The sequence below is a fragment of the Tauraco erythrolophus genome, chromosome 6 (assembly GCF_009769465.1).
Source record: "Tauraco erythrolophus isolate bTauEry1 chromosome 6, bTauEry1.pri, whole genome shotgun sequence".
NCBI classification, from domain to species: domain Eukaryota; kingdom Metazoa; phylum Chordata; class Aves; order Musophagiformes; family Musophagidae; genus Tauraco; species Tauraco erythrolophus.
The window spans coordinates 56,487,749-56,631,927 of NC_141470.1; the positions used below are offsets into that span (position 1 = coordinate 56,487,749).

Consider the following 144,179-nt stretch of genomic DNA (forward strand, 5'->3'; position numbering starts at 1 on the left):
TGATTGTACAAGAGGCATTCATTTTCTGAGTTGCTTTGAAAACAGATAACCGAGGGAGCTAAACATCTGCTTATTTTTAGAGTAACATTCATCTTCCTGAGCCTTTGTAAACTGAAATTGACACAGCTTTGGTATGTTGTGACAAGGCTTTGTCAACAAGAAGTGCATTATTTGTGTCCTACCAGGGAGCTGGCTGTACACTCTCGGTAAGTACAATTCCATTATTGACAATGCAAAGTGAGCTCTTGGTTAAAATGCCAACGAGAAATGAAACAGAAGTCTGCTTCCTCCTCCAAGACTTCTTTAGATCAACAGGTATTGAAATACCAGGAAATCATGAACTGAAGATAATAATGTTTGTTAATAGTAGAGTCATGCCATTTGTATGCTTGCATAGCTCACGTCAGTACATAAATGTTGGATTATTTTATCCATAATTTCCAAATGATATAAGCCAATATGTCTGAGGGCCCAAGAGAAATTAAGGGGTTTGATGTCTTTATTACAGAACTTTCACTGACAACAGATCCTTCTGTCCTTCCCAGCTATAAACTTATGGTCCTGCAGATCAGTAGTCCAGAGATTATAATTTGGTTCCTACTGTGCAGTATTACCTTATATGTTTTGTCAATGAATATTCTGATATTTTGTAAAATACAAAAGACTTCTCCTAAGGTAGGTAGCTCAAGCCAGAGATCTTTTTGACCAGTACATTTAATTTGGGGATTCAGGTAGCTGAATTTAATGCCAGGAATGGTTGAATCTGCATGTGAGCGATTAATGTAGGCTTTCACTTAGTAATCAAAGTCTTTGGTTTCTGTCTTGCAGGAAGATCAGTGTCTGCTTAACTACTGATTTTGATGGCCATTACTGCTAATAAAAAAATGTTATCATACCACGATTTATACTGATACTTATAGTGCATTTTGCACAGGAAAAGCATGCTGCCACTGGCCTGTGGGGTACTTGAAGCCTCCTATGCTTTGCAGTCTGTAGAAATTGCTCTCCTGTCTTTTCTGGCATGCCAGGTGTGGCCTGTCATCTCAGTCCTGAAGTGGGAAGGTAAAACCTTGATTCTCTCAGGCTCAAGGCCTTTGTTCTTCTATTCAGATGTTCTGGAATATTGTTGTAGGACTGACAAGCTCCTAAGACATAGCACCATAAAAATAACTCTGCAAAACGGATTAACTGGATGAGAGTTTTAGGTTGGATTCTTCTTTCCATCTTCTGCAGCATTCTGGAACATTTTTCCTATGTTTCTCCAGTTTATTAGTTCTCTATTGTGAAACCTCATTTGAAAACATATACCCCTTTGCCTGCACTGCTTTTTTTATTTTCTTTTTCTCTCTTTATTCTTTCTTCTAACTTTGCAGACGAGTTGCTCACTTGTCTCTGTGAAGCATTTTTGGTCTATAGTATACTTTGTTAAAGACATAGTGCTGCTGCTTCTTCAGCTAATGTGTTCACAAAGCCAGGAGAACAAGATAATCTCCAGGCATGAGATTTAAGAGTACTGGCACATTTCTTTGACTCTAGTTATAACAGCAAGGACTTTTTCAAGTACAGATATATCAAGGTGAAGATTTTTCTGTGTGACTGAAGAATAGCAAAGACACCTTCATTTACAATGAGGGAAACATTTGCAATGGTTGGAAATGCAGTCAGATGCAGTAGATACTTCAGAATTAATTTTGAAGGGAAGAATGATAACGGAAGTTACAAAGACAACAGGAAATTAAATAAAAGGCTGTATTAACCAAGGGGAAATGGGAAATCAGGCCATGTCACTTGATAAGGTAACCGTTTTTCTGGGCAGATAAATAAAGTTCATCTAATCTGTCTGGAAATCCTAAAAATATTTTTAGATGAGAAATGATTAATGACAAGGAGCAGGAGAGAAATTTGAGACGAAAGGAGTTGGCTAAACAGGAAGGGAAACACATTTCATTTGTGGGAGCACATTGGCATGTATATAGATAGATTAACCTATCAGGTATATGGAGTTTACTGAAGGAGTTTCTTATAGGCTTGTGGAGTAATCTTATTTCAGTAATCACTGTGATACAATAATAAATTTGCTGATGACACAGTTATTAATACAGAGAACTGTGATATCAGGCAGATTGGAAGGACCTCGAGGACCAGAATAATTGGATGAATTTACTCATACAAAATGCAGCACCATTCAGCTAGGACTATTAGTAAGAATTTATACTGTTAAGATGGAAATTAGTTTTAGATTACTGTGGATGAGAATGACCTCGTGCATTAATTGATCACAAGATAACTGAGCTGCCAATGTAGTGTATTTGGTAAACTAATTCCTGTACAGACATTCATTCTTCTGTATGGCTTTACTTCCCTGAAATTTTTATTTGCAGTACTGTATTCTGATCACCTTGATTCAAGAGAGGTGAATTCAAACTGCAGCAGATGCCAAGGGGACTGCTAAGGTGATCAGGGGAGTGAAGAGCTTGTTTTAGGAGGGAAGACTAAATGCTGAGTTTAGTTTGGTTAACCCGGGATTAGAGCGGTGATGACTGCAGTCTTTAAATACCAGGAAAGGAGGAATAAATTAAAGTAAAGGACAAGACTGGTACAAGAAGAAACTCGGTAAACTGGCCAACAATAATTTTAGGTAGGAAATCTGAAGTTTCTATGGCAACCAAAGAATACTGGAAGGCAAAAAGTTGTTAGTTTTAATATAAAGTTTGACATGTGTATGACAGGTAGCATTCATGGTTGTCATAGCAAGGAACTGGACTCATCGGCTATCTCTGTGTTATGAATATAGCAGTGCCAATCTTTGGCTCTGCGGCCAACTGGTGTGGCTTGACCATCCCCATTCTGGTAAACTCTCTTAACCTCCCGAGTTAGGGCGCTTGCATCCTTACAGCCTACAGGAAAGCATCTGAGCTGGTGCTGACCCAGGGAACCGTGTGAGAGCGTGCAGGCCAGCCTCGGAGACCGCACCGGCAATTTCATTCTCTGAAAGACTGAGCTCCGGTCCCTGTACCATGCCCAGTATCGTTTAACTTGTTACTGGTTCCAGAGATGTTTTCCCTTCTCTGCTCGTTGTGAAGGGTTGAGAACATCCTTGGTAGAATATGGTATAGATCTCCCTGCTGAAATACTGATGGCACTGAGATTTTTGCCGTTATTTTTCCTATTTCTAAAACATAAATAAATTTTGCTTTATGTGGATATTTGAAAAAAAAAGTGCAAACCTGGACAAAAAAATATGTACTTCCTTAACAATAGAATATAATTCACTTACACTTCATAAAGTAATTTGCTATTAGATCCTACTCTCAAGTCAAAAATCCTACAAATAGCTGAAAGATATGAGTAAAAATGGCACTTCCTATTTGCTCTGTTGTTATTCTGTTTTTGTGCATGTGCTATTGACTACTTGTGGATGGAGGGTAGCAGATTAGACACTGTAGGAGGAGAACATTACTAGTTCTTACAGAACGACATGAATGCAGTGATTGCAATCTTACATATTTTATACATTACATAAAAGCAAACATTTGAGGATCTTTTCTGTGTTCTTGTAAAATAATCTTTTTGGTTTTTTAGATCTTACTGGAGAGTACTAAGTTACCGGAGAGAATATCGGAGCTTACAGATGATGAAAGCACTGTGAGTACATTCCAGTGTTTTTTACTTTATGCCCCTTTTTATTATATAGCTATTACAACGAGATGACTGAAGTGGCAAAAGAACAATCAGAAATTTTCTGCAAATGACAATAGTAAAATGAAGCAACAGTTTCTTAGCAACAAACTGGAAAATATGCTAAATAATATTTTTTTTCTGCGGAGGTTTGTGTGTGCTACATTCCAAGCATTCTTCTGAGGTAGACCCAGATTTTTGTGCGTGATTCTTTCAGATTAATGTTCTTACACGTTTACCTCGACGTGGAGTTTTTCTGAAGAACCAGCATTCATGGAGACGTTCTTAGTTGGAGACTTACTTACATGGAGTACAAATGGAATAAAAAATATTGTTTTGTAAAGCATTAGATGGAACATTAAAGCTGCATTTTTAAGTGTTTGGTGAACTGTAAACAAAAAAAAAAAGGCAAACCATTCCAGTTAAGAGATTGCTTATTTGGAAATGGTGAGCTACAGTTGATGCAGCTCTGGCCATCTCTCAGTGGTGGTGAACAGACTGAACTGAACAGTTTAGCACATTTGAAATGCTGACTCCTGAGCAGAACTGTGATTACATAGTGCATAATCTACATAGTATACATTATGAAAACGTGTTTATTTTTTGTGGAATGTTAAATTAACAGAAAAAAGGGGAAAAAAAGAATGACATGACATGTTTAATTTGATTGTGACCTTCATGGAAACTCTTCAGTAGTCTGAATTGAAAACAAACAAAGCCCCCCAAAAAACTGAAAGAAAGCATTACTTTCAAGTTGACTGAAAATGTATTGCCTTTTTTTTTTTCCCCTCAACATAATCCAAAAATATTCTGCTGAATTTTTCCTCCTTTTTTTTGGTTCAGTCATTGCATAAGAAATTCTAGCTTTTAATCTGGAGTGCACACATTTTGCCTGAAAGCATTTCTTGGCACATTCTTCTATATCCCCCAAACCAGTTCCTGCATATTCTAGCTGATTCAGGCATTGCAATACATGCTGAGACTTCCTAAATTTTCAGCTTCTCTGTGAATAATTTCATTTACAAGTTAATTCTTTGGGAACGTGTAACAGGTAAAGTAAGAATCACAACCTTTTCAAAGCAATTTCCAGAAGGCAGACACCGAACTGCTGGGTAGCAAAGGAGAACTGTGCATCTGTGCAACATGACAAACCCCTTCACCCGGGAGTCCTTAAGTCGAGTCAGCGTACCTGAAGAATCCTGAACAAAGTCATCCCATCTATTTTGTCTTTTTTTGATCTTGGTCTGCATTGCATTTAGAGTTTATTGCTTTAGAAGGCATGAATAGCACTATTTATCTTCTTCCGTTAGGTATGAGTGCCATTTTCCCAGTTGGCCTGCAGTTGTCTCCATCAATGGAGGATTATTTAAAATCAACCCTGTTTTGGCTTTACAAGCTTACAAAGCTCCTATATTAAAATGGAGGTTCCAGTTCACTCTGGATTTCACAAAAGCAGTATGAAATAGCTCTTCATTCTGTTACAGTAGCTGTGACAAGGTTAGAATGAAGCTGAAAGCAGAGCTTTATTTGGGAGAAGAGAGTACTGGAGAACGGAGAAGCTGAAAGCTGCAGCAGTGGAAGGGAAGTCATGCGTAACTTTCATCACAGATGAGAATGACAGACCACTTGGGGAGAATATGCCTGCAGATTTACTATCAGAGGGGATTAATTTTTAGATGTGTGGTTTTGGAAAAAACCATGCTAGCTTTTTGTTTTTTTCTATCTGGCAAATGCGTGAGTCAAAAGGAGATATGTTTATACTGACTTTGGGCAAGCTATTTCCTTCTGTGATCTTCATTCTGGTGCAGTATTCAATTTACTGAAAAAAAAAAAATCTTATTTTTATTCTGCTTTTCACATTTCCAGGATATTTGTAGATATCTTTGACATATCTACCGATTTTAAAATTAATGGGAGTCATTCCTGCACAATGTTTCCTGGACTGAGTTATAAGGACAGATTATTAAAGGCATTAAGGGAGCTGTTTACATGTTTATAAAAAACCCTCTTCTTTAGTGGCTCACAAAATTTATGTAAAACATAATATAATAAGTCAGCCTAATTGTGTATCTAAACTCCATATTCTTCACTCTTTAAAGCTGAGTTATGAAATACCTGATTTGAAAACTGCAATGAGTTCATAATTCAAGGCACACAAAATAAAATGTCTTTGGTCTCATAAGATCTTTAAGATTCATGAGAACTATTTGCAAGGTGAAATAACCACGAATTGGCTGTGAAAGAACTTGGAAAAGGATTTTCCTAACTAATTGAGATTGGGATTTCAGTATGTTTCCCTAATACTTACCATTGGCAGAAGCCTGCATGTCAGAATTTTGAATTTGAGAACATTTTATAAAACTTCTTTTTCTTCTTCTTTTTTTCCTTGTGGAGCTAATTAGTTAACTACTCTGAGAGGACTTAGCTTCGGTTATAACTATTATATTTGCTGTCTGATTATGTTCCCTAGTTAAAAGGATACTGCAAAGGAGATGTTCAAAATAGTGTTTCTCATTTTAATCCGTCATCATGCCTTGAAAACTCCTAATGGTTTTGGTTTTCTATTACATAACAGTTTAATTATTTATACGTACTTTGGATTAGATTTTTCTGCTAGTAATTCTGTTGTACATTTGAAATTAATGGAGATGCTTTAATTTTTTACTGGTCTAAGTGAGCAGCAGATTTGGCTTAACTTACAAAGAAGTAACACACAAAGGACCATGTTTATTTTTTGCTAAATAAAAGCTGAGGTACTTACCGATCATAAAATAAGTGTCAATCAAGTTCTGGGCAATATACTACAGAGTATTACCTAATCCTTACAATTGCTGGAATTATTTTTATACTTTATTAACAAAACCTACTGGGTCATGCGGGCATTTCACAGTAATAGCGAAACATTGCACCCACTCAAATAAACCCTTGTACAATACTTACAGGGTTTTTAACTCCTGTTTGAGTGTGATTATTGAGTTGCGTTCCATATAATCATTGCAAAGGCCACTGTCTGGAGGCCTGGAAAACTACTTAGCTCAGTAAATGCTAAGTGCAATTGTGCGTGTTGATTCTTGCCCTGAGTGCATTTTGCTTCACTAACCTACCCCAAAAGATGCTATCTTTCTAGATTTTTAGAAAAGATAGCATTTCCCATGCTTATTTGTGCATCAATCGGGTAAAAACCGCACACCTTTATTTTGAAATAAATACTCTCCCTTATGCCTCCAATGTACTCTGCGAGCCAGAATGGGAAATCCTACAGCATCCCGGGTGTATCAGGAAGAATATCTGTATCAAAGCCTCCTGTATTGTAAGTATGAGTGATGTCTGCAATCCAAGTCAAGGAAAAGGACAGTAAAGGTGAAGAACAAGAAGTTAAGAAGAGTGGTGGCGATGCCTTTGGTGTTTTTTTAAAGATTAATATAAAAGCATTCATTGGGAGAGGAACCTTCTTTGGATTTTTCATTAAAATCAGTATGCTTGTAGGTTTCTTTTGCGTAATTTTGCTCTGAAATAGTCGTGACAATGGGGCAGGACGCTGCTGAGGTGTCCTAGGACAGCTGAACAGGGACGCTGCCGGAGCTGCAGGGACAGCAGCAGTGGACGAGGAGCCCCAGGAGGGAGGCTGCGACAGCAGAAGGAAGAGGAGCTTCAGGGAGGCTGTAGCCGTCGGAGGGAAGGGAAAGCCCATGGACGCCGCAGCTGTGGAAGAGGCGCCCCGCGGGCAGCCGCAGCAGGCCAGGGGGAGCCCGGTGGCGCTGTGTGAGGGTCAGCCCCCCGGCGGGAGGCGGCCGGCGGCGCCCCCCGCGCGTTCGGGCATGGCCGCGCTCGGGAGCTGTTTTGCCCCGCGGAGGCCGCTGTAGCGCCGCGTTGCCCCGGCGACCGGCTCGGCGGTGCCGGGGCGGCCCCACCGGGAGGGCCGGCGCCGTGCGCGCCGCCGGGCTGCTCCGGCCCGGCCCGGCCCGGGGGCCGTGGTGCTCGCCCCCCCGCTGCCGGGAAGGGCGCCCGGGGGGGCTGTGCCGCGGGAGCGGGACGGGGGCGGGGAGCGTCACTGCACCGCAGCGACCATCCCCCTTCCCGGGGCGGGCTGGCAGAGGCGGCACCCGGCCGCCGCGGGGGTGGCCGCTGCGCTCTGCGCTCACCCCGTCGGTGAGGAGCGAGTCCCGCAGCCCAGGAGCTGCCCGGAGAGGCTGCGCCGTCCCCTCGCCGCACCCGCCCGGAGGCAGCCTGATCCCCTCGCCCCGCGCTGCTGCCAGGGGCGGCCCGCGAGGAGGGGAAACTTGGCTCGAAACTCCCTCCCGCGCCGAGGTACCGGCGGCTGCTCCCGGCTCCCGGCGCCGGGGGCCGCAGGCGCCGGCCCCGCTCCCTGCCCGCCCGGGCCGAGTGGAGAAAGTTTCCCGGCAGGAGGCTCGGCGGCGGCGGCGGCGGGCGGGCGCTGCCGCAGTGTGTGCGCCGGGGCGAGGCTGCCGGCGGCGGCGGCGGCCTCCCGGCGGCGGGAGGCGGGCGGCCGGCGCGCGCGGGGCGGGTGTTGCGCGGCGCCGGTCCTGCCGCCGCCGCTGCGATGTGAGGCTCGGGGAGCGCCTCGGACGCCAAAGGCTGTAGTTGTTGCATGCATCCGATCATCTTCTTCTCCAAAATGGATTTTAGTCAGAGCAATTTGTTTGGATACATAGAAGACCTGCAGGAACTAACTATTATAGAGAGGCCAGTACGCAGGAGCCTGAAGGTACATGCTTCAAAATAGAACGATGCTTTAAAATCCATTCGAAATTGTGTCTGTTTTGTTTATGCACAGTTTATTCTTTTTTGCAGCAGCAGGGTACTAAAAATTGTTTTCAGTCGCCTTGGAATAAACGATCTCGAATTCTGTATAGCAGGGACTTAATATTTTCAGTGGAAGAATATTAAGCTGGAGCAAAATAGAATAATTCAGGTCTTTAGATTAATTTATATGTGACTTGTTTATACTTTTAAGTGATTAATAGTGATAGTGCCTTACATGGAACTGTGCTTCTATTACATCCCATCTTTTCCTGGTGAAAGATTTATTTGACTGAATTGGAAATACTGGCTAGAGATTTCAAGGATTAAATTCAAATTACTCCTGGAACTATCTCTGGATATGGGGAGGAAGGGGTTGCTTTAAGAAGATTAAAATGAGGAAATAGTAAGGCATTGTAAACTCATAATCTCTATTTCATGCTTGACAGACACCAGAAGAAATAGAAAGATTGACAGTTGATGAAGAACTCAGTGATATTGAAAGGGCTGTTTATCTACTCAGGTATTTCCTAAAATCGTACTGTGAAACATTGCTGATCATCATGCTTTTTCAGTGCAGCTTTTTCAGTGCTTTACTCTTGGCTCCTTTTATTTTCTGTCTTTCAGTAGTAGTTTTTTACTTTCTGCTACATTAAACATGTAGACAAGATAAAAATAGGTACTGTATTTTTTTTTTTTAAATGCCTAGAACAGGATGCCGGTGTACATGTATAAACATTTCTTTTCTGAGTTTCTAATATGGCCCTCACCAACACTGAGTTGTACTTCATCGTCTTTTTCCCTGCAGTTGATTTTGCAAGATTCCCTGAGTGTTAACATTAATAACACCGATCATTCAGTGACTTCACATTCACTCTAAGGCATGAGCAGTTACCACAGACTGATAACAGAGCTGTTCAAGCATACTGTGTACGCCTGGGCTTTCAGAAGAGAAAACTTGAGAGATTAGTTTTATAGTCCTTAGGAAATACTGTAGGAGATGCTATATTAATACTTCCCTGTGTTCTGGTTTTTCATTTTACCTCATTCTTCTTGTTCTTTAAAGTATTTGCAGCTACTTGAGTAACTTAAATTTTGATAGTTTAAAATACAGATCTTTCAACTACTATGTAAGTCATCTTTGAGAGTACAAATGTTCTGAGGGATTTTGATTTGAATATGCATTTTTAAACATCTAGTTTTAATCTCTAGTAATTAGAGAACCAGCTGCAGCTCCCTCTCAGTTTGCTTATTCTGCTATTTTAAGTGCTCTTCTAGTCTATGCCTGTTCTCAATGTTTAGAGTAAATATTCTCAGTACCTTTATTTTCTCTTTTTTGGGACGTGTGGCATTATTTTTAGGTAAGCATTTTTGTCCACTGATGCTATTTTTGATACTGAATTTAGTTTATGTTTTTTAATGCTGAACTTTATTAAATAGGGGATTTTGAAACTTGCTTTGCTAATAATTCCTGCAATCAAAGCAGTCTGATAACCCTAGGGAAATGCAGAGGAACCGGTTTGCATGTGGTGCATATCATTGCAAAGGACGCATATATATTTTGGTTTCTACCTCCCAGCAATCAGCATAGTTGACTTTTTTTTTTTCCCCCCCCTTTCCCTGTGTGGCAGCAAATTTATTTGCTCTTTTCCCAATTAAAGATTATGCTTCCAGCAATATGTCTTTACTGGATCATTGCCTTGTTAAAGGGTAAAAGGTTCCACTTCATATCTTTCATCTTACTAATTGCTTTTCAGCCTGGCCTTGAACTTGTCCTAACATCTTCATCTGCTTTCTCTCTACTTGGGTAGCTGCTCTGGGGACATAATATTCTTTTCCTTGTGATGAAGTTTTCAGTTTTGCCCCTGCATTGTCCTCGTTGCTGACAGGTAGTTTAATCTCTACTTGATAAGCTTTTTGTAAGGCAATCATTTGCTGTGATTGTCCAGGTATGTTAATACAATAATCCAGTGGAAGCTTTTGCTTTTCAATAGTATATTGCCTTCCCTGTACTGAGTAGAGTATAAGCAAACAGAGTTGAAAAGCTGCCTGTAACACAGGTAGTATCCTTTATATAATGTACAAAAATATGTATTTTTTTTGCTTATCTGGTGTTTTTAATCTATTATAATACAATACCTCTGCCTATCGCTGTTTGATAATAATGTCAGTCTGGTCTTTTCATGCCTCCTTTTCTCACACAAATGCCTTATTTGCTGTCCTTCAGGTTGTCCCTTACGTGGGACTCTCCTTGATGTTTTCCAAAAAGACGCTGCCTTTTCTGAAAATCCCACTATAAAAATTGCTTTGGTGAGGTTGAAATGAATTTTTAATGATGTCTGTATTGTGCTCCATTTGGAAAGGATGATGCATTAAACAAAATATGCAAGAACAATAACAGAAAGCAAATATCTTACCTGAAATATCTACAAATAGTATCAAAATACTTAATGTTGTGTCGTACTGTCTTTTATATTGTCACTTATTTATGTAATCCTAACCTGCAAGTTAGAGATTTTTAATTTACTGAGGAGGATATCTTTAGTGTTGCTTGTACTACAGTACGATGGAGCTGACTGAGTGAAACCTTTGTATGATACAGCAAAGCTAATGTTTAGTAATTACTTTCTGTGAGGATCCAAAAAGAGTCCTCGCATTTTAGTGGCTTTCATTCTGAACAAGCAAGCCCAACCGCTTTCTTCTCTTTTTGCGTTTTCCTTTCCCTCCAAAACCTGCCCTCAACTTCTCCTCCCCACCCTTGAACTTGGATACTCTTGTCTACTTATATGCAGAGTTATATGTTTAGTAGATACTTGCTTTTTCTAGATTTCTGCTTCTGAAGTCTTTTACTATTGTAGTCTGAAAACAGGTACGTTGACATCCTAGTTGGAGAGAATAGTAAAGCCTTTTACTGTCAGAGGTTTTGGTGCCTTAATATTCTTGCTGTACTGTGTATATGAGGAGATACTAATTTCCCAATACTCATCAGTTTTATCAGTTCATTCTTCTTTTTTCACCTCTTGTATTACTTCTCATTTGCCAGTAATACTATGGAGTTTCTGTCATGCTCTTTTACTTCTTGATAACATAAAGTTATTTGTTTTGCTTATCTAGTATGTATTCATATCCATCTAATGTTTATTTTGTATTTCTGCAGTGACTCATCTGTCCATATCTAGCCACAATGCATTGTCACAGATTTTGTAAATTTCTGTTCATTATATTCTCCTAAGTATGACATAAATATATGTCTACAAATGTTCTTAGCACATGGTGAGAACATTGACACGTTTGAATCCTTACTTTCACAGGCATGCGGCTTCATTTTAATTGATTTCTATTGTTACCTATCATAGGTTGGTTTTACATTCTAAAATGCTAATTGTAATATTGATAATCCTAACTTTTTTCTATATACATGTATATTTAATTATTAGTTTTAGGGGATGAGTTTGCATTCAGCCTCTCCTTTTCTGCTAGTACTGTTCTTCAGACAACTATGTAATGAGTCAGATTGACAAGGTGATCTAGCTAAAGTTGATCATTTTCAGTCAGATTAGTTGTCAGCTAAATCAGCTCCTTGATTTGGTTCATCATGTGGATACAGAAACAGTTGTGCAAGCAAAAGAAGAGGACTCAGTAGCTCTCCTGGTGGCCAGAGTAATTTGAATATGACATAAACATGGGTGAACTTCAGCTTTAGATCATTGTTGCCCAGACTACTCAGTTTTAATTAGGTAACATTCTGCAACTAGGCTGAGTAAGTTCTGATAAGAATGCACTAGCAGATTGGGCTGTCGTTTGTTGTGATCTCAACTAACCTGGATTCTGGTAGAGGAACTGGGCTTCCTTAGACAAGGTTGTCAGAGACATTTATGAACTTGCCATGGAAATCAAATGGATGTAGGTACCTAAAGAGGGAGAGGCATCTCAATGTCTAGGATCTGTGTTTTAGAGCTTCAGCCTGAGTGCTTATTGGTTTCTGGAGGGTCTAACTAGAATCACTGAAGAGTTATGTTCTGACTGTATTTTGGATGTTGCTGGCCCAACAGAAGAACAAGGAGAGCAAAATAGCTATGTGCATCTCAACCATGTGGGTGTCAAGCCTGATGGCTTAACCATCGGCAGATTAAGACAAGCTGCCAGACTTTACACCAAAGCAACTGAATAGTTTGCATTCCACTTCAGGGCATCGTGACCTCTACCAGGACAGTGGCAATAAGCAGCTCAGGGACTGTATTTTTTATTCCTGCTGTGAGCTTTTGCCTGTAGTCTTAGTTTTCATGTTTACTGATGTTTAATTGATGTTATTGCTTACTTTTATTTCTCTTACTGTAGCTCACCCTTTTATGGCATACAGCCAATAGCAAAATATGTATTCTTTGCCAGATGTGAATCTGGTTTGGATATAAGGATGCTTACTGGCATGCATGCCGTAGCGTGCTTTTTTTCTGAGGACTTTCCTGATAGATTTCCCTAGGGGTTTTACATTTTTGTGTGTACTATATTGTTTTGTATTCAGCTACTTTTTGTTTGCTTGTGCCTATGTAGTGTTAAAGCTTCCAGGCCTTGACATTTCTGTCATACTCAAAATAACAGGGTAATAATGAGTTATCAAGGTGGAAGATTGAATTATTCACCCTTTTGGGAACATACTGTACTTTGGTTTTGGAGTGATCCTATCTCTCAGTTTAGCAAACAACACAACCTCTCTCCAAAACATTTAGCACAGTTTTTGAAGACACAATAGATACTTTATCTAGATTGGAAAGAATTCAATGCCTATCAACTTAGCATGTCTTAAAAAACAACAACAAAAAAGTACTTTATTGTAGCCATCTTTTGTTAGCTAGAATATTCTCAAATTCTGAACATCTTCTTGTATAGTATATATTGTTAATTGTGAGTATCAAAATCACTACTATTTAAATGAGTTTTTAAAAAAAATTTTATTTTCCTTTTAGTTTTTAGTCTTAATCATGTTAGTTTTGGAGGTTTTCTCTGTAGGTGCAGGCAACTCACCTTTGAGTTTATGTGAAAGCTTTCCTTTAAATGTAACTTTACAAGCCGATTTTCTAATATAAACATTGTGTCAATGTGTTTTTGTTACACAGAACTGGCTACTCTATTCAAATTACACAGCTTCTGAATTTGTGATCTGGATGCATAGATAGTATACTGAAAGATCCAGCTGTCATGCTAAACACATTGGAAAATAGTTCTTTCAACTATATGGGCAAGCTGTCATTATTAACGTTTCTTCAGTATTTTTTTTTTTCCTAGGCGTAATTTAATAGTGTTGTTTATTTTCTAAATTACAACTTGAATTTTATAAAAGTTTCATTCCTGATTCACTTAGTTGGATAGATAAATGAGTTGCTTGACTTTGACTCTGTTACGCAAATAAATTAGTGTATATGAAATTGATTCTTTCACCTTAAAGTGAAAAGCCTACCTGTAGTCTTCTAAATATGATTCTGTTACACACTTTTATTAAAACGTAGATTTGAGCAAATACTTCTGTTGATCGTATTTGCTGAGTTGAAACTACAGTTGAGGAACCAGCTGTAAATATACAGAGCAGACTTAATATAGTGCTTTCAGAAACTTCAAAAAAAGAAAAGAAGAATAGAGAGAAAAATCTTCATTTCAATTTTCTTCCTCAGGCCGCGGTCAGTGCAGCCCTCTCCATGTTCTAGCCTTTGTGCTATGTTTCCCCTTGTGCCTGCACAGCACATTGGAGAATTTATCTGAGGTGAACTATGAAAATAACAGTTTTAAAACATCAACTGTGCGATCCAGGACTTCATGCACCCCAAAAAAAAGCCCTGTGCCAGCACAAGAGTAAGGTGCAGCAGCATGGGAACAGGGTTTGGGAGTGGATCACATGGCTTTGAGACTTCGCACTACATTTGGCTGGCTTATGGTAGGTTTCCTGGTGTATAGTTTCACAGTCAAATTAAGCTGAATGAAGCTCTTCCTATATCAGAAATAGTAGCTCTTCTCTCCTTTCCTTACATGACTGCATGTTTTCAAGACATTTTGTGTGCCAGCACTAATGCTATTGCAGCCGTGCTGTCTCGGTCAGATTAGGGAAATGATACTAATTCTAACAAATTTTTCAGGTACTTGCTTCCAACAAAACGTGCAACTGCGTGACTGCTTGTGCTTCTATAAGCGAGAGCACGAACAGAGAAGATGTCAGAGCTGGTACATCACTCTCCCATCGATAACGGAACAGATTCAGTTCAGGTTGCGCTAATCTTGAATCTGTGCAGTCAGGTACTGGTTGCAATGATGAGAGAGAGTATGAAGTGTCAGCTGTCGTGTATTCAGTGAGCCCTTTGACATTAAATGGACTTCTGGAAGTCTACATGAAAGCTGTGATGAGTGCGATCAGTGGTAGCTCTTCCTTATGCTTTGTCAAATTCTCCTGTGGAGATGTCGATTATATTTATGTTTCAGAGCATCTTTGTGTATGACATAATAGAAATTATGTAGCTATGTGGATGCCTTTTTTAATAGTAAACATGACTGAAAGAACTGTGGATTTTCTTAACTACTAAAAATTGTTCCATTGCCCTGGGAAAACCTTACCATGCTCTCCTAGAAAAGACCTAGATAGGAATATCCAGCTAAATATTTACAATGTTTCTTTCATTCCACATGACAAATCTCATACAGGAATAGCATGTTGCCCAGCAGGAGGCTAGTTTGTTTTGTTTTTGTTTAAATGAGCACTGGCATTTAGTAAATAACTTGTAACAGCTGCAGACTTCATTTTGAGATGGCACATAATTAATGTGTAAGTATAATAATTCTCCTTTATATCACCTTCCTTTGAAAGCTCCAAGTGTTTATAACAACATTTTGTACTTGTAAGGAGCTTTTATCCTCATGCTTGCTTGATATTACTAATTTATATTTGTATCCTTTGCCTGATTTGGCAAGAGATAATAGTATTGCACTAGTTTATGTCAGGAACTGGAGATGCATCTGATGGAAACTGCTTGAGGATGTAGATGGGAAAATGTAATGTTTTGTGTTAAAATGTATCAAAGGTACAAAGTCCTTAAGGAGTAGGTCAAACTGTCCATTTATGGCAAATCTGAGAACACTTTCACACGATGGTGCCCTATAATATAACAACTGTCATATGTTAGTGTCTGAAATAAGCATTTAGCAGATTTTCTTGCAAGGTCCTGGTGTTTTGAGGGCTGCTTTGTTGTAGGCGTAGGGAGCCCTTCACATATCACAATGTGATGCTTCCATGGCCCTGCACTTTGACTTTACTTCATTTGTTGCTGAGAGAGAAATAGCAACAGTTAGTACTGGTCCACCTACTCTTCCCCTAAAATAAATAGTAGACATTTCAGTTGTGTGAGTATCAGGATAGTAGCATGCACTATTATGTGTCCCTAAAATCTGAGTACCCTGAGAATCTTTAGAATAATGATTCTTAGTACTGATATGCCATATATTTTTATATTCAGAGCTCTTTCAGATACTCCTCTGAATCTCCACAAAGCGAGGCAGATAACACTCCATTATGCCTTGGTTCACATTACTGCACTTTGTAAACTTCGAGTGAAGAGAAATTGTTTTACTGAGGTGAAATTCTCATTATAATTTAAGGAATTCAGGAACTAGGACTGCAGGCTTGGGCCTCTGTCCGTGCTGTGCCTCAGCTGATATGCTATGCCAGGAATAACTTCGAATGAGACAAGAAATAGCTTCACTGAGATTTAATATTAATCCTGTTCTCTGGGGTATACTTGTATAACTGTTTTATTTAGCTATTTTTAGAGTTAACTTTAGTGATATTAATGTTTTTGTCTTTGTTACACCAGCTGGAAGTCTAAAAGCCAACACTGTGGCAAAGTAACACTGGATCTTTGTCAGATCTCAGATCCCAAAGCTTTATGTCACAAGAAAGAAATTAGGATTATTTCATCACTAAACAGAAATTTTTACACCGGGAAAACAAAACGGGAATGTGGACAGTTCTTGACACTAAGCAGTTCAAGGAGGTCTCCATTGTTCATATGACATCATTCATAATTCCCCTACTTTGGTATGTGTACCTTATTTAATCTTTCAGGGGCAACGTTTTGTATAAGAAAAGTTTTCTTTAGGTCTTGAAGACAAATTGAGAATGAAATTGAAAGTGATTTCTGTAGCGAGAATTTCTATTGATATAGTCCGGCAAAACCATATTACAGCTAAAGAACTAACTGTTTAAATTATGCACAATTATACGACTTTGTGCTTGGAAAAAAGATCACTTCAAATTCCAGAAGTGATGCCACAGGTTATTAAAAGATCACTTCAAATTCCAAAAGTGATGCCAAAGACAGAGTTATGCCCTCAGGGAAAGATTTTTAAAGGTAGGCTAGAGATGCAAAAGTAGCAGGAATATTTTTATTTGAACATGATAGTGATGGGAATGCTATGTAACTGAGTTGTTCTCGAAACTCACATTTTGAGAATTAACATCACTGGCACTCTTACATCTTGATTCCCCTCCTCCTCCCCACCTCACCCCCCGATGTATAATTACCTTCTTAGATCATGTTGCGTATGGGTCTTTCCAGTCTGAACAATTAACACTGTCCTTTCCAGGCTTTGACAATAAGGGCTCTCTAACTCTTATGCCTCAGTCTGTTAAAAGTAGTTTTATGTGACTATCACATTCACTGCAGTTCCTGAACTCACTCCTCTCTCCATGAATAACCTCACTGGTCTCATGGAGACACTGTTTGACAAGATGGAGTCTTTCCCATTGAATGTTAATTCCCTATATCCTATCAGATGAACACCCCTGTCTACAGAAGAAAAATGCCTTTCTTTATGAGACAGTGCTCTTTATGAGTCATAATAAAACAGAATGAGAAAAGAGACAAAGAACTACTTGGAAACTTCTGCTAGATCTCTTAGATACATCTGTCTGAGGTATGCTTTATTGCCTGTCTGATACTTTTATACAAGCAGGAAAATGTACCGGATATTTCATATCCATGTTAGTATTTGAATGGATTCTTGATGATGCAGATACTCTTATGTAAATTCTACATTTTAGCTTCTTTTGCATTCAAATAAATGTTTCTGCATGTTTCTTTTTGCAAAGCATTACCCTACAAGGGGTTAATGTTAAGGAATAAAAATATCAGGCTCTGGATATATTCCTCCGTATCTTGGTAGCAGTTGTTTCAGGAGCAGTTTTCTTTATTCCATCTTGTTGCATGGCTGCGGGTTCTGAGAATGTGCACAACTCTCACGTGCAGATCGGCTGAGTCATTCCTTGTCAGTCCTGTCAATTCACAGCAAGACCAAGGGGAATTGCTATGCTTCCTTGAACTTCTTAACTATTGTTGGAAACGTCTTGCCCATCTACCCCTTACATACCAATGAACTGTAGATACCTACCCCTTTCCTAACAGACTCTATGGATAGACAATACTTCTTAGTCGGTGTATCATTCCAAAATTACATGCAGTTTGTTTACATAAACATGCTACAGTGTGATTTTAGTCCCAGTGTTTCTCTGTAATTCCTACTTTCCTGTTCTTCCACTGTTCTTAAATTTACTATAGCATAAGAAAGTCAGATTCAGGCGTAAAGCAGGAGATAGATGTGTAAGCAGGAATAGATGAACTGATATGAGTGGGAATGCATCGTTTTAAGTGTGTATGAATCCAAGCTGAGTAGAGTGACTCGAGGTCTCGTTTTCTTGACTTTGTCTACATAGATAGCCAGGAAGATATTTGTAGGTCTTCAGATGTTTTTTTAAACTTACCTTTTCTGTAAAATTATATAAATAAAAGTGACTAGCATCACCAAATAATGTATAATGATGAAGAAAGACTGACGCATCAAAGAGCATAGTCTTACCTTCTTTCTAATGGGGTGAAAAAAAAAATCTTTTATCCATTCATCTTGTCCTTATCCATTTTTCAATAACCATCCAGTTTTAAGAGAATTTTGGCTTTGCAAAGAGATCAATAGAGATTTTTTCTGAAGGCAGTTTTCTCTTAGGTTTTTACAGTTAAATATTCCACTTGATTGTGAAAAAAAAAAGGATTTTTTTTTTTTATTTCCTCAGTGTACCTTCCATCAGAATGATATAATTTATTTTTATTTTTTTAAATGGCAATACACTGTAACTTTGAATAAAATTGCAAAAGTTGCCACAGGATTTTGTGTGGCAGTCCAAGAGCATGGGGAAAAGTATAAGCAGAAAGTCTTGGAGCCCCTGTTTTTTTTGCTTATGAGAATAGCTTTGCATAAAAATTGTCCATCATGTCCCTGGTTTTTTTTTTTTTTGCTTTTGAGAATAGCTTTGTGTATGAATTGTCAGTTAGGCCTCTGGTAAAAAGCTTTGAGTCCATGTTTCTTGAAGTAAACCCAGTGGATTAATTTGGGTAGGTATGAGTTAGCTTTTCCGCCCCGATGACTATTGTTGAACAACGAGGAACAATAAGTACTGGAGCCATTTGTTTATGCTGAGATTAAATAGGAGCTGTTCAAAACTACCTGTAGTAACTCCAACACACTTCTCTTAACCAGTTGGAGAAGAGCAAGAAAGTTGTGTTCAAGCTGGCTCAAAGCATTGATAACTCAATTGACTTAAACAGAGCTGCACCGTGGGAGAAGTGCTATTGCACTCAGTAATAATGAGATACATTTTGCTTGCAAGGGGTTATGTCTGCAAAATGATTTACTGAATGATTTACTGTTTGCCTGTGCTGCCTGAGTACAGATGACCTGCTTATGGTCTGACTTTCCAAACTAGTATATACTCTTCTTTTTTTCTTTTTATTTTCTTTCTTTTTTTTTTTTTTTTATTTTTCCCCATAGTGAAATTGCTTGGTAACTTCTGTTACTGAGTGTATATTGAGAAGGTTAGACTAGGGACAGTGAAGAAATGCTTTAAAAATGCTAACTATGTTTTTGTTGTGAATATGAATTGATTGTATTGTTTCTGACATAATAAACATATGTCAAAGAGAAATGTGAAGGGCATCTGCTTCAATATACATATTTACATGGTAATATTGCTTACATTGCTGTGCAGGCCTAGAGATAAAAATACTGTCCTTAAAGGGAGAAACAGAAAAGATGCCATTTTCACTGCTGAAATTGTAACTGAGCTTTTTGAGGAGGAGGAGGATTTACGTCCATATTAAATAGCAAAATATGAGTCATAGCCTCATTGCTGCTTGCACCAAAATTCTCTGCTACAAACAGTTAATCTCCTTTATGTAATTTCATTTAAAATCTCAGGATTAGAATACCTATTTTTCTGCCGTTTTGGGAGCTAGAAGTTATTTAGGGTATAGGCTTCGGGGAAAGATTTATTTTTATTTTTGTTTTTTACAACTGCATCAAGTGCTAACCACTAAATTAATGGAGAAAAGAATGACTTAAAATTAACCTGCTTCTTTAGTACAGATTTTAACCCAAGAATGTGTCTATTTCCTCTTACTCTTGTCAACATGTAAAGCCAATTCTAAGTGCATTTTAAGGGTTACTTATATTACACACAAAGAAAATACTTGCACCATGAGTTCGTAATAAACGATTAGGTGTGTACTAGTATGGAAAAATCAACTCTTAAGGGCAGATAAATACACTTGCGCTTTGATCATTTAAACCGTCCCACCTATTTGAAAGCTATGTGTTAGAGAGTAGACAAATGAAAATAATTAATATCCAGATCTTTGTATCTTACTTATTTATTGTCAATTCTGAAGGCTTTAAGTATTTACTTTTCCAGCACCTCATCTTATTTCCTGATTAAATGGAGAAGGTGATTTTTTTATTTTTAAATGACTTGTTGGGAAGTGACAGCTTTTGGATGTATTGTGTGTAATGCCTCTCACCTATTAGACCCATGAGTTGAAGAAGATTCTAAGTAGATTTTAGTACGTTAGGTCATTTGAGGTGTTCATGACTCGCTTTACGTGCTTTTTTTATATGAAGGATGCAAGTACTAGTTGTTTGGATTTTTTTGTATTGCTCCCCCTTTTTGAGTCCAACATACAGAAGAGTGGTTTTATTTTTCCCCAATTGCCATTTCTTCCCTTGCAAGTGCATACATCTTATTTTCCTTCTCTTTGCCATCATTCCTATAACTTAGGGTTTGCCTTAAGCTCATTATCTTCAGAAGACTACACGCTGAATACCAGCTGATATGGTTCTGTGGCACTTATAAAGACTATGTTGGCCCTGTGATACTCTTGCAGAACTTCAGAGTTCTGGATGCACTGAAACAGCATTGATATTCTGAGCACTGTGTGCTGTTTTTTAAGATAAATTCTACCTGTAGGTATCCATTTGCATGGATACCATATCAGATACCTAATAAAAGAATTATTAATGAAAATAATACATTGTGTTAATATTCCACAATGATTTTAGACTAAAAATATACTGTCCCACACCTTTTAGTGATCAGTTAATTCTGTTTGTCTTCAGAAACAAACAAAGCAAAGGAGTGGGGGGGAAAGTGGTGTGCGAATAGTATTGTATCAATGGCTTTTACTGTAATTTTTCCATGTTACTTTTCCTTTCATAGAAGGTACATTGGTACTAACATAGTAAACAGATAAGCCAGATATTCTGGTGGTTGCATTGGTATGCTGTGAAGGATCTATGCAGTTGAGCATATTTGACACTCATTCAAAAGAAAGAGATATTCTTTTCTTCCAGAGATGATTCTGAACTAATTTTAGTAAATGTGGGTGGAATTACTGGTAAATGCTTTATTTATTCTTTCCATTGCAGAATGTCAGACTCTTTTTGGGATACTCGTACCATTAGAAATAAGTTAAAATATGAGTATGTGAGGAAAAAATAGTCTAACAAAAGACTGTTTAAGATCATTGTAGTGATTTTGAAGGTAGGGAACATTATGTGGATTATAATTACCTAAACCTAGTTGGGTAGGCAGGAGGATTCGGATGATGTGCTTATAATGATTTTAACAGGAATATAAATACAGATGAATTATCTGTGTATATATAATACTAATTTTTATCTACTGTTGAAATTATTCTGCCAGAGAGCTGGAAATTAGCAAGACTCGTGTCGTCACTTCAATTTGTTTATTATGTTAATTGTATTATCTGGTTTGATTATCTGTCCACTCCAGGCTTTATGCCGTCAATGGAACAAATCTCATATATTTCTGAGAGACATGACTCTGACTCTTTCTTCATTTTAATTAAGTAGCTGAATTTCCTCCTACTTTCCAAAGTGAACATGAATCAAGTAAAGCACTTTTTTGTTTGACAGAACATGAATCAGCAACAGCTTGGAATTGAAGTAATTTTTAGATATTTGCATGTTTACCTCAGAAAGCTGTCTTTCTACGGTTGCTTCTGATGGATGAGAAAACAATGCTAGAGTTAGCTGTTTGACATTGTATTGCTGATGCAAACACTGCATCAATCTGAAGTAGATGTCCAATACTACTTGAAAATATTTGAATAATGAATAGAAGGTGAACAAGCAAGGCTTTCTACTTCCGAGCTGTCTAAAAGCTAGCTTATATGAGGAGTAAGTTCACAGTTTTATGTTCGTTTTCTAATTATTTTTTTTTCTTTTGAATCACCAGGCCCTTTGAGTATGACTGCAATAATTTGGTAGAAATTTAGTGTTAACTGTTTGAAGTCATTCTGAGGTCACAGTCAGATTTCCTTGGTTGGGAAAAAAGAACAGCTTCTACAGCTAAAGCTTCGAAAGAGTTTCTAAAATTTCAGATATATTTTTGAGTGCCCACAATTTTACTCCCATATTTTTCAAATTGAAACATGAGTTCAGCTTATATTACTATATATGATATCTATCTACTTACAATATCTCTATAGATATATAGACATATTTCTCTTGCATATGGGGGAAGATGCTGTGAGCAATAGCTTCAAACGCTTGAGTTCACTCTCCTTATTCTTTTTTATTTTACTTTTCCTTGTAGCTTTTCATTCGTTGATTGTACTTATACACCATACTTTCATTCATTCTGCACTCAGCGTTCTTTACAATGTCTCTACTGGTCATCTCCAAGTGATAGAAGAACTAATGAGGAGAGGTGCTATGCTGGATCTTGTTCTCAACAACAAGGAGGGGCTGATGGGCAACATGAAGCTCAAGAACAGCCTTGGCTGTAGTGACCATGAAATAGTGGAGTTCAAGATCCTTAGGGCAGCAAGGAGGATGCACAGCAAGCTCACAACCTGAGCTGCAGGAGAACGCACTTTTGCCTCTTCAGGGATCTGCTTGGTAGAGTAACATGGGATAAAGCCCTGGAGGGAAGAGAGACCCAGGAAAGCTGGTTAATATTTAAGGATCACCTCCTCCAAGCTCAGGAGCTGTGCCTTCCAACAAAGGAAGTCAGGCAGGAATGCCAGGAGGCCTGCATGGCTGAACAAGCTGGTCCTCAACCAACTCCAACACAGAAAGGAAGCCTACAAAGAGTGGAAGCAGGGACAGGTAGCCTGGGAGGAACGCAGAGAAATTGTCTGAGCAGCAGGGATCAGGTTAGGAAAGCTAAAGCCCTGATAGAATTAAATCTGGCCAGAGACAACGAGGGTGACAAGAAAAACTCCTATAGGTACATCAGTGATAAAAGGAGTACTAGGGAAAATGTGAGCTGTATCCAGAAGGGAACAGGAGACTTGGTTACCCAGGATATGGAGAAGGCTGAGGTACTCAGTGGCTTTTTTGCCTCACTCTTCACTGGCAAGTCCTCTAGCCACACCACCCAAGTCACAGAAGGCTAAGGCAGGGACTGGGAAAATGAAGAACTGCCCACTGTAGGAGAAGATCAGGTCCGAGACCATCTGAGGAACCTGAAGGTGGACAAGTCCATGGGACCTGATGAGGTGCATCCACGGGTCCTGAGTGAACTGGCAGATGAAGTTGCTAAACCGTTATTCAAAATATTTGAGAAGTTGTAACAGTCAGTGAAGTTCCCACTGACTGGAAAAGGGGACACGTAGCCCCCATTTTTAAAATGGGAAAAAAGGAAGACCCAGGGAACTACAGGCCAGACAGTCTCACCTCTGTGCCCGGCAATATCATGGAGTAGATCCTCCTGGCAGCTATTTGAAGGCACATGGACAGAAAAGAGGTGATTGGTGACAGCCAGCATGACTTCACTAAGGGCAAATCATGCTTGACAAATTTGGTGGCCTTCTATGATGAGGTTACAGTGTTGGTGGATAATGGAAGAGCAACTGATATCATCTACCTGGACATCTGCAAAACATTTGGCATTGTCCTGCATGACACCCTTGTCTCTAAATTGGAGGGATATGGATTTGATGGATGGACCACAGAGTGGATAAGGAATTGGCTGGCTGGTCTCACTCAAAGAGTTGAGGTCAACAGCTCGATGTCCAAGTGGAAACCAGTGACGAGTGGTGTTCCTCAGGAATCAGTATTGGAGCTAGTGCTATTTAACATCATTGTTGGCTACATGGACAGTGGGATCGAGTGCACCCTCAGCAAGGTTGCAGATGACACCAAGTTGTGTGGGGTGGTTGACACGCTGGAGGGAAGGGATGCCATCCAGAGGGACCTTGACAGGCTGGAGAGGTGGGCTTGTGCGAACCTCATGATGTTCATCGAGGCCAAGTGCAAGATCCTGCACTTGGGTCTGGGCAATACTAAGCACAAGTACAGGCTGGGTGGAGAATAGATTGAGAGTAGCCCTGAGGAGAAGGACTTGGTGGTGTTGGTTGATGAGAAGCTCAACATGAGCCGGCAATGTGCACTGGCAGCACAGAAAGCCAACTGTATCCTGGGTCGCATCCAGAGAAGTGTGGCCAGCAGGTCCAGGGAGGGGATTCTGCCCCTCTGCTCTGCTCTCGTGAGACCTCACCTGGAGTACTACGTTCAACTCTGGGGACTCCAATACACGAAGGACATGGACCTGTTGGAGTGGGTCCAGAGGAGGGCCACGAAGATGATCCAAGGGCTGGAGCACCTCTGCTATGAAGACAGGCTGAGAGAGTTGGAGTTGTTCAGCCTGGAGAAGAGAAGGCTCTGAGGAGAGCTTATAGCAGTCTTCAGTGCTTAAAGGGGGCCTCCAAGAAAGCTGGAGAGGGACTTTAGACAAGGGCGTGTAGTGATAGGACAAGGGGCAATGGCTTTAAACTGAAAGAGGGGAGATTTAGATTAGATATAAGGAAGAAATTTTTCACTCAGAGGGTGGTGAGGCATTGGAACAGGTTGCCCAGAGAAGTTGTGGATGCCCCATCCCTGGAAGTGTTCAAGGCCAGGCTGGATGAGGCTTTGAGCAACCTGGTGTAGTGGAGGGTTTCCCTGCCCATGGCAGAGGGTCGGAACTAGATGATCTTTGAGGTCCCTTCCAACCCTAACCATTCTATGATTCTATGATTTGCATTTTCTTTTGATCCATTCTGTGATTTTAAGAAATGGATGATCAACTCATGTACAAAGTATCTTTTATGTACCATTTGTCTATGTTACAGTGTTGATGCAGCAATTTAGATTTTGTTGTTCTGGATCTTATAAGCCTATTCTAAAAAGTTTGAATTTTTTGGAAGGTGGCTCAAATGTCCTACTTATATTTTAAGTCTTAGAAGGTTATGGGTATTTCAGACTTTTACCATGGTCTTCAATATAAAACAACCTCTTGCTTATACAGAAAAGGCTTTTTTATGAAGCAATGCAGATATGCACAAATAGACCAGCAACAGTTGCTTTCCTAACCTTTTATGTGCTTTTCCTAACCTTTTATGTGCTTTTCCTAATGGTATGCTGAGGAATTCCTAATGGAATTACGTTAGAACCAATCTAATAGTTGGTTTTAAATGATTGGAGAGACTTATAGGAGGGACTGAGGTGAAGGGAAGTGATATCTTCTGGTAGAGTAGTCAATAAATCTTGGAAAAAATAGACAATTTTTTTAGACTTGCATTTTCTAAATTTTTAAGTCCATTTTCTAAAGGAGAGGTTGAAATGTAAGGATACTGCTTTCTGTATCAATAACCTTTAAATATTTCTGAGAAGATTCTCATCAACTCCCCCAACTATGAGATTAGAGTTGCTATGAAAAAAAATAAATGGAATTGATACAAGGTGGAATATATTATGGTCAGAAAGGATGAGAATGCATAGAAAGACACACAGGTAAGTAATAAAGTGGGAGCTTTTGGATCTATTGTGTATAATGCCCCACACTTATAAGACCCATGAGTTGAAGAAGACTCTAAGTAGATTTTAGTACTTGTTAGGTCATTTGAAGTGTTTGTCTTTCATGTCACAAATAGCTAACTCTGTGGATGAAATATACTGATTCAAAATAAAAGACTGGAGAATGAAAAGAGATCCTGTGTCTAAATTAGACTGTAAGATAAATTTAGGTCAGCAGAAGTAATTTACCCTTCCAGAATTTGGTTAGCAGCTGTGATTTTTTTTTTTTCTCCTCACTTTCTGTGTAAGAAAATTACAGGCCTTGTACTTTTTCAGAAGACGTCTTGTATCATATAATGCATGCTGTGAAATGACAAATCTTGTTGAAAGTGAAAATTATAAATTCTGAGTCAGTGAATGAGAACTGGGCACAGGCAAAAATAATATCAGCTGCTAGCTCATTTTTGTTATATTATCTAGGAATTGAAAATTGCATTATCTTGATCTTAGAGACTCCAAGACTTTTCAAATTTAGACTCAAAATGAAAAACACTGAGATTAGTTCTACCCAGAGACCATACAAAATGGAATATGTGTTATAAGTCATCTAAGGAAGAGGAAACACTTATCGTCTCGGAGATAGTAACGTTGATACTAGAGTGATATTTGAGAGGAAAAATGTTTTCCTTTGAGGCACTTTTTATATTCTTGAAACTTCTCTTAAAATTCACAGGAGAAAATCTTAACGTTTCCTCATGGAGGTGTCTAAACTCATAGAAACTGATGATATTAGGAAGAATGAAGTTACTGGGTTGTTATAGTACATTTGTTTTGGCTCAGGAACAGAAGGGAGTATTTGTATGAATTAGAAATCCTTTCTTTATTTGACAGTGTTCAGCAAGCAAACAGAAATAAGAAACTTCAGTTGACCAAACTGATCCTGGTAAACAAGGTTACTATGAATACAAAACTACTGTGCAGCTAAATCTGGGGTTTCCATTCTCACTTTAATTGCACTAGAAGTTTAATATGTAGTGGTGCATTTTCAGATATGTACTAAGATTGGATTAATTTCTTCTTTATTTATATATATATCTCATATAGATTTTATTCAGATGTGCTGTAAAATGACCACGGGCACATATATCTGAAGTAGAAGATCAGGATGAGAAAGTGATTCTGAAAATAAGATTTTAGTAGAAAAGGATTACAATGTCAATTGCAAAGAGATGTTCATACTGTGATATTATCAGGACTTCTGAATTCTTGAAAATGGATATTAATCAAGTGTTACGCTTTCAGATTCATTTTATTCTCTCTTATTTTCAGCAAGATTATAGGAGCCTGAAAATAAAGTTTCTTCTCTTTATTTGCTCTGGCTAGACAGATAACAGAGGAAGAGAAGGAAGGGTTAAAGGACAAAACTGCTTAATTCTTCTTTGGCCCCATCACAGTCTTGGATTTACTTACAATCTGGTTTTTATCTCTATTCTAGAATCTTACATATTACCATAAATTTCATATACATGAAGGCTTGCATACATAAATGTTATAGTGTGTTAGTACATACAGAAAAAAGCTATTGGCTTCTGGGATAATTTAAATTGGTTTTGAGGTTGTTACATATGATGCTAAGCTAACTGTAATCTTCGAAAGATGTTCTGACAGTGAAGAAAGTGTAGCATTCAGCTTAGGAGCACCAATATTGTATTTTAATACATAAGATTGGATTATAATACATAAAATAGTTAATACGATACATAGAGCTGTAATTATATATATGTGTGTGTTTAAATGAGTAATGTTTTTTAAAATTCTTATACTCGCGTTTCTTGAGAAGGAAGCCTCTTTTTTTAGTAGTTACTGTACGATGCCAGAAATGTAAGCAGTTTGATACAACAGATATCTGATTTTAAAAGTACATCCCAAATATTTCATGTATCTTTACAATTTCAAATCCTAGGGCAAATTATCAGATAAAACAGCATTTTGATTCCAGATACTTTGATTTGTCATTTGCAACATGATAGAGGATAATGTATAAACAATTTTGTACAGTACTTATTGTCTATAAAATCTCCCTTGTAATATGTAGTTTCAAGACTGCGTTAATATTGGTACAGCTCATGCTTCTCAGTCTTTGTTCAACTGAGGCTATAAAGGAATTTATTTTAGTGAAATGACAGATCCATCCATGGGACTGGGTCTGTTTATAATATACTTATTGCAATATACGTCAAATAGATGTTTAGACACTCCTGTTATATAATTTATATTTACAAAAATAAACTTAAATTTTAAGAGTACGTAACATGAAATAAAAGCAACGTTACTGCTTTACACTGGTGCTGAGAAAGGACTGTACTGTTACAGAAAATATGATTGTATTTTATCAAAGGAGTATTCATCTGGAAATAAAATGAAAATTAGAAATAAGTCTTAAAATCCCTTATCAATATTTGTCGTTTCACTTTCTAGAATTTTTTGCCCTTTTTGTTACCAAAAACCTAAATTATAAAATCAAAGACAAAATTAAAAAATAAAACTTGTAAAAGTGTTAGTTTTTACTTAGCAAGAGTAGTACATAGAAAGCAGTTTAATAAATTATAAGCTGTGTCTCCCTATCTGCCTAGGAAAGATTGCTATGTAAAATCTTCACAATAAAATTTAAGAAGTCTTATGGGCCGAGCACTTTTATGTTAGTGACAGAAACATTTATCTGGATTTCTAGTTTGCCTTGGCAACCAATATATTGTACAGGAGAACAGAAATCCTGGAAGGAGAATTGATATTGAATCATTGTGAATAAGCTAAATCCTGTCAGATACTGAGCTTTTATATGCATAAGAAATTAAGTTTAGAATTTGCGAATCACAGTGACAGAATAGCTTAGGTGATTAGGTGACCTCAGGAGGTCATTTGGTCCAATGCCCTGCTCAAAGCAGGGCCAACTGCCAAGTCTAATATAATTTGGTGTTAAATCAGGTTGCTCAAGACATTGTCCAGATGAGTTTTCAATGTCTCCAAGGATCCCCCAACCTCTGGGCACCCTTTTTCAATGTTTGACAATGTTCTTTGTGAATTTCTTTTTCATTATACCTAATTAGTTATTGAAAACTTTATTCATTTTTTATCATGTTGTTCTAATCTCTCTCTCACTAAGTTTGTAAATTTTTACTTCTGTTTTCAAGAAATGCAGATTTAGGCCAGCACAAAGCATTTTGGAATCTTGCACTGAAAATAGTGTCGCTCACGGGGCGTTATAACACTGTAATCTCCTGCAGCCATCCATCAGAACTTCTGGCTTTGTAAAACTAAGTTAGTCTGTTAGCACAGACTTTGGTGGTTGATTCGACAAAGACAACTGAGCAAATCATTTTTGCCAAACTGATACAGTTAGCCGCAGTGTTAAAGAGAAGTCAGTTCATAAACTCGGTGCTTTGATTAGAGCTTGGGTAAATACCGTACCTCAATCTTCTGTACAATGCTGTATTCTCCTCCTGTCATTGTGGTTTGCAGGCTACTGCGAATGAAGCAGAGAGAGTTTCAAGCTCCTTTGTGGTAATATCTTGGGGAACATTCAGAAACTAATCTTCTTTCTTCATGCTGTAGAAGGAGCTGTAGTCCTTCGTTCCCTTTCCAGATACAAATATTTCTAATTGAGTACCCAGGGACTTTTAAAACTTTTTTTTGCTTTTATTTTGCGATATCTGTTTTCAAAAACGCTTTAAAAATTAAACTCAAATTGAGTTTTTAAAGATCCATTTTAAATAGTTACTTATTTTAAATGTAAGAAATCTTATTGTCTGCCCTGAGCTTGCTGAGTTTGTGAACCTGGAAGCACCTATCCTGAAAATAATCACAGAATCATAATATAGTTGCGGTGGGAAGGGACCTCTGGAGATCATCTAGTCCACCTCCCTGCTCAAAGCAGTGCCAATTAGAGCAATGTACTCAAGGTCTTCTCCTGATCTCAGCATTTTGAATCCTATGGTTGGAGTCTTTACCATCTGTCTGGGTAGCTCATTCCAATGTTTGAGTGCCCTGTTATAGAAGAACTTTTTTTTAAGTGCAATTTCCTGTGTGTTGAATTTGTCCTCATTGCCCCTTGTCCTGTCGCTGATCACCAATGGGAAGAATCTGCCTCAGTTGTCTTTACTGCCTCACATCAGATTTTATAAATCTTAAATAAGGACCCTAAACCTTCTCTTCTCAAGACTAAAAATCCCTGTTGTCTAATCTTTGGCTCAAATATTAGATGCTGTAATCCCTTAATCATTTTGGTGGCCCTTCGATGGACTCACTGTCGTCTGTCTACGAGTTTCTTGTGCTGAATAGAGAATAATAATTGCCTCCCTTGAGCTGGTGGTGATGCTTTTCCTAGTGCAGCCCAGAATGCCAGCCACCTTCACCGCAAGAATGCATTGCTGGCTCCTGGTCAGTTTGGCGTCCATTGGAACCTCCATGTCCTTTCCTACCAAACTACTTTCCAGTTGGCTGGACCCAGCCTGTACTAGTGCGTGAGGTTATTCCTCCACAGCTGCAGGACTTGCATTTCTCGTTGTTGAACTTCCTAAAATCCCTGTTGATTTGTTTCTCCAGCTTGTTGAGGCAGCACAACCGTCTGGTCTATTAACCTCTCCTCACAGTTTTGTGTCATCTGCAAACTAGCTAAGGGTGCACTCTGTCCCATCGTCCGGGTCATTAACGAAGATGTTAAACAGTATTGCCCCCACTGTAAACCCCTGTGTAAACCACTCTTGGCTGACTACTGATGACAAGCCTTTAAGTTCAGCCAGTTTTCAGTCTACAAAACTTTTCATTTATCTAGCTTGTACTTCCATCAATTTATCTGTGAGGATATTGATGTCGAAAGCCTTGCTGAAATGAGATAAACTACTTTGACCATCCAAGCCAGTCATCTCATTGCAGAAGGTTGCCAAGCTAGTTGGCCAGGCATGATTTCCCCTTCGCAAATCCGGGCTGACTACTCCCAGTCGCTTTTTTTGGTCCTTCATATGTTTATAAATGGTTTCTAAAAAGATTTACTGCAGTGTCAAGGCAATCCCAAATATAATGTAGACTTCATTTGATGACAGTAGAAAAAACAAGTGAAAAATGCAAGGGCTAGAGGGAGAGGCTTAGTGCTATGCTTGCACTTGAGAAATACCACCTCTTCAATGAGCCTTGTAGCTGGAGAACAGCTCTGGTACTACCGGCTGGCAGCGAGCAACTGGGGTTGCAGAGGCAGTGAGTATTAGGACAGAAGTGTTCAGGAGCAAGAGCGTTTCCCTGGTTGAGGATTCTCAACATTGTAAAGTCACTGGGATCTGTCGTGGTTTTAGGCTGATCCAGCAACTAAAACTCACACAGTCTCTCCTTCTCCAGTAAAGTAGAGAGGAGAGAAAAAAAAAACACCAAAGGGACTGAGGGTTGAGACAAGAACAGAGGGAGCACCCACCAACCATGGTCCTGGGCAAAACAGGCAGAGCTTTTCTCAAAGCAAAACAGTTTATTAATGATTACTTAGAAGGACAAAGGGAAACAAAAACCGATTACTCGAGAGGACAGAAAGAAACAAAACCAGATCTTAAAACCGACACCTTCCCCCCCCCCCTTCCTTTTCCTCCCGGCTCTACCTCCTCCCCCCAGCAGCACACGGGGCAGGGACTGGGGGAGTGCAGGTCAGTTCATTCCGTGCTGTTACTGCTGCCTCTTTCTTAAAGGAGAAGGAGTCCTTACACCCTTTTCCCCTGCTCCAATGGATCCCCTACCCACGAGGAAAAAATCCACAGACTTCTCCAGCGTGAGTCCAGCCCACTGGAAACAATCCTCCCCACAGATTGCTCCGGTGTGGGCTTTACCACAGTCTCGGGTACTTAGGGAGCTGTAGCCACTCGCTCCGGCGTGGGTCGTCACGAAGACTCCAGATGCCGCTCTGCCTTGTCATGCACCCCAACACGACCATCCTCAGGCTCAGGCATCTTCTCCCCATGGGCTGCGAGTGGGTCGCTGCTCCACCGAGGCCGTCCTGGTTGCAGGGGGGCCACCTGCCATCTCACCATCAGCCGCAGGGGAAACTTGGCTCCGGCACACCTCCTCCCGCTCCATCCTCACTGACCTGGTGTCGATGCGGCTGTTTCTCTCAGATCTCAGTCCTCTCCAGGTGAACTCAGCCCAGTGGGCACCCCGGGAGTGGGGTGCCCCCGAGTTCCCCAGCTGGCTCCGCCGCCGCCATTCTCCGTGGACGGCGCCGGCCCGACGCAGGCAGCTGCCCGGCCGGGAGCCAGGGAGCAGGGGCAGTGCCCTCCTCCCTTCTCTGCTTGATCCTGGGCGAAGCACCTTTTCCGGTCCCTTTGTCCTGACTTAAATAGGGCAATTCGCAGAGGCGCCCTATTGGCTCAACCCCGAGGGGGATGGCAGTCTGATCTGGTGGCCAGAACTAAGCCTAACCCGGTTACAAAACCGGGGAGGTCACAGGGACCAAAACCCCTCTCCTGCCACCAGAACCACCCCCCCCTCCACATCAAACCATGACAGATCTCCTGCAGGATGAACTCAGAAGATCAGTCCCGAAGTCTTATATGTAATTGTTATTATCTATGTGGATTCTGCTAGCACAAAAAAGGTTGAGCTAAATTGCTTCCAAGTATAGAGCTCTGTTGTTTTTCTATAGTTAGCACTGTTAATAAAGTAATAGTGCCTTCATTACGTTGAGCTTACTGTGACTCTGAAGAAAAGATTTAGCATTTATTTTAATGTGTTTATTAGTACAAAAATGTCTAAATCTGAGCCTTTAGCAATAATTCACTATAATCTTGAAGTCTTTAATATTTAAAGAAAACCTATGGTGCAGCTTCTTTGGTAGAAATAGAAGAAAAATCTTCTGCAGTTGGAAAATTACAGGCTGTGTAGGTGTTGAAATGCCTCCTGCTCTTCATATTCTTAATTGGCAGCAAGCCAGATACTAAGCATTTCTGGTTTAAAGGGAAATACTCCCTTTTTCTTTAAATTTCTAATGGATAAAGGTTGCATTTTGGTTGCATTTCTTAGCAGTTAGGATTTATTCCATTTTGATACAACACGAATAAAATTTTCAGTTAAATCACTTCTCCATGTTACCTTGACCTTTTGCATTATTGCTGGATAATACAAAGGCATGTATCTTTTCCTTGCAAGTTGCATTATAAGAAGTTGTGGGCCTCATCCACCCTGTGACCCTTTTCCACTCTGGGAGCTCTAGATTTCTCGGTTCTGCTTTAAAGCTGTGTTGGAATTAATATGTGATACTCAGAGAAATCTGCCATAAACATGAAAGGCTTTAATATTTATGGCTTTAAATTAGATGATAAAATGGTTTTGAATAATGCAAAAATATTGCCAGCTGTAAATAGATCAGTTATTAATCGTTAATTGAAGTCCATTTTCAGTAATTGACAGAATACTATCCTTTCACTGAGTTTAAATATTACTGGCAGACGTGTTTTTATTGAGAGCGCTCATACATGTTTACCAAGTAAGATTGCAGGGATGCTAATAAAGTCATTCTGAAAATCCGTACTCTTATCCATTCTTGCTGGTTTTGAATGGCATTAAAAAGGGCTTTGGTGTAGCTTTGCCCTGTCAGAACTTAGAATCACAGAATGGTTAGAGTTGGAAGGGACCTCAAAGATCATCTAGTTCCAACCCCTCTTCCATGGGCAGGGAAACCCTCCACTACATCTATAGCCTCATCCAACCTGGCCTTGAACACTTCCAGGGATGGGGCATCTACAACTTCTCTGGGCAACCTGTTCCAGTACCTCACCACCCTCGTTCTTGTGTTTACAGACAATAGTTAAAATGTAGAGTGATGTATATGGTAACTAGCCAGAAAATTAGTTTGTAGTACTTTTCAAGAATATCACATTAGCTTAATTTTACCTCAGGAATAGTCTTAATAGAGGATTAAAATACTACAAAAATACTTACACGTTTTCTCAGTTGGAATTCAAAAAAAAGTGCAATATTTAAAAAAAATGCAGTATTGGATCAGTAATTTCTTGTATTTCTAAATAAAGTAGATACCAAGAGAAAAAGATAGCACATATTAAAAAAATATAGGAAATGGTGATTTTTTTTTTATGCTCTGTCAAGCCTTTTCTTCTTGGCCTTAAGATTATGTATCTTAATTTTGTCTTGTTTTCAGCTTGTTAAATTTTGTTTATAAATATTTTTTGCTATTACACTCTGATATGATGAATTTCAGTGTATTTTATTTCTTTTTCATCTGTGTTGCCCGCCATCCCTGACTGATTTTTGCTTACTCTTTATTATTGTAAATGTATAGGAGCAATAAAGGTGAAGTCTCCACTCTGGGAATGATTCCCACATTTGTTCAGTGGGTCAGAATGTTGCAGGCCTGATGGCAGCAATGTGTGATAACATCAGTACAGTGCTCACAGCTTTCTACTCGCTTTTTACTCATCTTAGATTTTATGATAACTCTTCTATTTGGGTTCTCATCTTTGTAACATTTAAGGTGTATATGATCCAATAAATAAAAGACATAAATACTGGTTCCTAGCATTCATGGTATGTAGTACCCATTTAGAGCAGTTTTTGCCATGACTAAATTTCTGATGGATCCTTCTATGATTCTATGATTCTTGATTGCTCTGGAACTCAGGGAAGTAGAACTGTTTTATTTTGTCCTAAATTAGCTTTGTTAGTTAGATGCTATAATCACACAAGCATTTCTAAAGGTGTTAATAGATTACTAAATGAGAAATCAATGGGACCACTTGCAATGGTGACGTTACGCATAAACATGAATGCCTGTAGGACTAGGGCTCGTAATGTGTTTCTGTGAATAGAAGCCATCATTTAATTGCAATGCAGGTACATGCAGAAGAGCCAGTCTTTGTGCCTGCCTTTATGGGCGATAGAGGGAAACAGGCATTTCAGTGGCATTGCCCGTCTCATCTATTTAGGCTGAGATAAACTGGACTCAATAAAGTACAATCTATCTCCGTCGATTTTTAAAGGGAAATTATCTTAGCAGCAGACACAGGCAATCTAAGATTAGGTTAATTCCATCATATATGCCTTAGACTCATGCTTTCAAATTACAGGCATTTTGTGTTATTTTGTACAAAAAATGAGGCATATGTAGCATAGCAAGATTTCTGGAAGGAGGAGGTTTTTTGAGGCAGAGATTTTTCCATGCTAAGACCCTTATACAGAGTGATAGTTTGTAGTTGGTGAGTTAGGTAATTACATCCGTCTGCGGAATGGAAACCTAGCACAGAAGTGAACTGGGGTGTGTGTGACTCTCCACCTTGCAAAGAGGGTTTGAATTTCTGAATTCCTGCCTTCCAGCCTGTACTTAATCTTCCGGAAGATACTGCCTTCTAACATGGAAAATTATCTTTGCGAGGATAGTGAAGAATACTTTCTTTCAAAATAACACTGAAATTGCAGTTTGCTACATATGATTGAGTTAATGTTAGTGATATCTAATTGTTGTTTGAATATTTTCGCTGGGACATTATAGAGTGCAAAGAAAAAAAATCTTTCCAGTGGGATATTACAGTATTTCTGTTGGGGTATTTTAGTGTCTCTTGATTTTATCCAAAGCTTTTACTTCTGCTTCATGCTTATTATACAAACATATCCTTATTTTTAAAAATACATTTATATGCATTTAAAAAAATGAATCTAAATTGGCCTGCTTGACTGTACCTATAATTTCGTTTGATCTTCTGAAAGACATGGATGTTAAAGATGATGTACAACAGTAATGGAATGTGTAAAGATCTTTTCAGCTCTAAATGCTGTGGGAAGGCTTTGCATCTTAACTGTGAATTCCCTGTTATACTTCAGAGGCAGAACAAAACTGGAAGGTGGTTGTGCAAATCTACTGTCCTGTGATCAATTTATGTACCTAGTCCGCTTCCTGAGCTCATATGTTTCACTAAGAAAACTTGGAATGATGATAGTTTGGGGAGTGGCATATGGAAGTATTTAAAAGTAGTTTTACTATGAGTTTCTTTTAAAATTTTATGTATAATCCTAACAATTAATTGTGTTGTCACACTAAGAAAAATGTTTGCATGTGTACATTTGAGCTTTGCATGCTTATTTAAAAATGAGCTGCTTAGCTGCTGGAACAAATCTGAATTTGTTTACTTGATTTTATGCATTTAAACAGGGAAAAGGATGTGTTGATGTTTAGTTTGATTTTTAATTTTGGCATCCAAACTTTTTCTCTTTTTGATACCATTTTAGAAATTTATCCACTTAGATAGTTTTTGTTTTCATCTCATGCCTTTTCTTCATTGCTGCCCACCTTTTCCTTCCCATCCTGTTTTTGTTTGTTTGTTTGTGTTTTTTTTTATTTTTTATTTTTCTTTCCTAGTTAAATTGTGGGGTACCATTGAGAGAGAAAGGTTCAAGGTCTATAATCTAACCAAGTTTTTGCATCCTTCTTTAATCATGTTTGTCAATGTACATCTGATTATGTATCTGACTGTCTTCTCTACAAAAAGGAAAAAATGGTAAATTTCTGTTAAAATGTTGTGTTAGGTTGTTAGATGTAATTTTCATTTGTATCTTCTATTTATCTCCTTCCTATATTTTATCACTTTTATTGTTTTAATATAAAATCTTCCACAAAACAACTGCCTTGATTGTCCAGTTTGAAAAGATCTTTCAATCATTTTTTATTTTTTTCCCAAAAGTACACTAAACTTTAGAACATTCCATATTAGAAACGATACGTAACAGCTTTTATGGTTGATATTGTTTTAATGTTGTTTTCTACTACATATTACATAAAAGAAGCAATGCTTCTCTTGACTTGTTCTATGAAAAACCTAGTTAGCTCGTTTGTTGGTTTGTTTTTTTTTGGTTTTTTTTTTTTTTTTTAAATGAAAGCTGTGAGCTTGTAACCATGCTAGAGAGTAATGTATTGTTTGTATATATTTTTGTAAGTTCTGGCCAGGATGTACAAGGAACAAGTGTGGTGGCAAACCTTCCAGTTCTGATGCGACAGAATCCTGCAGAAACACTTCGTCGAGTTTTACCAAAAATCAGAGTAAGTTGTGTGTAATGAGGTTTGAATGTATCTTTTTCTGCCAGTATATGTATTTTAACAAAGGCAAAAAATATCACTTCTGTTGCAAACTCACTCTCTAGGAGAAGTATGTCCAGTAGTTCTTCCACATTAATTCACTGAATTTACAAAGTATTGCAGGTATTATATTTTTTTAAAAATGTTACAGCAGGAAAAAAAAAGCAGAATTAATACTATTTACATATTCTATATATTTACCTATGTTTTGACAGCTCTTTGAGAACTCTTTTTGAGGACCAGCCAGTCATAATGGTTCATTTTAACATTCTTTATCTCCTTCCATCCAAACATTAAGATTTTCATGTTGCTATCCAGAAAAGTATACTTTCCTTTTAGCTGTCTGAAGCTTCACGTGCTGCCCTCTGCATTTTCAGTAAGCCACTTCTAGCTGTGGTAGATGCATGCTGGCTGTGTAATGTTATACAGTAATTTTATATATAGATACATTTGTATAAAGGATATTTGGGTCGTTTAACCTGGAGAAGAGAAGGCCCCGGGGAGACCTTACTGCGGCCTTTCAATACTTAAAATTTTGAGGACATATAGGAAAGATGGGGACAGACTTTTTAGCAGGGCCTGTTGCGATAGGACAGAGGTAATGGGTTTAAACTAAAAGAAGCTAAATTAGACTAGATAGAAAGAAGAAACTTTTTACACTGAGAGTGGTGAAACACTGGCACAGGTTGCCCAGAGAGGTGGTAGATGCCCCATCCCTGGAAACATTCAAGGTCAGGTTGGATGGGGCTCTGAGCAACCTGATCTAGTTGAAGATGTCCTTGCTCGTTGCAGAGGGAGGTTGGATTAGATGACCTTTAAAGGTCCCTTCCAAGCCAACCCGTTTTATGATTCTGTGATTTTTAGGAAGATAAATATCTCCGTATATCTGCTCTGCCCCAGGTATGACCCCTTGACTAGAAGAAATGAAAAAATTCCTTTAAGATGTGGTTTAAGGAGCAGCTTCAGCCAGATAAGAGCAAACTGCATCACAAACGTAAATGGAAAGCCTAAGAACTCTAAAGCTAAATAACTTTAAATAAGTCTAATAGCTCTATGTAAGGCTACAACAGGAATTAGACTTTGATTATGTTAGCCTGCCTGTTAGAGTGATTTTTAGTGATTTTAAGGCTACCAGCTGAGTGGAAAAATACCTTGGTTTTGGCAGTCAAAATATCTGAAAGGGTGGTTTCTTTTTTTTTGGTAACAGCAAATTTCTGCGTTTGTTTTTTTTTTTTTTCATTGGATCAGTGTATTGTCAGTCTTATGCTAATACCATTGACAATTTTGATGTGGTTAAATCAAACACAGTTTTGATTTAGAAGAGTCTCTGGCCTGGTCTCAAGCAATTGACCATTGATATAAACCTGGTTTTTATTTATACAAATTGTCAGCTAAAGAAACATTGTGTTTGTTAGTAGCTATTTGGCTGTAGTTACTGTTTGAATGTATGTGCTCTCTACTGGAAAAGAGGTAAAAATCACAAGCGTTTCTTGCAGAAAATTTATTTTCAAAGCACTGAGTTGTGTTCATAATTTTATAGACAAGCTCAGTTTCCCCATAGTTTTTAGAGATAAGTTTGACATTCTCAGTAGTGTGATTCAGTCATGATTTTACCAGGACACTGTGTAGAAATTATTTTTTTTTTTCCTCATATAACTTAAAATTCTCTCCCGTTTTAACACAGGTTGCCAACAGGAACGTTACTTTCTTGTTGCAAACAACCAATGTTTAAGAGTATTTAGATCACTTACTTCAGAAAGGCGGAAAGAGTTTAACTAGTTACTGATTTAAGCTAAATATGAATTTGATGATCTACATTTAACTGAAAGTTTCAGTTATGTTAAGAGTCTCCTCAGCTACCTCTCTCTCTCAAGCACTTTAGGGATGAGAAGAAAAAGTCTTCTGTAGTAGCTCCTGTGAGTTTTCTTGCTGTATCTGTATTGGATTCTTATTGCCAGGTGTAAGAAAGTATGTATATTAGTAACAAAGATGAGATGACTGAGTCACATGCTTATGTTACACAGTTTTCTATCTACCATGGAGATGATTATGAAATAGCAAAGTTAGCCCATGTGAAAATTATAGTTGTTTGTTCAAGTAACTAATTCTCATTTATATTTCATTGTTTTCTTTGCTGAAGTTTTAAAAAAATTAATTTATTCTTTTATTGAAAAGCTACGTAGATATATTTCTCTCAACTTTCCCACCCCCCCCCCCCCCCAGTTTTATGGCAGCTACCTTAACATTATACTAAGACAAGAATTTCAGGAAAAAAAATCACATTATGAAAAACTACTGGATGTATTTCTTACTGCCTGTGGATTGGTCTTACACTGAATCCACTCTCTATCCCTAATCTTAAGAAAGAGACTACTCAAGGGACAATTCAGTATTTGTGAAAAAACTAATTTAATGAGTTATATTCTGCACATTTGTTATGAATCGACTGACTGAAAGATGAAGAACAAAGATGTACGTAATCCTTAACATGATTACTTTGCAAATATTCTTCTGTAGAATATTTAAATACAAGCCCTACCGCAGAGGACTGTTAGGTTCCATGTGGTAGATGTACTCCGTAGTATTCCATGCACTGATAGATGCTGGGGCCACTCAACTGGAAACCAGCTTTGCAGAAAAGGGCATAGGAGTCCTGGTGGACACCAAGTTGAACATGAGCCAGCAATGTGCCCCTGCTGAAAAGCATCCTGGGCTGCATTAGAAAAAACATTGCTAGCGGTTCGAGGGAGGTGATCCTTCCCCTCTACTCCATCTTCTACTCTGCTCCACCTGGAGCACTGTGTCCAGTTGTGGACTCTCCAGTACAAGAGAGACATGGACACACTGAAGAGAGTACAATGAAGAGCCATGAAGAGGACTAAGGGACTGAAGCATCTCTCCTAAGAGGAAAGGCTGAGAGGGTTCAGTCTGCAGAAGAGAAAACTTGGAGCGGGATCTTGTCAGTGTATATAAATACCTGAAGGGAGGATGCAAAGAGAATGGAGCCAGGCTTTTTTAGTGGTACCTAGTGACAGAGCAAGAGACAGTGGGCACAAACTGAAACACAGGAGGTTACCTCTGAACATCAGAAACACTTTTTCACTGCGAGAGTGATGGCACAAGTTGCCCAAAGAGGTTGTGGTCTCCCTCCTTGAAGATATTCAAAAGCTGTCAGAACACATTGTGGCTCTAGATGACCTTGCTTGAGCAGGGGGATTGGACAAAATTACTTCCAGAGCACTCTTCCAGCCTCAACCATTCTGTGATTCTGTGAATATCAGGTATCAGCTTTCAACTTCATGTTATTTCCTGAGACTTCTGTGATCTCAGGATACTCCTATTTCTTAAGAAGAACTGTTCCAGCTTTTAACTGAGTATGCAAATTCAGCAAACGGCCAAGAAATACCTGTCCTCAGAACTGAGGACTAGTATAGACTGACAGATTGTTTAGAAAACATTACAGTATTTCTAGTTATCGCGTTATGTACTATAGGATGCCGGTCAATAGGCATTTTGTTTAAATATATATATGTGTATAAAAAAGACTCTTGGAGAAAAAGAATGACTTGAAGTTGCAAAGTAATTGAAAACCTTTTAATTACACCAAGTTTCTGCAGTTACTACCGCATTATTCTAGACATTCATAGCGCGTTCTTTCCTAAACTAACCTGCTGGCTTCAAGAAAAAGTTTTTTTTTTTTTATGATTTTCTATTTAACATACTGAATCTATTTTTGTCTCTGGTGTTTCTGCTTTGAGAGCAGAGTTCTTCCTGAAATGAAGGAGTAATAAGAAATGCTGTTATTTTTTACCCTTATTTGTCAGTATGTAGAGAAGTGATAGTCTTTGCCTCTCTGTCTTTAATAAGAAGTCTAATCTAAGAATGCAGTTTTTGATTCTAGTTTTAGGTTTTTTATATAGGGATGGAAAAAAATTTACAAGTATGATCATTAGCATGACCAGGGCATAGGGCCTGGAAAATATTTGTATGGTGAGAGTTGGAGCTCAGTGTGTTTAGATCAGGTGGTACTTAATTACTTTGTAAAAGTATCTTCTGCATAATATTAAAGGACGTTCAATTGAAAACAGTATATGAAGAAAGAAGATTTAGAAATTGAAGACAGAAATATTAGAAATGAAGCAGACAATATTAATAATAAATCCGATCAATCTTTGAGCAAATAACTGAGAAAAGTAGTGTATTTTTCATCTTGCAGTGTCATTTAAATCCAAACTGAATGCCTTCCTAGATGATTAATTAAATGAAACTTAAGTTAATGGGCTCAAGGCAGAGGTAAAAGAGGTATAATGAGGTCAGTCTAAATCTAAGTGTTCTTTTCAGGTTTAAGCTCTATAAATTAAAACTTTCTGGAATGCATTACAGTTAAATTTCTTTCCATGACTATACTCTTATCAAGCAGGTTCTTCAATGGTGCTCCGTTTTCTAATATTTATATAATCTGTGATAGAGGAACGGTTGTCTTGTACCCATGTTCATTGCACTTTTGACCGCAAAACAGTATTTAGCATCATTAACCATTTGATGTATTTTTTTTTCTTATCTTTGTTTTTGTTGGAGGAATAGTCCTGACCATTAAGTGGGAACTGTCAGTCTATAAAGGTATAATTGGACTCAATTGAGATTAGAGTCTCACCAACGTAGTCTGGCATTGCAGGGAAATAAGCTGACTTACATACTGCACTTGGTTTCACTTCTCTAGATTGGGAAAAATCATATTTGCATGTGAAATATGAGATGTATAGTAGTTTCTGGATGCTATTTATCTGAAAGTATTGTCACTGTGTAACTGCGTAGGGAAACCAGTGTACTAATTTATCATACTGAACTTTTTTCCTAGTTGATTTTATAGTTAAAGAAGAGGTGGGGTGATTTTTGCCCTGTCTTACACCTAACATTGAGTTTAAGGTCCAGCCTCATTGGGTCTTTGAGCTTCTTTAATCTCCATCATTTCTGTGTTTTTCTAGTCTAAATGAAGATTTCTGTCATATCAGCACAGTTATTAGAACGATTGACTGTGTTTGTGCTTACAGCATTCTTTCAAGAAAGAGAATTCTGTTGCTGCTGGACTTAAAATGCATTAAACAGGAAGTGAATATTCTGTTTTCCAATTAATTGAATAAGCCAGACTTTCTAAATTTTGCAAGTTTTCTGCCTGAGTTTAACTTGTAGGCGTTAGGATAGTTCAAGAACTTGCTAATACCCTTAAATTTCATTAAATACGCTTGTCTGAATAAGATAAAGAGGAAAAGCTTTTTTCCTCCAGAGTGAGAATCTGTGGATCAGCGGATCAATGCAGGCAGGTGTGTAAGCAGTCTAGAAATTTACATTTCAGTGTCTGCCGAGGTCCATGAGGAGGCAAGAGAATGTGTTCTCACACATGATTATGCAGTTATGTGGATCTGTGGAGGAGACTATTTGGATACTTTATTTGATGATAAGTAACCCTGTTTGCATTGCATATGAAGTGAATACATACATAAAATTGAATTCAGCTCCATTATATTCCATCCTGCAGTGATGTCTTTAGCATCTACAATGCATAGATAGTTCTTTTGATTATTTTGGGCATGTTCTTTTGAACAAGTGTAGACCAAAATCCCAGAACAGCATGCACAGGTATTCTGACCCAGAAACATTCAAATTACAAACGGGTAGGTGTCCTTATTCTTAGCTGTGGCTGTTGTAATAACAGTGGAGGAACAAGGACAGAGATAGGCAGTGGAGATAACAAGAGGATGATTTCCATGGCTATTGAATGCAAATATTTTGTCACACTTGGATTGGTAAACTGTGCAATGCTGTTCCTTGTTTTTCATTTGGGGAAGCAGAGTCACAGAGGATGCTGTTACAAATATACATGGCTGTAAACTGAGGCAGCTGCTGAGAGATATATAATGATTCTCTTGAAATCAGATAAAATAAGAATTATACATTTGCACACACAAACTGGTTGACGTTTGTATAATGAAAACTTGTTTTACTTTGAAGTAAGCAAAGTCTACTAAATAATTTCTCAGATAATCTCTGCAGACTGTGTTTTCTCAGTAAAATTCCTGTGCTATATAATACTTAGGTGCATAAGGGATATTTTCTTAACCTAGTCTAGGCTGATTTTTTTAAAAATTAAAATATCAGCTTTTTGTTTATTTTTGGTACATGATCTGAGAAAACACTTCATCTCAAGTACTTTATATATGTGGTTTTGTTTATTTTTTTGAAGTGTTAAATAGGAAGTATGAGCTTTAAACTCTTACTGAGTTTGGAATAATTTGTAAAATGAGTGTAATGCTTTAGTAGTAGAATAATGCACTTTATTTTCTTATGAGATAGAGATACATTTAGAGAAGTAAACAATGGAATGTTCACCTAGCTGATAAATATATACATACTTACAATGAACGCTATGTCATAGATTGCATCCAGCAAGCTCTTTGGCATATGCACAAATCTGAAATTTATATTTCCTTTTTGTTTCATTCAAAAAATTTAGTAATATTTCATTCTCATATTATCTTTAACTTTTGAATTGATGCTTTTAAAGATAGCCTAATTAATTATATTATTGTATGTTAAAGCTAAGTACTAGTAAATGCTGAGTGTCCTAGATAAATATTCTAGTACATCATGCTTTATTCTTTAGACTGTATATATATGCACATACATATACATTTTCAGTTGTATTCAGTGTCAGTTGGCAAAGGACAAAATTTAAATCGCCTTCTTAAATTGCTATTTTAGTATCTCTCACTGGCTAAATGAAATACTTCTTTTTAACTCATGTGCATGAACAGCAGAAGTACAATTGTTGGCTGGTCTGGTTTTACCTCTCACTTTGTAAATTCAAAACATCCACACATACACATTGATGAAACTGAAAGTACAAAAAATTTAACTTTATATTTCTTAAAAGGTTGATGCTATCACATAAGAAATTTTAATATCTCCAAGTAATTGCTGTTAAGAGAAAACAATTTTACAGCCAATTTTATAGTTTACCTAGGTTGTTACAAATTCACTCACTCTTAAAAGTGAATGTAAAAATTTGAATGTTCTTTCAGTTCATTTCTGCCTCATGCTCTAAATTGATATAATTTGTAATTATACAGGAAGTGCTGCATGTTGCAGGAGTGGAAATGCAGTTAACAGCTGCCGTTTCATTTTTGACTGTTCTGCAAGAGGAGTCAGTGTCCATTCATACGTACTCCCACTCTTTCCTACACATCATTCTCCAGAACCTGGAACACAGAGATGCAGGTCAGGGCTGTACTACTATGCTGATGACTGATTACTTCCAAGTTTTGTTTCCTTAGTGACAGTACAATGCTGTGTAAAACAGTGAGTGCTATCACTCTGACTTTGTATCTAGACTTGTGTGAATGAAAAGATATTTGCATGCTGATCATTACATACTGATGTAATCCTGATTGAAGCAAGCAAAACCACTTTTTCTGAAGGACTAAATCCCGAAGTTACTGTCTGGGCTTCTACTGAAGTACCAGGAGGGAGGGTGATTGACGTTTCTTTTGTGATGATTAGTTTTTCTTAATTTCTTTGACACTATTTTTAGGATACAAAGGAAAAAAAAATAGCCTCGTGTAAAACTAGAAAGTTTTGGTGGACATAAGAGGAGAATATGCTTCTAAATGAGAGAAATTATCTTTTCGAAACAGGATCATTAATATTTTTGTGCAGAAATTGAAAAGGTAAAAGAAATGGGGACAGAATTTGCTTCTCACCTATCCTACTTCTTAGTTTGAAGTCTTGAATGTTAATTTGGTGGCTTTTAGATTTATAGCTCCTTAAAGAGATGCATGTAAAAAGTGAGAACTAATTTTGTAAAACTGATGTGTGTTTTGTTATACTCATTATATGTACAACATTATATATAACCCATTTCTTTCTATCAGGTGTCAGCAATGCATGGCTAGAAACTCTTCTTGCTGTAATAGAAGCTTTACCAAAAGAGACTGTCAGACATGAGGTAATAATATTCTCCCACTTATGGTAAAAAGAAAGTAATAATATTTTATAAGACATTGGTTTCCTGCAAATCTCATTCACTTCAGTAGGATTTGTGGCAGTTCTGTGCCTGTGAAAACAAAAATGCTTGTGGAACATCCTGAACGAGAGGAGCATGCTAAGAGGTGAGACCAGAAGAAGACCTTAAAAAATTTTGGTGTTCTTCAGCAAATAAAGACTATTTACTGTAATACTTCCACTGCACTTGGTATTCTCAGTAACATGTTTTCATATATCCTGTTTTGGTTTACAGGATAATATCTCATTCTCTCTCTTCATGAAGAAACGACATTTTGTTTGCTACTGGACTAAAATTCTGATTTCTTCTAAATGGGACTGAATTCTAGAGATCCATTTCATTGTGTATTTCAGTTGTTCTTAATGTACCAAAAACCTTATGCCCTGCAAACACTCTTTAATTTTTCACTGTGTAACTCAAGAAAAAGGAAGGAAATCTAGAACTAAGTCATAACGTCACTCCTCTTTACTCAGCTAATTTATTCAGTTTTGTTTTGAGTATTCTTATTTCATTGTTAAGTTTAAAAGCTTTGCAACAAACATATTTTACTGTTTATAATTTAAAACAAAATGGAGATTTAAATGTATGGTTGTTCGTGTAGTATAAAAATACTTACTTAAATTAGAGGTAGTCGAAATCCAGCACTGTTTAAAAAACAAATTTCTAAAGAGTGAAAACTTAGGTGGGAAAAAGAAAAAAAGAGAAATTATTCCAGTCACCTCCAAAATCTTATTGTAATGTAATTTTAAAGATGCCATTTAAACAAGATGGAGTTTCTCCCCTGATTTGTCTCTAGGAACACATTTGTACGTTTCCATGAAAACTTCCTTTGGGAAGATCACAACTGATAAAGCAGTGTTGATTCAGCAGCTATACAGAAACCTGAGTTTGAAAAGAGGCCTTTTGTGTTACTTGAAGGATCTTTGTACGAGAAAACTTAGATTGTTCTAGTTAACAATTTTTTTTGTAAGTAAAAATCATAGGACTATCGTAGATTCCAAGGACATAAGGAAAAGTGTGTGTAAGTGGAGTCAGTATTGCTAGACATGGTCTGTTTGCTGTCATCGTTCAAAGACCAAATAAGTAATATACAGTTTTGTAGATAACTAATGACATGTTTCTTTATGCAGTGTTATAGTTAGAAGCATAAGTTATGTACTAATTCTGGTCTGAGTGATCTATTTGTCCATACAGTGGTAAGATTCTCTCACCTCAAAATTTCAGCATGTAAGAGGAGGAGAAAAATGCTTTTAGATGATTCTTGGACTTTTCTGCCCTGTATCTTATCCTTTTGTGGAGCTCTGCAAAAGAAATTGAGGGAGGAAATGTGGCAGCCTACAGGAGATACCTCTGTGTAATATACCTCTTGGCCTGGCACCTGGATTTCTATGATTATTTCTGGACCAAAAAAAAAAAAGTGTCTAAATATGGTGTTCTGCAGACCTTTCTTAGTTTGTTTTTGGCACCATAGAAGTGATCCAAATGACAGCAGAGCTCCGCTAAAGGTGCAGGTTTTCTGCGTCTATATGGAAATGAAACCTCTTCTCTACAGATTCCCAAAGTATGCATAATAAAGAGGGATTGTTGCCTCAGAACTTTACATCAAAAATGGTGTTTCCTGGGAAAACTTATGAGAAAGAACTTCAGAGAGGCTTCGTTTTCCTTTCTCTGCATATTTTTTTTTTTCTTGTGCAGGAACATATTTAACAACTTTTGTGAAAATTAGCAGCTAATAGCTATAAATATTCATATACAACTTAGTCTCAAAATAAAGACAGAACTAGACACATGTAAAACTGTGGCTGCGATGTGAATCATAAACTGCTATTTGGCCCAAGATATGGGTTTATTATGCTATAATTAGCACTGAATATTAAATATGGTTTTCTGATAGACTATTAATGTACATAGGCATTGTTATTGTTAGTACTGATTAATTCCATGGAAGCTGTAGATGACATTTGGGATATGTGTTTCTAGATTTTTTTTTTTTAAGAAGGAGAATACCTCATTTACTGATCACATTTCTTCTGCTCACATTTCTTCTTTTTTCTTTTATATAGATCCTGAATCCACTTGTTTCCAAAGCACAGCTTTCTCAAACACTTCAGTCCCGCTTAGTTAGTTGTAAAATCATGGGAAAATTAGCTAACAAATTTGAAGCTCATATGTAAGTAGACTGTACATATATTTTTATTCCACAGTATATGCCAGTATTTGTTTGTTAGTGGGCAAAAATTAAATGCTTTCTTTTTACAGAGCCCTTAATCTGGATGTTAATAAATAAATAAATAATAATAAGTTAATTATGTAACTAGCATAGTCAGACTTACTGATGTTCATCAATTTATAACTTCATATGTATGTTCTTCCACAGATTCAAGTAGGTGCCATTTTCATGCCATTTTCCCATACTGTTTTTCTTACTGGGAAATAAGCCAAACAGTGGATTTCTCTGCAATTTAGAGACAAAACACAACTTCATTATCTTAGAGTTTCTTGTCATAAAGAGAAGAATCCTGTTCCTAAAATTTTGTTTGTCTAACCAAATTTAATATGTAGATTATTTTTTTTCCTGTCCCTAACTATATGGAGATGTATCAGGAGCCACTATCGTAGCCTGATATTATCCAGCTCTTAGATTCAGTATCTGTGGGTTTGGACAGTGGTGCTGAACAGGGAAGCAATGATGAAGGTAAATCTGAATAATTTATCTGCCCAAAGCAGTTGATATGATGCATTCTGTGGGCAGCTTATCCAGTCTTATGATAGTAGGACCATTTCACAAGATGTGTTTCCTATCCATGCAATTGGCCACATGTTATTTTGCATTACAAAAGAAATCCACTGAGGGCTACTAAATTCGTAGAAACCATGCCTAGCTTACGAATTCTGCTCTAATAATGATTTTGATCTGCCCCAAAATGCAAGAATTCACCTTAACAGAAAATACGACCAACAGAACAATATGGCAAGCCATTTAGGAATAAATTTTTTCAAATGATGATTTTTTCTTAAAAAAAACCCTAGAAGCAACCAAAAGGAAGCTATCTACACCTTCGTTTGCTATGTAGACTACACTTGTTGGACATGCAAAAGTTAATAAGCATGGTAAAGCAGTATTTTTTTGAGGATGTTACCAAAGCCATTGCGTCCAAAGAAGAGCAACAAAGCTGATGAAGAGTATAGAGAACAATTCCTATGAGGAGCAGGTGAGGGTACTGGGGTTGTTTAGTCTGGAGAAGAGAAGGCTCAGGGGAGCTCTCTACAACTACCTGGAAGGAGGTTGTAGTGAGGCAAGTGTTGGTCACTTCTCACAAGTAAGAAGTAATAGGACTAGTGGAAATGGCCTTGAGTTGCATCAAGGTAGGTTTAGGTTGGGTATTAGGAAAAATGTCTTTGCAAGAAGGGTTGTCAAGCATTGGAACAGGCTGCCTAAACCACGACACCAGGGAAGTGGTGGAGTCATCATCCCTGGCGGTATTTAAAAGATGTGTAGACATGGTGCTTGAGGATACAGTTTAATGGTGGACTTCGTAGTGCTAGGTTAACCATTGGACTCGCTGGTCTTAAGTGTCTTTTCCAACCTAAATGATTCTATGATTCTGATTCTATGAAATCTTTATCTTCAAAATTTATAGAATCACAATTGCTTTTATTTATTTGATGTTACATCAATTTTCACATTCCACATTCTTCTTCAGAATGGAACCATTTTGCTTGTAAAATACCATAATTCAAACCTTTTTTTTTTTTGTATTTTGCATGATTCCCAGTTTATTTTGTAGAGTATTGAAAAAGTCCCAACCTTGGAATAGAACATTAGTTTTTCTACTCTCTGTTCCAACAGCTAGTTAAAAACAAGTCTTTTTTGGAAGTAATCCGTACTTCAGAGTGTTGTAAAATGCCAGACTCTCAAGACTGTACAATATTTGAAACTTGAGGCCAAATTTTGCTGTAAGAGGTAAATTAATTTTCACTGGGATGAGTGGAGGCTTTGCAAACTGGCTTGAAAATTTACTTGGCTATGGCTTCATATTATTCCTCTTGAGTTTTGCAACAACATAAGGATTTGGATAGAGATAACGTATGAATACTCATGGCAGCATCTTGGGCACTGAAAGGAAACACGATGGTTGATTCTGCCAAGTTGTAGTATGTGTTTTTACTCAAATAGAATTCAAAATAGTTATTTTTGTATCTGCCATTGATTTAACAGGAATATTGGGGTCTACTTGCATAAAAGCATTGCAGTACTGAAGCTTTTAATCTTAAATTCTTTTTCAGCTTCCCAAATATCTCATTGGTGATAAATGCATATGAAAGATGAGGTATTAGAGACAGTTAATTTAGATTTGGACTTCTGTGTATATAATTCTTTGTATTCTTACAGTGGCTGTTCAAAAATTGTACTGAAGATGATTATTAAATGAGGACTTCTCTAAGGCTGCCTACTAATTTTGCAGTTTAAAAAGAATAACAGATGAATATGTGCAAATTATAATGACTGTAAATAATCATTTTTCTGTTGCTTTATAGCACATATTTGTGTCTGATGTGCAGTATTCTTTTATAATTGCAAATTCTCAGAAAAATAATTTACCATGTGTGATAAATTAGTTTAAAAAAAAAAATTGCCATTAGAAGTAATATATAGGTAAAATTTGAGTGCTACTGGAGTGGATTTTATGTGTTCTTGTTCTGTATATTAATAAAAAATGTTCACATTTTTAGTATTAAAAGAGAGATTCTTCCATTGGTAAAATCACTGTGCCAGGATGTGGAATATGAAGTTAGAACTTGCATGTGTCGGCAGTTGGAACATATAGCTCAAGGAATAGGGTGAGTAAAATTTGCATAACTGCTTCTAAAAGCAGAATCTTTCTCTAAGATATCTAATGCAAACCTAAAAACTCCTTTTAAGATTTCTAACTTAATTCATGTGTACTCAGTAATGAATTTGGAGCTTACAGATGTGTTCTTAGGAACTGACTGTTGGCAGTTGGCTCTTTTCCATTTTCAGATTTTTGTTTCTCTCTGATAGTAAAATTGCTGAACCATACAAACAACAATTTTTTGTAAATAATGACTTCATCTATAGCTTCTTGAAATCATCTCAATTATTTATTGATGTCATTGGGCTTATTTAAAATGGAAGAGGATTATGGCAAGTATTAGCAGTTTCTAATAATTACGTGCATTTTTTGCAAAAGGATGCTAAATATGTTTTGTAAGCGAATTTTGGTTCAGTATCAACTTTTTCTACAAGTTTTAAGACCTTCAATATTGCACATATAAGAATAGAAAAAGTCTGGAAGTGTTATTTTAATGAATAGAATGTGTTACCTACCCACATAGAATTGGTTTCTGAGTGGACAAGTTTAAAATTCCAAGTCTATCCACCTATTATTGTGTCAGGAAGAAAAAAAAGCAGCAGCTTCTCTTATGGACTTGAATAAATTATCAAGTAAAGTTCACTGCCCTGTGACACTTAGATTAGATCTTAAGAGTCCCTCTGACTTTTAAAATTGTGAATTTATGAGCAAATGCAAGGATGAAGCTGTAACTGCAGTGTAATTTGAAAGATATGGTAAATATGCGCTTTTCTTAAGTTTGTTAGCACTGGTGTTTGTGGAAAAGATGCCTTCCTATGACTGCGGAATGATATTTTTTTTTTTTTAAATGGAGAATTATGTTCTGGTTTAGGTTTCGAGTTATTTAAAAGAACGAAAACAAAACATCAGAAATTTGAGAAAGGCAATGCGATTTATCTCTCAACCATGGAATACTGGAAAAGTGTACGTTCAGACGGTGGTTTAGCTTGCCCAGATAGAGGGAATGAATATTTCCAACAAGAACTAAGCATTACTACCATGTACTTAATTTAACTTTGTTTTGATAAGGTCATGCAGGATAGTAATTTCTAGATTGCTAGATAAACTAGATAAATAATTTTATATATGTGCTTTTCTGCAAGGTCCTTGTTCTGCAAAAGTTCTGACGATGTGAATAATGTGAAACACACTAGTCACTAGTTGTGATTTTTTTTTCCATAACAACTGAGTTTTGAAGGGAGAGATGGTTCTAACTGTCATATTAGTTTTAAGTTTTTTGATGCCACCAAAATGGAAATCCACAGAAGCATATTTTCAAAGTTTTGCTCCACCTCCAACTTTCTTTTTTTTTCTTCCTAATTTCTGGATCTTGATTTAATATGTAGTCCTACCCTTCTCTCCACTGACCCTTCCTAGATAGACCAGATATGTTCTGGTCTATCTCCATCACCTTTCTGCCTTTTCTCATTTGTTATTGCTCAAAATGATGAGATTTTTTTTGGTGCCTTATTTGAGATACCATCTGCATTTCTGTGGATTCCTCTAACATTCTCAGTTAACCTCTGCTCTAGTCAAGAGCTGAAAATTAATCATGAATTTGGCTTTGAAAATTATTTGTGACACATGATACAGCAAAATGTTTGGGTTTTTTTTTGAAAGTAGTGTAAGTATGTTAATCCAAGTAAAAGAACTCTTATCTAAGATATGCGTATAGTTAGAGAATATTCTTTTCAGATACTATTGAAACATTTGTTATGTTTTAAAAATGCACAGCTGCACAGATTTCCTTGCCTTGTAACTCAGTCTATTGAGAAGCAGAAAATGGTTTTTGTGGTAGCCTTTAGGAAGCACTCACGGTTTGTGTGAATCTGTGAATTTACTTTCAGCAGTTTTATATTACATTTAAGATGGGTATATGTACAGCCAGGTGTTAAAAAAGGAACTAAATATGTGTATTTGTGTTGTTTTCCTCACTCCTCCTCCAAATGCTCTTTGAATTCAACATATACTAGGCAATGTGTAAGATAAAGCAAAAAAGATGCTTTCATTTGTAAGAAGGTGGCTATAAGTTGTGCTAATAAGTGACCATTTTGGAAAGGAAATAAAACGTTCTTCATTCTGTTTAGTGTCTTTAATATGAACTAAATTGTATTTATTTTACCTTGGAGCTGAAAGTTTTAAAACAAGATAGATGTTATGCAGTGGCAAATGACAGTATTACTGGCAATTTATCCAGCCTTAGAATAGTGGTTTAATAGGGCTAAATACATAGTTCTCAATTAGTGGTCCGTCCTGTATATTTTTCTTCAATTCTTTCCTCCTCAACTTATATTTTTAGCATTGATGTATCCATATATACTGTTTTCTCACTGAGGTTATTGCCTAGTCCATACCCAATGATTTAGATGCTTTAATCTCATGAGAAATGGCGAACTGTTGGTTTTTGTGGTATGTAAAGTATTGCAGTGTTTCATGTCGAGGATGAATAGGTAGTAGGAAAACAAAGACAATTAAATAAATAGAAATAAGCGCATTTTTAGGTAAATGTTGAAGGCATAATGTGACAACAGTCCCAAAGCTTATTTTTACTATTTACTAATGTTATCACTAAATAATATAATGTAATTTTATCATAATTTTTTATAAATGATTAATCATCTGTTTGGAAGAATACTGTTAAGCTACATCTTGATTTACTGGTAACAGTAATAAACTCTGTAAGGTGCACATCACTTTGCTGACTATAACATTTGAAAGTATTATTCGTATTGATTTACAAAAAGGACATCTGTTACTTGTTTAGTTGGGATCCCTTGGAAGGGATATTTTGGGCATTTTTATTTCAGTAAAAATCTGACATCCTGGAGGCTGTGATTAGTTCTGTATTAAAAGCTGTGATTGAAATGACAGAGTGTAAACTCTTTGTACTCAGTTGCTCGAAGTGTCAAACATAGTTTCAATTTTGTCATCTTGTTTAATACTCACATAGTGTAATTTCATTAAAGTGTTTCCCAGCAATTTTATATTTTGGGCAGTATAAATGTTGAGGACCAGACCCCTGGCTGTTATAAATTGCTGAGGTCCCATTCTTGAGACGTGGTGCTTATAACAACTTTCATTAGTTGATAAGCAGACAAGAGCTAGTACGTGAGAGCAGGACAAAGTGGGCTTCTTAACTCAAATGTAGACAAATTCAAACACTAGGAATCTTGACTATTATAAATAAAAAAATGAGCATGATGGAAAGAAAAGTGGAGATACTGGGTGTGTCTTCCGAGTTCTTTTTGGTAGTAGGGCTGCAGAAAAGATCTTTCTAATCTGTGAAAGCAATCAAGAATCAGTTATACACTGAGACATGCAAAATTATACTGGTTGGTAGCTTCTACAGAAGCTATACTTTTCTTCCAAGAAGTGAATCTCTTCATCTTACTTATGCCGGTCACCTTGCTGTGCCAATGTTGCTGTGCCAATGTTTCTGTGTCAAGAGTATTTCACTCTTCTTTAGTCACCTCTCTGGTTAAACTCTGGTTTCTAAGTCAGTCCTTAATACAGCAACCTGCTGCCAATGTATAGATTCAAGTTATCGAGACCATCAGGCACAAAGACAGTACTAGTAATTACCAAGACAAAAAGAAACCAGCAGAACCCTTTCTTTACTACTTTGAAACCAGCCTAGAAGCTAGTGTTTGTACTACTTGAGAAACTGTGCTTTCTCTGAGCAGTAAGTAGTTGCTTACCCTCTGTAAAGAAAGCTCACCTTTAAAGCATAAGATTTTGAGATACTTCAATCTGGCATGACTCATGTTTAATACTTTTTGGTTTTGGACCATCGCATTGAGCAGTTTCTGCTTATTTGAAGAAGAATTTTCTTAATGACACAGTGAAATAGCTGGACTCCTTTGAGTTTTTCACACTGTGTTTTCTCTGATTTATTTTGAGCTATTTTGAATGCTTTTTTAGTGATGAAATTTTGCTTTTAAAGTTGCATATTTCTTTGAGTGACAAAAAAACTCCTCCTGAGAGTGACTGGAGGTTTTTATTTAATTTTACTTTCCTTACAACTTTGTCAATTTTTCCTTCTTGACTACCCAAAAAATGTCTACATGAGTATTTCAAGGAAGAATTCTGTTTTACTGTGGCAATATTGTTTCATTATATGTTTTCTCTTGACTGCTTGCCTCACTTTGCAGGACAGAACTAACAAAAACTGTGGTGCTTCCTGAGTTAGTAGAACTGGCAAGAGATGAGGGTAGCAGTGTACGCCTTGCAGCTTTTGAAACATTAGTGAATCTGCTCGATATGTTTGATGCAGGTAAGGATTTAATTTGGGCTTACTAGCCCAGTTCTTAATGCTTTAATGCATCTTTTTGTTCTGTCTGCATTCTTCAGGCATTTGTGATCTTATTTTGTTTATTCTTTTATTCTTTATGTATTTCATGTCTTGCAGTGCTTTATACGTAGTAAGTTTTAAGGAAAGTGAACCAGTTGTCCATGAAATCAGTTATCTTATTCCAAGTTTCTAATGTAATGTGGCTAAATGGAATGAGTAAAATTACTATATAAATGATAGAATATTGGGTGTTAGTATTTACTTAATGCTATCAGTACACAGAATGCAAAACATAAGCTCAGCAGATGCCATTGCTTGTACTTTTTTTTGCTGTTAACTAGTTTTTGTCTCAACTGAAGTAAACCTCATCCTAGCTACAGACTGCAGCCTGCCCTCCGAGATGAAGAACCCAGAATGGGGCAAAGATATGATATTTATGTGTGTATCAGTAAAATATGCAGATTTTAACATCCAGTGTTATATGTCAAATACATTTGTAAATTTTGGAACAGAAAATATGTTCCATAAACTACAGTGTGCACATTGATTGTAGAGGTCCTAAGCATCAGCAATTACTATCTAAACCTCTTTAAACTTCTGGCTATAGGGCACTGAAAGCATTCGTCTTTGCAATGAGAAACCGTGCTTTTTATAAAGCTTTTCTGTATTTAAAACAGAAAATGTAAATGCTTGTATTTTTCTCAGTGCTCTATATCTTACTTCTGATCTACATGCATATTTCATGCTCCTCCAGGTGTAGGGGTGAGTGTCTACGTCTTCATGTGAGGAAAGAGAAAAGTCTCTGTTGTATCCATTTTTTCTGGCATAGTCGTGGTGGGTTACCTACACATGGCTCTTGGGTTCTCATCACAAGTTCAGTCTTGTCCTCCAGTCAACTGCTCTGTCTCTATTTTTTCAAGGGGATGTAGAAGACAATAACAGCAGGCTTTTCTGGCTCTGTATCAATTGTGCTCTCTGCTGTTTTGTTGTTTTTGGGTTTTTTTTTTTACAACTGGAAACGTACAAAGCAGTGAAGTACATGATCCATCGTTCCTATAGTGTTTGTGAAAAGAAAAAATTTATATTGTTGATCACTTCTCATTATTTATCACTTCGATCTTTTTTCCACTGTCTTTTTCTAAACTCTTCATTTGTTCATCTTCATTAGCAACTCTGTATTTTGAATCACATTTCCCACTCCCACTCCCATCTTACTGACTCTACTATTCCTTTCTGATGCACAACTGAGGAGCAAATGTTTACTGTACAGGAGCTTGGTGATTGCATATAAGCCATATGGAGGAGTACATAAAGAAATAAGATAGTTTCATGGAGAATACCATAAATGGACTTTTTAGTTGTTAGTGCTTATATCAATAAGTATGAGAGTAGATTATTTTGCAAATTATTGAACCTTGCATTGATGCTATCAAGTTTGTGCTTCTCTTTGCACTTCCTAGTCTTCAGTCCTGCCCACCTCGCAAGTGCTGTAACTACTGCTTTTAGCTATTCAAAAAAGCTTACAGAATGCAATCAGGGATTATTTACAGGTTTGTAAGGAATGTGTTTCTAGAAATGTGGTTTGCGTAGTTTTTGGTTTCATGTTTGAACTAGAATGAACATTTTGAAGGTAGGTGACCCAAAATTATGTCCTAGGGTTTTTTTCCTGCAATATCAAAATATTTATTCAGGTCAACCTAAATATTTTGTTCACCCATAATTATTTGCTGAATTTTGGTATTAGTCTACCATTAAAAAATCCTAATCCCTTTAAAACTTGAACATTTTAAAATACAATGGTTTTATTTAAAACATATCAAACCACATAAATTTCATTGAATGTTTTCTCCTTTATTTTATAAGGAGGTAGAGTGCTTGTATTTGCCTTTAATTTCTAAATGATTTAATTTCTTTCCTCTGCCATTAATGATTTTGTTTCTCTGTGAATTTATTATTTACCAGAAGATTTTCAACCTCTTCTTCTCAATAGGTTGAAAAAATTCACTTCCAGTGTATCCAGATTTTTCTTTTTACTGTCATGGTCATGTTCGGTCTTGATCTCCCTGTATTTCTACTATATTAGGCAATCTTATTGTAGGAGTACTGCCACATTCTTTCTCTCCCTGTCTTCTTGGTGAATGGAGAAGTTAGTGACTGTTCTTTTAGTCTTTGTCTCATTGTTTACTGGGGGATTCCTTTTTCCTTAAAAACAAATGAACAAAATGGGTAAGGTGTTGAAATTTAGGACCTCTATCATGGTAGTATGTTTGTCATTCTCTATACCTCTTGTTTTCCACCTCCAGTGGGTGCCTGCCAAAAATACTCCTGAGCCTATTAAATTATATTAATTTATTATGGAAGTTCACTCTCTGTGCTCTTTATAAGATGTTGACAAATGGTTAACTTTAAAAATTTCTTTTGTTTTTCAGATGACAGGAGTCAAACTGTGCTCCCCTTAGTGAAATCATTCTGTGAAAAATCCTTCAAAGCAGATGAATCTATCCTAGTTTCATTATCTTTCCATTTAGGGAAACTATGTAATGGATTATATGGTATGATTTGATGTTCTTTTTAAAAAAAAATCTTTAAAATGAGGGAAGATTGGAGAATTTGAGGCCCTTGGCAAATATCCAGATTTAAATGTGTCAACTGAAATGATAGATAGGAAAGGAAATATGGAAGTAAAAGAGTGAAATCATCTATTGCATAAATATTGGATTTGGGGAATTTCCTCTTTTGGGTGTCTGGCTGTTTATTGGGGTTTTTTATATTTAGACAGGGACAGAGTTTTTTGTTTAGGCAGGGTGAGACATGGAAACATGACAGTTTGTGTTTATTGGTTTGACGGATTTATTTTGATTCCTTCTTGGAGCTTGTGAGTTGAATGACTGAATATTTGAAACTGTAAAGCTTTGAAAACATAGTATGATATTGACTGTTCATTTCTGTGCTTGATAGCCTTTTTGAGGCACAGTACAGAGCGCGGCCCGTAAGGAACTTCAGGAGAGAAGGGATACCTGATGGCATGTGGATTCCCAGCTGCAGCTGAGGCCAGATCTGTACCCATAACTTTTGTGGTTTTCACTTGAGCACTGCAGATCTTTCCTTGATCATTCTGCCCACCATATACCTGCTACACAGAGCTTACCTGGGGAGGGACAGCGCAGAATCATGGTTTTAGATTATAGAGAATTTCCCCCTAGACTCTTAAACTCTTTGATCTTTCTTACAGATCTTTAAAATGATCCTTTATGATCATGTTAGAGGCTATAAAAGTGACTGTTGCTTCACTATAAATTACTCGCTAGGGCTATTCCACCGTGTCAAACTGTTATTTATGGAAACATAGAGTTAGGACAGTACATCCCATTTTTATTATGTCTTCCCAGTCGTCTTTTCTCTAGGTTGAATGACTTTAATTGCTCGTCTTTCTTCACCTCTGAACTCTGTCTGTCAAGTTCATATTTTTCTTGAAGTGTTACGCCTTAGGAGAGCTGATCAAAGTGAAAAGGTTACTTCATGTGTCTTGCAAGCTATACTGCTGTTTACATTTATCAGTACAAAAAACTCTCTTTTTTTTTTTCCCAAGTTTGCAATAGTTTGACATTGTTCAAGTGCAACCTATGAAGCCTTTTTGGTTGTTTGTTGTGGTTTTTTTAATGATTCTGACAGCTAAATAGCTGTCAGAAGAAGTCGTTCTCTTTCCTGGCCTTGTCCAGGTGATGTGGATCTGGCTAAGCATGGTACCTTACCTCTATCCCAATTAAATAATAGTCTGACGTTTTAAGACCACACGTCCAGTTTCTGAAGATTGTTTAAAACTCTTATCTTCTGAAGAATAAGTCTCCCTTCCAGGTTAATGTTATCAGAATATTTAATAAGTGAAGTCTCTAATCCAACATCAGAAAAACCCGGGAAAATACTGAATAGTACCAGAACTAGGATAGACCTTTCTTTATACATTTGCCTATCTTGTCAGTGAGCCTTGAGTAACTTTCTCTTAATTGTTTTTCCAAGTAGTTTTGCAGCACCTTTATAGTTTTTCATCTCTCTTTCCTTATCCCTTATTTTCCTTGTGAAAAACATGACCTTTACTGCATCTTTTGTATTCACAGGTGCTGTTACGAAAGTACTAGAAGGAAATGGAATCAATCTGACAAGTTTTGCTTTTGCCATGTTGGCTGCTACTTGTTTTCATATTTTCAGTATTTACAAATAGATTTTTTGATTTTTTTTTTTTGTTCCAATTTTTTCAAAAATGTGAAAGTTATCGGACTGATCTGTAGTTATACAGCTTGTCCTTCCCCTCTCCAACTGTTAGATATCAGTACCACTTTGCCCTTTTCCATTCGGATATCTCACTTATTTAAGATTTCAGCAGCTAGTACTTTGAATACTTTTGAATACTGTAATGAAGCACATCTGACCCTGTAAATTTTGGAAACCTCTCATGTTTAAGTATTCACTGACCTGTTGCTTCTCTACTTAAAGATTGAATCCTTATCCCTATTGTTAATTGTACTGAGCGTGATGATACTAGTGGAATTTGAGAAAGAAAATAAAAGCATTAAGCATTTTGACCTTCTTGGTACCAATCACTGATAGCTTTCCTCCCTCTCAAGTAGAAAACTGAGCCCTTGATTGTTCTTTTATAACTAATGTACTTATTAAATGACTTGTTATTTTTGAAGTCATCTTGCTAGTTCCATTCCAGTTTGTCTCGACATTTCTGGTTTTATTCTTATACCTCTTTATTATCTGCAGCAACATGGCCTAATTTTTCAAATTTCTGCAGGCACGCCTTCTTTATGTGACTGAGTTTGGATCTAAAATTTTAATCAAGAAGAAACCAGTATTAGTGGAACAAACAATTATATTCACAATACTGCAGTTGAAGTCCTGAGTATTTCAAGAATTATGTAAACAGAAATTAAGATTGTCTGGGTTCTAGTTAGCTGTCATTTTTATGTGATCACTTTTTCTGTATGAAGTGTACTGATGATACTCTGCTAGACTCAAGGTGCGAGGGAGGAGGGATAAAAATTAACATATTTGATGGATTTTTAAATGAGTTTTTGAGACATTATTAATAGCATTTGTAATAAGGAAAGTAAACTTTTTTTTTTTTTTAAGGCATTTTCACTCCTGAACAGCACTTACGGTTTTTGGAATTTTATAAGAAGCTTTCCACACTGGGTTTACAGCAGGAAAATGGACACAATGATAATCAACTACAACTTCAAAGTCTGGAACAGGAAAAGAAGTATATTTCAGTGAGGAAGAACTGTGCGTACAATTTTCCAGTAAGTAACATTAATTTAAGGTTAAATAATTTCCATTGTGCATATAGTTCACTAAATAGGACTGCATGAGTGATAGAGAAGTTATTCTCAAATTGTACATTGTTAGCTAGATTCTAGATCTCTCCTGGAAAGTTCAAGTTAATGGCTTGAAGTAGAGGTTGTCCCAAAGAGTTACCAGGAAAGATTACTCGTAACAGAGCCTCAGAAGACTATTGGCAAGTTTTGACTGAGAGGGTGCTGTTCTAAGAGGTTACTGGTCTTGTTCTTTCCTACACATTTTCTCCAAACCCTTAGCACAAGTTTCAAACCACTCAAAGTTAGGTTTTCGCATTTGCTCTGTGTCATGGCATTCTAGGGAGTTGAAGATTGAATCTGAATGGTTAGATTCATGTTTTAGTCACGTTCCTGCCTGAATAAAGGAAAGATTTTTCAAGTTCATATGAGATCTTTAAACTTACCACTCATGTTTCTGTAAATCTACTTCTTATTTTGACATTATTCTTCTGCATTTATATTTAAAGAAAATACGTTTGTACCAAGAGCCAGTAGACAGTTATTTTTATTCTACCTTTTAAAGACAAACACCCTGTATGTAGGTAGACATCTGTTGGTTTGTTTGAGCAAAAATAAGGTATGTACATACACAATTATTTTAAAACTCAGATGCTAGCTTTGCTGCTTCCTAAAATGTTCTTTGCTTTTGAAGTTTCCAGTTACACTTCCACTAGTGTATGGAAACATTAACAGTATTTATAAAACTAATGTTTTATATCTTGTAGTTTTAATCTATGTCTTCAGAAAAAAAGCCTGCAGTATGTCTGGGAGATGTGTAAATCCAGTTTAGTTCTCAACTCCAGAACAGAATCTGGTGCCTGTGTTTTGACATGACCATCAAAAATGCCACACTTCCTCTTTAAAATCACAACCTGTTATCTCCCAAGTGTCTTGTTAGTTGTAACTCAATGTTTTCATCTGATAATCTCTGATAGTGTGGTCTTTTAGCTATACAGTTAATGAAAGACTTTGTCTTTCCACAGGCCATGATTGTTTTTGTGGATCCAAAGAACTTCCATTTAGAACTGTATTCTATATTCTTCTGCCTTTGTCATGACCCTGAAGTTCCTGTCAGATATACTATGGCCATAAGCTTCTATGAAGTAAGTCTACAGTGGTTCTTTGTTAGTACTTCCATGTTTTTATTTTATGTTGTTTTCTTCTTTAAGCTTACATTTGTGACTGTTCAACCAAAATAAAAGACCTGAGAAAGCTTGTTGAAATGGTTTCTTACTTGTATATGTAGCCCATATATACACATTCGTCTATTTAAGCTGTGTGACATTTGGCTGTAAGACCCTACTGCTAGGTGAGCTTTTAAGGAGCAAAAGCTAGAAGAAACTTATAATGGTCTAGTACCACAAACATAAGCAATTGTAGTAATTACAATATTTGAATATTATCAAACACTGATATTAGAAAATAATGAGACAAACAGGAGAAAGGAACTTGCCACGCTTCTAGTCCTGAAAACTTTCCTTAGAACTGCTGCTATGCTGGTGTTCTATGGAGAATATTTATAAGGATCAAATCTAAGTTAAATGCTGAATTTAATATAAAACTGCTTGGAAATGTATGCAGATGTAAAAGCATATGTATTCTTATTATTCCATTCAGTTTAAATAAATGCCACTGTATTATTTTCATAAAAGTTAAAAATGTACAAATGCATAGATATTATTAGCTATATGATGTGAATTCCAGAAATGAAAATACACTCTCCTAATTGTAGTAACCCATATAGGGAGATCTTCAAGGTTTTCATAGTGTTTTACTGAGAATCCTTGTTTTTCAGTCCTTGAGCTAGCCTTTTATCCCATTTTGTTACTGGGGAAATTCGTAAGTTAAGCAGCTTGCTGAAAGCATTTAAGGACTAGTAAAGGTATAAATGAAGCTAAGGTGGCTTTATTTCCATCATTATAAGAAAGGTGGATGGATTTCTAGTTCTCGCTACCTATTGATGCCTTGTCTTAAAAAATGATAGTGCAAGGTAATTGTTGAAATTGAAATATTAGCATCTAATTCTACATAATATTTTGTGTTAAACACTTTTTTAGGTACTGCCTGAGTATAACAAAGTATTTTAGTTCATTTAAAAAAAACTGTAAAGTTGGTTTGGTCTTGGTTCAGACCAAAACCTTGGTCTGAATCTACATTTAGTGCTGATTGATTTAATTTTAACACCATAACTAGGCAACCACGTGACAGTGAAAAATGAGTAATTTATGGCATTCATTGCTTGGTAGATATTTTTAAATAAAGTCCCTGTAGCCATTTCTTAAAGCTTCATCTTGTTTGGAAGTAAGCTCTTATTTTCACTTGGCTTACATAAACAAAGAAAACCATAAAAAAAGCATCATCTAACTATTCCGTGTGGCAAAAATCTCATTCCTAAATTTTTTCTCATATTTGCTATAAAACCTTTTCAACAATGTGGATAGATACAGACTGCTGGTGTTTTTTTAGAAATTTATATGTGACTTATGAATCATGGTAAAAAAAACCCAAGAAGTAAGAAGTGAAAACTTCAGATGGAAAGGTTGGGGAAACTTAAAATCCAGCACAGGCTAAGCCAATTCTTATGTTTTATTTTTTGTAAATGATATAGCAGACTGACTCTTGACTTTCCTACAGAGCATGAAGTACAACATTGAAATATTCCAGAAGGAATTTTTCTAGCCTTGCAGTGCAGTCTTAAAAATTTTTGGTAGATGTGAAATAGAGGTAACTCTAAAAGCATGTTTCATGGTTAAGCCTGTTTCTTTGACTCATATGCTTTATATAAGCATATTTTTAATATGATAAATGGCAAAGTACACAACTTTAGAAGGCTGGTCTTAATTGTTCCACAAGCTTGCTGTAAAGTAAGCACATCTAGTATAGTTGTAGTGCCATGGAACTAAAGAATGTTTCACCTGGCTATCTTACTGTCATTTTTTAGGTTGCTAAGCTTTTAAATTCTGGTGTGTATACAATACATAAAGAACTGGTTACGCTATTACAGGACGAGTCACTGGAGGTAATACACTTTTTTTGGAACTTTTTTTTGCTTGTTACATTGAGGCAGATTATCCTGATTTTTCGTAACTCCGCAATAAGACAATGCCATAACTGTTAGAAGTGATCAAACAGCTTTTACGTCTCTTCCACAGGCGCTTCATAAAGATGCCGGCCTTCTGTGAATAAAAGGACAAAAATAGGAAGCTGTTGGAATTTAGTAAACCCACACTGCATTTATTAGCTCTTTAAAATAGTCATTCTAAATGGTTTTATTACCTTACAAATATGTGGAAAGACTCAGTTTTGATACTATATTAAAATAATCATTGATAGTGTTCAAGGTTTTTGTTTTGTTTATTTTAATTTCTCCAATTGAAGAAGAGATTAAGAAGTTGAGCATGGTTCAAATATCAAGGTTTATAGAGTTTCAGTCCAAGAACTAATACAGAATCTGTGAGTGTTTATGAGGCAGTATAGTTTAGCATACCTTGGTTTCAACCTGCGTAAAACATGGAGCACTTAGTTATATTACAGACAATATAGTGAGACATTTTTGGATTGAAAAAAAAGACAAATATTTATGTTTGCGATAAAATCATGATTTCATCTTATACTACTTATTCCAATAGTTGATCTTTTTTGTTTTCTGTGTAGAATCTTAAGATATGGCATGGAAAAATGAGTTTTGCTTTCAGGTGCTCCTTTTTGTTTTGGTACCATTTGTTACACATTTTCAAGGAAAGCAAAACTGTTCGTAGAACATCTGCTTATAGTTTATGAAATTCTGACCCATCTTAGAAGATTTCTCAAGTTGAACACCTGAAAATTGAGACTCAGAAGCAGCTGGTGATTTTGAGAAATTCCTTGATTTGATCCCCGTACATTTATCTATATAATAAAAAATATTTGGTGTTTTATTTTATATCCACCTCAGTCAGGATTGGTGCCAAAAAATATTTAATTATGTACTTTTCTAGTTTAGTTTCAAGTATTACAACATTTGAAAGTAGGATTGTTCTATTAATATATGCTATATATTCTATTTTAATTTTTCAGCTGCAGTTTGTTTTAAAGCAGGAAAAATTGCTTTTAAGATTCAGCTGACAAATTTGAAAAAGGTTTCTTTGTGTTTGTCAAGGATCTTACTTAACTGTCTGTGAAATACAGATCTTTCTTAAGAATGAATGTTCATTTTAAAATATTGTATACTGTGAATAATTTAGAAAGTGTTGACTGGGGTATTCACATAAATCAAACTATAGTTTTTTTTTCCTAAACTGAAATTATAATACTTACTTATTACTTTAAGACATTGTTTTTAAATCCCACTCCTCATCAATGCAAATATGTTGCATGTCATTCTTTTTTTTCTTTTTTCTTTTTTTTAACATGAATGTCAGAGAACAGTAACGTAAGAGATGTGAGCAGCGGTATGTCGATCAGAGAAAAAAATTGAGTCAAGTTAATTTACAGACCTCATTCATGTAGTCTTTCTTAAATAGGTATTAGATGCCCTGGTAGGTCACCTTCCTGAATCCTTGAACTAATGACTAATGGAGGAGGAAAACAGTGATCCGAAAGCCAGGTGGATATTCTCATGGTTTTTCAATTTGCTTTCTAAATGAAGGTAGTAGCAAAGTTGTTCAGACATATATTGTGGGAAAAGGCTTTCATGATTACTTTCCACTTTGAAGAGATATAAAGTTTCTGGTTTTTGATTGTTCATTGACTTTATAAACTTTAAAATAAAAAAAAAAGATTTTGAAAGATTAGAATAATATAAAAATGAACAGTTCATCCATGTTCTTTTCTAATTAACCACAGATTTGCTGAAATAGACCAAATTATGAAATAGAATCAAGTTAAAACAAAACTTGTTTTCATGCTAAAGAGTGATAGCTAATACCTGATTTTTAATTATTTTTTTTTATTTTATACTAATATGACAGCTTCCCATGGTTGCCATTTTCAGACATAGTTTCTGCTAGAAGGAAGACTATTTCCTGAAGTAAATGCACTGAATCAGGATTTAGGAGATCTGTATTTGGCTCCCAAATGCTAATTTAATTGTATGTGACTATGGATAGCGGTTTATTCAGTGACTCCTCACCTGTAAAATGGAAGGTGAAAGAACATCTCCGGCTTCAAGATGCTGTTTTGAGCATACTTCCTAAATGTACAGAGCAACTGAGAAATTCCAACGATATAAGAACTGAATACATTTATTTTCTTGTATGGACTAAAGTTGAGAGTGTAATTAAAAATGTAAATTTGTCAGATGTTTACCACTGTAAAGGTATATAACACATAAAAACTGCAATGTCAAGTGTGACAGTCTGTTGCATTTTGCTTAGTGCTAAACAGAACTTAGCTTGGCTGCTGTAAAGTCTTTGCCTCCTACTGAGAAGAGGTGTATAAGTCCTATTAAAATTAATTAGGGAGCTGAGAAAAGTAACTGCAAAGATTAAGAGCCTAGAAGGAAAATGGGATTTATTTGGTTTGAGAAAGAGAAGACTGAGGAGGGTTGTCGTAATAGTCTTCATATCTGTACAAGGGTATTACAAAGAGAACAGTGATAAGCTTTTCTTTGTCAGGAGGAGGGGTTGGAAATGAAAGTGTATTTGGTTAGGTACTGGAATAGCTTTTTGTTTAGTTAAGTGGAATTTATTGCTTAAGGGAGATTGTTTAATTCTGATCATTAATTTTTTTTAAGAACAACTTAGACTAATATCTGGAACTATGACTGGAAATGGTCACAGTGTAGCTGATCCTGTCAGAGGAGAGGAATTTACTGACCCTTTAAAATCTCTTCCCTTCTTACACTGTTGTGATGTGCTTTTTAAGCATAGTAACATGACATACAGCTAGCAGATGTAAAATTATTTTAATGTTTATATTTTTATTTCTAGTTATTGTCTATTCCTGACTTGATTCCTGCATTAACAACAGCAGAACAGAGAGCAGCAACTTCTTTAAAATGGAGAACTCATGAGAAGTTACTACAAAAATATGCATGTCTCCCTCATATCATATCAAGTGATCAGATTTATTACCGTTTTCTTCACAGGATGTTGACAATCATTTTGACAAATGTGAGCCTGCCTGTCTCTTTCATGTTGTTTTTTATTTATTTAAGCTATTTAGAACAATGACTACCAGATGTTTGCAATGTGTAGTACTTATATATTATATTAATCTTAAAGTACTGTTTCTCATTGCATATGGTATCTCAGGCTGTGTGTTTTTTATATGAGACTGGGAAATTGCTCTAAGAACTCCCTCTCCTTTGAGGAGCAAAATTTGAATTGACAGATTATCATGTTTTTCCTCCCACCCAAGACTTCTTTGCTTTCCTTGTGCTCATTGTCAGTTTGTTTCTAGGTAAATAAAAACTTTTCCTCTGAGATATGTCTTCTTTTTCCAGATTCCATACACTACTTTGCATTATGTTTCATTCTTTATGAGAGAACACTTTATTCTGAAAATCAGCAATGATTTAGAGCTACTAGTCTGAAATTTTCTTGAATTAATTCAAGTGCAAAACTGTCTGTTGTAAGAGAAGATGTTGTAAGTTTTATTTTCTAACACCTACAATATAAAAGGTGCCTCCTAAACGTGGAATACTTTAAGGTGTTTATGAAATAGCTGAAGAAACAAGTTAGGCAGAAGGGATAAAGAAGTAGTTGTCTCATGAATTGCCAAAACTTTGTTATTCTCCCTTACATTATGCCAATTATTTCAAAATTTATAAAGTTAAGCTAATTTTTAGCTATTTTTTCTACTTCTAGGATTTTTATACATTTTTATTCATATTTCTTCTGGTATGTTTAATTGTGTTCCCTTTATTTCTTTCAAGAATGTCCTGCCAGTCCAAAAAGCAGCTGCTCGAACTCTCTGTGTTTATTTACGTTATAATCGCAAACAAGAACAGAGGCATGAGGTTATTCAGAAACTGATTGAGCGTAAGATAATTTTTCCTTGATTACTTAGAGACGCAAGTTAGTTTTGACTGCACATCTATTTATGGTTATATTTATTCAGTGTAGCTTCCTGACATCTTTTGTGGGATTACACTTAGAAGACAGTCAGTTGCTCATATTATCACCAGGCAAAACATATTGTGCCTATGTGAGGAATATATCTGAAGCTATGTAAAGGAACTGGGAAAGAGGCAGTGTGGGAAATTGATAATATGCCAAGACCCCTCCCACCCTACTTCTCGAGTCCAAGATTACTTAGCTGTAGGTGCTGCAATATACAAAGCAGATTTCCTCTATAGAAGTAAAGTTTTCTAGAGGCTTCAACATAAGAAGTGACGAATAAATCTTCTCAGAAGCTAATTTATGAATGACTTAGTCACCTAAGTTGACTTTCTGGTCTACGCTATGTGTTTTAAAGATAGGTTAGAAGTTTAAATAGTTCCCATTACCAATCCTTCATGTTTACACAGTAATTTTGATACACCTATGACATGGTTTGAAAGGCATACAGGGCTTTGTTCAACACAATAGCTAGTACACTTGCTATTTTTGCTTTTTTAAATGGTTAAAGAGACAGGTGGTATTTCTGAAAAAAATGATCACTGATGGAAATGGTCATTGAATTCAGAAGGTTAGATTTTTCACTGGAAGAAAAAATTGAGAGAGGCTGAGAAAGTGTGCCTTCTGAGGAGTATGATTGTCATCTTTGAGTCAAAGGCTAACCTTTGAAATGTTTTCTAGCTGACACTGAAAACTTAATAGATAATACCTATGGATTGTTATTTTTCAGAACTGGGCCAAGGAAAAAGTTACTGGAACAGACTTCGTTTTTTAGATACTTGTGAATTCATTATGGAACTGTTTTCAAAATCATTCTTCTGTAAATACTTCTTTCTACCTGTGCTTGAACTTACACATGATCCAGTGGCAAATGTGAGGTACGGTACAAAGAGTATGTAGCAGTGTACAGGAAAAACTTTCAATAATATATTAAGAAATATCATTACAGGTTTTATGTCTTGTTTAAATAATGACATTTGAGTAAAAAGGTACAGAGCCTTCAGAATGGTCAGTGTTAAAGGTCTAGGGGACTATGGAACTGATGTTAGAAAACCACAGAAGCAGGTCAGTCTGACGGTGTGGAGGACTGATTGAATGTGTTGAATTTTAGGAGTGAAACACTGAGCAATAGATGAGAAGAAAGTAACACACTGTTTCACGGGTATAGATAGAGAAATGTAACTTCAGTCTCCATTAATTTTCATCCATTTCAGCATCACTATATGTAAAGAAAAACACACAATCAGTTTCTTTCAGTGGTCTGAGCTTAACAAATTAGCGTAAGTTTTACCTTATGTAAAAGTTTTCTACTTTGTTGTTAAAGTAAATTGAAAAAGAATGGAAAATATAAAGAATTTTTTGTCGTTCATTTTTATACAGTGTTTTTTCCATTATTTTTGTAGTAAATTTTTTTTCTTTAAATTTTTCTTTGAATTTTTTTCACTAAAACAGTTAGGGACGAGGCAGTTATAACCAATACAAAATAGTCTTTTTTTTTTTGTCACTTATTTTGTGTGATTTTATGCTTTTAATCTTATTTTCGATGAATGTAATTCATGTTGTCGTCATTAGCATGTCTGAACATATAATGCTGCGTAGAGGTTTATATAAGCATAATTTGCACATACATGTGTGCATTCCGTAAGCTTCACTCCGTATAGTTTATTACCAAGTGAAACAGTTTAGATATAGATGTTTTTAGTTTCACAGGGGCCCTCTAGTAACAAATAAAAATGTAGCCACACAGTATCTGAACAGAAAGGTATTAATTTTAAAGTTTCTATTCTTGGTTATTTCATATGAATAATTTTTGTCCCTGAATTTACTGCATTTAAAATTGCAGCTCACAGCTTCTGAAAGCATCCTAGCCTGTTACTACTTTTCTTTGATCTTGATTCCTAACCACACTGTCCACCCCTTCCATTGCCTTTGAGGAGTGCTTATTGGACCCGTGACTAGTCTGGTTAAACTCACTAAGCTATCAGAAAACTGGTCGCATTTTTCTGCCCTCCACCTCTCAAATAAGTTGGTTTTCTGCTATTTTAGTCAGTTAAGGGTTGGGCTGACTGAGCTGAAGAAAGGTCCAGCCAGTAGCAGAGATAGCACAAGAAGGGGGAGCCTCCAGACAGAAGCAGAGAGATAGGGTAGGGGAAAGAAGGGATTTCTTCTTTAGGAGCCAGTAAATAGTTAAAGCCTTTTAGTCTGTCTGATACTTCTTCGTCCTTGCAGTTGTATGGAACTGCAGTCACATGACTTTTGATGAGACTTAGACTTCTTTGTACTCATGGACCAGATTTCCAGGGTATTTAGGTACCTGATAGTTAGGTATGTAGATAATTTTGAAAATCTAGAGGTCTGCTTATCTTTCTAGGTTAAAAAAAAAAAAAACAACCCAAATCAAAGAAGTCTTTATTGACTTTCAGATACAGGACTGTAGTCCTGATCTATGAAGGAGCTTTTGAGAATGTTACAGTATGTCTGGAAACAACACTTAAGCAACAATCATTTCAGAAAAATAAGCCCTACTAACTGAATTATTTTATGTCAAATGGTAGCATGCAATACAAAAATTAATAATGTTTATTAAACATCTGGATCAAAAGGTGAATATTTACTCTTTTTTTGTAGGATGAAGCTATGCTATTTGTTGCCAAAAGTTAAATCTACTCTGAAGATTCCCACTGATAAACATTTACTTCAGCAGCTGGAATTATGTATAAGGAAACTTTTGTGTCAAGAGAAAGACAAAGATGTCCTGACTATTGTAAAAAGAGTAAGTGTTTTTCTTTTCCAGCAGCATTTTGTCTTGGGGTTTTCATTAAAAGTTAAGATGATCAAAGTTATGCTTTCTGGTGATTTTCTTAATGTAAGAACAGGATACTGAAAAATTCTATTGTCATTATGTAATTTTGAACAATTAAGAGAAGATTAATATAGTGTATTCTGTCAAATTTAAGAATTGGTATTTCCTTGGTTACTTATGTTACAGTTATTTTCTAGCAACTGGGATTCAGGATTTTGGCTCGATGACCATTTGTGAAAAAATAGCACATGACTAAAGATAGGATTAAAGGTTGATCCTGGTAAAAATGATCAAGACTTTGAGGTAGAGATATCTTGTAAATCTTTTATTTTACAATATATAGGTAAAGGATTTGTAGGACTTTGAAACAGTACAAATGTCTTTCTAATGTGAATATTCATGAACAAGTATATCTTTAAGAGATGCCCATGCTTAGTTTTAAAGAAGCCGTGAAGTGAAGTAGCTCAAGTAAGTGGCTTCCTTATATGGCCAGTCTGCAAAAGAAGTTGAGTGAACATGTTCCTGGAGCATCCTGGCTTATTCACCAGTTCCTGAGTTCTTTTTTCAGTCTTGGTTCCTAGGTCCATGCTCCTGCCATTCATGCTTCTGTGCTTTCCTTGAGTGTATTTTGAGTTCCATTTGGATAGTCTATTAATCCTTTGTTGTGAGTCTCAGCAGGGCTCTGAGAATACTCTCTGACAGTTTTTAACAGCATTGTAGCACAAAAATGCAATCATGGGCTTCAAACATTTAGGAAGAAAAGGCGTGTTTAATTTTGAATACCACTATTCTAAGCTTCTTATCTGGACACTTTTTTAGTTAAAAGTGTGGCATGCTGTTGAGTAATGATAAATAATGTTTTGATTTTCTTGATAGACAGTGTTAGAATTGGACAGAATGGAGATCTCTGTAGATGCTGTAAGTACTTACTAACTTCAATACTTACCAAGTACTTTTAAATCCCATTTCATGTAGTGATTTTTTTACTTCTATTGATTTTATTTTGAAGTTTCAGAAAAGATTTTACGAAAATGATTTATTGGATCAAGAAAAAGAGAGACAAGAACATCTCCTTTTGGAAATGGTATATTTTATCAGTACAATCTGTCCTTTTTTTAATAGTTTGTAGCTAAATATTAATGAGGCAATAATTTTAAGGTAGGGAAAGTACATATTATGGAGAGACCTGGTAGGTTCATACTCTTCATATGGTTTCATTTTACACTTTACAATAGGGTTAAATCCTTCAAAGAAACATATAACTTCCTTTTCTTTACTACTTAAATTTTGCTGTATCAATTAGAAAGACAAACTGAAATTTCTTGAAAAACACTCATACTTGATGCCTCTATAGTTCTAAATCCCAAGCCCTTCAACATACCTTTCTGAAATCTTTTTGAGGGTGCTTAGTAATTTGTCAGGTGTGTATAACATAATCAATGAATAATGAAACACCTTAGAATTCAAATAGAGCTTCCATAGGCAAAGAAATTAATGTCTTAACTTCTTTTATGTCAAGGAAGCTGAAGGAGGTTCTCTGTGTTACAAGCTTTCCTGCTAGCCAGAAAAAAAAAAAAAAAAAAGGAAGACAGGCCATTGCCGTCTGCAGCCTGGCAGGAGGGAGACAGTGCAGGTTGTATAGAGCAAAAGTTGCTACAAGTTACTTAGGATTTGGAAGAGAAGTCTGCAGAATGCTTTTCCAATTTTTAAAACTATTTATCTTCACTTATGGCTGTAAGCAAAAGCTGCAGCAGGCACTTCACCATATAGCCTACTACATCTCCGCAAAAGCCTAGATTAGATTAGTGCAGTCCTCCGTTCTGCTGCCTCTTCTTCATCATGATGTGGGAGAAGCTAAGAAACTGATAGGAAGTAGAAGAGGCCGAATTTCATTAACATGATTCCTCTGATTTTTGGTATTGAAATCCTGTGTAGTGAACCAGAACAGATTCAAGACTGTCTAAAAAATGTCACTTTTTCCTCTTTGGGATTGCTACAGAGCCTACATTTGTGGCCCACTTTGATGTCAATAGGTACTGCAGACCTCTTGGACAGTTGATTTTCTCAGTTCATACCTGTCTCTTGTACTTCCTGCCACCTCCCATTAGCTTGAGCCAAAGGTTCAAGCTTTTTTCTCAGGACCTGCATACACATATGCAAAGACTTCAACTTAGCTTTAGCGGTTTTTAGATAGATACAATTAATGTTTTTATAGTGGAAATGTTTGGGGCTGTGATAAAATAGGCTCAGTTGCTCTCTGTGTTATCGCATATTGTATGATAACATTATTTTTTACCCTATTTCTACAGCTAGACTTTAGAAAAGGACCTGTATTTCTATGATATATCCCATTGATATAGACATACCTTCTGTATCACAAAGGTATCACTAAGCATTTTCTGAGAGAAGCATGGTTTTGAGGGACTGGAGATGTACACAGTAAATTGTAACATGTTGTAGTCGCAAATAGATGAGGAACCATTGAACCCAGTTAAATATATCTGACTGATACAGATTTTAATATTAAAGATGTTAATAAGTTTCATTAATTTTAGTAGTTGATTTAGTAGAAACTATATTTTAGCACCCTTGACCTGAATTAATTACCTCTTTTTTTTTTTTTTCTTTTTGACTTGGGTAGTAATTAGAGTGAAATAGAAAAAATAGAGTAGAACAATTACAGTTCATTTAGCACTTTTTATTATGAACATAGAACAGAAAATAAGCTAATGTTATATATCTTGTTGAAGTTGAAGTGATATCTGTTCATCAAGAATCCTGAAGCAAGTATTGGCATTTGAAATTATTGATGTAGCTGTGTTAACACTGTTTTCTGTCTATGGATGTGCCCTCTAAAGGTATTCTAAGGCTAGCTAATGTTACAGAAAGGCAAATAAATTCCTTAAACTTGAAGAATTGTAATACTTGATTTTGTTTTGCATAAAGGCTTATGAACTGTAGATGTTAGTTTTAGACCTTTAAAAAGTTTTAGCCTATGTGCATACCTGACTGCTTAAGAAAAAAAAATTAATTGAATTGTATGTTTGTATTAAATATATTGCCAGTTCCATTATCAAAGTATCTGTGTAGCACAAAAATTTTACATTGTCAGCTGCCAATTTCTGTATCTTTTTAATTAAAAAAAAATGTTAGGCATAATTTTACTTATAAGTTACAAATGCAAACCTCAACTCTGAGGTTCCATCATAATTAAGTCAACATTTTTTGGAGTGATTTTATATAGGAGAAGTACATTGATTCATTCTTGCTATTGGTTCCTGGATATTCACTAGAGGTTGTACTATAGTAGGAGAGAGTAGAAATTAACTGTTTTGTGATTTGGAAGCAATCTCTAGTTAAAACAAGTTATTTCTTTTTTTTTTTTCTGAGTAATGCCTGAGAAAATTATTCATTTTTTTAGGAGCAATTAGAAAAAGAGAAGCAGCAAAATGAAGGAAGAACTGCAAATATTAATGATAAAATGTTTGAAAAGAAGCGTAAGTTTGTTTATTTGTGTACATGTTGTTTGTGCATGCATTATTCTTCTACAAAGATAGAAGAGAAGGAAGCAGAAAGAGACACTTTATATAATAAATAGCAGAGGTTTAGAAAGTGGCAATAAAACTTTTTTTCTGTGTGTTTCTAAAGATATTTATGAAACTGGTCTCATATTAGAAGGAAAACGTTTGGCTTTGATAAAGTACGTGACAGTTTCAGTTCTCTGGTACTTTTCATTTGGAATATAATGTAAGTACTTGTCTGTGGTATTTCTGAAGTGTTAGTGGCACTGGGTTAGATATTATTACTGTTTACTCCATAATATGTTATGTACTCTTTCTTTATTTAAAGTTAAGCTTTAAGAGAGAAGTATTTATACTAGACCTTTTTTTTAGGTAGAGACAGTAAAACATCATCAGTGTTGGCAAAAAGTGTCACTCTCTCTGTTCCTGGAAGTTCTTCTGGTACATCAGCAGGTAAAAACTCTTTAAAAACTCTTCTAGAATACTTTGATTTGACATCAGCAAGTTAAAACCCAGCAAAGCTGCTGTTGGCATTTGTGGGCAAGCTTTACCTACTGCACATAGGAAAAGATTCCGCTCCTTGAACTGAATGTGTTTTCTGTGATTTTTAGTTTTATTTTATTTTTTAGTATATAAATAGGTGACATGAATAAAACTTACTGAAGTATTTAAATCAGCTCCTTCAGCTAGCATAGGTTGACAAAAAATGTATTAAAAAGTCTTCTTAATACTGAGGAAATGCAATGATATCCATGTTAAAAATTTTCACTCCTTATAATTTAGGCAAAGAAGACAAGAAATCCAAGTTGGTTCGAAGCCAGTCTTTCAGTACTCAAGCACTACATCCAAAATACAGCAACATAGACAAGTGTCCTAAGTATATTTATTATCTTCATTGCATACCTCGTAGGCACCTGCTTACCTAATAGACAACTATTATGAAATTATATGCACATGAATCTATGAAAGTAATAATGTGCTTACTGAATTGTGACCTAAATGTTCAGTTTTCTGTTTAATTAAGGTGTGCAGTTTGAACGGAGGGAAGAAATACCATTTTAAGGCATGCTGAGGCCTACAAGTTGTTATGAATTTCTTTTAAGTTAATATACGTAACCTTTTATCATATGTAAAATATTTTTCTGTATGAACTGCTAAATCTCAGTTCATACATTTCTTAAAGAAATTTCAGCATAACTTTGTCATTTATTTTTTTCATATAAACTCAGAAATATCCTACAGTATTATTAAACAGCAGGATGATAAAATTGAGAACAACATTTTTCTGTAACAAGCAATTTGGTTTTGTTTTGATTGGTTTGTTTTTTTCAGTAAAAGCTCTGCTACAGGATATACATCTTCAGTATCAGGAATGGGAAAGAGTTGTATGTTATCCTTTAGTGGTAAGTAAGCTATTATATTATATTTACATATTTTTTGCGGGGGTGCTGAACATGTGGGGCCTTATTAAACAGGCATACTGTAGATATTCTCCTCAATAATAGATACCAACTATATTTGAGCACTTAAGTGCTAGTCTAGTTAGTTTGTGGGGGTTTTTGTTACACATTTGTTTAAAGTTACATTTAAAAGTAGTAATGTAAAATGAGTTTGGCATTTCTCGATTGACGTTTTGGATATCATGAAAAGGTTGGTTTTTGCAATTTGCTTCCATAGATTTTACATGAGGAAAAGGATATTATGTATAACTGCTACTAAATTAGGGGAGAGAAACTGCTGTCTGCAAGTGCACCTCTCTCCATTTGCTATTAAAGAGTTTGGATGATTAAAGATTAGAATAAGACAAATTGCTTCTTAGAGGAGCCCATCATTTTCCATTCACTACCAATAGATGCTAGACAATTAGCTTAGATGAATAACTACATTCTAAGCAGCTAAAGATTCATAGAATCATAGAATGGTTTGGGTTGGAAGAGACCTTAAAGATCATCTAGTTCGAACCCCCTGCCACGCACAGGGACACCTTCCACTACATCAGGTTGCTCAAAGCCTCACCCAACCTGGCCTTGAGCACTTCCAGGGATGGGACATGCACAATTCTCTAGGCAACCTGTTCCAGTGCCTCACCACCCTCAGAGGGAAGAATTTCTTCCTTATATCTAATTGAAAACTACCCTCTTTCAGTTTAAATCCATTGTCCCTTGTCCTATCACTACATGCCCTTGTAAAAAGTCCCCTCTTCAGTTTTCTTGTAAGCCCTTTAGGTACTGGAAGGCTGCTAGAAGGTCTTCTCGGAGTCTTCTCTTCTCCAGGTTGAACAACCCCAACTCTCTCAGCATGTCTTCATAGGAGAGGTGCTCCAGCTCTGGATCATTTTGTGGCCCTCCTCTTGACGTTGTTCCAATTGGCGAATTAAATCCCACTATTTTCATATATTAAATATATTAATCTTGTCTTCCAAAATTTGTCTTCTAATTGTTTTTATTTAGCATTTTTCAATAAAATAGTTGAAGAAATGTTAAGTTGAAACCAATCCCTTATAGAAAGTTAAACTATTAGATTATTGCCATGAAAATATGCCACTATTGCCACAGGAAAACCAGCTCATTCTGTTTACTTTCTGTGTATTTTTATTTTAGACAAAATTCTTTGTCTAAACTGCAATTCTTTATTTCAGATGATTCATTCCGGACTCATTCTGCTGGTAATAGTGGGAATGCTGCCTTCCCTTCCAGTTCTTCTCGCAACTTATTTAACTCAGCTGACCAAAAGAACAATGGAAATAAGGAGAGTCAGTCCCGAAAGATGAGCATGTAAGTGGTTTATAAGAGGTTAAATCAAGCTTATGGGTAACATTTTCAAAGGGAACTCAAAAGAGTCAGGGTAAAATTAAGCCTATATTTATGATACTTCTGCACCCAGATTTTGAATACTAAAATAGCAGGGTAGAAATGTAATGTGTGCAATTACAAGTGTTTTTAAGATTGCGTTCCCTTTAATTACTCTTTCACATTGTTTCTACTGCACCTTTGCATTCAGCTGTTACATTACGGGGAGGGTGGAATGAGACACAGTGAATGTTAGTGCATTTGATATACGGTAACTAGTCACAGTGATGTAGCTCCTTATAGTTGGAGAAGTAGAATATATGTATTGTTAGATGATTTAATTTTTAGTTTTCCTTCTTTTTATGTACTTATATATGTTTATGTATTATTATGTAATAATTTCATGATGAATTTGAGAGTTATAATGAACTGGTGCTGCTACTTGTTATTAAAGCTGCCTTTGCCTTACCTTAAACATTTAGGTAAAAAAAATTCAATGCTAGGCATCTCCCTCAGGCTGGTTTTCTTTAAACAGCCTAAACTGTTCAACATTTTGCAAAACAAAATCAAAAATTGATTTCTTTGTTCTTATGATAAAAGTGTAAGTCTTAGAAAATGACTGTGATATGTACTTAGTCAAATCTGTAGGCTTTAGCAGCTAGTTCCCTGCAGATGCTGTTTACACTATAACTTGTAGTTTTAAATTACTATCATTGGACTAGCTGTAATTTTGGGTGCTCAGACTGAGAGTTTTCTTTGCTATCAGAGATTTACTTTCTTAGCCAAGGCAGAATGGAGGTGGGAAAGGAGTCAGCTATAGCAAAAAAGGGAGGTTGGTTGGAAAAGTGGACTTACGTGTAATAGAAACTAGAACTAGAAGCTGAAAAATATGGTGAAAATGCGAGTTGGGGCTTGGAAGTCTGGATAGGTATGGGAGACCAAGAATGAAAGGACAATCCAGAATGTGAGGCTATGACTTGCTGGTCAAAGATAATGGAGCTGAGATAGAGACTGCACCAGATAGGAAAGAGGAAACACCTTACACTGGTTTGCCAGGTATGAAGAGGAAACCGTAGTGATAGTGGTATGTCTTGAGTTGTCCTTTCTGGCAAATTAAGTATCTGTATGAACTCATACATTTTTCCACTTCGGTGTTTTCAGGTTCCTTTAAAAAACAAAGCAAACAATCCTTCCCAACTTTACTCACAGCTATAAGTTATAAAATTCCTAAATTGTAAAATAAAACACTCAAAAGCTTAATGAATGTAAAGAGAAGTTTTCTGAACAGCTTGCATTCAGCTACATGTATACGTTATATTATGATACAGTCTCTTGCTGTGTGATCACATAAGATTTTTTTCTGCTGGAATTTTACCACCTTCACTGTATAAGATAAATTTGTTATGAAATGAAATCAAGCTTGCAGTGACTTACTGTTTTTAAAAACTGCATTTGCTTGTAGGAAAGGTTGGAAGGTAAGTAATGAATGAAGGTGGACTGTTTGTGTTGAGTCGGTGGTTTCACAACAGAAGTGCCTTAAGGTGCCAGGTCAAATTGCACTCTGTCCCTGTCTTTGCCAGAGTCTAATGCCTTCTCTTAAATATTAACCACAGTAATTACTTCAGACTTTTTATAGGTAATCATTAGGTGGTCACTTATTTCAAAGTGTGTGATTTCAAACTCAGCAGTTAGATTACTAGACATGGTGACATTTTCAGCTATCTATAAAGTAAATGGAACGTGTATCTCGAGTACATAAAATGACAAACAGCGCTACATACTTTCAAAAATTAGGTGTGCTCAAAAATGCGTTTTCTTTCACCCTAATCACTGTATATCTCTTCTCCATCTCTTTAAAACCAGAAATTAGTTCAAATGTTGTAATTTTTTTTTTAGCAACCATTGTAGAAATTCCAATTATTCATCTATCTCACAAGGATTTGGGGAAAATAAATGGGTTAATATTCGCGAAGAAGTTAGATGCAGAGATTAGTTAGACTTCACATCATGTAAAACTTTTCTAAATTTCAAAGGTTTTTCTATCTGTCACTTAAAATAAAACTGGTATCTTTTGTTTGAATACAAAGGGACAGAAAAAGACTCTCACAGAGCAGTTTGTACCTTTGTCTTCAGGCAGGAAAGTGGAATGTAAGAGACTCAGCCTCAATTCTCAGTGTACTGTCCTCAAGTGAATACCTTAACAGCAGACTATAAAGTAGGTATCTGATCAAACATAATGATCTGGATGCTCTCCCTGGTTCAGAAAGTCCCTAAACTGCATAGCGTCAGAAACCAACAGGATATACTAGGGGAAGAAAATAATTTTTGGAGAAAGAGAGCAGGCTTAAGATGACCTACATTTAGCTCTGAATAAGAGTTTTAATGTTCTGTGTTCTTATGGGAAAACATCTCTGACGTTGGTATATCTGCTGCACTGTAGATTCATTTTCTCTGTTGTAATCTAGCCCATACTTAACATTTTTCATAAAAAAAAATGGAGCAGCTCTATAAGGACGTATTAAGAAACACAGCTAGAGGAACGATTAGTGGTAAATGCATTTATCTGCATACCTTGTTGATCACAGATATGTTTAGGTGTACCTCTTTTATCGTTCTTTTGTTCGAAAGTCAGTACTGGTGCTAAATACATACATACTAAAATACAAAAAAAAAGTCAGTTTCAAGGAAACGTTATTTCTGACTTGAATTATGGAAAAATTTAATATCCAAATAGATAAACGGTTGGCGGAAATTACTCTTATTGAGAGAAGAATTTGAAAATTGTACAATGAGACTGACAATTGAACAGATGCTCGTGAATGAGTGTCACCATCTATGCATTCACTAAGACAGGAAACTTGTGAGAAAATAATTGAGTATATATTTAGACTATATCATCATGTAAATTTGTATATTGCTGCTTAAACATGGCACTGACAGTCTTAATTCTGGCAAGTCCTAGCTTTTAGTCTATTGGCTCTACAACATGAGTAAGGTAAATTCTAATATGTTTCTTTTTCTAAGTAATTATGTGTGCTTGTGAAGAATGGAAGATCGGGCAGTAATATGTTGTTTAATAATTAAAATATCAACAGATATAATTAATAATTCTTAGTTCCAAGTGATGTATGTTTGGACAAAATGTTATCTAATTGCTTAAGCGTAATCTTGTCCATAAAACTGCTCTACAGAATTTTGTCAAATGTTCACTTTTGACAATATAGTGCAGTTGGCAGGGGTGAAGAATTCCTGATTTCATATATTCCTGTTGTTCCAGGAACTTTTAAAAATCAAAGTTACTTTGTTGCTGAACTGAGGTCTTTACTTACCGTACTCATGAATTCAAACATTTTGTTTGTCCCATTTCAGAGATGTGTGTGCCAATTAAAATATTCCCTCTTTTTAAAAATAATGTAGATCCAAGAAAAAGAAAATCTCAGTAAATCCTCATCCAGTGCTCACAAGCAGGTGACAAGAAAATAACCATTAGCTCCAGTTTGATTTGCTAGACCTTAGGTAATAGTCAATAGAAAATGCAAGAATTATGCTGAAGATGCACCAGTATAACTTAATGGTGGAATCACAAAAGAGATGAGTACCTGATTTGTAAACATGTTATGGAATAGGAAATAATCATAAAGGGCACTGATTGAGTATTTCATCCCACAAGAACTTCACTGAATTTGTAGAGCAAATGTGCTTTTCTGGCTTTCTGTTGAAGTGTTATCAGTTAGATCATGAATCACCCTAGTGCAGAAATTGGCAATTCAAAAACACTGTGTTCCATCAAGTAGTCCAATCTTGTAGTATTATATTATGTAGTTTTATATCTTCTTTAAATGTTTTCATTTTATGAGGTTAAAATATTTCTTTTAGGACAGGCCTATAGACACAGATAGTGGCTGATTTTATTCATTTTCAGTTAAAACTTACTTCAAGAATGGGGGGTACAGGCTTTCTGTCTTGTAAAAAGTGGGAGTCGATTTATGTTGCATAGAAATCAATTTCTTAATGAGAAATTGATACCAATATTTTATTACGAGATATCCACAACTGACCTTTGACATCCATATTGCTGTGTGACCATGTTGTAGCAATTATATGCGTAGGTATCTTAAAGTAGCGTCTTTCATCCAGTCATATAATTGTCTAGGAAGTTGAGCACAATGTGAAGTAGCTCTGCTGCTGACCTACTGCACTTTGAGTTGGTTACTTACGGGTTCTAGTCATGTTTTCATCGGGCCGTTTAAGACGGTAAGAGTTCTAAGGTCCAGTGGGACTGGCATATTATTTAAGTCCATTTCTGAGATGAAGCTAGTAGGTATCCTGACACTCATGTATTATCATGATAGGTTCCATCAGCAATTTTAAAAGGGTGAAACAGAACTGTATCTTGCATTGTTTATAAAAGACAGTGTAAAATATTGATGCAAATTAATGTTTCCACAGAGTTCTAAAAGTTAAGCCCTGTTCTTTGAAATATTTCTGAGCATTACAAACAGTTGTTAATTGACATAGTTAGAACTCAGTGAAGTTGCAGAACAGTATATTTGAAGATTAAAAAATTAAAGCTGTGAAAAATGCAAAAATTGCCCAAATGTCAACAGAAGACCTAGAAATATAACTCTAAAGAGCTTTAAGTTTCTCTCTTCCCTGTCTTCACTTTCCCCAGATTTTATCATGGCATTATTTGTAGCCATTAGTAGACTGCTTGTACTACCTTAACTATCTTACTTAGAGAGAACTCGACATGACCTTCTGTAGAAAACTTAAAGGAGAAATACACCCTTCTTGTGAAGAATACCCCCTCAGAATGTGTCCATTTGGCATTTTCAGTGGGTGCATTAAGCAGGTAGAAATGTTTTGAAGTAAAGCAACTAAGAATTATATTAAAACATTGTATGCAATAGCAGTTTATCGTGTTATGTTATTTCATAACATAGCAACACATATTATGTGTGTTTCTTCTTTGTATGAAGAAAAAACAGAAAATCAAACTCTTAGATCTTCGGACTGAGAAAGAAGGGAACCAGAGGTGGTGAAGGCAACTTTCTGGTGTGGTAAGGTGGCAGCAGCAGATGGGACTCTCTAATGCCTGGAATGAATAATGCATCTTGCAATGTTAAAAATCTTTTATCTTTTAAATAAAATCCCAAGCTGTAAAATATGTTCCGATAAGTAATGTAATGGTTGCAGAATTAAAACATTGTAGTGAAATGTTATGAAATACAACTTCAGCTATGTGCTCTTTGCTGCAGCTAAAGGGAGGATTTTGCTTTCTTCAGCTATGTCTTTGTAGTTCAAATTCTTGGATTTAGAATGCACATGTCCATTACTTAATTGGCTTATTTACAATTTTAGCAATTATTAGCACCCCTGTTTTATGTAAGAAATAGAAGGAATTGTTATGATATGAAAAAGTAATCCTACATTTAAAGAACCTTCAAACCTAATTTAAGACCAAAGTCCAGAACCATTGATCAGTCTATAAAAAACATGAACTTCAGTAGCATTGTGCTGTGAATTTGGAAGTAACGTTTTTATGAGTACTAAGTAAAATTCATAAAAATCCTATGTAAATTTCAAAGCAATCTAAAAGCATATGTCTCCAGATGATATGAGGTTTATTTCATAAGTTTTGTTGCATAAATACTTGTTTTAATTTTTAGTATTTCAGATTGTATTTTCACTTGAATAATTTATAATGGTGAATCTACTTTTTAATCAGCTGCTATTGCAAGCTATCATGCTTCAGTGATGTCATCTGCATCTGTTTGTATTAACGCTAATGTTTCTATCAAAATTTGTCTGTGGAAAAACATATAATTCTATTTTAAAAAGTTCTATTTATGCCAATACTCGAGAGAGCCTATGAAGCTATTGTCAGCTTCTCTATTTCAAGATGGAAGCAGCATAATATATTGGTATCAGAAATATGTGGTTTTTTAATCTATTGGTGTATGATAAAGATGATCTGATTCGCGAATGCATATGCGTGTGTGGTTACTTTTTATAATGTAAATTATGAATGATGATTTACTCAAAATAAAACCTAGGACAATGCTGTACATGCATGTTCTCGAAAAAAATTTCTCAGGGCATCTTTATAATTAAAATAAATAAAAGCATTTACCTATAGAAGTTATTTATTTGAAATAGTAATAATGCTAGATGTATGCTGTCTTGTGTGAAGTACAAAATATGTCTTTGGATTTATCAGTGTTTTACTATCTGAATTCTTAAGCTTCTTACACTACAGTTGGATTTAGGTGTATTCTCTGTCTTTAGTCACAGACATTGTCTGGATTCTGTGGAAACACTTGTTTTCAGTTCGTTCTGCAGCCTGGCATAAGATCTTGTAAATCACAGATTTCTTTAAAAGCTTCTTCAAGTGTGATGATGTTTAACATGAAGTATTGATACAGATATACAGATGACCTATAGTGGCTCCTCCTAGGTTTGGCTTTAGTCTCTTTAATGACAACAGATACTCCCAGTTCCCCAGGGATGACTAACCCAATGTGCCAGCTGCTGCGACTGCTCAATCTGTTCTCAGTCTGACTTCTGCCAGGGACCAAACTCAGATCCCAGCTGCAGAACAGGACTCAAAACTGTGTTTAACCCTCAGATGCCTTTACTATAGCAATGCAGAACAGCCAGTAAGTTCAGAAACTTGAATCCAAGCTATTTCTCCCCTTAATAAGCATGTAATGAGTTCTGTATACAGTCTGTCATTTGTTTCTTATTAGCTGTCATTGTCTGTCATTTTTAACTGATTATTTAATGCTGGTAACACATGCTCCACTCAATAACCCTACTATGTATTAAATTCCACCTATGTAATCTTAAATGCTCTATTTAGACATTTTTTTGTCTGCACATCTTCCTTGTACAACACACCAGGTGTCCCGTGTATACTTTCGTCAGTCCTTCACACTACAGACTTCTATTTCAGCAATCTTTTGTGGGGCTGCTTACTTCTGAGTTACTTCTGTTGGACAGCACCAATACTTTTGAACCCTTCATAGCACTGTTTTTACCTGCAAATCAGAGTAACATCTGAGGGTCAACTGTATGGTAATAATTGAGTGGTTCTCTATACGAACATTCATCCTATTAATCTTTCGGAGACAGGAAGAAGTTATTCTTTTTCTTTCTGGGTACATTCACACTGCAATGTGGTGTTAGGTTAGATGCACCATCATAGTCTAGTCAGATACCAGAGTCTGCCTGCTAAATGCTTTTGTGAGTGGCTTGCACCAGTGTCTGGGCTGCTGTGGGTAGACATCTAATGGTAACTGAGGTGATTTTTACAGGTGTTTACCAGACCCCTTTGAAGCCTCTATGCCAAATGATTTTGGGAACTCTTCTGCCCCCTTTTGGGCAGCTGTTTTGTGGAGGCTGTATGAGCAAGTAGAGTGATGCTGAGATCTGTCAGTTGTATCCTAGAAGTATATAAAGCTATAAGTAGCTTTTCCCGTTGTTTCTTACTTTATAGGTAGGACTTTACTGCGATTAAAATTTACTGATTGTTAAAGATCTTGCTGTTCTGTTGGAATCACTCCACTACTTGAATGAAATGAATTATATTTAGATCATGGAAGTATTTTTCGGAAGCATTTTGGCAACACCTTTTGGATTTTAGGATCAGCTCTGTGAATAGATTCATTGCACTTTTATGGAGGTATGTTTTTTTTCCTAACAAAGTCTGTCAGTTCAGGCATAGAGTCCTGTTATGTAGTTCACTCTGATGTCTAGATGATAATACAAGCAGAAATTCTGGTTTTAGGAGAGACCCAGCTTGGTGTTGCGAAGTAGTACAGATTCAGATTTTCCAGGTTCAAAATTCCTAAGTTATTTTTCATAATTATTTTGTCTTTAATAGACTATTTTAAAAGCAGGCACATCATGTACCATGAGAAATGAGGTCATTTGATACTCTGAATAAACACTTTGAAAGAGGTCACACTCCCAGATGATGCAGACTTCATGATAGACTCAGCACAATTTTTACAGTAATAAAATAAAGATCTCTAGGCAGAGGCTGTAAATTCTCTTTAAGAGCTTGAGCCTGCTTCTGTTTTTATAAGTGGCAAAATTCTTCTATCATGGAGGTCAGTAGGCAACATCACAACAAAAGATAACATTGAGGAATATCAAGCAGTGTCTGGGAATGAGCTTCTTGAATATTTTGGTATATGAATTTCTGGTTTTCATTCAGACTTATCACTAAAATGTTGGATTTCAAAAGTTCAGTTCTGTGAGATTTTTTTTAATTTGCATGGGAGGTTTTACAAGACACATTTTTGTCACTTTGTGCCTTAGTGAATTTAGCTCGTTACTTGGGCATTAATAAAATATTAGTAAGATGACCTACAGGCTTTCACATCTTCATATTTCACTGTCTTTTTATTCTAATGTAAATTAATAAAATAGAAATAAAGCCTCTTACATACCCCAGAATAGAAATTGTTACCTTTATTCACATTTCTGATGGATCAACCACCCTGCCAATGAAGAGTAATGTTTTAAAAGTGTCTTCAAAAATCATAAAAGGAATGGTCGATCCACTTTGATGAGAGGAGGCACAGTGAATGCAGTTATTTCTGACCCGCTAGCTGCTGTGGCCGCAGTTCCTTCTTCATCCACTTCAATTACTGCCTTTTGGACAACCTGAAATGCAATGTAGAAATAAAATATATAACAGAAATAAATATAATATATAAATAATAAATTCTGAGTGTAGGCCTCACTTAGAGATTTTGTTCCTGCAGCTGGTAGCATGAAGCAACCATTGCATTTGTATAGTACTCTTCTTTGACACCTAACTGTACAAAGGAGTTTCTCAAAAGTGGGAGGCGTGTTTTTGTCAGTCACAAACACTGGCTGATAGGTCACCCACCGTTGATTTTGTGAGAGCTGAGGCAAAGGCACCAATCTTGGCCTTTTTCCTATATATTTCTAATTTGTACATTTGGTACCATAGAGTAAATACGTACAGCAAGGAGGTGCAGTCCTGGATTGGTCTGAGGACCTTCATTTCCCAGTGAAACTGCAGCCTGGCACGATCTGATCCCTTTGTGTGCTTTCAGCCTGTGTACACATCTGAGTGCTTCTTCTGTGTTTAGGTCTGTATTGGTGAACTGCCTAGTCAGCTAGTGCATTCTCAACTCCTGATTCCTAATTCTAGGAATGAGTTAGATGAAGACAGTTGAAGGACTTCACCAGCGTTGAGCTCTCTGCTAGTCATTCTTAAGTAGTGAATGGTATATCATGATTCACAGGGCCAGGATGCTCCTCTGGCACTTTGTAGCTGATGCACATAATGAATTTACTATCAGTTAGCAGCTACTATTCAGGTGTGATTTTTTTTTTTCATAAAACAATAGAGGTAACTGCTGAGCATCCACATGGCATAGTTACATGACAAAGCAGAAAGGATGAAAGTGCTGCAGATGACCAAAAGTGAAACAGTTTATGCCAAACTGAAATCACTGCAATTTTATCTGTTAAATATTTATTCTTAGGATGTTACATTTTCCCAGAAAGGTTATTTTGTTAAGCCAGCACAATTTTGAAAAACTATAGTTCAGGACCTGGAGTTTTTGAAACTTATATAGAAGTGTTTATCACAGAAAAATTATGGAATGTTTTGAGTTGGAAGGGACTAAGAATCATGTAATTCCAACCTCTCTACCATGAGCAGGGACACCTTCCACTAGATCAGGTTGCTCAAAGCTCCGTCCAACCTGGCCTTGAACACTTCCAGGGATGAGGCAAGAAGATGCTATATTAGCAGTTTTGGCAAATCTCAAAGGCTTCTGTAAGGATTTGGTGTAGGGAGACTTCTAACAGCAGCACCAGTAGCTTAGAAGGATTCTTTCTGGTAGGGTACAAATATCTGAAGGGAGGGTGCAAATAAGATGGAACCAGGCTCTTTTCAGTGGTGCCCAGTGGCAGGACAAGAGGCAGTGGGCACAAACTGAAACACAGAACGTTCCCTCTGAACATCAGGAAACACTTTCTCACTGTGAGAGTGACTGAGCACTGGCACGAGTTGCCCAGAGAAGTTGTGGAGTCTCTATCCTTGAAGATATTAAAAAGCTCTCCAGACATGGTCCTCAGCAACTGGCTCTAGATGACCCTGTTTGAGCAGGGGGGTTGGACCACATGACCTCCAAAGGTCCCTTCCAACCTCAAACTGTGATTCTGTGAAGTCTCTCCCAGAGTTATGGCTCTAGATTATCAATGCTATACAGCCCTGTATATTTTAAAATCCTGTATCAAATTAATCTCATTTGAGCCTGGTTTTCCTCAGCTGTTTTAGATCCAGTTTGTTACAGAAATTTTACTTTTACTCTCATGTATGAATTTGCATTTAGCATTAATTGCATTTCATCTTGTTCCACACACTCCAGTTCTTGAGATCACCAGTTTCTCTGTATAGTATCTCTTATCTTCTTTCTTTGACCATGCCTCTTAATTTTCTATTATCAGCAAATTGTATTTTGTATAGACTAGCTGCTGCTTCTTCACAGGACACCTCTTATCACACAGGCCTGTTTCTTCTTGATATTGGTGTGGTTGTCAAGTCCTGTTTCTTCCATTCTTTTCTGTTGCTATTCTGCCTCTATCAGTCTTCTGAAGTTAATATTTGCCCTCCCTTAAATAGTGGCACTGAGTTATCTTCTCTTTTTCCACTGGACTGTGTTCCTCTCTTCTTGGGCATTCACAACCCTTGCCTTTGCCTGTTATGTGATGATCTTTAAAAGTTTTGGTGTGTGAGGTGGAACATGGGTTGGAATGCAATTGTGTTGTGCTAATGCTTTGCTGTTAGATTCTCTCTTTTCTCTACCAAGGTATGCAGCAGAAAAGGCAAGACTGCTTTGACTTCTCTTTCTTACTGTTACTTTTTGAGATTTATTACTTGAGCTTTCAAAAGTTCTTTATTTGTGGAGAAGAATACCTGTTCCTGGACCGTGTGTGAGAGATTCCCTCTCTGGCTTTTGCCATTTGACTGTCATTTACAGTGCATTTCTTGTTCATAATTTTGTTTAATTGTACTCTTCCCCCCCCCCCCCCCAACTATATTCTTCTTAAGGTAGAGCTTTCCTCCTGTGATAAGTTAGCTTTGGAAGGTGTTGAGCACATAGGAAATGTAACAGCCCCTTAATACTATATGCCTTGTACTTGAAGTGGGATCCAAACTGATAAAGGTGTGCAGATTCTGTGTACTTGGTAGAGGAAGTCCTTTCCTATTAATGTCCTTACAAGTGTACATTATATAGTGTCTTGGCTGAGCCCTTTATATACTATTATAATCTATATAGCAAATAATTTTAGAAGCCTTACCTGTGAAACTGCTGCATATCCTTCATCTGTGAGATGACTAAGATCCGCTGTACGTGTAAAGAGATTTTTAATTCCAAGAGCATGGAGCAATTTCTTCAGTTTGTATTTTTGTTCTAGTTTGAACTTGGGAAATGAAATATCCACTTTTCTGTTTGGAAAAAAAAAAAAACAAAACCAAAATGCAAAGGTGGACTATATGATAGATCACTTGACTGCAAAGGTGGACTATATGATAGATCACTTGACTGCTGAAATGCACACCACTTGGGAATTAAGCTTTACACGGTAAAAAGAAGCAGCAAAACCTGAAGAGTCTCTGCTGGAATTTAGATTGACAGCATATCATCTCTGACTTGTTGACTGCCAAAGATGCTAGACATAATTTCCTTCTCTGTATAAAGTGCCAGCACTTCCAATGCCCTGATACCAGGGTGACACACTAATTTATTGACTAGTGGAAAGAATTGTGACTTCAGGAATCACATTTCACGGGGATAATTTGGGTTTACATTTTCGTACTCAAATTTATCCATTACTCTGGGTCTCCACTGGCAGGAAAACTTGCCTGGCAGTGCTAAATTTACGGAGAGAGAAGGGAAGGCCTAAGGAAGAATTTGGAAATACTAGATTGCCTATTCCCTCAAAGAGACATTTCGAACTAAGGCGAGAAACAGACTTGTCAACTCAGGGTAGAAGCTTTCACATGCTGCTTGGGCTGTGTGAAGGCCATTAAAGGACCTCTACGTCATTGATACCTAATGCCACTGAGACACTAACATGTGAAAAGGGTTAGGAAGACCCAACAAAGACAATCTTTGTTGTGCTTTGTTGCTTTGCTGCAAGACATAAAAGACGTTAAGGCCAATGGATATCAGTGCAATACCTGGTCTTCATGTTTCCAAGCCAGGATTCCACAAGCTCTGTAGTCAAATGGTCTTCAAGTGAAATGTAATCTCCCTCCTTTTCTGGGATGGCAATCAGCATGTGGGCTTTTCCTTTGTAGGGTAGTTTTATTACAGTGCATCTTAAGTTCTCATCAAAAGTTGAGTTCACTTTATCTGTCTTGAACATCATGGGTACCTCTACACTTCTGTATTTGTTTATGTGGAAAGTCTCAATTTCTGTGAATTTAGAATTAAATGGATAGACCCATTTGCCTGAAGAAAGAAAAGAAAGAAAGAAAGAAAGAAAGAAAGAAAGAAAAAAAAGAAAAGAAAGAAAGAAAACAATTATGTGCATTTGGATTTGTGCAGAAAAATGTTTAGAAAACCTTTTAAAAAATTAGGATATTTTCTGTATCTAGTTGGAGTGGATGTCAACTATGTCTGAGGTAATGGCCTGTGAGAACCTAATGAAGTTCGACAAGGCCAAGTGCAAGGTCCTGCACGTGGGTCAGGGCAATCCCAAGCATAAGTACAGGCTGAGTGGAGAATGGATTGAGAGCAGCCCTGAGGAAAAGGACTTGGGAGTGCTGGTGGATGAGAAGCTCAACATGAGCCGGCAATGTGCGCTGGCAGCCCAGAAAGCCAACCATATCCTGGGCTGCATCCAAAGAAGCGTGGCCAGATGGTTGAGGGAGGTGATTCTGTCCCTCTACTCTGCTCTCGTGAGACCCCACCTGGAATACTGCGTTGAGCTCTGGAGTCCCCAACACAAGAAAGATATGAAGCTGCTGGAGTGAATCCAGAGGAGAGCCACGGAGATGATCTGAGGGCTGGAGCACCTCTCCTAGGAAGACAGGCTGAGAGAGTTGGGGCTGTTCAGTGTGGAGAAGAGAAGGCTCTGGGGAGACCTTCTAGCAGCATTCCAGTACCTAGAGGGGGCCTACAGGAAAGCTGGAGAGGCGCTTTTTACAAGGGCGTGTAGTGATAGGACAAGGGGCAATGGATTTAAACTGAAAGAGGGTAGTTTTCAATTAGATACAAGGAAGAAATTCTTCTCTCTGAGGGTGGTGAGGCACTGGAACAGGTTGCCCAGAGAAGTTGTGGATACCCCATCCCTGGAAGTGTTCAAGGCCAGGTGGATGAGGCTTTGAGCAACCTGGTGTAGTGGAGGATTTCCCTGCCCATGGCAGGCGGGTTGGAACTAGATCATCTTTGAGGTCCCTTCCAACCCTAACCATTCTATGATTCTATAAATGGATGACAATTACAGTATGCTTACTGTATATGCTTTACATTTTTTACAGCAGGAAAAGGAAGTAAGCCACCAAATAAACTCCATTTGCAGAGTATGAAGGCAAGTCTTTTCCTAAGGTTGATTAGTTGCCTGTCAAGTTCAGAACTGATATGCTTTTTGTTTATTGAATGTCATATCAGCATCCTTCTTTTAGTAGTATGTCACCTTCTCTGAAATTCTGTATCAGCTGTTCAACATCTGTTTTTAAATTAATTATACAATCTTTTGCATGAGGATTCAGCAGTGCACTGACTTTCAAGGCGCACTGAAGTATGACCTCTTCTATACTAGTGATTCTGATCTCTACTGTTGCTTTCAAATGTAGCCAGTCATTTATCTCTTTTCTCTGATTTTCTGCCAGAGCAAGTAACCTTGGCATTGGACAAACTGCACTTTGGAAATATGAAAAAATAAATAATTCATAAGGAGGCTGTATGGCTGAGGGTTTTTTTCTTTGTTCTCATGTGTGCATATATTTTAGTGGGGTTTCTGTGGATGGTGTCTGCTGAGTGCCTTGGGCTGGAGTCGTGGCTGTGACTGTGGGTTCTCTGCACAGCATTCCTCTCGTCCCCTTTGCTACCCTAGCTCTTTGTCTTTGGTTTTTACTTAATTGGATGTCTCTGGCTTCTGTTTGGCTCTTTCAGAGTAAACGGTGGACTATGGCTCCCTGTCATTGCCAGGGACTGCCTTTTGGAGTCCCTTATCTGTCTTCTAAGCCAGTGGTCAGAAAGACCTCAAGAATAGGAAAAGGAACATAAGATATTTGGCAGTAGAGGGCCTCTCCACGGAACAGTCTCTGCCATCACATCTATTTCTTTCTCTTACCCTGTAAGGTAGTATAATGGGGTACTTTGAAGGTAGTATAATGGGGTACTTTGATTCCTCTGGGAAAAAAGATTCTTGACTGAAATAAAGAAATGATTTTTGTTTTCATGATTTTGTGTACTGTGTAAAATCGGTCAATGATTTTATGCCCACTAACCGGCGTTCAAAAGACTATTATGATTAAGGCTATTTCATTTGAATTGGTGAATGAAAATTAAACATCTTTTTAGTCATAGAGAGTACTTGGAGATGGATTTGGATAGTTTGATGCAGAACTTTTTATTCTCTTTGAAACTGTTGTATGGAAGAAAGCATGGGAGTATTGTGGTTCCCTATCATGAAAAATAATTTCCTATTAAATAAACCTAATAGAAGAAAGTAAATCTAGATAGAAATGTAGAGAAACAGGACATCTGAATGAATTTAAACTTCCCCTAAGGTAGCTGAAGTAGAGTCCTGGTTCTTATAATAGACAATCATTTTGCAAACTGAAAACACTGTTACCTTTAAAGACAATGTAGTCCACAAGCAGCAGTTATTATGACGGTCAAGCTCTTCAAAAAGCTCTGGGATTTTTCCTTTTGTCCTTTTGTTAATGTTTTTGATTTATGACAAATTTTGCCTGTGTGAAGTTTTGAAAGTCCATCTCAGGAATTCCATATCAAAGTACTGCTTAGACAAATTGAGGAAAGATTCCTTGGGTCTGAAGTCCTTTTGGATAAAAGAGAGAGTACCTTGCATAAGGAGAAGTTCTTCATTCATTGTGATGTTATCTTTCAGTTGTTTAAACAAAGCTGGTAAATGATGGCGATCCACTCTGTCCTTCAAAGCATGGAGGTTTAGAACTTTTGCTATTTGTCTGTGTGTTTCCCCTTTGGCTGCCAGCATAATATGCAGTCATGAGAGCTGATACAGAAAGGGGAGAGATGATTACGTTGTTATCATGAGTCATTGCAATTTTTCTGTAGAGGTTAAATCCAAATTTGCAGTCTTTTCAGTGAAGTTGTAAAGAGTGAACTCTTCAAGACCTTGGTCTTCAAAAGGCTTAGAGATATTTTTATGATGATGCCACTCTTCAGAAATATTGACATTTTTATTTATTTCCAATAAATTATTATCTTTTTCCTTCTTTGGAATTTTAGGTTTCATGCCAGCCTTGATGATTTCAACCCATATTTCACTTACGAGAAGTAGGTAAATTCCTGTTCTCATGTTGACATTCAGTAACGAGCTGGTTTTCTTCTAGTGAAGAAATGGAGAAAGAAAAGAAAAAAAGACAACACAATGACGTTTTGGTTTGTTCTCCTATTACAATGCAAGGGGTCACAGATGTAACAAGGTGGTCTTTCTGTGTCTCCAGTGTATAGATTCTGAACCTCTGGTTCCTATCTGAAAGGTCAATTATATCAGTGGGAGACAGGAGTTTCCAACATCAAGTGAATCCAGAAGAAGTATCATGATCTTCTGGTATTGGTGGTTCACATCAGAAGTATTTAACTGATTTTTCCCTTCCTAACTTGTAATTCCATTAAAATGAAACCCAGATTTCAAGTACAATATGCAGCTCAAATATGAAAAATCAGCTTGTTGGACCTGTGTCACAGCTTTCGCTCCTATGAAACTGATGTCTCTATAAGCACAAGAATTCTAGGCAGCATGTGGGGAAATTACATGCTTCCCCTTTCATAATTTCATTTCCCTTTTCATCCTTCTGCTATAGGTTGTTTAGTTCTCTACTCAGAACCATTCTCCTGATCACATGCTATAGGATTCCCTGATCTTTTATACTTTCCAGCAAATGCTGAAGCAATTTTGTCAGTGCTGTCTCCTCCCTGAAAATACCATGTTTCAATGTCAAATAGCACAAGGATGAAACAGTATTCTGTGCTTAAAAATACAGTATTTTACACAGGTAGTGATTTCTGAGCAAAGTTAATGCAGGATCTCTCATCTGTCCAAAAAAATGTTTGGAGATAACTGGACACATCTTACACCAAGGCCTCAGGCAAACTTTAACATCAGACATTGCTTGTGTAAATTTGCACGTGCAAACGCATGTTCCAAGCATGATATGCAAATATGCTTATCATTCATCTTTCCATCAGAGCAATATATGAATTTCTCTCACATACAGCAGTGTTGAATTGCACCTTATGGAAAAATTTTGAATGACCATAATCTTTGGAGATGCATTTCCCATTGTAAATTAGCAGGATGTTCAAGATCATCAAGCCTGCACAGAATCCTTTTGTGCAGCAGTGGCATGCAAGTGGATAAATGAGATGAAAAGATAGATTATATGGCCCATCATTAAAGTAGTAAGTCATTCAACAATCTAGAAAACACATGGCAACTGTTAACTACTCCTTTTAAGTTAAGGATCTGTAACAGCAAATTACGGTCATTGTATAATTTGTGATTTGGCATATGGGAAAGCTGGTTTTATTTGATTGCCATTTGTTCAGAGTTCAGCTGAATTTCACAGTTGCCTGATTCAGGCTGTGGGAGTTAGTCCTGAAAAGGTATGTTGATGTGAGTAGTGAGACGTTTGGGTGCCAAGTTACAGGGTGCTTTTGGCAAGTCAGGTGGTGTTCTATTTTCTTTTGAGATAATAAGTCACGTTCTGTACTTGGTGCAACACAGATGGGCTGTAATGACTTAATCAGGAGGCAGTGAATGTTATGCCCCCTCTCAAGTGCATGGCAGCCAGGGAACAGAGTAAAATATGCAGTGTACTGTGGTTGTGAATCTTTTTCTTTATTTTTGTCAACCATATCCCGGGCTGCATCCAAAGAAGCGTGGCCAGCAAATTGAGGAGGTGATCCTCTTTCACGGCTCTCGTGAGACCCCACCTTGGAATACTGCATTCAGCTCTGAGGCCCCAACATAAGAAGGACAGGAACTGTTGGAGCGGGTTGAGAGGAGGGCCACAAAGATGATCAGAGGGGCTAGAGCACCTCTGCTATGAAGACAGGCTGAGAGAGTTGGGTTGTTCAGCCTGGAGAAGAGAAAGGCTCTGGGGAGACCTTCTAGCAGCCTTCCAGTACTTAAGGGGGCCTATGAGAAAGCTGGAGAGGGACATTTTACAAGGGCATGCTGTGACAGGACAAGGGGCAATGGCTTTAAACTGAAAGAGGGTAGATTTCAATCAGATATAAGGAAGAAATTTTTCACTCTGAGGGTGGTGAGGCACTGGAACAGGTTGCCCAGAGAAGCTGTGGATGCCCCATCCCTGGAAGTGTTCAAAGCCAGATTGGATGAAGCTTTGAGCAACCTGATATAGTGGAAGGTGTCCCTGCCCATGGTAGGGGGGTTAGAACTAGACGATCTTTAAGGGTCTCTTCCAACCATAAACCATTCTATGATTCTATAATTTTTCTTTCTCATTAACTCTTGCTTTTTTTTCCATGAGATTCCCAGTGTCTGGATTCTGCAGGACTGGAATAGGGTAGGAGATGACTCGACTTCAGTCTGCCGCCTTGCTGGCTAGATGGTGCATGTGACTTCTGTAGGTGGGATACTTACTCTCTCCTGCAAGGAGAGCTGTTAAGAGCTATTGTAATAACTGCAAGGCATTTCTGCTGCTTAGGTAGTGACCCACTATGTAGGAAGTAACACGGGCACCGAGGGTACTACTGTTCCTACCACAATGCTGTGCCTACCCTGGCAGCAAAGAAGGAGGTCCTTTCCCCTGGGAGTCATCCCTACTTCAAAGAGGTATGCTTGGACACTGCAGAGTCAGCTCTAGCATAGAGACAGGGACTGGAAAATTTTGCTTTTGATCATATTCAGCCACAGAGAATGGGCTTTCTGCAAGAGCAGCAGTCCCTCAAAAAAGCATCAGGCCTAACTGCTCACCAGACACTGCAGAGCACCACCTCCTCCCCATCTTTCCTTTGGATGGTGCGATTCCCGCACAACATCTGCCAGTGTTGCATTTGGCAGGCGTCAGTTTTGCGTCTCTCTCTGAGACGACCGGGACAGTACTTGGCTCAGAAGGTCCACCAGATCCCCTCGGGAGATGTGAAGGGACTGACTGGGGGAAGCAGTGAGCTGCTTTCCAGACGGCTCTGCCTTCCTAACACAGATGGATTCCAGACTCAAAGGATGGGGCAAATGCAGAAGCCCTTGTTTACAGGCATGTCCCAGACCATTCAGCACTCAAGGACAGGGTCCTGCATCCTCAGGCATACACAAATGCTACTGATTTGGGTGTTACGAACATCACAGAAATAAGAACCTTACAATTGCACTAAGCATTCACTGCAAATTTAAGACTACAAAAATTTAAGTTAACATTATAGCAACTTTAATGTTCACCTTTAGGAACACAATAAAGCATGTCCTCTTGGACTGGGAAAAACAGTTTCTGGAAACAATAAAGTGATATTTTTGCACATTATAGGCTTGTATTTTCAGATCTGAGTGAAGCTTATTGCTAATTTTAGAGAACTCACTTTATGCATAGACAGTTTGTTAATAAACATGTGTTACAGCAAAATTAACATTCTTTCCATGTTAAGATACATTTGTTCTAATAGTTTCAGATATCAAAGAAAGAAGTTTCTTGCTCAAATGCATTTTTCTTCTGAAGGCATTAAAGCAGTAGAAAATCAAATATATTAGAATGCTGATTAACATCTAGAGCCATTTAAAACATCACATCTAGATATTAGCTGATAAATATATAAATTACATGTATATTAAAAAAAAAAAAAAAAGATAATCCTTCCCTTTACAATCTAAATGCTTCATATAAATCTTATCTTACCTATTAGGTAGCTCCTGTTGCTTTTCTCAATCCGCTATGTTTAAAACAAGATGTAGATGTCTGTCCCATATAGAAGCTTTGCAACAAATATTTGCTCTTCCAAACAGTGATAATCAAGTTTTGCCTGTTATAAATTAACTACTTTATAAACACCGAGTGTTGTATTTCCCATAAATGGCATAATGAGGGAGGGTTATATTCCAGTAAATAAGTTATATCTTTCATGAGAAAAAGAGAACAGTAAACTCTTTGCCTCCAGCCCTTCGGCACCCTGGCAGGATTCAGCCCTGCATATCGAGTTGCCTGTGAGATTTGGGGTTGTTCAGCCTGGAGAAGAGAAGTCTCAGGGGTGATCTTAAAGCAGCTTTCCAGTACTTAAAGGGGGCCTACAGGAAAGCTGGAGAGGACTTTTTACAAGGGCATGTAGTGATAGGACAAGGGGAAATGGCTTTAAATTGAAAGAGGGCAGATTTTGATTAGATGTAAGGAAGAAATTTTTCACTCAGAGGGTGGTGTGGCACTGGAACAGGTTGCCCAGAGAAGTTGTAGATGTTCCATCCCTGAAGTGTTCAAGGCCAGATTGGATGAGGCTTTGGGCAACCTGGTGTAGTGGAAGGTTTCCCTGCCCATGGCAGGGGGGTTGGAACTAGATGATCTTTGAGGTCCCTTCCAACCCATGATTCTATGATAATTATTTTACAAGCAGGCTCTGAGCTACTCAGTGGTGGAAGCAGTATCCAACCCTGTTTGAAATACCCCCTTTCGTAAAAGAATAAGTCACTATTGACCAAGGCACTGGAGAAACAAAAGGGAGGGAGAAGGTACCGAGCATTGTAGGGGTGTTATTGGCTCTCTCTCTCTGCAATTTAGCCATTTGTGTTAGAGGAGAGACCAGGGCTCCACTCCCTGTTACAAGAGCATGCCAGCTATTCAGTAGCATGTCAGTATGCCAAAATTAACCGACTGATAAGCACAGAGTGATGTTTCTCCTACAAAAGACAAAATGGGGAAAGCTGATATTCCTGTAAAAGTTGTACAGAGCTATGAGAAATAAGAATAAACTTTTTGAATATTCAAATTGTCTTTTTGGACAGATTTGACAGGCCAGTTTTTAGTCTTGGGCATTGTTAGTTGGGCAAGACACATACTTTAAGACAGATAGTTTACTCAGCAATTTCTGTAGTGTGGGCATGATCTACACTCTTCGCTATTTTGATCATTGGCCTAATTCCAAATAAAATATAAACATGGAACTCCCTATGTTCCCTTCATGCTCCTAAATTACTTTTAAAAATACGCTCAAATGAAACAGAACATTTCATTCTGATTTACATTGTAAAAGAATTTGGCCTTAAAAACTTGAGATAAGGGGACTAGTCTTTGTTTTTCAAGGGAACTGAAAAAAAAAATAATTATTATATGCAGTCTAAATGGAAGCACTGTCAGAGAAAAGGGTTAAATTTTAGAAATTTAGTACTCCTCACTTGGAGTACTGCGTCCAGTTCTGGAGTCCCCAACATAAGAAGGACATGGACCAGTTGGAGAGGGTCCAGAGGAGGGCCACGAAGATGATAAGAGGGCTGGAGCACCTTTCCTATGAGGACAGGCTGAAAGAGTTGGGGCTGTTCAGCCTGGAGAAGAGGAGGCTCCGGGGTGACCTTATAGCGGTCTTCCAGTACCTCAAGGGGGCCTACAGGAAAGATGGGGAGAGGCTGTTCAGGAGGGCCAGTTATGATAGGACAAGGGGTAATGGTTTTAAAATAGAGGGAGGTAGGTTCAGGTTGGATATTAGGAAAAAATTTTTTACTATGAGAGTGGTAGAACACTGGAACAGGTTGCCCAGAGAGGTGGTGGATGCTCCATCCCTGGAGACGTTCAAGGCCAGGTTGGACGAAGCCCTGAGCAACCTGATCTAGTTGGAGATATCCCTGTTCCTTGCAGGGGGGTTGGACTAGATGACCTTTGAAGGTCCCTTCCAGCCCTAACCATTCTATGATTCTATGATTCTATGATTCTATGAAAGTCTGTAAAGGACTTGGTCATTCAAGACTCAATGCAAAGGGCTTTTGCTTGTTGCTGACAGGTATTACTTCCATAAAAGTGACAATGGTGTTTGCTTACGAAGTCCAAGATTTGCTTAGGAAGTGCTTAAGACCTGAATGTAGACCCTCCATGGTCTGACCAGGTTTGTATCCATGTTGCAAGAACACGTTGCTGGAGGGCACTTATGGGAGTTACGCACTTCAGAAATTCAACAGAGGGGTTGTGAAGGGTCACAGGCTCTAGGTACCTAAATTCTTCCTTGGTTTAAATTCTTTAAAATATTCTTCCTTTTAGAAACAATCCTGGTCATAATAGGCCCCAAGTGTAGGCATTGTATTAAAGAACACAAGAACATAAGATGGAGTTACTGAGTGAAGGCCCTGTCCTAACATCCTGCAGCCTATTCCCTAAACATAAAAAGCTCTGTTGTGAATGCCCCAGTGACTCCAGAACTTCAGTATTCTATCCAGATGGATGGACATTTTTTTGTACTTCCTATTCTATATTTATTTGTGGTTAATTCAGCTGGATTTGAAATTCAAATGTCTTCTCATTATATGGAAGAAATTTGCATCTGATATGGTCCAACAAAGCTGCATTACTGTGATGTGCTTCTGAATCTGTGCTTCTTCTGGAGACTGCTGTACTGTGATTGCGGCCCAAGAAGACAATACAAGGAAAACTTGATGTACACAAAACCATACCCAGCTTTTATGCTCAGCAAAATTAGTGTTGTTATTAGCAATGATAATAGCAACCAAACATCTTCCCAGCCCTTGCACCAGGACCCTGACAGGCATGGCCACCACTGGAAGCCTTGCCGGAGTTAAGATGCAACAATATTGATATTTAATATTCAAAAGCTGAAGTCTTGCATATAGACGGTAGTGAAAAGAAGGGTTTGAAGAAACATTAAAGTCTGAATCTCTAAGGTAAATCTTTCTGGACCAAAAAACCCCACATCAATCCTATTTTATCTGAAAGAAAAAGGAGGCTGCTGTGAGATGTTTTGGCTATGTACAGAGATCTGAGGGAATAGTCTTCTTCTCTAGTTACTCATGAAACCCTTGCTAGTTTTTCATGCTGGGTGACACCTTGCTGAGAGTATCCTCCACACACCATTGGGAGTAACGTATTCCTCCCACCACCTGCTATTTATATTGTCAGTCACCCTTTGGATTCAACAGAGCTCTCTGAGCAGTACAACACCACACAGCATATGGGTAGCACTCTGCCAAACCATACATATTTGCAGATGTTTTACTGGGAGAGGATTGCCAGTGTGTCACACTGGCAAAACTGCACTTTTCTGCAGTTTAAGACAAAACCACCCCTGAGACCAGAACAAGCAAGGGCAGTACGTGGGTATTGCTGCCCAGTTGCATCTCTGTTGGGAGCTTGTGCAAGCACAGTGCTGAGACTGGGCAATAGGCAACTGATATGTCAGCAGTTGAGCTAAAGACCGTCTATTAGACGAATGTTTTCGGATACGTATGCAGCTGTGCAAAACTTGGCAGTGATTATGTAGTCCAGGTTCTCACCAATCTGTTTGTCAAAGGCCCTGTGACTCTTGAGTACCTGGGGGTAGATACTGCAGAGGCAGGCTCAGCTGCTTCCAAATATTCAGCGGATTTCTGTTATAAGCTCCTTTCATCCTTCTGCAGTTCTTGTGGGGCTGGCAACACCTCTGCTTCAGTGGCTATATTTCCTCCTACTTACATTCCCCAGTCTGGTTTAGGAAACCTTCAGTGACTATGGAGCAACCTATCATCTTAATGTTTAGTTTGTTTTGGCCTTAGGTCCCCTGTGCTAACTATGGTTCCTTCCAGTTACAAACTGGTGGTTTCATTGAGTTTATCTGTACCAGGTTCCCAGTAAGAGGTCTTCTGGAACTAAGTTTTTTGCCTTGCTCAAACAAGGTAGTAGCCAAATAGATGCATTTCACTCCAGGCCCTGGGAATTTCTGTCCCCAACTAGTGGCTACCCATTTGGTTTCTCAAAAGCAGGCGCAGGATGTTTACACCTGCCTTGGTGGAGCTAGTTGAGATCAGTCAGAAATACTGTCCGGGCTGGACTTTGATGAGAAGAATTAAGGTAAAAAATGTTAATTTAGGAAATATTTGTCATGAATGTGATCTGAACTCTTACGTTTCTCAGACTAAACAAAATACCAGTGTACCAGGAATAACACAGGAGATAGATGATTTTCAAGGTTCTATATTTCTTCTGAAGTCTCACTGTGAAATTACTCATAGCACATAAACTAACATGCTCTAACACTTATAAAACAGCTCTTTATCCAGTCTTTTGATCATACTTAGTTTGTGAACGAGATGATTCATCAAGGTGGCTACTGCTTCTCCCACTCAAAGAGTGCACATTATAGTTGAAATCAGCTGGATGCAAATGCTTTGATGGCTCCCTTCCTACGCTATTTATAAGCCCGACCCTTTTTGTAGAGAACTAGGCCTACAAGTTGTTCATATGGGAGGATTCCTGTAGTGAAAGCATTCTTGAAAGGTATATACTGCATCTCACCTGGGGTGGGTTGGGTGTGTTACCGTACCGGATGGACAAAGCAATAAAGCTGTAGGATTTAATCACCTAGGGATGAAGTATCTCCTTTACATTTTGAACTTCACAGTCAAGAGCTCTCTAATTGTCCTTGGACACACAAATAAAATTATAGTTGTCTGTTAATAGGACATCTTACTGTGGAAACTTTTACAGGGTATGTAAAAATGATGAAACATAGCAATAGTGTGTCCAGAGAAGTACTGTCAGTTTTCGGTAACAGGTAAAACAACCATCCATGAGGTATGATGGGAGTAGCATGAATCCTGCTTTATTCCAGGGGATGGTTGTAAGTGACCTTTTAAAGTCACTCCCAGCCTTGTTTCCTGTGATTCTCTGACTCACAGCAAAGGAACATTTTCATTCTCAATAGTTTATTTGGCCTGCTTTTTTACATAGAAGAATTCAAGGGAGACAGCAGGAGGTGGCTTGTCCCCGAGGTGCCAGCAGGTGTCATCAGAACCTCTAGTTCTCTGAGGGGAAGAAAGACAATTTTGCCTGTTTGGGCGTCTGCCCTTCTCTGTGCCTTACTAAGTGTATACGTATTGTGGGGCAGGGCTTAAGCAGGCAGGAGACACAAACTTAAACAACCGGCACTGGAAGATATTGCTATTCTCCTGGGAGGGCATATCAAAGTTTCTTCAGTAGATGGGAAATGTGAGTGCATTTCTATCTTAGTTCCTGAAAGAATCAAATTTAAAGGCAGGAATTATAAAGTGTCTAAGAGATTGGTATGCCTAAAGGGGAAAAAAAGGTATTACTGCACCTTCAAAGTGGCAGCAAATATTGCCATCAATGACTTCTGATCACCTGAACCTGGAATATGATGTATTTTTCCACTACCCCTTATCCAAACTCCGTGTTTAAAAGCAATGCTCAGGCATCTCCTTATTGCTGGGAGAGAAGTTGAGTTCCTGTGACTTGCAGCCTTTGACTGTCTGGCCTGAAGTAATCACCTGATGTAATGAAGAAACCTCTGCACTTTGACCTCTGTAAAAGACAAGCAAAAGATGCCCACCTGCACTTGTGAAATGTGCTGAGGTTTACAAAGTACCAAATGAGTGCAAGTTAGTGTCAGCCGCATTGCCCAGAGTGACTGACAGCTCTGCCATGTGGTGTTGGGTTTTTTGTGTGTTTTTTTTTTTTTTTTTCTTTTAAACCTCGGCATCAATACAGTAACCTGCTACGGGTCTGGTACTATTTCTCTTGGCTTGAGCTTTTGCTTCCTGTAGGCTGCATGTGGTCGGTATTGAAAAGCAACTTTTCTTCCTGGAGAAAGTATGTCTTTACCTGGCTGTGCTTTCACGAAGTATTTAAGCAGCGGTTAGTTTTTATGCAGGACTTAGTGTCTTTGTTTAAGCTGCTTCAGCACTTTACTCTACCCGGTCTTCGATGAGACAAGTTAGTATCTGTGTGCTTCTATTCAGTTCTTCAGGATGGTCCTAGGACCAGTCCCTTCTTGAGATTTTTAAAGTCAATATCTGAGTTTACCTGAAAATAAAAAAACTGAAGTGGACAAGCAAGGGTATATAAAAAAATCATAGAATCATAGAATCATAGAATGGTTAGGGCTGGAAGGGACCTTCAAAGGTCATCTAGTCCAACCCCCCTGCAAGGAACAGGGATATCTCCAACTAGATCAGGTTGCTCAGGGCCTCATCCAACCTGGCCTTGAACGTCTCCAGGGATGGAGCATCCACCACCTCTCTGGGCAACCTGTTCCAGTGTTCTACAACTCTCATGGTAAAAAATTTTTTCCTAATATCCAATGTGAATCTACCTCCCTCTATTTTAAAACCATTACCCCTTGTCCTATCACAACTGGCCCTCCTGAATAGCCTCTCCCCATCTTACCTGTAGGCCCCCTTGAGGTACTGGAAGACCACTATAAGGTCACCCCGGAGCCTCCTCTTCTCCAGGCTGAACAGCCCCAACTCTTTCAGCCTGTCCTCATAGGAAAGGTGCTCCAGCCCTCTTATCATCTTCGTGGCCCTCCTCTGGACCCTCTCCAACTGGTCCATGTCCTTCTTATGTTGGGGGCTCCAGAACTGGACGCAGTACTCCAAGTGAGGTCTCACGAGGGCAGAGTAGAGGGGAAGAATCACCTCTCTCGACCTGCTGGCCACGCTCCTCTTGATGCAGCCCAGGACGCGGTTGGCCTTCTGGGCCGCAAGAGCACATTGCCGGCTCATATCGAGCTTCTCGTCCACCAGTACTCCCAAGTCCTTCTCCTCAGGGCTGCTCTCGATCCATTCTCCGCCCAGTCTGTATTTGTGCCTGGGATTGCCACGACCCAGATGTAGGACCTTGCATTTGGCCTGGTTGAACTTCATGAGGTTGGTACGGGCCCACCTCTCCAGCCTGTCAAGGTCCCTCTGGATGGCATCCCTCCCTTCCAGCGTGTCGACAGCACCACACAGCTTGGTGTCATCGGCGAACTTTAAGGAGACATGAACATTTTCTTCAAATACCATATGAAGCTGTCATATGGCAACAGCATAGTTCTTGTGAGGATAATAAATTACACGCTGCTACATACAAGAAACATCCATAATGGTCAGTGTCAAATGTAAGGACAGAAACATTGAATACTCAGGGTTCATCACTCTGTCACATATATAATATTAATTTTCAAGAAACAGACATATTATACTAAAAATCCACTATCAGTTGAAAATTTGTAACAAATATTTCCATTGTTTCCTTCCCATAAGGAAAAATATTTAGGCAGTGAAATATTTGAATGGACAGCAACCCCTGTCTATGAGCTCTGTGCGGACTCAAATATGGTGGGTTTTTTTTTATATTTCAGAAGAATATTGCATGTAATCTGTGGGCTGTGCCAGATGTGAGGTATTAATTATTCATTTCCTTGATTTAAGTGCTAATATCACTTAGCAACCTTACTCATCTTTGAAATGGAACTTTTGAAGGCTGCACATACATTGCTAGTGAGAATAACATCTATGTTAGAAAAATTATTTAGGAAGTGGGGCAAATGCATGAATCTCTTTCACTCCTGATGGGAACCAAGTGAAATGTTTACAGTTCTTTTGAGAGGCTTCCTTAGAGCACTACAGCACTTGGTTGCTCTTCCCTGTTCCTGATATTTTCTGGCTAAAGTACCATCCAACTTTGCAACTGTGACTCAGTGAATTTTCATCTTGGTTTTTTTTTTTTTTTTTAAGGAAATTCAGGTTATACTTTCTCTGTCTCATTTTCTCTCTGTTGCCTTCTCTCCTTTCCATGTTATATATTTTGAAGTATTGTCTTTTTGCGTCCAATCTGACAAAATGATAAAGGTCTAAACCATACTGAATTAAAACAAATTTCAAGAAGTTGAATGACCTAGGGCAGAGACACTTTTACAGCCTGCACTGTGGGAGGAGCTGATGAGCTTGTCTTCGCTAGACATCAGAGAATCCACACCAGAGCAACTGTGGAAACCAGGTTTCACTGATTCTGTAGGCTAGATAACTGTTTATATACACAGAAAATAGTGCATGGGTTTGCTTTTGGATATTTATTTGTAGGTTAGTAAGTTAGTCCCATCAGTGTGTTGGAGGTAGCTGCAACCTTAATACTTGCTGAATAACAAACAGTAGCGAGTTGTGTTCATGCTGAGCAGTTTTTGTATAATTATCCACACCTACAGGGTGATAGGACAGCTGGAAGGAGGGGAGAAGGACAGGAAGACAGTCAAGGTAGCAGGAAGCTGAGACTTAATCGAATGGAGCTTAGAAATAGTAACCGTCCTTGGAGACACTCAAAACCCTGCCGAAGATTTCATCAGTCTGTGATGCACAACTGGCCGTTCAAGGTCTCTTCCTTGGCTAGCGGCAGCATTTTGCCACGTAGCTGGCACTGGCAAAGCAGTCTCTTTGGATGCTGACTCTCTTGGAGTAGAAAGTTATGTTCCCAGAGGATGCAGGCCATGGGCCCGCTTAAAGCACCTTCATCGTCAGGGCCTCTGTAAAGATTCAGCTATAGGTTAGTCTCACTTTTCTGTGCTACAGCCATAGCACAATATCAACACTGCTCTGTGTGCCTTCTCTTGGAAAGATTTCCAGTCTCCTACAGTCAGGATTTTGTGCCAAACTGAAGCATTTAAAAGCTTCTAATACACTGTATTATATATTCCTTTAAAGCGAATGGTGTGTCCAGTGTGGGAGCAGTCCTACTTCAGACACTTCCTGGGTCTGTGGCCAGATCAGAATAAGTCACTGAACACATTCAAGACGTCCTTCTTACTTCCCAGAAGGCCTCATCTAGCATCTTCCGTTGTTCCTTCTTAGTCATTTTTGATTGAAAGCACCTATTTTGCTCCCTGTATAAGAAAACAATTTTTGGATCCCACTGAAGTCAATTCATACTGAATGATAGTAACCTTGGTCAGCAGCTGATTATAGAATGAATGTGAGATTTCTGCACCGTATAATTTGCCTTTGATGGGGGTATTCATTTTTCTTTTTGGCATTGTAATGATTGTGGAAGCATCTGCATTGACAGGAGGTTTAAATTACAATTCACCACCCATTCTTCTTCAGTGAACAGTGGTGTCTTCAAGTTCCAGTCATTATCCTTCTAAAGGACAACCAGTCCTGTGGTCAGACTTCTTGTCAGCCAAAATTTCTATTTAGTAGAAGATAAACGTAGGGTGAATATGATATTTCAACTACATTTTATTGAGCGAATGGCTATATTTAACAAGGCTTTGCTCTCTATAACCAATAGGAAAAGAAGTGCTCTTGTGAATGCCAGTGCAGTAATAGCATGAAACTGAGGACTCTATATCAAGAGAGCGCTCAAGAACAGACTTTAGCCTTTAGCACCATGGTTCATAAATTTGCAATCCAAACTTGTAGCTTCTGCTTGACCACAGTTATCTTACAGCTTAGACACATCATATCCATAATACATATTGGAAGATCTAAGCTTGGGCACAAGGATGTTCTGAGTCCCTTTCTGTAGTAAAAGTCTAGTCACTGGACCTACTTTGATACTTGTGGTAGGTCAGACCCAGTGATAATCTACCTCATCTGTACTCTATACAAATTGGACTGTATAGGCAAATGTCTTTGCTTCTAACATGCTCCAGAAGTCAGGTCTCAACTCCAGAGGTCAGGTCTCAACTCCTTAGACTTATATATGAGCAATGCAGACCGCATGTGACAATGTGCTCAGACGCTCAGGCTCTTGTTGTTGTGTACCAGATTGAAATGTTCTTCCCAGGTAATGTGTAACATGATGAGCTACAGAAGATGGATGTCTGTTAGCAGACACATCAGAAGCACTAAAGAGAACACGAATAACAGAGAACTGAGGGTTTTCATCTGAAGAAAAAAACCTGTAAGATACAGATCATTACAATAGTAAAAAGAGGAAAATTGTCAGTCTTTTCAGAGTGGATATGTTTTATCATTGTGTTAGTAAAATTTAACTGACATAGGGCTGGCTACATGAGGAAATAATGCAGCAGAACTATGGTGAAAAAATGTTACTACCCTAAATCCTGGTGTGGCATTTCATTCCAGAATAAAAGTCACTTCTTAGTTGAGTTTAAACTCTTTGCCAGGTGACAAATGAAAAAGAATTTCTTATGCCAGAACAAAAGTTTCTATACAGAAAGTTTTTATTCTAGAACTATATTGTTTTTAACTAATCCTTTAGATCATAGCAGAACCTTTTTCTTGTGTGCATACAGTGTTAATGTGAAGGTGGAATTATTCATCAAATATAATTTTTGGAAATTAATGCAACTGTTTCTGCTTTTTTGAGCAAAATTCAACATGTAAAGCCTTGCAAAGCTCACAGTTTCCCCTGCTTGCTAGCACCACCGGAGCAGATATGCTACCAGTCTGTGTCTGTGTGACTCCCATACTTACCTGACATACAGAGCAGGTCTTACCCTAGGAGTGCCCAGACCAGCCATGGTGCGATGGGTTTTGAGTTCTCACTGAGAGCTGAGCCAGTAAAAGACTCCATGTAGGAGCAATTACACTGCCACAGCTGTGCTTATAGCAGTACAGCTTGTGCTGCTCAGGGGAAGTGGCATAAACAGTCTCCGTATGAAGCAGTTGTATAATGACATAACTGTATTACTTTGCTGAGCAGGCTGTGGATTTGTCTGTCCTTGCTCAGGCAAGGACCAATTTAGAAATTAATTACACACATACTACAGCTTATGTTGGTAGCAGCACATCTAGTTTAAGTAGATGTGAGAGATGCAGGTGTTGAGTCCAGTCTGCAGCAGGATACTGAAAGCCTGTGAGCAAACAAGCTCAAACAGATGAGGCTGCAAAAACAAAAGTTGAAGCCAGGCTGGAAATTTGGTCCTAAACATGAAATCTAAATGTCTCTTCTCTTTTTCAGTTCTGCTGAAAAGAAATACAGGCTGTGCAATGGAGTCTTTGCCCAGAGTTTTATCTCTAGTTTAAACCCAAGCGATAGGGCATGGGGGTGGAAGAAGTATGCACTCAGCATGCTCGCTGCAAAGCAAACAAGAGGGTTATCTTAAATTTACCCTAAGAGCCTGGAAAACAAAGATATCAGCTAGCAAAGCATTTTCTCATGGAATCTCCACTGTGCATTGAGAGTGCCTTAGCCACAATCTTGTATAGAGTCATTTGTTTTAGTTATAATAACAGCGGTTAACACTTTTGTGACCCTAGAACATACAACAAAGATGAGAGAGTGTGCATGCATGTGTGTGTGTGTGTGCGTATTTGTGTGAGAATGCATCTGCAGGAAAGAAACACTGACACTGCTCATAGCTTTGCCCGTTAGCCAGGGTTAGCTCAGGAATGGCAGCAAATTGCAGACACCTGAGAGCAGATCTGGGAAAGGGAGCTGAGAAGAAGTCATGCCTGGGTGGAGGACACTCCACCCAGGGAGGCCCTGCTGGCATGTCAAGCAGCACTGGCTCTGCTCAATGGTGGGGAGCCGATAGGCAGAAGTCCTAAAACTCACCGTTTCTTCTGCAATCTCATCAGCACCACAACTGAGCTAGGGAGAAACCTCTCTTACATAGTGTTGCCATCACAGTCTCCCAGTAATCTCAAAAATGTCCAGATTTGGTGCTACCTTGTTGTATGGTCTTGGTCACTTCCCCATGTACATGGAGAGTTGAACTCATCTCTTCCTGAAGCACTTAATGAGCCAGTAAGATATGCCCTCTGTTGGTAAATGTAACCTGCATTGGTTACACCGTGATACACATGGTAGGCACAACTAAGCTGAAAAGATCTGGTGGCTGTTGTGAGTATTTGGTTTTGATTCTGCAATAATACGGTGATCCCAGTTGTCACAGCCTAAAAAGGTGGGATTTGCTCTTATTAGCTTAAAGGAGACATTTAGAAGTTGGTATTTCTTCTGCAGGGGAGATAGTGCCTCTGAATGTGGCAGTATATACTTATATACTTACATACGGCACTTATACTCCTGACTTCAGACTTCCAGCTTCATGGAAGTCTCTCCTTTCCCTTGCTTTCCCTGTCTGTGCTACTTGGGGAAGGACAGTGTGGCAAGGGCATGGCAAGGCAGAGCTGCTGGCCAGTGGACACTGGAGCTCTTGCATCACAGTCAGTGGCTCTCTGCTTGGCGGTGAGGCAGGGAGCTGCAACCCCACGGCTCCTTCCACCAGAGCTCCTGTTTATCCTCAGCCCTCTCCATAGAGATACCCCCAGTTTCTCGACCCAAGTGGCCTTCCATGTAGCCAGGCTCAGCCCCAGCACTGCCAGTCCTGGTGGACATGGGCAGAAGCAGACTGAGCAATCTCCCACACTAACCAGGGAGGCTGACCTTTTCTGCAGCTACCAGATTAAACACATCTTTTTTTTTTTTTTTTTTTTTTCTGAAACCTTACATTTGTATTTAACTGAAATCTGGAATCATTAGAGAATTTTTCTTCTATGACCAGAGGAAGCCAACTTAATGAAGAAAAATGAATATGAGATCTGCCTGTTAGGGAAGACAGCTGGTGGGCTACCTGGGACTGCATCACCCTTGCTGGCCACTGTGACAGACTGAGCTCATTTCCACTGCAAAGCCACTCCAGAAGTGCATCATTTCCTCACTACGGCATGAGGAACTCAGGATATGTTTTGAGAATATATGAAATATAAATCCCTCTATTATATATTGCTAAAGCTTTTGTTAAAGTTTGTATGTTATACAAATATTAAGTCATGCTAGACTTTTACCTGCGGCCAAACATGTCAAGTTATTTAAACAGTTATCTCCCTCACTTTAAAGCCAGCTATTTCAACACACTAGGTAGTCTGATAATCACTCAGCTGCATCATTTAGCAGGAAAAAAACTTGTAAATAGTTTACAAAAAAAGTGTAAAAAGTGTAAAAAAGTGTAAAAAGTGTAAAAACAGGCAAAAAACCCTGTATGAAAACAGGCCAAAAACACTGTGTAAAAACCTGTAGCAAACTCAGGGATATGAAATACTGGATAGAACTGGATCAAAGTGTAGTAGCATTACTTCAAACTCCTATCTTCAGATTGCCTGGAGAGCGATCACAAACACAACCAGATTCTCACGCTGGTCTCGTCCAACCAATAACCCGCACAACCACATTTGCACCTGGCCTGCAACAAACCATCCTTAAAAATGCTGCTGTCATCAGTGCAACAGCAACACGACTGTATGCTTCAATGTCGGTTCTGGCCAGATGCTGGGCACTGGGAATGCTGGTTTTGACAGACGTGAATGAGCACATGGAGGTTTTGCCGCAGCAGCTTCTGTGTAACTGTCACAGGACAGTCACAGTCGTTTACAGCTGGAAAGATTTGTTTTAAAATAGTTTTTTCCATGTAACTGTGAAGAAAGCAAACTACTAGAGTTTTTAGCTGTGATTTCACCTCCTCTGGGTGAGCTGCTGTCCCATGTCACTGAGTACAGGCATGCCAACGCCTTCCACTAATCTGTAGCTGACTGGCTCAGTTACTGAAGATAAGACAGAATAAATAATGATGAAATCTTATTTCTTATGGCTATCCAGGGAAAAAAAAAAAAAAGGGAAAAGGTGCTTTTGGTCAAGTTGCTAAATATCTAGTGACTGAATAACAGAGTATAAGTATATCAGATAAGATAAGGAGGCAAAGAAAAAGGAGTCGTACTGATGCGTGTTGTACTGCCTTCCTTGTTTTACAAACTAATGAAGTGGTTTGAAATGCTGTCCTGGGACAGATCTCCTCTGACCACCTCAGTGGAGTGGAGGGCAGCCTCCTAGCCCTGCACTGGTCACTCAGAAGGTCCCCGGGCTGCGTGTCACAGCCTCCTGCCTGGGACTGTCCCCTTGCACCCAGAGGGGGTGGGGGCGGTCAGGTTCTTCTCCCCGCGGCCACCCAGATCTCACCTCACCATGATGAGGACGGCTCCATGCCAGCCTTCCCCTGTGGTCTTGCTACCTAGCTGTGGGGAAGAGCTGGAAGTCCTGTGGCCCGACATGTGGCAGGGGGCTCGATGGGAGGGCAGGCCAGGCAAAAGTCCTTGGAGAAGTATGGCGGCCTGGCTGCCACCCAGGGCTGTCTCTTTGCCTCAGATGTCTCTTCCTCCTCTTGCACTAACTCTTGCCTTTTGTCCAATATTGCTCCACAAGGTTTTAAGCACTAAGTAGCTGGCAGAGCTCACTGACTGACTGCAAAAGTGTATTTTTGAGGGGCATGTTTTCTTTACAAAACATCACTTCTTTAAGTGCCATCATCTAAGCACTGGGAGAAGGGACCTCTGGGATGCTGGTATCACTCTGTGAAGCTGATCTTGTGCTAAAACACTGCCTTTTGGGTAAACCCATGATGTACTCCTGCTCCTGCTCCAAATACCACAAAAGCTGGCATAGGAGGTAGCTTTACTGTTTCCTTCCCTGATCCAGCATGCAGCCACATGTGAGTGTCTTGCATATTTCATGGGCTTCTGCCCCCCTTCCCTTCTTGGTAACCTCTGGGATTATCCTCCCTCAGCTAGGGTGCTGTATGCACCATGTTGTCTGTTTCCCTATGGGTGCCGGTATCCTCCGACATACTGCTGAAATGGGGATTTCGATGCTGCAGCCTCGATGTGTCCTGGGGCTGCTCACCTGCTACCTTCCCCTTTTGCTAAAGAGACAGTTGGACTGGGCTTTTGTCACTGATACATCACGACATGTGGTATGTCAGCCCTTCAGGTGTCGCTTGGCAGAGGGAAGAGAAGGTGTAGACAGTCATGGGGTAGCAGGTGCTGGTGCCTTTGCATTGAAAACTCCCATTTTCCCCAGCCCTGGGATCTTGCCTGGTATCTTGGACATCCTGCAGTAATTACAATGACAGAGAACAAGTGAAATATTAGTCATGCTTGTTCACATCTGTGGCTTGCAACAGCCCTCACCTTGACTCTCAGTCAGGGGAGCGCTATGTTTTCTGGCAGCACTGTCTCTTCTCGAGAGGCCAGGGCTCTGATCATGCTCCTGCTCCAGATCCACTCATTTCAGAGATCACCTTGCACTATATGGGATATTTTCATATTGCATATAAGAAGCAAGGAGGCAACAGGACTAACTTGCTGATATTACCTATTTTTTTACATCCAAGTAACAGAGTGGCTCGAATTCCTACCAATTTCTCATACTCAAAATCCTATTATGGAGAAAAAAACTCCATCCTGCATCCTTGCTAGGAGGAGTATGAGGGTGGTGGGTGCAACCTCTGTGCTGTGGGGTCTGCTTGGGGTCATTTTGATACATTTACTTGCCTGTTCTATCCCTTGCTCTTCTTTCATTGGTTCACAGGTCCATATTAGACCTGAGTTTACTACCTGCACTGTTTTACATACACCGGGTACTCAATTTTTGTTCTCCTAGTTATCCCCCAAACTGGTTTCACCCAGCTCCCAAGGCTGCAATCCTTTAATGACCAGTAACTGAGCACTGGCGAGCTGTTTATAGCTCCAAGACCTCTAGTATCATCCTATGCCTGTACTCTCAAGTCCCCCGTTATCATCTTGCCATGCCTCTACTACTTCATTTTTCATTCTATGGCCATAGAAACTTCACTCTGTGAAGAATAACTACTTGTTCTTAATATCTCCTCATTACACAAATAACTATATTTGTAACAATATGTAAATGCCATACCATACAATCATATGTATGAAAATATGATTATACATAATAAAGAAATTATAAGAAAAAAAGTTATACAAATTAGGTAATAGCACCTGATTGCTGGATAATTACTGTTACAAAGAAGCTAGAACAAAACCCAAGGCAGGCCAGGACAAGTCCAAGCAAAGCCTGACAAGGGCAGAGACCCAAGGCTGGCACAGTTAGTTTAACACAAAGCAAGGTAGCTGTGTTACAAGCAACAACACTGCTGTCTTTGCAAGGCAAAAGGTTATGCTGTCCCATGTCTTTTTCATGTCGAACAAGAGCTATCAGATTACACCTGGCTGAAGGGTATACGGGGAATTTCCCCCTTGACTTCTCTTTGTAGGGGAGCTGAAAGACATGGGGTGGGGAGTGAGGGGAGTTTCGGTTCCCTCCTCCAGGTACAGCCTTGGATGATAGTGAGAAAAGAGAAAAATGTACCCCAAATGCCTCCTTCCAGAAATGGTGTGTGAGTTGAGGAGGCTGTTGCAGTCTTGCAATGTGGTACTTGGAGCACTTGGACGCTGTTGGACTACAGCTGATGGCATGGCTCTGGTGCAGGCAATGAAATGGGGCTTTCTGCGTGGTTAGGGAACAACCATGTCCCCCAAACCTGCGACCACCACAAGTGCAGCTGTGAGTCCTGTCCCCAGGCTCATTAGCTGTGTCAGCTGTGTCAATGGCTAATGAACCTGGTCATTAATTTCTCACAATACACACCTCTGGCTTGTTTATATCCGTACGTTGACCATCGCACCGCATGGGAACAGCTCAGTGACCAGAAGCCCTGCGTTTCTGCCCAGCCTTCCCCACTCTGCCATGAGTGCCTCTGAGGCGGTCTGTGTGAGGCAAGGAGCCCTGTTGCCTCCTACCCTTCATTTCTTGGGAAGGAGGAGAGCAGGACTTGCTGGTGGAGCAGGTGCTACAGCCAAGCCAGCAGCATTCACCTCCTGCATGAACAAATGGTGCCAGTGGGTGGGAGGGATAAAATGTTCGTCTGCAGGAGGGAGAGTAGGAGGCTGTGAAAAAGATCTGATGCAGAGAGGAAACGCGAAGAGCGAGAGTAATAGGGAAAATCTGTTTGGTGTTGCTTGCGGCGACGAGATCAGGATTAAGAGAATAGGACTTGGTGGATGGAGCGGGAGAAATGAGAACGGGCCACATAACAAGCGGCACAGCGCAGCACAGACGTGGGCAGGGAGCAAGCTGTCTGCTGCTCTTTTGTGCTAAGTGTGGTGCCTGCCTCTTCTTCAACACTGTCGCTGGCAAATCCTGCAGTTGAAAATCACAGCACGATGTCAATACACCAGGAGCTATTGCCTGATGAAGAAAGTCTGGCAGATGGCTCCTGGATGCTGCTCTTGGCATTGGCAGGAAATCCCCTGTGGGAACGGCAGACACCCCTCGTTGCCACCGCTCTGTCTTCCTGTCGCTGGCATGCAGATACCACCTTGCCTGCAACCTTCCCAACAAGTTTTACAAACATAGAGAGATCATATAGGAGATGCAGTGAGAGGAGAAGCACAAGCTGTGGAGCACTGGTTCTGTATGGCAGCACATTTTCCCCTGCATCTCCCTCCTACAGCCCCGTGGACTCATTTTCCTGCAATATGGGAGGAAAACAGAATTCCCCCATCCTGCTTCTAAATGGGGCACGTACGTGTCTGTGAGAGCGCCAAAATACTGAGGGTAGGAAAGAAAGGAGTGTTCTTTCCAAACTATGGATTAGCATCCTGCAAAAGCTGCTGTAGCTGATGTGAGAGATTCTCTTGATCTTCAGGTCTCTCCCAGAGTCGCATGGGGACAACCTTCTATATATGCATCTCCATCCACTCCAAAATGGTGTTCAATAGCGTGAGCAACATTTAGTCTTGCAGCTGCCAACGGTAACTGTGCATCTGGGACCTCTGTTTCTTCCACATTTCTTGATGGAAACTGAGGATCACTCTACTAAAATCCATTATGTCAGTTTTTCAGCTGATGCAAACTGGTGTGACTCTAGGGAATTCAATACATAGCTAAGGATCTCACCTCTTTGAGCTCTCTCATCCAGAAATGTTTCATTGTTACTTTGCTGAATGCCCATTCTTTAACAGCAGCTAACAGTAGGAGTGATAACAGCTAAGCCTGGCCCTACCGATGCTGCACAGTGCAGTAGTATTTCAGGAAGACAAGAAACCTGCATAGTCAGATAGGCTCCTTACGAGTTATCGCTGTGTGGACGTCAGGCCGCAGAGCCACCCAAACAGATGGAGGAGAGCGTAGGAAGGAGCCAGGAAGATGACATAGCACACATACATCTCTTTCACTGGCAGTCCTGCCATTGATGCTTGTGAGCTGTTCATGCACTTGTCTATACAGAGACTGTGTCTATTTAGTCAAAACCCACCATCAAGCACCACATATAAAAGTTAATTGGAGCTTTTTACTAGGAACACAGAGCAGAAAGGGGGCTTTCTTTTTGACTGTGAAAATTTTCTAGACCATCGTTATACATTTTCCACAAATAGCAGACAGCATGCCTGTGTAATTGCCATCCAAACACCTCACCTGCTCATCCAGCTACATCCTCCTTCTGACCACTGATGGATACATGTGTGAGGTCAGCTACTTGCACGGGCAACCTAAGTCTGTCGAATAGGTAATACATGGTTGAAAGCCTTCGGGTTCAAAAGCAGATTTGATCTTCCTGCTCTTTTGAGCTGCAAGAAACTCAGAAAGTTTTGCTGCTAGATTAATGCTAAAAATGATGAAAGGTTTCTTGTGAAGAAAGATTTCTTTCTGTGTTGAAGACAGCTTTTCACATTCCCAGTGCTGTCTCCATTAGAAGCTTCAGTCTCCTGTGACCCTGCATTGTTGATCCAACTCTTCCTATCTCTTGTTTACTTACTTATGGTAAGTTACAACCTCTTCTGCTTTGTTCACGGGAATGTTAATCATTTTATCTGCTACTCTGGCTGACAACCACCTATTAAGGAGTCTTCCATTGTAATACAAATATCTCTCTCTGAATGCTGGCAAATCATAGGTCTTCCCTTGACTTTCAGTCAAGTAAAAAAGGCATTCTTTGCTAGCTGAATTTAAAACATTTTCCTTGCTTCCTCTTAAGCAAGTGTCATGGTCAATACCAATAGTTTTTGATGAGGTCATAGAACGAAAACTCTTGCTACAAAAGAACCATATACTAAGCTGGTAAAAATGGAAATGAATCATGTCAAGCAGTTTCAGATCTTCTTTAATCAGTAATAGCAAGCAGAATTTATATGTCACTTTAGCTAGTAATAGTTGGATTAACTATTTTTCCTATGAAGAGCGTACTGTTTGTATCTCTATCGAAAATCAGTATGAGGAAGGGATGATTGAATTCAATGGTCAGAGGAAGAGACGTTGTCGTTATTTCAGCAGCAGTTGCTGCTGCCGCCTCAGTACCACTCTCATCAACATCCAGAGCAGCCTTATGAACAACCTAGGAAGAAAGAAAACAGTCAGTCATTCTGGGCAGACAATAGCCACCTGAGAGATTAATCAGACCCCTTTTAAAACAGCCCTGCTTTGGAGGATCCACTGAGAACTGAGTATAGACAGCAGAGATGTGAGCTGTGTTGTTGTAGTCATGGCTGCTTTAAATGAGGACCAGGACAGAGCTACAGAAATCTCCTCAAAAAAAAAAAACCTCCCAGACTACTTTTCCTCTGTCCTAAAGACTGGATGAAGGATGGAGGGTCCACTTGTAAGAGCTTGTCTGCAGCCCAGAAACTAAGTCTCTAGGGTGGGAGTGTGCCCAGGACTGTTAGCATCTTTCCTTGAGGAGCCAAGGGTTGATGCTCCTCTTGTGTTCCAGATAGCCCCAAGAGATTTCAGCCAACACCAGCCTTGGGAAAACAAATGTGCAGCAAACTAATCTGATCTCCAGTGTCATGGAGGACCAAACTCCTCTTGTAAGCTCACAGGTTGAGGCCAGGGTAAGCCCAGCTACAGGCAAGCTGGGAAGCTGGAAGTTGTATTTAGCTGGTATTTCTGGATGCTACCACAGAGTTGTTTTCCTTCATGTTTGTGAAAGAAAGGAGAGGACCAACAGCCATGGTCTTACTTTAGAAACCTTCAGCTCCGGGGCACCGGTGATGCCAGAGAGATCTGCCTGGTCGGTGAACACATCCACAATTCCCATCTTCCTAAGGGTGTGTGTTATTTCGTAGCTCCCAGAAACAGAAAATTTGGGGAAGTAGAGGCTCATCAGGCTGTTAGGTAGAAGAGAAACACAGAAGGTGGTGAGAAGGATTTTTCACTGATGTAAACAATGTTGAGAAAGCTGTGTAATTCCCATGAGTTTCAAACCTCAGGAGGCTGGACTGGCCCTGCATGTACAATGAGCACTAACTCAATTGCTGATGCTCCTCATGGTGATACAGGGATAGTGATACTATCAATTATAATAATAATAATAATAAGAATAATACTATTAGTAATATCTATCTGGTGTTTTGCTTCAGCAAATCTGAAAGCACTCTGCAAAGGATAGTAATGAGAGCCCCTCTTTACAGCCAGAGAAGATGAGGTGTGGAGATGATAGCCCATGTCGCTCAAGCAGGTGGAGATCTGAAATGGGACACAGGCAGAGCCTGCTGGAGGAGAAATGTGACAAACGGCAGCACTTCAAAGCAAAGCAGTGTTTTTGGCATAGCTGTGGCATTTGGCATGGCTCCAGAGAAGGTCTATGCCCAGCTGCCTGCACCTTTGGACACGCCATCCTCTAATTTTCTTCCTCCTGTGGGCTGGCCATGATGGAGTTTGCCTTTGACTGTGAGCCATCGGTAGGCAGCTCCTGCTTAGTATGCGTTCTGCTGGATTTTCTCTTCATGTGCTGTCTAGAGATCCTCAGAGCCTCCAAGTCACCTACTGCAGCGATTATTCTTTAGGTAGCTCAAGTCTTTTGCTGTGTCATCCAGAGATAGCTTGGGTCGAACAGCAAAATGGATGAGATCCAAACTGCACTGCTGTATGTTTATGTAATACTGCCCAGTGCACTAGAAGATGATGAAACTATTGTATTAGCACTGGCATCAACATAACAGTGAAACTGAAATTACCATTTGGTTCTCATAGCCTCTCCCGTGAAGAACTTACTCATGTGTTGATCTTGAAGGAAGTTGCACCAAGAATTCTTTTAGATAAAGATTTTCCTGATTTTGAAGCTGAGAATTATATTTTTTTAAGTTTTTATGTTTGAGATATCATGTTATTAGGTCATATCCAATTTGCTACCCATTATGTTTTTATTAACTGTGCTGGTATTTCTATAATGATGCACCAAGAATCATGGATGTGAGCTACACAGCCTTATTAGCTGTGAATCAGGGCAGAGCTTGGTAAATTAAGCACATATTAAATTGATATTACTCATCTACTAGTGCTAAGATTTCTTCTCTCTCAGACAAACAAGGTTGTAAAACGTGTTAGTTGATGTTAGTGTCAATGGTAGGAGCTAACAGAACATCATTAGATTTTCAGTTTCAAAACCAAAATGCCAGAAAATCAGGACACCCACAATTAATCACTAGCCTGTTCTAACAATCACTGTGTGCTGATGGTTCTTGTAAGGAAGATATTTGTGTGGGACATATTATGTATTCATGCATTACTACAAACTATTTAAGTTATTGTTTATTTAAGGTTTAGACAAATGTCTGAGTCAAAGCATGTCAGTGACATACGAGAGGTAAAACACATTAGCTGAAACCTCAGTATAGGAGATTTGCCTTAGAATTGCCACCTTCTCATTCAGTCAATGGACCGTTTTAGAAACTCCAATCTAGGCTTGTTATTCAGGACTCCTGGGAGGCCATCAGGATGGTCTCTGCTCTGGTGGAGGGAGCAGCAAGTCACTCAGGCATCAATAAGAGAATAGTTAAAGACCAACCAGCTGCAAGAGTTTTACAGCTAGGGCACACAAGCCAAAAATAACTCACTGAGTTCCCAGAATCAGCAAGTTTGTGGTATTTGCATTCCCAAAAAAGTAAAAAGACTATAAATCTAGGTGCTGCTGCAGCTGACGGCCAAAAGATTACCTCTGAAAGAGATGGTCTGACCAGTCCTGGATGGTTTCCTTGACCAGAGTTTGCTCTATCTGCTCCATTTTCCCTTTTACTGGAAGAACCAGAAATGCAGTAGCACTCCCATTATAATGAAGCCGTACCACAGTGCATGACAGGTCCTCATCAAAATAGAAGTCGAATATGCCTGTCTGGTGCATCATAGGGACTTTTACAGTAGTTTCAGCATCCACGAAGAACTCTCTTTCTTCAGTGTGCTCTGGTTTAAAAGGCGTTTCCCAGTTGCCTGGTACAGAGAAGGAAAATATGACTGAATATTCCATGTCCAATCCTATTGTAAACTGAATTTTATATAACTAGTAAAAATATTTACTTATTCCACCATTTGTTAAATTCAGAATTTTCAAACGTAATACTTTAAAATGTGTGTTTACAGTAAGACAAGGATTTTTACACCTGGCCAAAAGAGTGTATTAGATTCCGATCTCACTTTATTTTTCAGATGTCAGTAATGAGCTAACTAGGCATTTTCTTTGTACCTACCATTGCTTTTCTGTTCAGGTGATTGAAGTGGTCTTTCTATAAGATGTCATTTAAAGGCTTACCTGACATCTGTATATTGGTATACTGTATACATTTCATTTCCATTGACTTCAGTCGTAAGCTTCAATTTGTAGATAAAATTAATGTAGGATCTCATATCTGAGTGCTGTTGTATCAGCCTTACGTGCATATCATCTAACCTACATCAGAAATGCACTGTGTTTCCACTTTGTTCCTGAAAATGTCCTCTGTTAGAATCAGAATCATAGAATGGTTTGGGTTGGAAGGGACCTCAAAGATCATCTAGTTTCAAACCCCCTGCCATGGGCAGGGAAACCCTCCATTACACCAGGTTGCCCAAAGCCTCATCCAACCTGGCCTTGAACACTTCCAGGGATGGGACATCCACAACTTCTCTAGGCAACCTGTTCCAGTGCCTCACCACCCTCACAGTGAAAAATTTCTTCCCATTGCCCCTTGTCTTATCACTATATATGCTTGTGGAAAGTCCCTCTCCAGCTTTCCTGTAGACCCTCTTTAGGTACTGGAAGGCTGCTTGCAATAAGATCACCCCGGAGCCTTCTCTTCTCCTGGCTGAACAGCCCCAACTCTCTCAGCCTGTCTTCATAGCAGAGGTGTTCCAGCCCTCAGATCATCTTCGTGGCCCTCCTCTGGACCTGCTCCAGCAGCTCCATGTCCTTCTTGTGTTGGGGACTCCAGAGCTGAATGCAGTATGCCAGGTGGGGTCTCATGAGAGCTGAGTAGAGGGACAGAATCACCTCCCTCAACCTGCTGGCCACGCTTCTTTTGGTGCAGCCCAGGATACCGTTGGCTTTCTGGGCTGCCAGCGCACATTGCTGGCTCATGTTGAGCTTCTCATCCACCAGCACTCCCAAGTCCTTTTCCTCAGGGCTGCTCTCAGTCTATTCTCCGCCCAGCCTGTACTTGTTCTTGGGATTGCCCTGACCCATGTGCAGGACCTGGCACTTGGCCTTGTTGAACTTCATTAGGTTCTCACAGGCCCACCTCTCCAGCCTGTCAAGGTCCCTCTGGATGGCATCCCTTCCCTCCAGCATGTCCACAACATCACACAGCTTGGATTTGTCAGCAAACTTTCTGAGGGTGACCTCAATCCCACTGTCCATGTCACCAACAAAGATGTTAAATAGCACTGGCCCCAGTACTGACCCCTGAGGAACACCACTCGTCACTGGCCTCCACTTGGACATTGAACCATTGACCTCAACTCTCTGAGTGTGACCATCCAGCCTATTCCTTATCCACCGAGTAGTCCAACCATCAAATCCATGTCTCTCCAGTTTAGAGACAAGGATGTCATGTGGGACAGTATCAAATGCTTTGGATAAGTCCGGGTAGATGATATCAGTTGCTCTTCCCCTATCCATCAACGCTGTAACCTCATCATAGAAGGTCACCAAATTAGTCAGGCAGAATTTGCCCTTAGTGAAGCCATGTTGGCTGTCACCAATCACCTCCTTATTTTCCATGTGCCTTAGCATAGTCGCCAGGAGGATCTGCTCCATGATCTTGCCAGGCACAGAGGTGAGACTGACTGGCCTGTAGTTCCCTGGGTCTTCCTGTTTTTCCCCTTTTTAAAGATGGGGGCTATGTTTCCCCTTTTCCAGTCAGTGGGAACTTCACCAGACTGCCATGACTTCTGAAATATGATGGATAGCGGCTTAGCAACTTCATCTCCAGTTCCCTCAGGACCCGTGGAGGCACCTCGTCAGGTCCCATGGACTTGTCCACCTTCAGGTTCTTTAGATGGTCTGGAACCTGATCTTCTCGTACAGTGGGCAGTTCTTCATTCTCCCAGTCCCTGCCTTTGCCTTCTGTGACTTGGGCCGTGCCACTGGAGCTCTTGCCAGTGAAGACTGAGGCAAAGAAGTCATTGAGTACCTCAGTCTCCTCCATATCCCGACTAGCCAGGTCTCCCGTTTCCTTCTGGAGAGGGCCTACATTTTCCCTAGATCTCTTTTTATCACTAACGTATCTATAGAAGTTTTTCTTGTTGCCCTTTATGTCCCTGGCATCACTAGCTTCTTCCATGTATAAATATGTTAGTGTGCATACATAAAGGAATCTGATAGGTAAGAAAAGGAGTATGTAGTAAATTAGACCATTGAATCATGCATACTTTTAAAAGAGGCATTAAAGTGTTAGGCCATGTATGCTTCTCAGCACCTTCAGTGGAAACTGGAAGAACATTGAGCAAATTGAGTTGCAGTTAAACCTATGACAGTGAGCTCAGGCTGCATGGAAGGCTATGGCTCTATCACCTCCAGTATGCCATTAGGGGCTCTTCTGGCTCAGCAAAGAGCATTGGAAATTTCCCCCAGAGGAATTTCCAAATAAGGTAGCTGAGATTAGATTGGTTGATAAGAATGAATAATGTGAAAGTGAGGACTTACCTTTAAAGAAAACAAAGGTAGCCAGAAGCATTATAGTCTCTGGATCCATGTCCTTGACCAAATTCGTAATTTTCCCATAAGTTTTCCTCTCTATATAATCGTTGATCTGCTTCTCAGCCTCCATGAGATTGTTAAAGTCAGTGGTAAAAGCCTCCAGCTGATATAGAGCTTTGGCATCATCTAAAAACTTCTTTAGAGGTTTCAGCTTCTCTGTTAGAAAGATGGCATTCCCCATGTTGAGCTGGACCCCATTCTCGGGATGACTCAGCATGTGGATAAGGTTGTGGAATCCTTCATGTATCTCTTTCTCCTGAATCTCTGTAAGGTTGAAGGCGAGTCCTTCCAGGATCTGAGTCTGAGTGGTTGATTTAGCCCCTAGGGCCAACATCGCGAATGCAGTGGAGATGCTTACAGGAGAGAAAAAAATGTTCTTATTAGGTGCCTCCAGTGTAACCTCTTTAAAAAATTGAAATGCAAAGTCAGCATTGTTTGGCACTAGTTTGAGGCAAGCGATTGCTTCACCTCTGTGATGCATTTGGTATTTAGATTCATTTGGATCATGTCCATTGTGGTGGTTGGGTGGTAGCTGACCATGGGAAACAGCATGAAGCCCAGCCAGTAGCAAACTTATGTAGAGTGTCATCTTCATCTTCTTGTATTAAAATCCTATGGAAAAAAGGAGAAGTTGTTACTAAGGTAAGTAAATTAATTAAGTAGAAATAATTATTCTATTATTCCCACTGAATAAGAAATCGTATGTCTTTCTTTTATCCTCAGTTTCCATGTTCTTCATCTCTTGCCAGATTTTTTTTTTATTTTCCCAGACCTCCTGGCAAGTTGTCACCAACACTTTCTGCCACCTTCACCCTAAATACCTGCAAAGGAAAAATGCAGCATGGATTAGCTGAATACATAGCACCCTCAACAGGCCAGAGAACGGGGCATATCCCGTCGGAAAAGACACCATAGCTAATCACTGAAGGGCTGCGATACCACTGTGCTTTTGACACTAATGATCTAAGATAATTCCTTGAAAGCGCATCACAGAAGAAGTCTGGATGTTTTGTGAGTAACGGAAGAAAGAGGAAATTCATGCTAGTGGGCAACAATCAATAGCTGCATACAAACTGAATTTGAGCACACAGGCATGAAGGAGATCTTTAAATAAACTTTTGGTCAGATTGATAAGACATCCTATTTCAAGACAGGACAAATGGTAGCGGCTGTTTTTCAGTGGCATACTGAATATAAAGCCTTATGTCTCTAAGGAATAGGTGCTCTTTCTTTCTGAAAAATAATGATGTAACACTTTAAATAAGAACCTGAAGTAATGTGTTGTCTCTTAATAGACAAACCAAACCATTGGGCTGGGTTCGATTTCGGCACAGCAGAAGGAGTCAATGTCATTATCAAAACCAAGGCTTTATTTTTATCAGATACTCTACTGGTCAAAGGGCAATACATTTATCTTAACATGTTAAACTTGGCTGTGGTATCTACATTCCTTTGCAGAGCTGACACTCTGTACTGTATAAGCTCTTACAAAGAGACCTTGGGAACGTAGATGTGAACGTCCCAGTGGGCCTCATTTCTGAGGAGGGATCTAGGGCAAAGGAACGGTGAGAGAGTTGCAAAGGATTTGAGGAGATAACAAGCCAGATTTGCTACAACTTGTGCAAGTTAAGGCATATTAAGCCAATTGCACCTTTCTGTTCTGGCATGATTCAACGTGAGGGACTGTCGTCAGAAAGTGCTATGCTCGTGGTCCTGCTTTCTCCATAACATCAGAGGGAGCAATTTGTATTAGTAGTTGAATATCCAGTTACAGTTAGACCTGCATAAGAGCAACAAAACATTTTTTGAGCTATATTCAAACATTTCTGTGTTTGATAGAAGTATTTCTAAAAAGCAGGCCTGTTTGAAATAACACCTACCGTGTTATAGACAATTGGAAGAACCATAAGGGTTCTTGGAAAGTACATTTTCAATTACTGTGCACAGTAGTTTTAAATTATAGTTTGGCCTCCTCCTCTGATTTTGACATTGAAAAGATACTTCTCAATATATCTAGCTACTTGTAACTCAACATAAGGGCTCCAGTTCTGAATACGTTAAACTACCATCAGTGAGCCAATGTATTAGTCAGACTTTGAAAAGAAATCAACTCCCAAACAAAAGCATCAGAGCTAAGCCTAATCTATTTCCACGTATCCAGCAGGCCGATTCAGAAGCTGCCTCTGGATAAATTATTCACTGTGAACTGTTTACACAGCTGCAGTCATAATTTATTAAGAATAACATGAATACCAAAGAATGAAACATTTCATTGTAAACATAAGTCACCACCTGTTCCCTATCTCATTACATTTAGTATTTATTACAAAACACAGCAGATAGGTGGAGTTTTATACACGTACATTGAGCTGTCAATTTCTACTTATTAGGAATGCAAAGTAGACATGGAATTTAACTGACCTGGTTATGTGACCATAACGATTATAACAAGGTTTTACTGTAAGAGTTCTGTAAAATATGGTTTACAGTTTTCTGAAGGGTTTTTTCCAATCCTGATATTTTTGCTCTGTGTAGCTATGACATGTTTGCATTTTGCAGTTAATTTGTGTACTTTCATGGAATTAATTTCATTTTATTACAGCTCTGAATTCACAGATAATTAAATACAACCTGAATCTGAATCATCCATCTGTTACTCAGTACTGGCCAATCACAAACAGTCAAGACTCATGAGTCAGCTCTCACAGAAATCTTGACAATGGTTGATTTTAAAATCATGAGATTATAAAAGACTCAGCAGCTGCAGTTTGTAAAGATCTTCTTTGTTGTTTAACTCTGGAAGATACAAGTGGCCCACTCTATTAGGCCCTTATTTGAAACGTAAAGGTACTTTTATGATAGAATTTGCATCCTGTAAGCCTTTAGAATATGATTGGAGATTGTTACTTCATGCTTGATATGTACTATTCCATTTGCTATTATTCAGGCTTCTAGGTTAGCAAGTGATTAGCCAGTAATAAATTGACAACAGACACCCCTTCAGTATGAAGCAGAAGATGCAGATTCTCATATAGTCTTAACGATTACAGGATTTTCCTACCAAGCATACTTGCTAACAATTTATTAAAAAGCAAAGGGCTGAGAACCTGTTCTAAAAATCCCTTAGGGAATTCCCTGTACGAAGGGGCTAATTTGCCAGGAAGCTTGCTATTTTAAGACCTTTACTCATATAATCCCCAGAAAAACAGTTTTTCTATAAACATAGGAGTAGAAGTGAAAAGCTCTTCAATTCTAATTCCAAATCTACACTGCTGTGTTGAATAGTGTGGAAGGAAACCCATTTACCTCTGCCTCGTTTATTTTCTTTGTTTATGTTATGCAATGACAATATCTTTGTTGTATTCAAGAAAAGATTGCTTTCACAAAGAGCTTTCAATCAAACCAGACAATGGTTCAAGAGCATGCCAGCACCTAGAGGAGTGTTCCTTTAATCAATTTATCTGTAATAGATTTGGTGATAACACTTGTCGACTATATTACCTCTTCCCTATCACACAATCATCTTCCCTGCTGTGCAACCCAGAATGGCAGTACTTAATTTTGATGGTATATTCTGGAAAGAACATGGAGAAAACTGGGATTAGCTGAAGTTACCCTGGAATAATTTCACTAGAAGACCTAGAAGTGAGCTGGACTAAGTTTTCTGACTGATAAAACTTGCTTCTTTGTGGGCATAGCTATTTTGTCCACTGACTGATTTTTATCTCTGTGATTTGGAGCTGGACCCCATTCTCGGGATGACTCAGCAGGTGGATAAGGTTGTGGAATCCTTCATGCATCTCTTTCTCCTGAATCTCTGTAAGGTTGAAGGTGAGTCCTTCCAGGATCTGAGTCTGAGTGGTTGATTTAGCCCCTAGGGCCAACATCGCGAATGCAGTGGAGATGCTTACAGGACATGAATATTCATCCCATGCTACTCCCATTAGGGGTCCTCACCGATAATCTCATTTTAGACAACATGAAAATTTGCACTGCTCAAAAACATATGCAAGCACCAAATAGAAAAGCCGTTTGCTCACCAGATGGTGCTGCTTCCCTCTTGATTGCTTCTAAATGAGGAAATTTGAGAAATCTGTTTCCTGAAAGCTGCACTGTGAGAGCACCAGGCATATCAAGACACGGCCTCACCACCACCAGTGGTGTCGGCTGAACTAATCTCAGCTACTTAGGGCCATATCAGAAAAAAAAAAAGCATCCAAGCACACAAAAAGTCACAAAAGAAAGACTTGACTAGTCATGTCTGTGTGTGAGAAAATGATCTCAGAAGCATACTGTCCAGCACCACCTACTCACAAGAGCACCACAAACTCACATGTGTTTTCCTGGCTGGCCAGAAAGCTCCCTGCATACCTCCTTGTGTGCTCCTGGACACGATCAGGGCCTTTTCCAGTCTGATCAGCTAGACATTTACTTCTTTTGTGATTCAGAGTTTTGATGCCTCTGTGCCTGAGGCCCTTGAGAAGGTTGAAAGCACACACCAAGGGCATTGGATTCTGCAGAGAATCTAACCACTGTGACTATTTCATTAAAAGTAATTCCTTTTGCAGCAGAAACATGGAAGTCAAGTTTACACTATCCTTTAGAAACATATGTGACTGTTCACAGAGCTGTTCCCAGCGTCATGCACCTTCTGTAAAACAGCTTAGCACTGGAGAGCTCACTCAGGAAGCGCACCCTTCAAGAGTGGCATCACCCACTTCTTGGCCTCCTTTTACCTGAAAACAGGTGAACATGAGCTCGCACTCTTCTACCAGGCCACCATCAGTATTTGCTGTTGAACTTGAGTTACGGCGTCAGAGATGAAGCGTCACTGAGGCCAGAGGATAAAAAAGAACTAGTGCAGTGGATAGGACAGTCAGGTGGGACAGAGGAGATTTTCTTCTCTCTGCAAAGCAGCAGCAGTCCCAAGAACTGATCAGACCAGGTTCCCAGTTTCTACTTTCCAGTGTGCACCTGACCACCACCCAGTCTCTGGCTTCGTGAAAACATTGGCCTCACTGCAATCTTAGATTCTCTGAGCACCATTTTCTCCCTTTCCCTCTCAATGATCTCATCATCTAAAGATTACAGCAATAGTAAGATGTCTCATCCAAAAGGGAAGCAGACCTTAGGTATCCCATTCTCCAAGCAAAGCTACTTCTTGTAGACCGTGAATACGAAAATCAGCAGAATTACTTAAAAAGAGTCACCAATACAGTAAAAAAAAGCTCTAAGCACCCATCCTCAGACTTTCAATGGAGCAGAGCCTGTTTCCTCTAGCAGGAGGCACATGTGGGAAAGACCCACTTTCAGGTGCTCAGGATTTGCTGGCTCCAGAGATCAGCTCGCTTCTCTACAAGGCAATTAGACACTCCACTCTGGCTTTCAGGTTCTTGCTCCTCCTGCCAGTCACTTGATAACATGCAGGCAATTCCACACCTAAATTGTGATGCACAACGCGATGTGATCCTTTATATCCAGCTGACCTAAGAAAAGCCTCTTTATCACGGGAACAATTGCTAAGACAGATTTCAAGATAAGATACAATCCTAGGAAAGACTTAAAATCAATTGCATGCAACAAGAGGATGCACTTTTGAAACCTCTATAGGAAACAAACAAAAAAATCACTTACAGTAGCTTCCAAGGATCCTGCTGTCTTCACTAGGACTACCCTGCAGCTCCCTCTCTTATTTATACTGTTAAATAACATTATGAAAGCAAAGTGTCCTCTAGAAAACATTAACCAGGGCAGGCAACTGTTATTACTTTAGGAATGGTGCAGAGTAAACAGTGAAGACAATTTTTTGGGGCAGGCACCTGATTTTTGCTGTATATGCATGGCCAAACCCTGCCTTTACTTACAACAGTCAGAAGAGTCTCCTTGCATTTCTGCAGATCCTCTTGCTGGGAATCCAGCCCCTCACTCTAGCAAATTATTTCAGATGCGTCATTAACTCTGTAAACTGCATGAAGTACTGAAATGGGTAAAATTAAAGCCAAACATAATACTAGACAAAAGCCTAAGGTAAAGACAACTGGATGCATGCTGCAGCCAAATCTCATTTTAATATTTTACGCAAAGCTATTTTGCTTCCTCTGCACCAGACTTATAATAGCTTTTATTTGGCATATTTGTTTTAGATGATCCACTATTTCTTAAGAATCTGCATTGCCATTAATAAAGGCCAATTTCTGAGCACATCACTAGTAAACTTAAAATTAAGGCAGTAGTACTGATGTTTGTAGTGGCTGAGGGTTGCTATGGAGATGCTGACATGATGGCAGAGACAGACACTCAGGAGCCTCTGGTATCCAGCACACCCCAGCTGGATTGGCATCACCTGGTACCTCACACAGCAATGGATGGAAGGATAAACCGTTGCCCTGTGCTCCACAAGTGTGGGCTGGCACAAGGTGCAGGCACTGCCCAAATGCAGGAAAGGAAGGCTGGTATAACAGAGCATGCTTTCACAAGGAGGTGGACCCATGCGGCTAAGCCACCTCTGTTTTACATGTTTCCCCCCGTTAAAGCCAAACTCCATTCAGGAGACTGTGGTCCTGCAGCACCTATGGAGGGGCAACCACAGGGGCTGTGCTAAGGTGGATATAACTGAGGGACTGGAAAAAGCTCATAGCTCAGTGCCTAGCTGAACACTTTCCACCTCGGAGGAGCATGCCCTTGGGAGGCAGGAGATTGCAGGAGGAAAGGTGCTATACTTTAAGGGAAGAATCTTTCAGAAATAAAAGCTTTATAGTAATGGGAAAACTGTTTTGGTGGGCTTTTCCTCAGGGCCATTCCTAAGGGGTTAGGAGCAAATTGAAGCATTTATTGTCCTCTGTTTTCCAGCATGTATCCTTGCACATGGGAAACTACCAGTATGTGCAGTGTGGAGGTCTCCATGCATGCAGGGCTGTGGGAACTGACCCAAATTCATTCTTTCCCAGCTCCTTCTCTCTTTCTTCTCTACAGGTGCCTTTCCCCCATGCAAATGTAGGCAGAGCAGTTCAGTGTGAGTTTTGCTCCACTGAGCTAGAACATGTGCTTTAATTGTTTACCAGCTGGTAAAACAGTAGCTGAACACGTGCAGACTGTATCTTTTTAAAATAACAAATGAAAATAGCCTTTAAAATTACAGATTTTTACCTAGAAGATGTGCAGACTGAAGATGAAAAGTAATGTGCATCAAGAGAAAAATGAGAACACAAGAAAAGAAATAAAGTGCAGCTATGTGTAAAGTTACTGAGAAAAGTGAAGAAAAACACCAATTGACTTAACATGACTTCATTTAAGAGCAGTTTAGTCTTGCAATTGAAAGTATCCATTACTTGCTGACACTTCTATGGGAGTGCAAGAGAGAAAATTAATGAACTAAAATCTTATCCGTATTAATCTCCAATGTTATCCACTTGATTTCTTTTCCCTCATGTATACAACGGTTTCATGCAGTTGTGTAAATCCTGAAATTTGAAGAGACTGTTTCAAAATTTGAGAGCAGAATATATTGTGTATGAACTTGCAGCTCTCTTTCTGTGCAAGCAACAGGCTTGGGTAGCCACTCCTCCAATATTTTGAAAAACAGCTTGTTAGCGACAATGCTGTTAGGAATCCTTCCATTTGCTCCTCTAGGTCTGAACCAAACCACTAATGTCCTACATTAGGAGTCTTATTACTTGGAACTCAAAATTACTTTGTGTTCTTTTTTTAAAAATTATTACTGCAAGATCTAAATAATACTATTTAATCTCCAGTAAATTGGCAACATTAACGAGAGTCGTCCAGCATGAATTCCCTTGGAAACAGGCTGGCTGCAGTCCAAAAAGAATTAATTATTTAAATTAGAACAACTGTATGCTTGCTTCTCTGGCAGAGAAACACTTTCATCTTTTTTAAATATTTAACTAATTACCCTGAAAGCCATTTTAAAACATGATGGGTTGTTGTTTTGATGATGCCCTCTGGAGTACACAAGTTCTTCCTATGATGGTACTGAGATTAAATGTCAGTGTGGAGCTGATGAAGGTTGTGTTTTTCTCTCCGCTGCCAGGCTATATTTAATTTGTGGAGCTCTGTCTCTCCCTGTGTTTCAAGGTGAAATGCACTCGTGGTTAGATAAACAGTTCACCAATGACCTGCTGGAACAAGTTACCCGCAGTGCCAGATCAAGTACAACTGTGTGAAGTGTCTGCTCCAGTCCTTCTAAGCAAAGATACAGCAGATCTTCACCTTTAAGTTACTTCTTCCTTGATTTCATGCTGTACACTGGTCTTGCCCCCTGCCAGCCCCACACAGTAGGTCCAGGCTTATTCCAAGGCAGAGTGTCTCACTCAGATGTTAATTCCAGCCCTGATAAGGGAAGAACACACAGCACTGTCCCCCAAGCCACTGCAGTGAGTCCCCACCCTTACTTTCACTCTAGCATCAGTTTCTTTCTGCTATGCAGCAAAGACTCTCCAGGTCCCAAGGAAACTTTTGCTTTCCATCACTTCTGAAGTTTGGCTTGGAGTCCACTTTCCCATTTTCTCAGGCTGTGTTTTCATAATTGCTTTAACCTGACCAAAGTGCAAGATGCCACTGCCAGAAGTGTCACATCTTCCTGCATTCTTGCTATCTTTCCAGGACAGTCAGGGGGCTGGAGTCCAGGATGAGTCAGGAGAGACTGGGAGACCTGAGCTTGTTCAGCCTGGAGGAGAGAAGGCAAAGGAGGTGGCCGTTCCTGCTGTCCTCCCCTACGTAATGGGCTGCATTAGAGAGAAGATGGAGCCAGGGGTGCACAGTGGTAGTGTGCAAGGGAGGGGACACAAGCTGCAGCACGGTAAATGCAAATAAGATACAAGGAAAGTAATGTTCAAGTAATGTTGTAAAGGTGAAACAGAGGGAAGGTCACCCTGTGAGGCTGTGAAATTGCCATCCTTGGAAGCATCCAAAACCTGGCTGGACATGGCCCTGAGCAACCTGAGCCAGATTCCAGGCTGGGGCTGCTGTGAGCAGGTGATGGGATTGGATGACCTCCAGAGGTGCCTTCCAACCAAAATTGTTCTACTTTTCTAATAAAAATGACTGGGAAACCACGCTCTCAGGAGTCCCTGTCTCCACTCATGCTGCAGGCTCTCATCTCACCCTGCAGAGAAACCTCCCTCTGCTTTTCACCACATGACTCCAGAAGCTTTTTCCTGAAACACTCAGCCCCCTGGGCAAGTATCATCTCCCTTGTCCTCTGGCATGCCCCAGCAGCGCCAGCACAAGGCAAGCAGAGAGCCTCCCTCCCGGCTGCCCAGACGCTGGCTCTGCCGGAGCACAGCATACAATATGCATACTGGGAACAAACAAATCTGGTGGACCATATGCCATGCTCCCAGCACACCACAGCCGCGGCAGGTGGCAGGCACCCCTCCGAGATGCCACCTGGGCTCAGGCTTGTAGCACTGCACAGGACTGTGCTTTTCTCCTCAGAGACTTCCAAAGTTTCCAGCACTGATCGTGATTTCAGTAGGGGTCCATGTAGCTGCCTTGATTTCTCTAGATCTGCCTGTAATTAAGACCTGTTAATGATATGCTTTTCAAAAGCCTACATGGGAGAGGAGAAGGAAAATGGTGAACCTTAGAACAGGCAAACTTGAATGGGCTATTTCAAAATTAGAAGTAAGTTGCTGCCAAAGAAACACTTGATACTGTCATTTTTCTTCGCATATTTCCATTAAGATGGTAATTTTTCAGCTCTGTCCTCAGTGGGACATTCAAGCAGTTGAGATTTAACTCCATTTACTTCCTTAAGATGCAAGAAGCATGACTGTGAGTGTCTCAACAGGTCTGATTCATTGCTGCCTAGCCTCAGGACAAGATAAAGCATCGCCAAAGATGAACTTACATGATTTCAATGGCGAGAGCTGTCTCTGATTATTGACAAAATCCTTTAGCACAGAAGAACAGAGTCTGGAAATGTTCAAATGGATGTTAATTTCTCTTGTGCGTTTATATTTTTTATTATCTGAGTAGACTTATGTTCTACTTTCTAGTGCTATGAATAAACAATATGTGTGAGGGGGTCTGAGAACAAATGTTGACAGTTCTCTAACTTTCATCTGGGCAAATTTCATTCCTCTGTGTCCATTTTCAGTTATTCCCTCTGGAGAACCGTAGGGAAGAGGAAGACGCAGTGAACCTGTTGCTTCTATGCTCTAAAATGATGTGATCTGAACATACTCAGTGTTATATCTTTATTTTGATCATAGTTGGTTCTTTCACCAAAGGATAGTCTTAAGTTTCTGCAGATTTGAAATGTCTGCACACCTCTTGCCCGGCACTATGAGACAGATGATCCATAAGATCCTGGACACTGCCCAGGCAGTGCCAACTTCTGCGTGTGCCTGGTGGAAATGTTTTCTTCTTTCAAATCCGTCCTTAAAAAGCACATCATTTCTGCCAAGATGCCTTTAGTTCTCTCTGAAATAGCTAGGAAATTGGAGACTGGCCACTTACAGAAATACCCAGCAGACTGAAAATAGTTTATTATTTCCCTTGATTTTAAACCCCATAAGTCTACCGTCATCTATGTGTTAGGGTGACTGCTCCAGCATTTGTTTTGCCTTCTGTTCCCCCAGAATCTCTTTTTTTTTTTGTAGTGACTATCATGTACTTAGACACCTCAGAAACAGGTAGTATGGGATACTGCAGGTGATAAAATCTAGGACTCTTGGACAGGCTGTCACATGCCAGGCACCTTGGTGGGGCACATCAACTGCAAGATCCTACAGTCAGGAAATGCCAGGACGAAGGTAGCCATGTTATGCTTTTTGGCCAGAGATGGGGCTGCTAGTGTCCTGCTCTGCTGACACTGATTTGATATTACATTTGTCCAGAGGCAAAACTGGAGTCTCCCTGTTCCTGCAGCCATTTGCTGCATACTGCTCCTGGGCTGCACTCTGCCTCCCCCTCCTTATCACTGGTACAAAGACAGCAGGCGTGATAAAGAAAATAGGGAATCAGCCCACACCCAAAGCATACCCCTGAAGAAGCCCAATTTCTCCTTAACACTGGATTGCTAAAACCTTTGAAAATGGTTTACAATCTTGCAACACATATTTCTGTACCTTATATAAGAATATTTCATGTAAGACAGCGATGTCTTCCTAAATCTAAATATAACCTTGCTATTGCTTAGCTAAGCTGTACTTTAGCTCAACTATTTCCTGACGACAAGGCTTGTTCCTCTGCCATTGGAGGGGATTAAGTTGGTCTCATGTGGTTCATTTTTGACAAAACCATTTTTGTTTTATAATCTTGCTTTTTTTCTTGCTATTTACAATCTTGTTTTTTCTAGATGCTTTACTAATATTTCCAGCATTTTTTCAAGAACTGGAGTTGGGCTGAATGACCTATAATTTCATTGTTGCTCACCAGTCTGGGCTGCAGCTCCAAGGATGTCGTTGCATCTTCCACAGCCAGGAGGAAATGGCCTGCCTTTTGTAGGTAGGGTCTCAAACTTTGTTAATTAGTTAATTTAGCTCATTCAAGCCAGCTGGGTAATAATTGGATGCCATAATTCTCCCTTTTTGTTTTACAGTTTTTTGTTTTCAAGAAGGCTTTACAGTGAGCAGAGACCCAGTTCATTCATTCCAACTCCAGCTCACTTCCCTCTTTTGGGGTTGCAGCTTTACCTTCTTTACCAAAGGACTCTCACTCCAGCTCTGGCTCTCAACTCCAGCAAGGGAGTCGGGGTTGAGGTGTTCAGGGTCTCTCATGTTCATATCACATCAGGATCACCAGTTATTGGTCACTAGCCTGGGCCGCAGCTCCAAGGATGTCACTGCATCTTCTGCAGCCAGGAGAAAATGGCCCACCTTTTGTAGGCAGGGTCTAAACCTTAGTTAATTAGTTAATTTAGTTAATTACATTCAATTCAATTCAAGCCAGCTGGGTAATAATAATTGGATGCCATAATTCTCCCTTTTTGTTTTACAGTTTTTTGTTTTTAGAGGAAAGTAAAGGCTTTACAGTGAGCAGAGACCCAGTCCATTCATTCCAACTCCAGCACGCTTCCCTCCCATGAATATCACATCAGGGCTTGGGGCTTTACCTTCTTTACCAAAGGACTCTTGCTCCAGCAAGGGCTACTCTGGCTTCAGCGAGGGAGTCACAGTCCTTAGTGTCTCTCAGACATATCACATCAGGGTCACCAGTTGTTGCTTACCAGCCTGAGCTGCAGCTCCAAGGATGCCATTGCATCTTCCACAGCCAGGAAGAAATGGCCCACCTTTTGTAGGCAGGGTCTCAACCTTAGTTAATTAGTTAATTACATTCAGTTTCAATTCAAGCCAGCTGGGTAATAATAATTGGATGCCACATTCCTTAACTTTTCTTTTCTCTGTTCTTTTCAAGTGAAATACTTTTTATCCTTTTCCAATGCTCTGAAAAGTTATTGGTCTTTTCTCTTTTTAATGTTGGCTTGTTTTCACTTAGAAGCACACAGTCTCTTCTGCCCCTTTGCAGGGCCTGGGAGGGACCTGGGGAGTTCAGAGGCACTATGGGGTGTCTGTAACTGGAGTGGGAAGCTGGCAAAAGCTGTAAATGGAGAGAGATGTGTGTGAGGATGATCCCCACATACATGCTTTTTCCCTCCACTTCTCCAAACTATCACTTGAGTGGGAATTACACACAAGGGTAAAGGCAAAGTTGTGTCTGTTTATGTAGAACTCATTATAATCAAGGCTAGCAGTGTTAACCCCTCCAACTGAAGGTTTTTAATTAGTAACAGATTAACCACTGTGGAAATACACCTTAATAGCCCCCTTCTGTTGATGTGAGTACACTTTACTGACCCACAATAATCAATGAATCAAAGGTAAACAGTGTGTATTCTATTGCCAAGTATACAGTTTTCTGAAGGATTTACTGTTTCACTCAGATCGAGAGTGCTGCTGGTTGGCCCATCAACAAACAGAGAGAGGCAGAGGATGATGAATGCTACCAAAGGAGAAATTAATCCTGCTCCTGCATGTACATGAGGATCTCCAGCAGCAATCGTCATCTCTCCTATGTGGAGCACAACCTTAGGAACAGCTTCCAGTGAAATAACGAGAAGTAATCCTCACCTTTTGAGTGTGAGACATGGGTTTATGAAGAAGTACTTGTAGATACGAACTGTTCGTAAGAGTACTGTCCTCTGAACAGACAAATAATGGACACTTTTCACTGAGGAAACAAGACTTTTCATTCACTCTTGGCACAGGAAAACATCTCCCAGTACTGTTGTGGGTAGACGGTGGAAAGATCATTCATGATCAGGAGGTCCAAGCAGTCTGGCAGGCCCATCCCATGCATTGCTGTCCCAACAGTTGGATTACTTAGGCATAGTGGTTGACTCTCACCTTTAATTTAAAAAAAAAAAAACACAACCCAAAATAAAATAAATTTCATTCTGACAGACAACAGTCTGTCCTTGGTCTAATTCAAGCAATCCATGAGATGGCACTGTGGCTTGCATGGGAACAGCAGAGCAGGAATTGCCTTGTTGAGCTGAGCTTAGGACTGGGTGGGAGTCAGTGCTGATGCTCACACCAAGCAGGCAGAGAGAGAGGTCGCAGTTGTCTCTGTAGTTTATGAAGGTTCTTAGCTAGGAATGATGCATTATTAACTTATTTTTCATCAAAACAAGAAGGAGTTGCCTGGGTCTGGGCTGATGAAATGTCTTGTAGGTAGGCAGGTACCCTTCCTAAAACATGAATGGGTTGTACCCAGAGGTATGTCCAGGCATTGCTCAACTGCTTGGAACAGCACAATTTCACTTCTCAGTAACTCCTAAAAAGCATGGTCTGCTTTGATGAATACTTTGGTCCCGTTCATTTTCCTAAGCAGGTCCATTAGTTCATGACAATCGGACAACCCTGAGCCTCACAGACATTTGCAACTGCTGAGAAAAAGAAACCTATCATAAAGATTAAAGCATTTAAGCGACTACATTGTTTAAAATATTATAGAATATTTTGCCTGCATGTAGACAAAGTCTTTATTCATGACCATTAAAAGTTGCTGTTTGTATTGATAAGGAAACTGGTGGCAATATCTGGCACTTGTGTGTATAATTAGGGTAACCAAGTGAAGATTTTGGCACAAGTTTAGTTTCACTTCCTTGTATTTATGACATGCTTAAACCAGTATGAACTTACACACTCTACATGTAATCACCCATCTGCTCTAGAAATGCTGTGCAGTGAAAGTTATTAGTTCCCTACCCTCAACTTCAAGCTTAAAATCTGTTGTGGTGATCTGTTAAAACCACAGAAAAGTATGGAAGGGCACATGGGAGAGAACGGGGAGAAAAAGAGCAAGGTTTAGTCTGAAAGATGTGTGAACAGTTTCAGCGAAATTTAGTATGGAACAGATTCAGTGTGATCATTTATTAAAAACATAAATAGCAATGATCGATGACTGAATATTAGTATCTATTCAATTTCTCCGTGGTGCATAAGACTTTTCCGAGTACGTAAGCAGTAAATAAAAAAGAGAAGTCTCTCTGGGAAGGAGGTGAACTGGATGATCTACAGCATTCAACAGGAGGAAACACAGATTTTCAAAATTCTTTTTGCAGGTAATTTAGTCCTATTTAATCTTTTTTCTTTAGTAAGCACAGCCTTAATATAGAGCTATTTTATGGCTTCGCAGCAAACCAATTGGTGCTGAGGACCGACTGCCTCCACTAGACTTGCTTCAGAGGATGTTCACCTTTGGACCAGGTGCCTCCCAGCACTGAGCAGACATGCTGGAAGTTCCTGGAAAGCATTGCTCCTACTCAGCTTCACCCAGAGGGGAGCCAGCTCTCATCCCGGAGCTCTGGTGTCCACAGAGCTCGTTATTCCTGCCCTGAAAGCATCCCACGTTTCTGACTGGCTTTGTTTTCTTTTTTGCTTAGTCCTCCAGTCAAGGGAAAAGCAAACTATGGTGCATAATTCAGTGCTGTATCTCCATCTAAAATATCTGTGAATAAAGGAGCAGCTCTAAGGCTACTTGTGAAACCATTTTTCCCCATAGCTCAGTTTCTTCTGGCTGGTTATCTTCTGTCCTCTGTCTTCTTTTGTGCTTTATCACATGGGATGAAAAACCCACTGGCATTTCCCAGGAAAGATAACCACAGAAGAAGGCCCAGCAGCTGATCTCCCTCACCCAGGGTGTTCATAATACGTTGTCCTCCCAGAGATACCGAGCTTGTTTGGTGATCTGCAGGAAAATCTTCTTTCTCGGGGAGTTCAGCAAAGCTTTTCTCCAATTGGCTTCTGGCAATTGAAGATGGAAGAGAAAAACATATTTTTTCAGCTTTTAGATGTTTGTCTAAATCTCCAAAGAGAACAAAATGTCAGTTTTTCACACTTTCTCTCTAGAATGAAAACTGAAAGAAGAGTCAGGAAATGTATATTTTGTTTCAACAGTGTGTACTGAAATTTAATCTTTCATTTAATCTTTCTCAGAATAGGAAATTGAGTTGTGATTTGCACAGACAAAGCAAGTCGTCATTTTAGTGTGAGCTGTTCATGGCTCACTGGGGAGCCTTTACTCCTCGTCCATGTTCCAGCTAGTCTGCACTGCATCCTGATGCCCAGAGATAACCTGGCCTCGGGAGGGGCCAAGGGAAGCCATTCTGTCCTGGCAGTGGTGTGCAAGGGGTGCTAGAGCCCATCTGAGTACCACAGCTCACAGGTTGGTACTGCACTTGGTCAAATGGATATAGAAACATGCTGCCAACAGATACCAGAGAAAATATTTTATTTTGATTTTCCTGAGTGAAGTCTTTGCCAGCTTATACCCATAGCCATCAGAAAAATGCATTCTGATGTATTTATATTGGTTTTGTGGAAAATAATGGTTTGACTTAAATCTTTTTCACTTTTTCACTTTCACTTTCCTCTGGTATTATTATCTGGACTGCATACCACAACAGGTATGAGGCTTTGGAGGTGGAAGACCCATCAACGGATGGTGTGGCTGAGGGTCCATCTGCACTGGAGGTGTCACCAGGGTCAGAGAGGACTACCCATTGTATCAAGATCGCCTCCACCGGGAACAAAAGAAGGGTAGTAGTTACAGGCGACTCCCGTCTGAACGGGACGGAAGGTCCAATATGCTGGGCTGACCCTGCTCTGAGGGAAGTCTACTGCCTCTCTGGAGCCCAGGTTAAAGACGTCACTAGGAAACTTCCTAGCCTGGTATGGCCCATGGACTACTATCCGTTATTGTTCTTTCACGTAGGTGGTGATGAAACTGAAACACGGAGTCCAAGGTCGATCAAGAGAGATTTCAGGACCCTGGGACAGCTGGTAAGAGGATCTGGGGCACAGGTAATCTTTTCCTCCATCCTTCCAGTTGCAAGCAGTGACACTGGAAGAAGCAAGTGCATCCAGTCGATTAATATGTGGCTCCGTGGCTGGTGTCATCGCCACAATTTCGGCTTTTTCGATAATGGGACGGGCCACATGGCACCAGGCCTACTGGCACCAGATGGGACTTGCCTTTCTCAGAGGGGAACGAGGGTCTTTGTACAACAGCTAGCAGGGCTCATTCACAGGGATTTAAACTAGTTTCGAAGGGGGAGGAGGGTAATATCAAGAGTAATAAAGATATGCTGGAAGTAACTGAAGAACAGAAGAAAGGAATTCCAGCCATTCCAGCCAGGAAGTCAGATTCATCCGGGGCCCAACTTAAATGCCTCTACACTAATGCACACAGCGTGGGGAATAAGCAAGAGGAGTTAGATGTGTGTGTGCACCTGTTGGAATATGATCTTATTGGCACCATGGAGACGTGGTGGGATGAATCCTATGACTGGAGTGTCAGAATAGAAGGGTTCAGACTCATTAGGAAGGATAGGCAGGGGAGAAGAGGAGGAGGGGTTGCCCTCTATGTCAAGGACCAGCTGGAGTGCATGGAGCTGCACCTGGGGACGGATGAAGTCCCAACTGAAAGCCTATGGGTAAGGATTAAAGGGAGAGCAGGGACAGAGGACATAGTAGTAGGAGTCTGCTACAGACCACCTGACCAGGAGGAGTGGGTGGATGAGGCCCTCTACAGACAGATAGGAGCTGCCTCACGTTCATGAGCCCTGGTCCTCATGGGGGACTTCAACTACCCTGATATCTATTGGAAGGACAATACAGCAGGGCATAGGCAATCAAGTAGGTTCCTGGAATGTATGGATGATAACTTCCTTCTCCAAGTGGTAGAGGAACCAACATGGAGAGGTGCTTTGCTGGACCTTGTTCTCACCAACAAAGAAAGGCTGGTGGGGAACGGCCAAGGACAGCCTTGGCTGCAGTGATCATGAAATGGTGGAATTCAAGATTCTTAGGGAAGTGAGGAGGGTGCACAGCAAGCTCACTACCCTGGATTTCAGGAGAGCAGACTTGGGCCTCTTCAGGGGCCTCCTTGGCAGAGTACAATGGGATGAAGCCCTGGAGGGAAGAGGGGCCCAAGAAAGCTGGATAATATTTAAGGATCACCTCCTCCAAGCTCAGGAGTGGTGCATTCCAACAAAGAGGAAGTCAGGTAGGAACACAAGGAACCCTGCATGGATGAACAAGGAGCTCCTGGACCAACTCAGGCACAAAAAGAAGGCCTACAGAGGGTGGGAGCAAGGACAGGTAGCCTGGGAAAAATACAGAGCAATTGTCTGAGCAACCAGAGATCAGGTTAGGAAAGCTAAAGCCCTGATAGAGTTAAATCTGGCCAGAGACATCAAGGGCAACAAGAAAAACTTCTATAGATATGTCAGTGATAAAAAGAGATCTAGGCAAAATGTAGGCCCTCTCCGGAAGAAAATGGGAGACCTGGCTACCCGGGATACGGAGAAGGCTGAGGTTCTCAATGACTTCTTTCACAGAATCACAGAATGTTAGGGATTGGAAGGGACCTCAAAGGATCATCTAGTCCAATCCCCCTGCCTGAGCACGACCACTTAGATCACACAAGAACAAGTCCAGGTGGGTTTTGAACATCTCCAGAGAAGGGGACTCCACAACCTCTCTGGGCAGACTGTTCCAGTGTTCTTACTGTTACCCTTACTGTGGAGAAGTTCTTCCTCACGTTTAAGCGGAACCTCCTATGTTCCAGCTTCATAGAGTGATTCTATACATTTGGAGATTGTACTGTTGTATTTGGGAGGATTACACAAGCTTGAATACAGATTTTCTATTGGGACTTCTCCATTGTGACATGTTTTCTGAAGAATAAGAAATACTGGGGCCTTCTGAAGACAATGAAGCAGCTACAGCTTATAATAGTCTTCTTTATCATATTAAAATAATATTTTGCCATTATCATTCTATTTTTTCTACCTTCTTTCTGACCAGCAGTGCTAACTGGAACATTTGTAGTTATTTGTAGAATCATAGAATCATAGAATCATAGAATGGTTAGAGTTGGAAGGGACCTCAAAGATCATCTAGTTCCAACCCTGCTGCCATGGGCAGGGAAACCCTCCACTACACCAGGTTGCCCAAAGCCTCATCCAACCTGGCCTTGAACACTTCCAGCGATGGGGTATAATCATAGAATGGTTTGTGTTGGAATGAATCTTTCAGGGTCATCTAGTCAAACCTCTTTGCAATAAGCAGGGACATCTTCAACTAGATCAAGTTGCTCAGAGCCCTGTTCAACCTGACCTTGAATGCTGCCAGGGATGGGTCATCTACCACCTTTCTGGGCAACATATGCCTGTGTCACGACCTTCATCCTCATATTTAGTCTGAATCTACCTTCATTTAGTTTAAAACAATCACCCCTGTCCTATCGCAACAGGCCCTGCTAAAAAGTCTGTCCCCATCTTTCTTATAAGCCCCCTTTAAGTATTGAAAGGCCACAATAAGGTCTCCTCAGAGCCTTCTTTTCTCCAGGCTGAACAACCCCAACTCTCTCAGCCTGTCCTCACAGGAGAGGTGTTCCATCCCTCTGACCGTTTTTATGGCCCTCCTCTGGACTCATTCCAACAGGTCTGTGTCTTTCCTGTGCTGAGGACTCCAGAGACACAGTATACACCAGAGCGGAGCAGAGGGGCACAATCACCTCCCTCAACTTGCTGGCCATGCATAGGACTGCACCTACTATTATTGCCTTGTGCTTCCTACACTTGAGAAAAATGTTGTTGACAAGAATTATTGCCTTGTCTGCAGGATCAAAACCTTTGGCTTCACCAATGGTTTTCTCATGTTTTCTGCTTTTCATAGTTGCTGATCTGCTGCTCAGTTTTGGTGAAGTGCCAAAGGTCACCAGAGAAAGCATCTGCTTCATAAACATCTTTCACTTCTGTAGCAGCTGTAGCCACTAATCTGTGAACACGACATTTCCAATATTTAATTTTACAAGGACATTTTATGAATAATTTAGCATCTTAATGAGATGACACAAACTTGTGCTTATCTCCTTTTCCTCAGCACTCTGGCAAATTAAAGAAAAAGCCTTTTTATGTTCAGCTCAGCGTGACAGATCTCTTATTTAACATTAACACTGCAAAAGCATTGTTATTCTGAAAATGTTTCAGAAACTATTGTCATTTCACATATACAGTGTGCACTGTCAGGCTGGTCTGTATCTTCGTGATGATCATCTGCACTTGAGCTACTGAGCAGAAGGGATGATAGCAGTGAAGGATCCTATGACGCCAAAGAGCATTACAGACATATCGGAGTTTCTGAGCTCACACTTCGCTGTGGGTCAGGGAGGCTAGAAGGGGAGAGGGTTTCCTGACGACTTGATGTTTCTTTTCTATATTTGCTCTGGTCCTGTTGTGGGATAGAAGAAATTCACCTACCTCTAGTATAGGAGGTGCTTTTGGCTAGGTGCCTTCCTAGACCTGAGGAAAAATGCTTCTTACGTTTCTGTTCAGCTCATCCTGCCATCTGTATATTCCTCTGCTGCATTATCAGCTGCCTGAGCAACCCATGACTTTTGTTTTTCCAGTATGACTCTAAGTTGTGACTAAGTTTTATGGATACAAGCTGGAAAAAAAAACCACTCTAAGAACTCATTCTCACTTCCAACCACAGATATTCACATATTTGAGACAAGCAATATCCAGCTTTTTTTTCAAAATAAAAACAAGGTGCATTCCAAAAAGCAAATGTAAAGATAGTAACACAGAATATGTGCACAGGGGGTCTTGAGACACGTTTGTCAGTGCTACATTAACTTCTCTATTTCCTAATGCCTAAACAGAAAGTTGTGCAGATTTGACATTGATTTAGCTCTGGTTTTAGCTGACATTGATTGCATTTTGTTTGTTACTATTTACAAGATGGTGATCACAGACATGAAGCAAAGAGACCCAGCTGGTCTTGACCATCAGCATGAGTAGCCTAGGCATACACAGATACACCCAGCACAATCTGGCCAAAGTGCATCCAGTGTGCACAGATATTAGCAGGCAAGAGTTAGCCTACGTTTTCTGGTGAAGAGGAATGCCCTGAAATATCTCTTATTCAGTAAAAATACATTTCCATGCCTAAATTAATTGTTGACCTTGGTTTGCTTATATTGAGAAGACTTGCATGGTTTTATTCAGCCTCTTGGCTTTGTACTTTCTGCCTTTCTTTGTGACAGCTCAGAAACTCACTTAGCTGTTGGAGGATGGTGACCATCGAGGTGACTGGAGATGGCAAGCTAAAAGGAACACCTGGACATTGCTACCAGTGGTGTCTTTGGGTCCCTGAAGGTTTCAGTTTGTGGAAGATCTGGTGATCAGTAGCTGTTTCTAAATCTGGCCATTTGTTGCAGACATTTATTCCTGCTCTAGTCTGTTATTTCCAATGCACAAGGAGAAGGTCAGAGCAGCAGAGCTCTTTGAGTCTATCCTTTTCTTCATATTCCTTCTGCCGTTGAACAGTGTTATAAACTCAGACTGTATCATAAACATTAACCAGACCAAAGACATATAACCATTCCTGAGGAACAGCAAATAATGTAGATATTGCCTGTGTTTCTTTTTTTTTTCACAAATGCCAAGGGACTTTCCACTTAGAGGGAGGTCAGCTGCATGGTGAAGAGAGAAGAGAGTCTGACAGGGTGAAATCCTCCTGTCAAAACTCGTCTTCATCCAAACATGTTGTGTCAGGTTGCCCAGAGCAACTCCTGAAGTTTTTGCTGAATCTGCTGAATAGTTTCTCCTCAAATAGTTTTTAGAGGAAAACTTAAACCGTTTAGTTTTGACAGTTTTTGAACTGGAAATGTATCTTAAAAGTCTTTCAAGTATTATCTGGCTCTTGCAATACCTCCCCCAGCTCAGTAATGCACAGCTTTTCAGCTGGGGTCAGACAAAACATGCCCATTGCTTGGAGAATCTTTTGGCTCGTTTACTGAGAAAATGAGAAGTAGTTTTCTGACGATATGTTTCATTCAAAGGGCAAACTTGAAACTAGTTGTTAACGCTGCTCTGGCATGGTGTTTGATTCACTCAGGGTAGATCTGGGGATGAGACTGATGGGGATTAGGGAAGGGTGTGGAGGATGATGAACAGGCACCAGCCTGCCTCCAAGGGGAAAGGCTCCCATCCCACGCACACTCACTTCAGCAGCCCTTGAATCCTACTTCCAGTGACTGAAATTTTGGAATGCCATGAAAGCATGAGGAATAGATGGCAGAAATGATGCACGGAAAATTCTGGTAATTATCAATTGCTATGAGATATTATTAATAACGTTGCTTTTAAGAAATCTGTTTGAGTTTTGCTTTTTTTCTGCTTTCTTCAGGTGTGTTTGAGGAGGTGAATACTAATCAGTGTGAGAGAGCAGCTGGTCCCAGGTCTGAGATGGAAATTAATCACCTCAGTCAGTCAGGGGAGGCCCTGCGTCTTTTGGACTCAGGTAGTATAAGCAGAGGCGGGTGATCTAGCAAGGCGAAATGTGCAAATATTTGCTCAATAAATTGAATTCATGTTTGCAAAAATGGTGCAGGAAGAAGGCTGTGGTTCTGGTCAGGATCAAGAAGTTAAACATCCAATGAAATAGAAGTGGAAGAAAACCAACAAGAAACCACAGATAGCCCATGAGATGATAGACTGCAATGAGGAATCTGCAGGTGTGTAAAGCATGTCATTTACAGCCTCTTTTGTCCTCAGACCTGAAACATAGCACTTTGTTAAATATCCCAAATTCTCCCTGGTAATGACCAGCTAGTAGTGTTCCTGCAGTTGGTGAGTTGTGAGCAACAGAGAGGAGGAAGAGCCAGTGGGACTGTAGTTCATGCAGTGCTGCCTTGTCCTTGTAGTAGAAGCATGCTGGACCACTGGTGCCTTCTTACCTGGCAACTCAATAGCCAAAGAAAACGAAAAGTGGCCGGGCATTTATCACAATCAGTACTGATCATAGAATTATAGAATCATATTATGTTGTGTTTTTTTTTTTTTTAATTTATATTTATTTTAAATATATCCCTTATATCTAAGGGATATAGGGTAGATTTAGATTGGATATAAGAAAGAAATTTTTCACTCTGAGGGTGGTGAGGCACTGGAACAGGTTGCCCAGAGAAGTTGTAGATGTCCCATCCCTGGAAGTGTTCAAGGCCAGGTTGGATGAGGCCTTGGGCAACCTGGTGTGGTGGAGGGTTTCCTTGCCCATGGCAGGGGGTTTGGAACTAGATGATCTTTGAGGTCTTTTCCAACCCTAACCGTTCTATGATGATTCTATGATTCTATTAGATAGCAGCATGGATGTCTATATATTGATGTTATTTAGCCATCCTATACTGCTTTCTATTTTTGCCCATGCATAAAGCAAACCATGAGGGATGGGGACTGAGTTACAGACAGTAACATCATCTAGAGCATCTCACCTGTGGTGGCTGCTGTGCATCCCTATTCCCCGTGCTGCTTCTTCTGTCGGTCCCTGCAGCAGCAGGAAGGAGGATGAGAGGAAGTGATGGGCAGTGGCTGGTGGATCTTTTCGATTGGAAGAAGATGGACAAATCCAATCTTAGCAGCACGGGCGGTGCAGAGAAAAGCTGAGCACAGCATGTCTTTTTTTTTTTTTTTTTTCTCCTCTTAAATGAAAGGTGGTAGACTACAAGGGTTTCAGAATCGAAAGAAGGTGCTTTTAGTGAGCTGTTGTTCAGAGTGGCAGCTCTGACACTGGGTAGGGATGTCCTTCATTGTCTCTGAAGTGGCTATTATCTGACATGATTAACAATCATTTTGAATAAGGAAATGAACTGTCCCTTCAAATCCCTCTATAGATTCTTAGGTCTTTGGTCCTCAGGATTTCCCCAGAAAGCCTTCTGGAAACCTGCTGTAGAATCTGTTGGGAGGATCTAATTTCCGTTTTAAACCTGGTTCTAAGAGAAGAGCTTGTTTCCCTGAGGAGTTTCATAACTCTTGGACTCACTTCCAGCCATCCCTAGGCTGCTGAAGGGAGCTGCTCTGGAGCCGGCCTGACAGATTACGGAGTGGCAGATCTTGGCGCACACGGGCTTTTCCTCAAGAAGCCAGAAAACGCCAGGGGAGAGATTTGATCCCCAGAAGCTGACATCTCTCGTGGGAGATGCTGCCATGGCCTAGGCATTGCCAGAGCAACGATGGGAAATTTAAACACGGTGAAACCGTCACTAACAGTCGGTCACTGAAGGGAGCTGCTACTGGTGGACCCTTTGGGTCTCTGAAGGACCGTGCATTCAGCTCTATTAAAAATGTGGTCTAAATCATGCTTGAGTTAGTGTCTACCTTCGCACAGCCTTTATGTTTTCCAAGTTTGACCATGATGTCAATATGCTCACTGGTTTGATACCCTCTGTGCACCTCTGTTAACCCAGCTGGAGCCTGAGCTGGCATTGCTACTTGGAGCCAGCAGCCAAGCTGTTGTGAAAACTAATAAATTAACAGAACATGAGGGGCACACATTTCTTTTCTCTGGGCTTCACAAATACGTATTTGCTCCACTCAGACCCACGGTTTTGACCTTTTGAAGGTTTCACAGGCTTTTCTTTGTTATTACTGCCTTGGTAATTGTTTCTCTTTTGTTTCCAAGCTCTTTGCAAATTCTTTTCTATTGTCTCCCGTCCAGTATGAAGAGGTCAACTCCCATTTATGATTCACCCTTTATGATAATTTCCTCTTGTAATGCCAGAAAAATGCTTTATTTTTCACTCCCTATCCACGGATCCACAAACCTATTTTAAACTAATCTCTCTAATTGCTCCTTAAAAGTCTCCCTTGAACATAGAACACCAATACACTACTGTTTCACCAACAGACTACTCCTTATAGTGTATAGAATGTACAGATCATGGAAGGAGGGGCAGACCACTTGGGAGGAATATAGGTCTGCTGTCAGAGGATGTAGGGAGGCGACTAGGAAAGCTAAGACCTCCTTGGAATTAAACCTTGCAAGAAAGGTCAAGGACAACAGAAAGGGCTTCTTCAAATACATTGCTGATAAAACTAACACTAGAGGCAATGTAGGCCCACCGGTGAATGAGGAGGGTGCCCTTGTGACGGAGGATAAGAAGAAAGCAGACTTACTGAATGCCTTCTTTGCCTCAGTCTATGCTACTGGAGGCTATCCTGATGAGCCCCGGAACCCTGAGGCTCCTGAGGAAGTCAGGATGGAGGAGGAGTCTACCCTGGTTGATGAAGACTTGGTTAGGGACCAGTTAAGCAACCTGGCTATCCATAAGCCCATGGATCAGGATGGGATGCATCTGTGGGTGCTGAGGGAGCTGGCAGATGTCATTGCCAGGCCACTCGCCATCATCTTTGTTAAATCGTAGGGAACGGGAGAGGTGCCTGAGGACTGGAGGAAAGCAAATG

General features: G+C 39.1%; 3 protein-coding genes across 3 annotated transcripts; 1 reads left to right on the forward strand and 2 right to left on the reverse strand.

Annotated features, from left to right (window-relative positions):
- The first annotated feature begins 8,287 nt into the window (after positions 1-8,287).
- PPP4R4 (protein phosphatase 4 regulatory subunit 4) lies at positions 8,288-80,541 on the forward strand. The gene is given in 27 exon segments (XM_086613558.1): positions 8,288-8,404; positions 8,889-8,962; positions 36,577-36,679; positions 43,843-43,990; positions 44,644-44,717; positions 46,838-46,944; positions 49,509-49,616; positions 53,800-53,921; positions 56,369-56,491; positions 59,073-59,242; positions 60,280-60,399; positions 62,238-62,315; positions 63,799-63,829; positions 63,832-63,881; positions 65,206-65,388; positions 66,153-66,258; positions 67,067-67,214; positions 68,965-69,109; positions 70,016-70,057; positions 72,561-72,636; positions 73,033-73,113; positions 73,444-73,537; positions 73,993-74,063; positions 75,299-75,434; positions 75,661-75,700; positions 80,429-80,483; positions 80,486-80,541. Coding segments are annotated over 27 exon segments (2,658 nt in total).
- Positions 80,542-83,931: 3,390 nt separating this feature from the next.
- On the reverse strand, positions 83,932-91,016 carry SERPINA10 (serpin family A member 10). Its single transcript, XM_009984626.2, is given in 8 exon segments — positions 83,932-84,005; positions 84,008-84,122; positions 86,802-86,949; positions 87,685-87,958; positions 90,309-90,341; positions 90,344-90,692; positions 90,694-90,788; positions 90,791-91,016. Coding segments are annotated over 8 exon segments (1,314 nt in total).
- Positions 91,017-113,593: 22,577 nt separating this feature from the next.
- Positions 113,594-119,996, reverse strand: LOC104377763 (alpha-1-antiproteinase 2). Its single transcript, XM_009984627.2, has 4 exons — positions 119,348-119,996; positions 116,388-116,658; positions 114,413-114,560; positions 113,594-113,788 (listed from the first exon to the last, which is right to left on the reverse strand). Exons 1-4 carry the CDS (start codon positions 119,994-119,996, stop codon positions 113,594-113,596), a joined length of 1,263 nt encoding a protein of 420 aa, XP_009982929.2.
- Between the last annotated feature and the right edge of the window lie 24,183 nt (positions 119,997-144,179).

Excerpts from the sequence above, each read along its gene's own strand:
- LOC104377763 (XM_009984627.2), bottom strand. The coding sequence starts at position 119,996 with ATGAAGATGACACTCTACATAAGTTTGCTACTGGCTGGGCTTCATGCT. Across the intron at positions 116,659-119,347 it reads TACCTTTGTTTTCTTTAAAG|GCAACTGGGAAACGCCTTTT; the intron begins GTAAGTCCTCAC and ends TCTCTGTACCAG. Across the intron at positions 113,789-114,412 it reads CGGAGCTGAAGGTTTCTAAA|GTTGTTCATAAGGCTGCTCT; the intron begins GTAAGACCATGG and ends CTTTCTTCCTAG.